We start from the raw sequence: 144,179 nt of genomic DNA on the forward strand, positions 1-144,179 counted from the left end.
GCTGGTGAGAAGACAAGAAGACTAGCTAGGTGCCAGACGTGGCCATTTGCTTTTGACCTCTTTTCTATAGGTCAAATTTGCAGCCTTTGGATTTGAATTTGAAGTGGTATTTTCATTAGCAATCGCTGGGGGTGTCTTTTCTCGTTCATTTCGTGAGTTTTCTGGATTCGTGCCTTGTTTTGAGATTTGCGTCTGCTATCTCCCCCTCTTCCGAGCACCTCGCGAGCGGGGGCTGGGCGTGGCATGCACGCGCCGTGCGCGCACCCTGCCATGACTAGCGCTCGCTCCTCGCGAGGCCCTCTCGGGCGGACTAGCAGACTCCTCAGGAGCCCCAAGCCTCGCGAGCCCGCGAAGGACTCCCCTCGGGAAAAATACACATCCGCAGTGGCCAAATCAGTGTAAAGCCTGCCTGGACCAAGGTAAGTTACAGCAGCACGCCCGCAAGGTGCTCACGAGCTTACAAAAGTGTGTTTTAAGACTGGCCTATGAAATAAGATGGTAGTCTATTTACATGAGGGGCTCCCCCTCCCCAAAATGCTCTTGCATCCTGAGGGGCCGTGCCCAAGCTTTTGCATGCAGGTTCAAAACAAAGGAGCGCGGTCTTAGTCGGACATGTCGCTCGCCGCGTCCTCTGGGTCGCTCTTAGGCACGGCGCTGGCACGACTGTCATTGTCGCTGGCACCATCTTCACCATCGTCAACCGCGCCACCCTCATCCGCCACGACCACCGCCGCATCGTCCTCGGAGGCGAAGGCCCTGACCAGAGCATCCACATTGTCGTCCACCAAGCATGCTAGGTTGTCCCGGATGACCTCGGGCACTGGGGCGATGGCGGCGTCAAAGTCAAAGTCAGGATTGATGTTCTGGAGATGGCTGAAAACACGGGAAAAAGCGCTCCCGACGAGGCCTCATCTCTTCTCCTCGACAAGCTCGTGAGCCCTCTCAGCCCGGTTCTCCAGGCACGTCATGACATCAGTGAAGAAGTGGAGGTGGCTGGCGTATTCTTCTGCGTGGGGATGAGGGGTGTGTTCATCACAAATGGTGCCCAGCGCCTGGTTGGCCCTCGTTGTGAGGTCTCGGAGCATGGGGGCGTGCTCGTGCTGCAATGTCTGTCGGTGGATCGCCTTCTCCCTACTCTGCTGCGTGAGGGACTCAGCGGCGGTAACTCGCTGTTGAAGCGAGAGTAGGTCAGCACGGGCAGAAGCCAACTCGGCCTGCACAGAGATCAGGGCAGCTACGACGGCCTTCTCGCGCTGCTCCGCCTCAGCCAACCTTGACCTGAGGGCGGTGGCCCTGCCCTCAGCTTCGGCTTCCGCAAACTTCAGCTTCAGGTCATACCTATTGGTAAGATCAGCGCGAGCCTCCGCCACCCTGTGGTCCACTTCCTCCTGGATCCTGGCCTCGCGCGCGCTGGCGACATCTTCCGCCTGAGCAACCTAACGCTCCCTCGTCTCCAACCACTCAAGCTCAAGGCTGCGCTCTGTGGCCTCCAGCATTAGCGCTTCCTCGCGCTTCAAGATCTCCTCCTTGTCGGACGACACCCCCTTCATCGACGCCAAGGCGGCTCTACGCGCCTCCACTTGCTGCTCCAGGGAGGCATTCAGGGCCTGGAGCTCTTGCCTGCGCTTCTCGGCGACATCGCAGTGGTGGTCTACCTCCCTGGCCTCCTCCAAGGCTCGGGCGCTGGCCTCGCGCGAGGTTGCGAGGGATGCCTCGGCTTTCGCGTTGGCGTGCTCACGCTGGAGGCGCCTGAGGTTGATGGCCACCTTCAGCTGATGCCATTCATCCACTAGCTGAAGACCTTCGGTTTCAAGGCAAGCGTCAACATCCACGAGCTCTTCCCCGAGCTGGCTTAGTGCACCCATCGCCTTCCGGAAGAGCTCGTCACGGACGGCACCATGTTTGCGCGCAACTTCGAATGCATGACCGGGACCGTCCTCCACGCCAGAAGTCGCTGGAGAGGTCCAAGGTGGCTCGCCTTCTCCCAGCAGGGGGCTGGGGGCCAACACCTTTCCAGTTGCCCTTTGGGCCCCGTCGGGGGCCCGGAGGGGCGGAAGCTCATTGCCCGAAGGAGAGGCCAGGGTTGAGGCCACCCAGCCGCAATCAATAACCAAAGGAGGAGCACTTGGCACACCTTCCGCATCCCAGGCCTTTCGAAGGAGGGGCAGCAACAACGTGGGGTCGAGACGCCAGGACGGCGCACTTACCTCACCGGCTGACCTCGCGACAAGTGCGGCAAGCTGGCTCGGGGCGCCCAAGGCCAGCAGAGGACTCGAGGCAGGAGGAGGTTGCCTCTCGGGAGACTTCGTTGTCTTAGTAGAAGGGGCCCTGAGAAATCATAGTCAGGAGGGGAAGCATCACTCGAGAAATTATGAAGATAAGGTACTCACTCGTCTGTGGCAATGTACTTCCTCTGTTTCAATGCCCGGAAGGCATCACCGCTGCAGCTTGGAGATCCCTTCCTCTTCCGAAGTGCGTCGAAGTTCGGTCGGAGCCGGCCGAAGCCCTGGGTGTGGTCACCAGTGCCGGGTGCAGCTGGTGTGGCTCCTGAGGAGGCGACTGAAAGTGCAACTATCCCTAGGTAGTTTTGGTAATTCATAACAACATATAGCTCATTGAGCTAATACTATTCCAAGATGATTATTTCAGGAAAGCTCAATGATTGGCATGGCATGGATGTGAAAGTGGAACCCTCAAAATGTTAAGGACAAAGGATTGGCTCAAGCTCAAAAGCTCAAGACTCTTCATTTTATATTTTAGTGATCCAAGATCACATTGAGTCCATAGGAAAAGCCAATACTATCAAGGAGGGATGAGGTGTTGCTTAATGAGCCTCTTGCTTCATGTGCTTAATGATATGCTCCAAAACCCTCAACTACTTTCCCATATCCACATATGACCTAAACTCTAAGCCAAACTCGGTCCTACCGATTTTTCCTATCCGGCGCCACCGAGTTTCAATTGTCATTAGCCACTGCCAAACCCTAGCAATTCGGTCCTACCGATAAGGATCTCGGTCCCACCGAGATGGGGTTGCAAACTCTCTGTTTCCCTTTCATAACTTTTCGGTCCCACCGAAAGAGCGAATCGGTCCCACCGAGATTGCAACGTAAACTCAGTGTTTCCCCTTTGTAACTTTTCGGTCTCACCGAGTTCCACTCGGTCCCACCGAAAGAGCAAATCGGTCCCACCGAATTTGCCTGACCAACTCTCCGGTTAGCTAATTACCAAACTCGGTCCCACCGAGTTTGTGTAATCGGTCTCACCGAGATTATGTTATGCCCAAACCCTAACCGAATCGGTCCTACCGAGTTGCATGTCAGTCCCACCGAAATTCCTAACGGTCACTAGGTTTACTACTTCGGTCAGACCGAGTTTATTTATTCGGTCCCACCGAGATTGGAAATCTGTGTAACGGTTGGATTTTGAGTGGAGGCTATATATACCCCTCCACCTCCTTCTCATTCGATGAGAGAGCCATCAGAACACACACATCATTCCAACTCATTTGTTTTGAGAGAGAACCACCTACTCATGTGTTGAGACCAAGACATTCCATTCCTACTATATGAATCTTGATCTCTAGCCTTCCCAAGTTGCTTTCCACTCAATCTTCTCTCCACCAAATCCAGATCCTATGAGAGAGAGTTGAGTGTTGGGGAGACTATCATTTGAAGCACAAGAGCAAGGAGTTCATTACCTACACACCATTTGTTACTTCTTGGAGAGTGGTGTCTCCTAGATTGGCTAGGTGTCACTTGGGAGCCTCCGACAAGATTGTGGAGTTGAACCAAGGAGTTTGTAAGGGCAAGGAGATCGCCTACTTCGTGAAGATCTACCGCTAGTGAGGCAAGTCCTTCGTGGGTGTTGGCCATGGTGGGATAGACAAGGTTGCTTCTTCGTGGACCCTTTGTGGGTGGTTGCTTCTTCGTGGACCCTTTGTGGGTGGAGCCCTCCGTGGACTCGCGGAACCGTTGCCCTTGGGTAGAGCTCTGTGTGGACTCGCGCAACCGTTACCCTTCGTGGGTTGAAGTCTCCATCAACGTGGATGTAGGATAGCACCACCTATCCGAACCACAGGAAAAACATCCGTGTCTCCAATAGCGTTTGAATTCTCCAAACCCTTCCCTTTATATTCTTGCAAGTTGCATGCTTTACTTTCCGCTGCCAGTATACTCTTTGCATGCTTGCTTGAATTATGTGATGATTTCTTGACTTGTCCTAAAATAGCTAAAATCTGCCAAGAACTAAAATTGGGAAAAGGTTAAGTTTTTATTTGGTCAAGTAGTCTAATCACCCCCCTCTAGACATACTTTCGATCCTACAGCGACCTCAGGGGTGCTGGACTGCGTGGAGACCTCGGCCCTCGCCCCATGGCAACTCGCCGGGGCCTCGGGGCTTCGGCCTCAGGAGCATCAGCTAGCGTCGTCCCTCTGGCCGCTCCCCCAGAACGGCTCTCTAGGGGCCCATAGGATGACCCCTTAGGAGCCCCGAGCGGCACTAGTTCCTCAGCAGCCGCGTCGCCAGCAACCAACAGTGGTTGCCCCCTGCGCCCACTTTCGGAGAGATCACCGAGCTAGCGGCGGGCAAGGGAGCCACGAAGACAGGGCTCTCGCGAGGCCCTTCAAGGCCAGCAGGGCGTAGTCCCTACTCGTCGAAGGGGGTCATCTGCTTCACGAACTCCACCTTGTTCGAGGAGCAGTATAGAAAGACAACCTTCTCTCGGTAGGCTGGCTGGCGTTGGGTCGCCAGTCAGGAGCTCGAGCACCGTGCGCCGCGCCTCAGGGGCGAGAGCCGGCACCTGAAGCCTCATGCGGCCCCATAGCCGGAGAAGGTCCACATCGGCCAGGAGTGACGCTGTAGCGGAGCAATACGACACCGGATGAACTCCTTCACCACCATAGGCGCCGTCACCCCGAGGCCCTTCAGCCTAGCTAGCCGAAGCCAGACATGAGCAAGCCACTAGTCGGTGAGCCTGGCGTGCTCCCAGCCGGAGCTTGGGGCGGCCGGAATCCATGGAAGCAGCGGCAAGGGATTGCGTACGCCAACATCCACATACACCCATCGCTTCCGAAAACCACCGACGATCGGTGAGAGCTCGAAGTCGATCCTCAAGCCGGCCGTCGCAGCCACAGCCTGGAAAGACACACACCCCGAGCACTAGCGAGCGTCCATCAGATGCAGGGAGAAGAAATGGCGGAATAAGGCCACGGAAGGGGCAATGTCCACCATGGCCTGGCAGACGAAGGCGAAGACATCAAGAAGGATGATGGATTGGGGATGAAGGTGTAGCGCGTTGATATGATAATGTGAGAGCACCGCATTGAAGGAGTCAGAGAAGGGACAGATCAGACCGGCCCAGAGGGCGTGAAGATGAAGGGGAACCTTAGTGGCTGTCATGTAGCTTTCAGCGCGGGAAGCAGGCCAGGCCATCGTTGCCCCCACTCATTGGAGGCACCTTTCCATCGCATCTTGGTTGAGTACCACCGACCGCTCGACAACGGGTTTGAAGATCGGCGGCGCAGGAGCCGAGGTACGAGACTCCTTCTTCCCCTTCTTCTTCCGGCTTGGTGCCATGACAGCAGGGAGAGCCGGTGTCAGATCGGGCCGGGGGAAAAGATCCACTGTCTGCCAGAAGACGAGGGAGCCGCGGAGCACTCGCCTACAATGGGGGTGGTGCTATGTAGGCACCAGTGGCTGCTTAGCCAAGCGGAAATCGAGGCTGCATGGGGAAGTGGAGATGCCCACGTCCTGTCAATCGCCACGCGTCAATCAAGGCCGCAGGCTATCGGGGCCTGCGGCGCTCCGCACTTGACCCTTGGCTTCGCCGCGAAGCCAAGTCCGAGTGCGCCTTGGGCCCGGGGGATACTGTCGGCGTCCTGGGAATGGGGGTACCCAGACTTGCCTGCCTGCGGCCCAGGGCGTGGCTCCTCCAGTGGCCTGGTACGACCCATCCTCATCAACAACCACTCTAGACCCTTGCGAGGGGCCAAGCCTCACGAGGCGGGTGATGCAAGACCTCCTCAGGGGAAGCCTCCCTGGGCTGGCTCCCGAGGAGCGGAGATATCAAGGCAAGGGGCACCTCACGAGGTACTCGTGACGTGAGCCGTGACGACCAAGGCCAGGTGGGCGCCAGCGGGCATAGAGTACTCGTTGCCTCTTTGGTGCTAAAGGGGCAAGCACAGGTGAGGAGTCCCGAGGCAATAGGCAAAGGTTTCCATATTGGTGCAACGAGACCAAGACCAGCAGGACGACAGAACGGAGGTCACCACGGAGCCCACGACGGCATCACCACCAGAGCCTTTGACAGGCGAAGACCACCTTTTGTCAGGATAACTTGTACTAGTTGTTCCCCTTCAAATTGGCCATTGTGGGATCCCTTCCTGCCTAATATTTGGGAAGAGGACCCGGGCCTCTATAAACAGGACTAGCCACCACCATAGGAGGGGACGGATCATTCAGACCACCCTCAGCACACAAGCTCACCGAGCTCAAGAACACCTCTCCTCAGGAGGCTGTTCTTCCCTTGTACTTGTTCATCCCCATCCTACAAGGCAATCCACCACACCACAATGGAGTAGAGTATTACACCACATCGGTGGCCCGAACCAGTATAAACTCTTGTGTCTCTTGTTCCTCGGGTTCGGCGAGCTAGGCTTTGAGATCGTGGTGAGAGTGTGAGCTAGGGGGAGAGATATCTTCGTGCGCACCCCAGAGTTAGAACCTCAAGGGTTTTGCCGGAACCTGTAATCCGTCAGCTGGGTTGTGGCCGGGTTCTCAGGAAGCGGTGCCGAACAGTTGATCCGCTCCACCTTGCCGTCCATCCTTGTACAGAAAATAGGCAATATAATCTTTATTATATCTGAATTATTGACCGGTTAAGACTTCAGAAGGGCTATGCTTACTGCTGAGGCTAGATTCTCGATGTCGAGTCTGATGTCCTCGGTCTTCTTCGACCACTTTTTCTAGGCCTTGAAGAGCTGCTTCCATATATCTTCGTCTGTGGTGCCAAAGAAGAGCTTCAGGGTCCGTGGCTCCTCCAGATTGAACTCCCACATAGGGGAGGCCTGGAGCTAGCAGGGAAGGATGCGGCGGAAGAGCATCACTTGAATCACGTTTGTGAGACCGGTGTCTACACCCAACATGTTGGAGTTGCATTTCTGTAGCATCTTCATCTCTAGTTGGGACCCTCAATCAAGGCCCTTGGTGGTCCACGATGTGAGTCTCATAAGGGGTCTGGATCTGAAGTCAGGCGTGGCCGCCCATTTGGCATCGTGGGGTTCGGTGATGTAGAACCACTCCTGCTGCCACACCTTGACTGTCTCTACGAATGCCCTTTGGGCCAAACAGCATTGGTTGCTTACCATAGCCCCGCCACAGTCTGCATGCTATCCGTTGACCACCTTCGGCTTTATATTAAAGACCTTGAGTCACAGGCCGAAGTGTGGGGGGGATGCGGAGAAGAGCCTCACACACGACGATAAACGCCGATATGTGGAGGAAGGAATTTGGGGCTAGATCATGGAAATATAAACCGTAGTAGAACATAAGACCCCGGGCGAAGGGGGGAGGGGAAACCCTAGCCCCCGGAGGAAATGGGGGATAAACACGACCCTCTCACTGGGCTCCAAAGTAGGAATAACCTGATCTTTGTCAAGGATCCTATGCGCGATATCCGCGGACAAATAGCGCACGCTCCGGAGATCCTTGACGTCCTTTTCAATGATGGTGGAGGCCTCCCACTTGCCCTTGGAGCCCGATCCGGCCATTGCTGAGAAGGGTGGAGGCGGTGGTGAAGTCTAGAGTTGCGGGCGCCGGAGTTTCGAGATTGGTAGACAAGAGCTAGAGGAAGGCGTGAAGAAAAAAGACAGGTCTTTACCCTTTTATAGACAGTGAAAATACCAAACGTCCTCCTCTCAAGCTATAAACCTCGCATGTTCCCAATGAGATCGTGTGTAAGGTGTGGTTAGGTTACCCGATGACCCACAAGTGTAGGGGATCTATCATAGCTTTTTGATAAGTAAGAGTGTCGAACCCAACGAGGAGGAAATGATAAGGAGTTTTCAGTAAGGTATTCTCTACAAGCACTGAAAATTATTGGTAACAGATAGTTTTGTGATAAGGCAATTTGTAACAAGGAGCAAGTAATAAAAGTAAATAAGGTGCAGCAAGATGGCCCAATCCTTTTTGTAGCAAAGGACAAGCCTAGACAAACTCTTATATGAAGGAAAGCGCTCCCGAGGACACATGGGAATTATCGTCAAGCTAGTTTTCATCACGTTCATATGATTCGCGTTCGGTACTTTGATAATTTGATATGTGGGTGGACCGGTGCTTGGGTACTGTCCTTACTTGGACAAGCATCCCACTTATGATTAACCCCCATTGCAAGCATCCGCAACTACAACAGAAGTATTAAGGTAAACCTAACCATAGCATGAAACATATGGATCCAAATCAGCCCCTTACGAAGCAACGCATAAACTAGGGTTTAAGCTTCTGTCACTCTAGCAACCCATCATCTAATTATTACTTCCCAATGCCTCCCTCTAGGCCCAAACAATGGTGAAGTGTCATGTAGTCGACGTTCACATGACACCACTAGAGGGATGACAACATACATCTCATCAAAATATCAAACGAATACCAAATTCACATGACTACTTATAGCAAGACTTCTCCCATGTCATCAGGAACAAACATAACTACTCACAAAGCATATTCATGTTCATAATCAGAGGGGTATTAATATGCATAATGGATCTGAACATATGATCTTCCACCAAATAAACCAACTAGCATCAACTACAAGGAGTAACCAACACTACTAGCAACCCACAGGTACCAATCTGAGGTTTGGATACAAAGATTGGATAAAAGAGATGAACTAGGGTTTGAGATGAGATGGTGCTGGTGAAGATGTTGATGGAGATTGACCCCCTCCCGATGATAGGATCGTTGGTGATGACGATGGTGATGATTTCCCCCTCCCGGAGGGAAGTTTCCCCGGCAGAACAGCTCTGCCGGAGCCCTAGATTGGTTCCGCTAAGGTTCCGCCTTGTGACGGCAGAGTTTCTTCCCAAAAGCTTGCTTATGATTTTTTCTCGGACGAAAGACCTCATATAGCAGAGGATGGGCATCGGAGGCCACCAGGGAGCCCACGAGGGTAGGGCGCGCCCCCACCCTCGTGGCCAGGGTGTGGCCCACCTCTGGAACTTCTTTCGCCCAATATTTTTTATATATTCTGGAAATAACTTCCGTGAAGTTTCAGGACTTTTGGAGCTGTGCAGAATAGGTCTCTAATATTTGCTCCTTTTGCAACCCAGAATCCTAGCTGCCGGCATTCTCCCTCTTCATGTAAACCTTGTAAAATAAGAGAGAATAGGCATAAGTATTGTGACATAATGTGTAATAATAGCCCATAATGCAATAAATATCGATATAAAAGCATGATGCAAAATGGATGTATCAACTCCCCCGAGCTTAGACCTCGCTTATCCTCAAGCGAAAGCCGGAATCAAAGAAATGTCCACATGTTTGGAGATAGAGGTGTCAATAAAAATAAAATACAGACATGAGGCCATCATGATCATTCTTAGAACAACAACATATATATATATATATTGTCATATGATCTCTTATGCTAAAGTAACAATTCAATCACAATTTCAAGTATGAATCATAAACTTTATTGAGAACCAACAAACTCTAATCTCAGTCATTGGGGCAATTGCAATTTATCATAACCTAGGAAAGATTCAATATAAGAGCTTTTCAGCAAGTCCACATACTCAACCATCTTTTAGTCTTTCATAATTGCTAACACTCACGCGATATTTATGGTTATGAAGTTTTAATCGGACACAGAGAAAGATAGGGGCTTATAGTTTTGCCTCCCAACGTTTTACCTCAAGGGTAATGTCAACAACAATAGTTCATGAAAACTCACATCAATTAGCTATATATCTGGATCTTTCCAACACATTGTGCTTGCCAAAGGATAAAATGTAAAAAGGAAAGGTGAAAATCACCATGACTCTTTGCATGAAGTATAAGACAAGAATAAAAGATAGGCCCTTCGCAGAGGGAAGCAGAGGTTGTCATGCGCTTTTATGGTTGGATGCACGAAATCTTAATGCAAAAGAACGTCACTTTATATTGCCACTTGTGATATGGACCTTTATTATGCAGTCCGTCGCTTTTATTTCTTCCATATCACAAGATCGTATAAAGCTTATTTTCTCCACACTAATAAGTCATGCATATTTAGAGAGCAATTTTTATTGATTGCACCGATGACAACTTACTTTAAGGATCTTACTCAATCCATAGGTAGATATGGTGGACTGTCATGGCAAAACTGGGTTTAGGGTTATTTGGAAGCACAAGTAGTATCTCTACTAGGTGCATAGAAATTGGCTAGCATGAGAGGGAAAGGCAAGCTCAACATGTTGTATGATCCATGAAAATATAATTTATCTCAGATGTAATAAAACATAACCCATTACGTTGTCTTCCTTGTCCAACATCAACTCTTTAGCATGTCATATTTTAATGAGTGCTCACAATCATAAAAGATGTCCAAGATAGTATATTTATATGTGAACCTCTCTTTCTTTATTACTTCCTATTAATTGCAAGGATGACCAAAACTATGTTTGTCAACTCTCAACACCTTTTGTTCATCATACTCTTTATATGTGAGCTCATTACTCTCCATAAGATCCATATGATCTCTTTATTTCTTTTTTATTTCTTCTCTTTTATTTTATTCCCTCAAGATCATAGCAAAAATGATCAAGCCCTTGACTCAACACTAATCTTTATTATATATAACTCACAGACTTGATTACATTAGAAGATCATAAAGCAAAACTCACAACTAGATCATACTAAAACTTTATTCTACTAGATCAAGATATTATCAAAAGGATCGAACTAAGAAAAAACAGTAAAGATAAGGGTGATGGTGATACGATACCAGGGCACTCCCCCAAGCTTGGCAGTTGCCAAGGGGAGTGCCCATACCCATGTGTTTATATCTCTTTTGCTGGTGAAGGAGGTGGAGTTGTTGATGATGTAGGCTTGTTGTCCCTCTTCCAAGGCATAGGCTCACCATCATAGAAGGATGATTGAGTCTCCAGAATCCTCAAATCTGCAGCCAAACTCATCCTATTGAATCTATATTCATACTCACAGTTTTGATTTTGCAGGTCATAGATATGGGCTTGGAGGTGCTCGATTTTCTCATGAAGCTTGAAGATGGCCTCCCCAATGTCCTTGATGTCCAACTTGTGGTTGTTGGTGAAATCCTTGATCATTATATGATTGGAGTCGAGTCCACGCTCCACCATCTCCTGACACTTGAAAACTTGTTGCTCCAATGCCCCGAGCCTTGCCTCCGTGATTCTGGTCCTCCTTGGTCCCTCAACATCGCGGATGTGCAACAACCCCTTGCGCATCTCAATGGTTTGAGGGTGTTGTAGCACCTCCACGAGGTAGGGGTTGATGACCTTCTCGAAGAACTTGTCCTTGGGGGCACTTGAAGACGACCTAGATCTGTCAGAAAAACAGCTCGAAACAAAGATAAGAGATATTTCCGTGATACGGTGGTCAAAACCTTCGGGAGATTATATAATGAATTTTTACCGACCAAAAGAAGTATCGTGCAAGAAAACTGAGTCCGGAGAGCACATGAGGTGCCCACGAGGCAGGGGCGCGCGCCCTCCACCCTCGTGGAAGCCTCGTGTCCTTTTCGGTCTTCTTCTTATTTTCCTATTTTCTTATATATTCCAAAACGAAGAAATATTGCCATTAGAACTGTTTTGGAGTCGGTTTACTTACCGTACCACGTACCTATTCCTTTTTGGAGTCTGAAACGTTATGGAAAGTGTCCCTTATGTATTCCTCCGGGGTTACGGTTTCAATAATATTAGTTTCAACATTTATGGGATTACCTGAGATATAATGTTTGATTCTTTGACCGTTCACCACTTTCGTATTTGTGCCTTCGAAGTTATTTATTTTTATGGCACAGGAACGATAGACCTCCTTGATAACGTAAGGACCTTCCCATTTAGAGAGAAGTTTGCCTGCAAAAAATCTTAAACGAGAGTTGTATAGCAATACATAACCACCTACATTAAACTCACGCTTTTGTATCCTTTTATCACGCCATCTTTTAACTTTTTCTTTAAACAGCTTGGCATTTTCATAAGCCTGGCTTCTCCATTCATCAAGTGAGCTAATGTCACAAAGCCTCTTCTCACCGGCAAGTTTGAAGTCATAGTTGAGCTCTTTAATAGCCCAATATGCCTTATGTTCTAATTCAAGAGGTAGGTGACATGCTTTACCATAAACCATTTTATACGGAGGCATACCCATAGGATTTTTGTATGCAGTTCTATAATCCCATAATGCATCATCAAGTTTCTTAGACCAATTCTTTCTACATCAATTAACAGCCTTTTGCAAAATTAATTTAAGCTCTCTATTGCTAAGTTCTACTTGACCACTAGACTGTGGATGATAAGGAGATGCAATTCTATGATTAAAATCATACTTAGCAAGCATTTTACGAAAGGCACCATGAATAAATGTGAACCACCATCATTCATTAAATATCTAGGGACTCCAAACCTCGGAAAAACAACTTCTTTAAGCATCTTAATAGAGGTGTTATGATCAGCACTACTAGTTGGAATAACTTCTACCCACATAGTAACGTAATCAACATCAACTAAAATATGTGTATACCCATTAGAGGAAGCAAAAGGTCCCATATAATCAAAGCCCCAAACATCAAATGGTTCAATAACAAGTGAATAATTCATAGGCATTTCTTGATGTTTACTAATATTACCAATTCTTTGACATTCATCACAAGACAAGACAAACTTACGGGCATCCTTGAAGAGCGTAGGACAATAAAAACCGGATTGCAATACCTTATGTGCAGTTCTATCTCCAGCGTGGTGTCCTCCATAAGCCTCGGAGTGACACTTGCGTAAGATCTGTTCCTGTTCATGCCCAGGTACACAACATCTAATAACACCATCTACTCCTTCTTTATAAAGATGTGGGTCATCCCAGAAGTAATGTCTTAAATCATAGAAAAACTTTTTCTTTTGCTGGTATGTGAAACTAGGTGGTATAAACTTAGCAACAATATAATTAGCATAATCAGCATACCATGGAGCAGTACGAGAAGCATTGATGACAGCTAATTGTTCATCAGGAAAGCTATGATCAATAGGTAGTGGGTCATCAAGAACATTTTCTAACCTAGACAAGTTATCTACAACAGGGTTCTCAACTCCCTTTCTATCAATAATATGCAAATCAAATTCTTGTAGCAGGAGAACCCATCTAATAAGTCTAGGTTTAGCATCTTTCTTTTCCATAAGATATTTAATAGCAGCATGATCAGTGTGAATAGTTACTTTAGAATCAACAATATAAGGTCTGAACTTATCACAAGCAAATACAACTGCTAAGAATTCTTTTTCAGTAGTAGAATAATTTCTCTGGGCATTGTCTAGAGTTTTACTAGCATATTGAATAACATTTAATTTCTTATCAACTCTTTGCCCTTGAACAGCCCCTACAGCATAATCACTAGCATCACACATAATTTCAAATGGTAAATTCCAATCATGTGGTTGAACAATAGGTGCAGAAATCAAGGCTTTATTAAGTATTTCAAATGCTTCTACACAATCATCATCAAATACAAAGGGAATATCTTTTTGTAATAGGTTAGTCAGAGGCCGACAAATTTTTGAGAAGTCCTTAATGAACCTCTTATAAAACCGACATGACCAAGGAAACTTCTTATACCTTTGATGTCCTTGGGACACGACATCTTTTCAATAGCATCAACCTTAGCTTTGTCAACTTCAATACCTCTTTTAGAAATTTTATGCCCCAAGACAATACCTTCATTAGCCATAAAGTGGCACTTCTCTCAATTCAAGACAAGGTTAGTTTCTTCACATCTCTGCAAAACTCGATCAAGGTTGCTCAAGCAATCATCAAAAGAGGATCCATAAGCAGAGAAATCATCCATGAAAACTTCACAGATCTTTTCACAGAAGTCAGAGAATATAGCCATCATGCATCTTTGAAAGGTAGCAGGTGCATTACAAAAACCAAAAGGCATACGCCTATAAGCAAAGGTACCGAAAGGGCAGGTAAAAGTAGTCTTTTCTTGATTGTCAGCTGACACAGGTATTTGAGAGAAACCAGAGTAACCATCTAGAAAGCAAAAATGTGTATGTTTGGATAATCTTTCTAGCATTTGATCAATGAAAGGCAAAGGGTAATGATCTTTTTAGTAGCTTTATTTAATTTGCGGAAATCAATTACCATCCTATAACCTGTAATAATTCTTTGCAGAATCAATTAATCTTTATCGTTTGGAATGACAGTAATACCTCCCTTCTTAGGGACACAATGGACAGGGCTTACCCACTGACTATCAGCAACGGGATAAATTATACCTGCTTCAAGGAGCTTTAATATTTCCTTTCTTACCACTTCTTTCATCTTAGGATTTAGCCGTCGTTGGTGATCAGTAACTGGTTTGACGTCTTTCTCCAAATTTATTTTATGTTGACATAGAGTGGGACTAATGCCCTTAAGATCATCAAGAGTATATCCAATAGCAGCACGATGCTTCTTCAGAGTTCTCAATAATCTCTTTTCTTCGTGCTCTGAAAGGTTAGCACTAATAATAACAGGATATATCTTCTTTTCATCAAGATAAGCATATTTAAGAGTATCAGGCAATGGTTTAAGCTCAAACACGGGATCACCCTTGGGTGGAGGATGATCCCCTAGGATTTCAACATGCAAGTTGTGTTTCAGAATAGGTCCCTATTTAAAGAATACTTCATCTATTTCCCATCTTTCATTCATGAACATATCGGTTTCATGGTCTAGCAAATATTGTTCTAAAGGATCAGTAGGAGGCACGACAATAGAAGCAAGACCTATAATTTCATCTTCACTAGGCAATTATTTATCGTGGGGTTGTCTACGAAATTTAGCAAAATTAAACTCATGAGACATATCCCCTAAACTAACAGAAACAATATCCTTATTTCAGTCTATCTTAGCATTAAAAGTATTCAAGAAAGGTCTACCAAATATAATGGGACAAAACTCATCTTGTGGGGAACCAAGAACAAGAAAATCCACAAGGTATTTAACTTTCCCACACAAGACTTTAACATCTCTAACAATCCCAATCGGTGCAATAGTATCTCTATTGGCAAGTTTAATGGTAACATCGATATCTTCTATCTCAGCAGGTGCAATATCATGCATAATTTCTTCGTACAAGGAATGAGGTATTGCACTTGCACTAGCACCCATATCACATAAGCCATGATAACAATGATCTCCTATTTTAACAGAAATAACAGGCATGCCTACAACAGGTCTATGTTTATTTTTAGCATCAGGTCTAGCGATTCTAGCAGCTTCATTGCAGAAGTAAATAACATGCCCATCAATATTATCGGCCAACAGATCTTTAACCATAGCGATCTTAGGTTCAAATTTAATTTGCTCAGGGGGTTTAGGTGTCTTAGTATTACTTTTGTTAACCATAGTTGAAGCTTTAGCATGATTCTTTATCGTAACAGGGAAAGGTGGTTTCTCAATATAAACAGCAGGAACAACAGGATCATCATAAGTGATAGTCTTTTCTTCAACTTTAATAGGTGCAACTGCTTTTACTTCAATGGGAGGATTATATTTAAACCACTTCTCCTTAGGGAGATCAACATGAGTAGCAAAGGATTCACAGAAAGAAGCTACTATCTCAAAGTCAAGTCCATATTTAGTGCTAAATTCCCGAAAAGCATTGGTATCCATAAAGATTTAACACAATCAAACTTAGGTGTTATACCTGACTCCTTAACTTCGTCGAGGTCCCAATCTTCACAGTTGCGTTTAATTATTTCCAATAAATCCAATTTGAATTCAATAGTCTTCATCATAAAAGATCCAGTACAAGAAGTATCGAGCATGGAGCGATTACTGAGAGAAAGCCAAGCATAAATTTTTTGAATAATCATTTCTCTTGAGAGCTCATGATTGGGGCATGAATATAACATTGACTTAAGCCTCCCCAAGCTTGAGCGATGCTTTCTCCTTTGCGAGGCCAAAAATTATATATATAATTACGACCACGATGAACAAGATGTATAGGATAAAACTTCTGATGAAATTCCAATTTCAATCGCTTGTAGTCCCATGATCCCATATCAACACATAGCCTATACATGTCAATGCATCTCCCTTCAAAGATAAAGGGAAAACCTTCTTCTTGATAATATCATCGGGCATACCTGCAAGCTTAAATAATCCACAAACTTCATCCACATAGATTAAGTGTAAATCGAGATGCAATGTTCCATCTCCTGCAAAAGGATTAGCTAGCAGTTTCTCTATCATACCCGAAGGAATTTCAAAGTAAACATTTTCAGTAGATTCTGTAGGTTGAGGAGCAACTCTTTGCTCTACTGGTCGGGGTGAAGATACCCCAAACAAGCCCCTCAAAGGATTATGTTCCATAGTAACAAGTGACAGTAAATTCCAGCACACTATATAAAATTTTCCTTACCAAATTCCACCTACCAAAGGCGCTTCACTCCCCGACAACGGTGTCAGAAAAGAGTCTTGATGACCCACATGTGTAGGAGATCTATCGTAGCTTTTCGATAAGTAAGAGTGTCAAACCCAACGAGGAGCAGAAGGAAATGATAAGCAGTTTTCAGTAAGGTATTCTCTGCAAGCACTGAAATTATCGGTAACAGATAGTTTTGTGATAAGGTAATTTGTAATGAGTAGCAAGTAATAAAAGTAAATAAGGTGCATCAAGATGGCCCAATCCTTTTTGTAGCAAAGGACAAGCCTAGAAAAACTCTTATATGAAGGAAAGCACTCCCGAGGACACATGGGAATTACCGTCAAGCTAGTTTTCATCACGTTCATATGATTCCCGTTCGCTACTTTGATAATTTGATATGTGGGTGGACCGGTGCTTGGGTACTATGCTTACTTGGACAAGCATCCCACTTATGATTAACCCCCATTGCAAGCATCCGCAACTACAACAGAAGTATTAAGGTAAACCTAACCATAGCATGAAACATATGGATCCAAATCAGCCCCTTATGAAGCAACGCATAAACTAGGGTTTAAGCTTCTGTCACTCTAGCAACCCATCATCTAATTATTACGTCCCAATGCCTCCCTCTATGCCCAAACAATGGTGAAGTGTCATGTAGTCGACGTTCACATGACACCACTAGAGGGATGACAACATACATCTCATCAAAATATCGAACGAATACCAAATTCACATGACTACTTATAGCAAGACTTCTCCCATGTCATCAGGAACAAACGTAACTACTCACAAAGCATATTCATGTTCATAATCAGAGGGGTATTAATATGTATAATGGATCTGAACATATGATCTTCCACCAAATAAACCAACTAGCATCAACTACAAGGAGTAATCAACACTACTAGCAACCCACAAGTACCAATCCGAGGTTTGGATACAAAGATTGGATACAAGAGATGAACTAGCATTTGAGATGAGATGGTGCTGGTGAAGATGTTGATGGAGATTGACCCCCTCCCGATGAGAGGATCATTGGTGATCACGATGGTGATGATTTCCCCCTCCCGGAGGGAAGTTTCCCCGGCAGAACAGTTCTGTCGGATCCCTAGATTGGTTCCGCCAAGGTTCCGCCTCGTGGCGGCGGAGTTTGTTCCCAAAAGCTTGCTTATTTTTTTTTGTCGGACGAAAGACCTCATGTAGAAGAAGATGGGCATCGGAGGGCCACCAGGGAGCCCACGGGGAAGGGGGGCGCGCCTAGGGGGTAGGGCGCGCCCCCACCCTCGTGGCCAGGGTGTGGCCCCCTCTGGAACTTCTTTCACCCAATATTTTTTATATATTCTGGAAATAACTTCCGTGAAGTTTCAGGACTTTTGGAGCTGTGCAGAATAGGTCTCTAATATTTGCTCCTTTTCCAGCCCAGAATCCCAGTTGCCGGCATTCTCCCTCTTCATGTAAACCTTGTAAAGTAAGAGAGAATAGGCATAAGTATTGTAACATCATGTGTAATAACAACCCATAATACCATAAATATCGATATAAAAGGATGATGCAAAATGGACGTATCATTACCCAAATCATATTGATGAGAATCTCGTAAGGGGCAGGCATGATCTCTGTTTTGACTAGACATGCCAATGAAGGTTAGACCTCGAAACGCGAAACAGGAGGCGTGAAAATGGTTCGAAATGTTAAAGAGCCAAGTGTGATGCTTCACCAAAAAATTTGTCAGTAAAAGACACTGTTCCTATTTTGACATCTTGCCTTCGTGGCTAAGGGTTGTATTGATTATGCAGAGCCGAACACAATTCCTTTATGCATGAAGTTAACTTAAAGTATTCAGGAGAAGGAACCCGCCTTGCAATGCCTAAGATAATCTGCGTGCCGAACACATCATCATCGAAGACTGGTTCAGGGGCTATCGAGGGAGTCCTGGATTAGGGGGTCCTCGGGTGTCCGGTCTATTCGATATGGGCCAGACTGATGGGCCTTGAAGATAAAGAAGAAGGCTATCCCTTGTGTCCGGGTAGGACTCCTATGTGCATAGAACGACAAGTTTGGTGTCCGGGTGTAATGTTTCCTTCCTCTGCAAGCCGACTCTATACAACCCCAGGCCCCTCTGGTGTGTATATAAACCGGAGGGTTTAGTCCGTAGAGGCTATCAGAAGAATCATAGGCTAGACAGCTAGGGTTTAGCCATTACAATCTTGAGGTAGATCAACTCTTGTAACTCTAATACATACCGAATGTAATCAACCAGGACATAGGGTTTTACCTCCTTTAAGAGGGACCGAACTTGGGTAAACATCGTGTCCCTATTGTCCCTTATTACAATTGATCCTGGGACACAGAACTTGGGACCACCTACCCGAGATCCGCCAGTTTTGACACCGACAACCGCCACGAGCTGGGCGTGGGTGGCCTCGACATGGTCGTGGGTGGCCTCCATCAAGGCTAAGGATGCCACTGCGAAACAGATAGCTGTTGTGCCACTCTCGCAAGTTGCTATCCCCGAGGCAGACGTTGCTGCCGCCACCTGAGAAGCAACAATAGCCGTTTGGGCTGCCTTGGCTGCCCGGTCGCAGATTGTGGCCACGCTCATGCAGCTTGTTAGCACGCGCATGGCGGTTGCGACCTCGCTCTCGCCGGAGTGGGCAGCCGAAGTTGCCCTCACTATGCGGGTCCACATCACCATGTTTCACCAGCGACAATTGAACAATGAAATGATATTTGGGGAGCGAGCTAGTGTGCTTGACACGCGGCTGTGGACTATAGCCAACGCACCTTCTCCCGTAAGCCATATGCATACTATACTCCGACAGTGCTCCAAGATATTTTATACTGCATCTCACATGGTTGGTGATAATAATCTGTGTGCGATCTACTTGATTTTTCATCTGGATTTGAATTGCATAATGGGGTCACAGTGGCAAAGGAGGGTGTTTGAATTGGTAGAACTTTTGCCTAAAGTGAACATGCAACTATAGGTGTGTTGTCAAAAAATTGCAATTATTCAGGTTTCGTTTGGACATTTTTATACATTAACTTGGTTTTCTAGCCATTTTAGGTGCACAATTCAAAATTAAACTACATTCACATGCTCCAGTGCATCAAAATGGGTTGTAAAATCATATATGTGTCCATGGGTTTATGCTTATGTCCCATGCAAGAAATGAGGATGAATTTCGAACACCATGGCAGTGTGGCTCTCTGGCAAACGTTGAGGTACTTGCTTTTGTAATTCCAGTAAATCCAAAACCTGTCTGAAATTCATGAACCTTGGCATGCTATCATGGAATGGCATCAACATGCTGGGGTAAAAAATATTGACCCATTTGGGGCATGTTATGGTGTAATATTCTCACAAACCAGAGCTTCTCACAAGAAGCCACATGGTTCTGTTGAAACATGTCACCTTTGTGGACAAAATGATATTTGTCGCCTCTTCTTGATTTCAATTTTTTTGGTGTCAACATAGAACAACAAGAGTGTCTTGTTAAATTTTGGAATTTTTCGGGGATCATTTGGCAGGATGAATTTTAGAACTTCAAATAATTAGGACAATATCCAGGCAATGATCATTATATCGGCATCACATCAAAGATTAGTAGACCGACTCCTACCTGCATCGACTACTATTACTCCTCACATCGACCGCTATCCAGCATGCATCTAGTGTATCAATTTCATGGAGAAATGGAGTAATGCAATAAGAACGATGACATGATGTAGACAAGATCTATTTATGTAAAAATAGACCCCATCGTCTTATCCTTAGTAGCAATGATACATACGTGTCGGTTCCCCTTCTGTCACTGGGATCAAGCACCATAAGATCGAACCCACTACAAAGCACCTCTTCCCATTGCAAGATAAATAGATCAAGTTGGCCAAACAAAACCCAAATATCGGAGAAGATATACGAGGCTATAAGCAATCATTCATAAAAGAGATCAAAGAAACTCAAATAACTTTCATGGATAAAAAGATAGATATGATCATCAACTCAAAGTTCATCCGATCCCAACGAACACACCGTAAAAAGAGTTACATCATATGGATCTCCAAGAGACCATTGTATTGAGAATCAAACGAGAGAGACGAAGCCATCTAGCTACTAACTACGGACCCGAAGGTCTACAAAGAACTACTCACACATCATCAGAGAGGCACCAATGGAAGTGGTGAACCCCTCTGTGATGGTGTCTAGATTGGATCTGGTGGTTATGGACTCTGCGGCAGTTGGAATTGATTTTCGTCGACTCCCCTAGGGTTTCTGGAATATTGGGGTATTTATAGAGTAAAGAGGCGGTCTGTGGGCACCCGAGGTGGGCACAACCCACCAGGGCGCGCCTGGGCCTCCAGGCGCGCCCTGGTGGGTTGTGCTCCCCTCAGAGCAGCCCCCAGTTGCTTCTTCGGCCCATTGGATGTCTTCTGGTCCAAAAAAACCAACAAAAAGTTTTGTTGCGTTTGGACTTCGTTTGGTATTGATTTCATGCGATGTAAAAAACATGCAAAAACAACAACTGGCACTTGGCACTATGTCAATAGGTTAGTACCAAAAATTATATAAAATGATTATAAAACATCCAAGAATGATAATATAACATCATGGGACAATCAAAAATTATAGATACGTTGGAGACATATCAGCATCCCCAAGCTTAATCTTGCTCGTCCTCGAGTAGGTAAATGATAAAAACTGAATTTTTGATGTGGAATGCTGCCTAACATGTCATCTCATATTCTTTTCTTTATAGCATGGACATTTGGACTTTTATATTGTTCAAAGCAATAGTCTATTTTTGACATGATAACTTAAATACTCAAGCATATCAACAAGCAACCAAGTCTTTAAAAATATCAACACTATAATAAGCTGTCCCTAGCCCATCATGCTCAATCATTGATCCATTCATGAAACACACTCGCATATTAGCTACACCCAATGCTCAAGTACGATCATAGTGCCCCCTAGTTGGTGCTTTATAAGAGAAGATGGAGACTTAAATTCAAAAATAACAATTGCATAAAGTAAAAGAAAGGCCCTTCGCAGAGGGAAATAGGGATTTGTAGAGGTGCTAGAGGTCAAAGCGAAAATTGAGAGATAATTTTTTTGAGAGGCATACTTTTCCCACCAACGAAAACGACTTAGAGTTCCCAACACTTTCCATGCTAGATATATCATAGGCGGTTCCCAAACAGAAATTAAACTTTATTCGTTTTTCCACCATACTTTCACTTTCCATGGCTAATCGTATCCACGGGTGCCTTCCATACCAACACCTTCCAAGGAATTTATTATTTGAAAGCATAAAGTAAGTTCATTTTTCATTTCGGGAATAGGCATCCCTAATACTTTTGCCTTACTCTCGTGCAATGACAAGTGAATGAACACTCATCGTGAGAATAACACATCTAGCATGGAAAATATTAGCCACCCCTCACCGCCTCACGAGTGGTACGAGCACACAAAAGAGAAATTTATTTTGAATATTAGAGATGACACATACAAATTTGCTTAGAACGGCAAAAGAATACCTCATATAGGTAGGTATAGTGGACTCATGTGGCAAAACCGGTTTGAAGGATTTTAGATGCACAAGTAGTGATCATACTTAATGCAAAATGAAGGCTAGCAAAAGATTGAGAAGCGACCAACCAATAAATGAATAATCTCATAAGCAAGCATTAAGCATAATTAACACCGAATAATGCACCACAAGTAGGATATAATTTCATTGCATAATTATTGACTTTCGTGCTTCCATAGGGAATCAAAAACCTTAACACCAATATTCTTACTAAAGCATAATTCTCATCAAGATGACTCACATATCACATCATCATATCTCAAAACTATTACTAAGAATCAAGTTTATTTTGTCCAATTATCTTCATGAAAGTTTTTATTATATCCTTCTTGGATATCTATCACTTTGGAACTAATTTTCATGTGTTGCTTTTGACAAGCTCAAACAAATATAAGTGAAGATCATGAGCATAGAATTTCTTTCTCTCAAATTAATTTAAGTGAAGCAAGAGAGAATTTCTTGAAAATTTTACTAACTCTCAAATAAATATAAGTGAATAAAGAGAGAATTTCTTCAAAAATACTAAAGCACACCGTGCTCAAAAATATATAAGTGAAGCACTAGAGAAAATCCATAGCTCATAAAAAATTTAAGTGAAGCATAGAGAGCAATTCTAACAAGTCATGGCATAATTTTGCTCTCTCAAATAGGTGTGTCCAGCAAGGAATCAAGACTTAAAACACAAAATAAAACAAGCAAAGACTCATATCATACAAGACGCTCCAAGCAAAACATAGTGTGTGGCGAATAAAAATATAGCATCTAGTAAAATACCGATGGTCGTTAGAAGAAAGAGGGGATGCCACTCGGGGCATCCCCAAGCTTAGTTGCTTGATCTCTTTGGATAATATCTTGGGATGCCGGGTCATCCCCAAGCTTAGGCTGTTATTAATCCTTATCCCTTCATTCAACATAAGATAACCAAAACCAGAAAACTTCAATCACACAAAACTCAACAAAACCTTCGTGAGATACGTTAGTATAAGAAAACAAATCACTACTATAAATACTGTAGCAAACCAATTCAAATTTTATTATTTCATTATATCTACTGTATTCCAACTTTTCTATGGCAAAAACTCATCAAAGAAAACCATAGAATCATCTAAACAAGCAGACAGCGCAAAGAAAATAGAATCTGTCAAAAATAGAATAGTCTGTAGCAATCTGGATATTTCAAATACTTCTATAACTCCAAAAACTCTGAAAAATTAGGAAGACTTGAGAAATTTGTATATTAATCTTCTGCAAAAATAATTGGTATTTTATCATGCTCTGGTTAAAAATGAGAATTATTTTTGTGAGCGCGAAAGTTTCTGTTTTTCAGCAAGATCAAACAACTATCACCCAAGAAGATCCTAAAGGCTTTACTTGGCACAAACACTAACTAAACACAAAAAACACAATCATAATAGTAGCATAATTTTGCAAACACTCAAGAGCAGAAAGAAAAAGACAAACCTAAATTTTATTCATTGTGTTGCCTCCCAACAAGCGCTATCGTTTTACGCCCCTAGCTAGGCATAAGATTTCAATGATGCTCACAGGAAAGATAGTAATTGAAACAAGAAGAGAGGATCATGTAGCATGTGAAAACACATTTAAGTCTAACATACTTCATATGCATAGGAATTTTGTAAGCAAACAAATTATCAAAACAAGCAAAGACTAGCATATGCAAGGAATAAGAATAAAACATAGACAATCTCAACATGAAGAGAGGTAATTTAGTAGCATGAAAATTTCTACAACCATATTTCCCTCTCTCACAATAATTATATGTGGGATCATATTCAAATTCAAAAATATAGCTATCACATAACATATTCTCTATATGGTCCACATGCATGCAACGTTGACACTCTTCCAAAATAGTGGGATTATCATCAAATAAAGTCATGACCTCTCCAAGCCCACTTTTAATATTATCACAAGCATATTCATCATGAGGTTTAAATAATTTTTTAAGATCATAAGAAGCATTGTCACCCCAATCATGATCATTGCAATAAGTAGAGGACATAGCAATATTGGCATCCCCAATGTCGGTGTCAAAACCGGCGGATCTCGGGTAGGGGGTCCCGAACTGTGCGTCTAGGCCGGATGGTAACAGGAGGCAGGGAACATGATGTTTTACCCAGGTTCGGGCCCTCTTGATGGAGGTAAAACCCTACATCCTGCTTGATTAATATTGATGATATGGGTAGTACAAGAGTAGATCTACCAGGAGATCGAGGAGGCTAAACCCTAGAAGCTAGCCTATGGTATGATTGTTGTATATGGAGTTGATTGCCTACGGACTACAACCCTCCGGTTTATATAGACACCGGATAGGGTTAGGGTTACATAGAGTCGGTTACAATGGTGGGAGATCTTGAATATCCGCATCGCCAAGCTTGCCTTCCACGCAAAGGAAAGTCCCATCCGGACACGGGACAAAGTCTTCAATCTTGTATCTTCATAGTCCAGGAGTCCGGCTGAAGGTATAGTCCAGCTACCTGAACACCCCCTAATCCAGGACTCCCTCAGTAGCCCCCGAACCAGGCTTCAATGACGACGAGTATGGCACGCAGATTGTTCGGCATTGCAAGGCGGGTTCTTCTCCAAATCTTGTGTACCTGTAGGAATAATGTCCGATTTTTGTAATGTAGTGCTCCTCGGCTTCCATGCCCAATAATGGCCATCTTCCACGTGTCAAACGAATGCGAAAAGCCGGGGTGTCTTTACATCCACACCCCTAGCCGTATAAATGAGCCGCCTATTTAACGTGATGGGGATTTAGGTCCAAACCACATCTTCTCCTTTCCGTGAGTTATCATCAGAGCACTTCCAGCAAAGGTCCGTTCCAACATGACCAGCCGTCGCAGCTCCTCCCCTCGCCCCTCCGGTCCCAAACCCGGGGACTGGGAGGGTTGCACCATCCTGCATAGCGAGTTAGTGTCGCTTCAGGCCAAGGGATTTCTCCCTCAGGCATACATGGTCCCGGTCCGAGCCGGTCTCGCCACCTACAATGGCGGAAAACAAGCGGAGAGCACCCCCAATCCTTCTAAAGGAGAGCGGGTGTACCTCGTCCCCTATCTAATAAGGGGACTGGGATTTCCAATTCATCCATTTCTTCGCGGGCTTCTGGAGTTCTACGGCCTCCAGCTGCACAATCTCACGCCCGCCTCCGTATTGCATATTGCGGGTTTCATCGCCCTTTGCGAGCTATTTTTAGGCGTTGAGGCTCATTTCGCACTGTGGAAGAGGTTATTCTGCCTGGTGCCCCGTTCTCAAAAGGGGTCTATATACCAAGTGGGCGGAGCCGAAGTATGGCGCATCGCCGGGACCGGATGCCTATCCGGAACCCCAAAGAAGGCGTCCGAGGACTGGCCTTCGGAATGGTTTTATATAGATTATGTCCCGCTACCGGACCCTATCCGGGTCGGTCTCCCTGAGTTCAACAGTGCTCCATTGAAGAAACGCTTGAGCTGGCGTCCGCGGAGCTCCCAGAGAGAAAGCGACAGAGACGTCCTTTACCTGATGGTCCAGATAAGACTGTTGTCTCATTCCGGACTAACCATGATTGGAGTCATGGCCGCATGCATTATGCGGGGGGTGCAGCCGCTTCAATATAGAGGCCACCCCATGTGGGATTTCAACGGGGAGGATGACGCCACACGTTACGGTCGTAAGGGGCCGGCCTCAGCCGCCGCCTTAGTAAAGATCTTATCCTCTTTGTACAAGGGAGAAAAGGAGGAATTCCTCCGCGTCAACCCGCAGGCCGGATTCAGTATGTACGATCCTCCAAGTTGGGTAAGTGAACAATTGCGCTTGCCCGTTTGTTTTATACTCCCGTGGTTAGATAGGTAGTCTAACGACTTCAATGCAGGAACTGCGACAGGAGGTAAAGGATATAAGCAGCCGCCCTCCACAACCCGAGGACCCAGAACGCTCCCTCAATCCGGACTCCGAAGAGGATCCGGACATATCGGTGGAGCTTATCGACGGGGTGTTCCATCAGCTAAGCAAGGACAATACCTTGTTAGCCATTACGGGGGATTACCCAGGGTTAATCCTGGCCTCCCAGGTGACAGAAACCGGGGTCTTATTCCCTTGAAAGAGATTCCACCCTCACGTAGCCCGGTGTTCCTGACGACAGCCATGTTTTGCAGGGGAGATTTCTGAGGCAGGAGGCGAACCTGCGGCGGCTAGCCAACGAGGGGCTGCAGAGCCCCGTGGGGCAAAAAGGAATGAAGTCCGGACTGAGATGCCGGCGTAAAGGTATAGTGCACCCTCTGTTTCCCTGGAGTTATTCTGTCAGGGCATATTAACGTTCGTGCTATCTTCAGAACGAAGAGACCTCGCTGGACTACATCCGGAGAGGTTGCCAATCGCGCCTCCACCAGCCAGGCTCCAATGTCTGGCCAGGAAGCGGAGGCGAGCACAAGGCGCGCACCGGACGCTCCTCCGATAGAGGATGCGGACAGGCTGTCTGCCACAAATTCTAAAGTGGAGAGTGCCATGAACCACAGGCGTCGCCGGACAATTCTACGCGACGCTTGTTTCTCCCAAGAGGCTTTAGATGCCTTTAATTTGGGAGATGCGTACCTCCGTGCCGCTCAAAATGGTTTAGCCAGAGCCACGGAGCAGTATGTAAAAGACATACGGGTAAGAAAATTTTGGTTAAATATATATATATGCCAGTAGCCCCCGAGACTTGAAGCAGTTAGAGCAACTGATTTAAGGATCATTTAATATGCAGCTTCTTACAGAGAAGAATGCCGTACTGTCCCAGGAGCTGAAAAAGTGCAAGGCCCAACTAGAGGCCGCACTAGCCGTAGTAGGGGAGCCCAAAGAGACCCCCTCAGGTAAGATACACTTCGAAAGATTAGTATTGTGCGGTGTGGGTGCAAATCTGACAAATCATATTGCAGATGGCGCCAGACTCGATCCGGACAAGCAACAACTCTTACGCCGGCTAAAGGCCGGTGAGAGTACGTTGACAAAGGTGAGGCGAGAGAAGAATGATCTTGAGGATGCCAACACCAAGCTGGACGTCGAACTTAAAGATGTTCGTGGCCAGCTGTCGGACTCCACGAAGGAGAATCAGCGGCTTCGACGCGGCATTTTTAGTAAGTGCTTGAACGAACTTTGAAAAAAGAGTTCGGCGAGGAAGTCGACTAACAGAGTAATGTCTATAGGTATGCTCACAGGTCGTCCTGCAGAGGAGATGCCCGGTTCTACGGGTGACCTTCTTCCCGAACTCTTGCAACTGCACGAGCGAATTCGGCAGGCGATGCGGGGTATTGCCCAAGCCTTATGGCCTGCCCAATCCGTGCCCGAGGGCCTTGGAGAGCTTGCGGAGAAGCTGAAAGGAGCTCGGCGGCGCTTCCGGTTATGGAAGATATCGGCCTGTCGACAAGGCGCTAGGGAGGCCTGGGCCTTGGTGAAGACCCGTTTTACGAAGTCTGACCCAAACCACATGGCCGAGGTCGGACCAGTGGGGCCTGACGGGAAGGAGATCCCTGTAAGCTTAGTATACAGCCAAGTAGAGTTGGCCGTGAAGTATTCCCAGCAGGACTGTAAATTAGACAGCCTGTTAGATGGTATAGAAGAGGAATACAATCAGTCAGAATGACTATGTAATTTTAAATTGACATGTGTAATGCCTTCTAGCCGGATTGTAGATCGTTTGTCGTTGCCGACCTTTTCGCTTCAACCTCGGGACCTGACGGTCCGGAGTGTGTACGAATACCATAGCGGTTATATAAGAACCGGGGTATGCGTGGAGACCAGGTGTAGGGGTCATTAGTGCTTTATCAGACAAGTGCCCAACTAGTTATGTTATATTACATGGTTAGTAAGAAACATCTTCCAGAGAGAATAGTTCCGTTAGGGGCTCCTTTCGCTGGGAGGCATGCCCTAAAGTGCATGTCCGGACTGCGTGAAAAAACGCAGAAAAAAGCATCTGGGGGCGCATAAAATGGGTAAAAAGATCATCTTTTATTTCACCGACCGAATATTCCCTTAAGAATGCTAGCTTTCGGCTTCACCCGGTCTGAGGTACACATCCGGCTGACCCGGCAGTAACAATCGCAGAGGTGCTCCCTTTACCGCCTAGACGAACAATCGGGAACGTAGGGGTAAGCACAGGAGCCAAGCAACCCAGCTTGGCCAAAACTTAAGTCATATCGATGCATATAATGGTGAAGAAAAAGGTACATGCGGAAGTTTGACGCATGTGTTGGGCATGAAGCCCGTATAAATAAGCTTCTGTTAAAGAAGCCCCCAGGTTTAATGAGCGCGAGTGGCGCGTCACTGGATGAGCCTTTAAGGGCTATAAAAGAAAAATGGGGAAGGAGAGAAATGTAAGACAGAAAAATGCAAAAAATGGACAGAGGAAGGAGACGAACACAGAATCCGGCGCTAGGCATAGAATCTTCGGAGACGGGTGGCGTTCCACGGGTTCGGCTCGAGTCTGTTATCCGACGCATCTCGTAGGCAGTACGCCCCACCAGTCAGGACTTGGTCGATTATGCATGGACCTTCCCACTTTGGCTTGAGTTTGTCCTTTTTCTTATCCGGCAGGCGTAGAACTAGTTCACCAACATTGTAATTTTTGGCCCGTACTTCTCTGCTTTTATATCTTCGGGCCTGCTGTTGTTAAAATGCAGAACGGGCTTTTGCCACGTCACGCTCCTCCTCCAAGGCGTCCAAGTTGTCCTGCCGATCGAGCTCGACTTCTCTTTCTTCGTACATGCGCACTCTAGGTGAGTCATGAATTATGTCGCAGGGCAGAACTGCCTCTGCGCCGTACACCATGAAAAATGGTGTGTATCCGGTGGTGCGATTTGGCGTGGTCCGCAGCCCCCATAGCACGGAGTCGAGCTCCTCTACCCAGTGCGTGTTAGATTCCTTGAGGGACCGCACCAGTCTGGGTTTAATGCCGCTCATGATAAGACCATTTGCACGTTCGACCTAGCCGTTGGTTTGTGGGTGATAGACGGAAGCATAATCGAGCTTGATGCCCATGTTTTTGTACCAGAGTTTTACCTCGTCGGCGGTAAAGTTTGTACCGTTATCGGTTATGATGCTGTGGGGGACGCCATAACGGTGTACAACCCCGGATATGAAGTCTATCACATGTCCGGATTCGGCCGTTTTAACAGGCTTGGCTTCTATCCATTTGGTGAACTTATCCACCATGACCAGTAAGTATTTTTCCTATCGGTCCCACCTTTAAGTGGTCCGACCATGTCAAGCCCCTAGACCGCAAAAGGCCAGGTGATGGGTATAGTTTGGAGTGCGGTGGGTGGCATATGGCTTTGGTTGGCGAAAAGTTGGCAACCAGTGCATTGTTGGACTAGGTCCTGAGCGTCTGCCCGGGCCGTCGGCCAATAAAAGCCTGTACGGAAAGCCTTGCTAACAAGGGACCGAGCAGCGGCGTGGTGACCACCGAGTCCGGCATGAATTTCAGCCAAAAGGTTCCGCCCTTCCTCTTCAGAGATGCACCTTTGAAGGACTCCGGTAGTGCTTTTCTTATACAGCTCTTCCTCGTGGACTCTATAGGCTTTAGATCGCCGCACTATGCAGCGGGCCTCGTTTTGGTCCTTCGGGAGTTCCTGTCTAGTAAGGTAGGCTAGGAGTGGTTCTGTCCACGGGGCGATAACCGCCATTATTACGTGGGCTGAAGGTGTAATTTCATTGGCAGAGCCTCCAATCGGGTCAGATTATTCGGCGTCGAGTGGTGCGGCTGGGTCCGGGCTGTTATTTGCGGGTTCCCCCTCCCATGCTACGGATGGTTTGAACAATCTTTCCAAAAAGATGTTGGGGGGGACTGCATCGCGTTTTTCTCTGATGCGTGCCAGGACGTCCGCTGCTTGATTGTTTTCTCGGGCTATATGGTGAAACTCCAGCCCTTCGAACCGAGCTGACATTTTCAGGACGGCATTGCGGTAAGCTGCCATTTTTGGGTCCTTGGCGTCGAAGTCTCCATTTATTTGGGATATCGCGAGGTTTGAATCCCCGCGTACCTCTAGGCGCTGGATACCCATGGATACTGCTATCCGAAGACCATGTAGGAGGGCCTCATATTCGACTGCATTGTTGGAATCCGTGTACATGATCTGGAGCACATATTGGACTGTGTCTCCTGTGGGGGACGTCAGGACGATGCCAGCCCCCAGTCCAGCCAACATTTTGGAGCCGTCGAAATGCATAATCCAGTTTGAATATGTGTCATACTCTTTAGGGAGCTCGGCCTCTGTCCATTCTGCGACGAAGTCGGCCAAAACTTGCGATTTAATAGCTCGCTGTGGCTTATAGGTTATATCGAACGGGAGAAGCTCGATGGCCCATTTTGCAATCCGACCCGTTGCATCGCGGTTGTTGATAATATCGTTGAGTGGTACTTCCGAGGCTACTATTATGGAACACTCTTGAAAGTAGTGTCGTAGCTTCCGGGATGCCATGAATACCGCGTATGCAATCTTTTGGTAATGCGGGTACCGTGATTTGCATGGAGTGAGGACAGTGGACACGTAGTAGACCGGCCTTTGAAGGGGGAATTTGTGTCCATTCGTTTCCCGCTCGACAACGAGCACTGCGCTGACAACTTGATGTGTTGCTGCAATGTACAATAACATTGGTTCGCCGGTGTTCGGCGCGGCCAGGACTGGGTTTGTTGCCAATATGGCTTTTATTTCATCAAGTCTGGCCGTGGCAGCATCCGTCCACTCGAAGTGTTCGGTGCGCCGAAGGAGGCGATAGAGGGGTAGTGCCTTTTCTCCCAAGCGGGAGATGAAGCGGTTTAAAGCCGCCACGCATCCGGTTAGTTTTTGTATTTGTTTGAGGTCCTTTGGGACATCCAATTGTGACAAAGCTCGGATCTTGGCTGGGTTTGCTTCAATTCCTCTACCGGATACAATGAAGCCCAAGAGCTTTCCGGCTGGAACGCCGAAGACACATTTTTCTGGGTTGAGCTTGATGTCATATTGTCGGAGGTTATCGAATGTAAGCCTCAAGTCGTTTACTAGGGATTCGACATGTCTTGATTTGACGACCACATCATCCACATACGCCTCCACTGTTTTGCCGATCTGGTTTGCCAGACATGTCTGGATCATGCGCTGATATGTTGCGTCGGCGTTTTTCAGCCCGAAGGGCATTGTGTTGAAGCAGAATGGGCCGTATGGTGTGATGAATGCTGTTGCAGCTTGGTCTGATTCTGCCATCTTGATTTGATGGTAACCGGAGTATGCGTCAAGGAAACATAACAAATCGTGTCCTGCGGTGGCATCGATAATTTGATCGATGCGGGGGAGGGGGAAGGGATCCTTTGGGCAAGCCTTGTTAAGGTCTTTAAAATCGACACACAGGCGCCAGGATTTGTCCTTCTTTGGTACCATCACCAGGTTTGCTAGCCAGTCCGGATGTTTTATGTCTCTGATGAATCCGGCCTCCAATAGCTTGGCTAGCTCCTCTCCCATAGCCTGTCTCTTGGGTTCGGAAAAACGCCGAAGGGCTTGTTTGACAGGTTTAAATCCTTTTAGGATATTTAAGCTGTGTTCGGCCAGCCTGCGTGGGATCCCTGGCATGTCTGAAGGGTGCCAGGCGAAGATGTCCTAGTTCTCTCATAGGAACTCTCGCAGTGCGGCGTCTGCATCAGGGTTCAGTCGTGCCCCGATTGAAGCTGTTTTATTGGGGTCTGTTGGATGGACCTGGAATTTGACTATTTCCTCGGCTGGCTTGAAGGATGTGGATTTGGATCTCTTATCGAGTATCACATCATCCCTGTCAACCGTGGAGCGCAGCGCAGTCAGTTCCTCGGCTGCTAAGGCTTCGGATAGCGCCTCAAGGGCTAATGCGGCTGTCTTGTTTTCGGCGCGGAGTGCTATGTCCGGATCACTAGCTAGAGTGATAATTCCATTCGGCCTGGGCATCTTAAGCTTCATGTACCCGTAATGGGGTATTGCTTGGAAGATTGTGAATGCTTCCCGCCCTAGTAAAGCGTGGTATCCACTCTTAAATGGGGCCACCTGAAACGTGACTTCTTCGGACCTGTAATTATCCGGCGTGCCGAACACCACATCTAGTGTGATTTTTCCTGTGCAACGCGCTTCCCGACTGGGGATTATTCCTCTAAAGGTTGTGCTGCTTCGCTCGACGCGGTTCCAGTCTATTTCCATTTTTTGAAGAGTTTCCTCATAAATGAGGTTCAGTCCGCTGCCTCCATCCATGAGCACCTTGGTGAGGCGAAAGCCGTCCACTATGGGACTGAGGACCAATGCGGCTGGTGCTCGGGCTGTTCGGAATCTAGGTTCATCACTTGCGTTGAAGGTAATGGCAGTGTCGCTCCATGGATTTATTGTTGCAACTTGATAGACTTCGGCGAGGCTGCGGAGTGTTCTTTTTCGCACATTGTTTGATGCGAAAGTCTCAAAGACTGTGAGAACGGTACTGGTGTCCTTGGGCTGGCTTTCTGCAGCCTCCAGAATTAAGAGGTCCTCGTCGATTTTGGCCACCTGCCGGAGTATCCAACATGCTCTAAGGCTGTGAGTTGGTGTGGCGTCCTCTGTACTGTGAATTCTACAGGGTCCATCAAGCCAACTTTCCAGTATGGTTCCATGCCCTGTAGAGGGTTTTGGCTTTTTGGTGTTTATTCCGGGTGTCTTGTGATGATGCACCCTCTTAGTTAGGACGGGATTACTATTCAAGGCCGGATTATCCCAAAAATTTATTTCGGTTTTCCAGGCGCTTTCCATCGCACAGTATTTTTGTACTATGGATGCCAAGTCAGCGAAGCGTGTGATATCACGACGACTTACGGTGTTAAGGATTCCCTTGTCCGTGCAATTACTGCAAAAAAATTGAGATTGCGTCTTCCTCGCGGCAATCCTTTATCCTGTTCATAACCAGGAGGAATCTGGCCCAGTAATGATGTACTGTTTCCTCGGGCCTCTGCCTGATTTGGGAGAGATCTCTTATGATTGGGTGGGCGGGTGTCGTTGAATCTGAAACCTCACCCAATCCAAGATTTAGAGGCCGAAGAGTTTCCGAACTCTGAAGTTCGGATTCTTGGATGTTGTCCAATGAATCTGGCCCGTTGCCTGATCCTAAGCTCAGGTCTTGAGTTATATCTCCCCCTCCGCGGGTATCCGGCTTGGAGGGGTCAGGAATTCGGACGTAGCTAGTCCTTAAAATAGATGAAGGGTCGCCGCACAGCGTCTCTACCATGGCAACGTGGTGGGTGACTTGGGGAGAGTTAATTTCTCTTAGATCGGGTTTAAGCCCAACCTGGTCGTAATCCGTAGCGACCCCCAGGGCGGCGATGTGATCCAAGAGCTCATTTACGGAAGAGAGCTCCATTGGATCTAGCTGCTCGACAAGCTCCGAGCTGACGTGTAGGTTGCTTTTGATGACCCGAGAGGTCACCGTCGGCGCAACAGCCGAACAGGCGGTCATGAGGAAACCACCTAGCCGGAGGGTTTGGCCGACAGCCAAGGCTCCCTTAGCAATGGCGCCGTCTTTAAAGACGGGAGGAGGCATCCTTACTGATTGTGACGGCACAGAGGAACTCTCAATGAAAGCACCAATGTCGGTGTCAAAACCGGCGGATCTCGGGTAGGGGGTCCCGAACTGTGCGTCTAGGCCGGATGGTAACAGGAGGCAGGGAACACGATGTTTTGCCTAGGTTCGGGCCCTCTTGATGGAGGTAAAACCCTACGTCCTGCTTGATTAATATTGATGATATGGGTAGTACAAGAGTAGATCTACCAGGAGATCAAGGAGGCTAAACCCTAGAAGCTAGCCTATGGTATGATTGTTGTATATGGAGTTGATTGCCTACGGACTACAACCCTCCAGTTTATATAGACACCGGATAGGGTTAGGGTTACATAGAGTCGGTGACAATGGTGGGAGATCTTGAATATCCGCATCGCCAAGCTTGCCTTCCACGCCAAGGAAAGTCCCATCCGGACACGGGACGAAGTCTTCAATCTTGTATCTTCATAGTCCAGGACTCCGGCTGAAGGTATAGTCCGGCTACCCGAACACCCCCTAATCCAGGACTCCCTCACCCAAGCTTGCGGTTTTGCATATTATTAGCACAATTAACATTAATAGAATTTATAATAACATCATTGCAATCATGCTTTTCATTCAAGGGGCTATCATGAATCACTTTATAAATTTCTTCGTTTAACACTTCATCACATTTTCTAGATTCATAAATCTCAAGCAAAACTTCATAAAGATAATCTAGCGCACTCAACTTACTACCAATTGTTTCATCATAATTTGGTCTTTTAAAAAGATTAGCAAGTGGACGAGGATCCATATCAATAGATCTTTAGCAAGCGAAGATGCAAGAAAATAAGAGACACATGGCAACATAAGCAAACAAGAGATCTGACACGAAAAAGGCAAACGGAAAGAAGGCGAATAAAACGGCAAATTTTTATGAAGTGGGGGAGAGGAAAACGAGAGGCAAATGGAAAATAATGTAAATTGCGAGGAGGTGAGATTTGTGATTAGGAACCTGGTAAATGTTGAAGATCCTCCCCGGCAACGGCGCCAGAAATTCCTTTTGATGCGGCTTGAAGCTACGTCGGTATTTCCCCAAAGAGGAAGGGATGATGCAGCACAACGACGGTAGGTATTTCCCTCAGTGATGAGACCAAGTTTATCGAACCAGTAGGAGAACCAAGCAACAATACATAAAAGGCAACTGCACACAAATAACAAATACTCTCAACCCAACGTATTAAAGGGGTTGTCAATCCCTTTCGGGTAACGGTTGGCAAACAGACGTGAATAAATTGTAGTAGATTGATAGATCGAATTCCAAATAAAATAAATAAGAATAAATTGCAGCAAGGTATTTTTGTATTTTTGGTTTAATAGATCTGAAAATAAAAGGAAAATAAAATAGATCACAAAGGCAAATAATATGAGAAAGAGACCCGTGGGCCGTAGGTTTCACTAGTGGCTTCTCTCGAGAAAAATAGCAAACAGTGGGTAAACAAATTACTGTTGGACAATTTATAGAACTTCAAATAATCATGACGATATCCAGGCAATGATCATTATATAGGCATCACGTCCAAGATTAGTAGACTGACTCCTGCCTGCATCTACTACTATTACTCCACACATCGACCGCTATCCAGCATGCATCTAGTGTATTAAGTTCATGGAGAAATGCAATAAGAACAATGACATGATGTAGACAAGATCTATTTATGTAGAAATAGACCCCATCGTTTTATCCTTAGTAGCAACGATACATACCTGTCGGTTCCCCTTATGTCACTAGGATCAAGCACCGTAAGATCAAACCCACTACAAAGCACCTCTTCCCATTGCAAGATAAATAGATTAAGTTGGCCAAACAAAACCCAAATATCAGAGAAGAAATACGAGGCTATAAGAAATCATGCATAGAAGGGATCAAAGAAACTCAAATAACTTTCCTGGATAAAAAGATAGATCTGATCATAAACTCAAAGTTCATCCGATCCCAACAAACACACCACAAAAAGAGTTACATCATATGGATCTCCAAGAGACCATTGTATTGAGAATCAAACGAGAGAGAGGAAGCCATCTAGCTACTAACTACGGACCTGAAGGTCTACAAAGAATTACTCACGCATCATCAGAGAGGCACCAATGGAAGTGGTGAACCCCTCCGTGATGGTGTCTAGATTGGATCTGGTGGTTCTGGACTCTGCGACGACTGGAAATGATTTTCGTTGACTCCCCTAGGGTTTCTGGAATATTGGGGTATTTATAGAGTAAAGAGGCAGTCTGGGGGGAACCCGAGGTGGGCACAACCCACCAGGGCGCGCCTGGGCCACCAAGCGCGTCCTGGTGGGTTGTGCTCCCCTCGGAGCAGCCCCCGGGTGCTTCTTCATCCCATTGGATGTCTTCTGGTCCAAAAAAATCCACAAAAAGTTCCGCTGCATTTGGACTCCATTTGGTATTGATTTCCCGCGATGTAAAAAACATGCAAAAATAGCAACTGGCACTTGGCACTATGTCAATAGGTTAGTTCCAAAAATGATATAAAATGACTATAAAATGATTATGAAACATCCAAGAATGATAATATAACAACATGGAACAATAAAAAATTATAGATACGTTGGAGACTTATCATCTCTTACCGATTTACCACTATCATTTTGGGGTTATGCATTAGAGACAGCCGCATTCACGTTAAATAGGGCACCGTCTAAATCCATTGAGACAACACCGTATGAACTATGGTTTGACAAGAAACCTAAGCTATCATTTCTTAAAGTTTGGGGTTGCGACACTTATGTCAAAAGGCTTCAGCTTGATAAGCTTGAACCCAAATCGGAGAAGTGCGTCTTCATAGGATATCCTAAGGAAACAATTGGGTACACCTTCTGCTACAGATCCAAAGGCATGATTTTTTTGCCAAGAATGGAACATTTCTAGAGAAGGAGTTTCCGTCTAAAGAAGTGAGTGGGAGGAAAGTAGAAATTAATGAGGTAATTGTACCTTCTCTCGAATTGGAAAGTAGCACATCACAAAAAACTGTTCCAGTGATGCCTACACCAACTAGAGAGGAAGCAAATGGTAATGATCATGAAACTTCAGATCAAGTTGCTACTGAACCTTGTAGGTCAACCAGAGCACGATCCGCACCAGAGTGGTATGGTAATCCTGTACTGGAAGTCATGTTACTAGACCAAGGCGAACCTACGAACTATGAAGAAGCTATGATGAGCCCAGATTCCTATAGATGGCTTCAGGCCATGAAATCCAAGATAGGATCCATGTATGAGAACAAAGTGTGGACTTTGGTGGACTTGCCCGATGATCGGCAAGCCATTGAGGATAAATGGATCTTCAAGAAGAAGACAAACTTTGATGGTAATGTCACCATCTACAAAGCTTGACTTTTCGCAAAGGTTTTTGACAAGTTCAAGGGGTTGACTACGATGAGACGTTCTCACCCGTAGCGATGCTTAAGTCAGTCTGAATCATGTTAGCAATTGCCACATTTTATAACTATGAAATCTGGCAAACGGACGTCAAAGCTGCATTCCTTAATGGATTTCTTAAAGAAGAGTTTTATATGATGCAACCAAAAGGTTTTGTCGATCCTAAAGATGCTAAGAAAGTGTGCAAACTCTAGAGATCCCTCCATGGACTGGTGCAAGCATCTCAGAGTTGGAATATACGCTTTGATGAGGTGATCAAAGCATATGGTTTTATACAGACTTTTGGTGAAGCCTGTATTTACAAGAAAGCGAGTGGGAGCTCTGTAGCATTTCTAATATTATATGTGGATGACATATTGTTGATTGGAAATGATATAGAATTTCTGGATAGCATAAAAGGATACTTGAATAAGAATTTTTCAATGAAAGACCTCGGTGAAGCTGCTTATATATTAGGCATCAAGATCTATAGAGATAGATCGAGATGCTTAATAGGAATTTCACAAAGCACATACCTTGATAAAGTTTTGAAGAAGTCCAAAATGGATCAGTCAAAGAAAGGGTTCTTGCCTGTGTCACAAGGTGTGACATTGAGTCAGACTCAAAGCCCGACCACTGCAGAAGATAGAGAGAAAATGAAAGTCATTCACTATGCCTCAACCATAGGATCTATCATGTGTGTTATGTTGTGTACCGGACTTGATGTGTGCCTTGCCATCAGTTTGGCATGGAGGTACCAAAGTAATCCAGAGTGGATCACGAGACAGCGGTCAAGAACATCCTGAAGTACCTGAAAAAGACCAATGATACGTTTCTCGTTTATGGAGGTGACGAATAGCTCGTCGTAAATGGTTACATAGATGCTAGCTTCGACACTAATCCGGATGAGTCTAAGTCACAAACCAGATACGTGTTTATATTGAATGGTGGAGCTGTCAGTTGGTGCAGTTCCAAGCAGAGCGTCGTGACGGGATCTACGTGTGAAGTAGAGTACATAGTTGCTTCGGAAGTAGCAAATGAAGGTGTCTGGATGAAGGAGTTCATATCCGATCTAGGTGTAATACCTAGTGCATCAGGTCCAATGAAAACACTTTGTGACAATACTAGAGCAATTGCCTTGGCGAAGGAATCTAGATTTCACAAGAGAACCAACCACATCAAGAGATGCTTCAACTCCATTCATGAACAAGTCAAGGATGGAGACATAGAAATTTACAAGATACATACTGATATGAATGTAGAAAACATGTTGACTAAGCCTCTTCCATGAGCAAAACATGATAAGTACCAAGACTCCATGGGTGTTAGATTCATTACAATGTAATCTAGATTATTGCCTCTAGTGCAAGTGGGAGACTGAAGGAAATATGCCCTAGAGGCAATAATAAAGTTGTTATTTTATATTTCCTTATTCATGATAGAGGTTTATTATTCATGCTAGAATTTTATTGATCGGAAATTTAAATACATGTGTGAATACATAAACAAATACCGTGTCCCTAGTATGCCTCTACTAGACTAGCTCGTTGATCAAAGATGGTTAAGCTTTCCTAACCATGGACATGTGTTGTCATTTGTTAACGCGATCACATCATTAGGAGAATTATGTGATGGACAAGACCCATCCGTTAGCTTCGCATAATTATCATTCAGTTTTATTGCTATTGCTTTCTTCATGTCAAATACATATTCCTTCGACTATGCGATTATGCAACTCCCAGATACCGGAGGAATACCTTGTATTCTATAAAACGTCACAACATAACTGGGTGATCATAAACATGTTCTACAGGTATCTCCAAAGGTGTTTGTTGAGTTGGCATAGATCAAGATTAGGATTTGTCACTCCGAGTTTCGGAGAGGTATCTCTGGGGCCTCTTGGTAATACACATCATAAGCTTGCAAGAAAATGACTAAGGAGTTAGTCATGAGGTGATGTATTGTGGAACGAGTAAAGAGACTTGCCGGTAACGAGATTGAACTAGGTATAGAGATACCAACGATCGAATCTCGGGCAAGTAACATACCGATGGACAAAGGGAATTGTGTATGTTGTAATAACGGTTCGACCGATAAAGATCTTCGTAGAATATTGTAACGCCCCGAGACCGATGTGCCAGGTGTCCTCCAGTTATTCGCTGTTGTGCCTTGTCATTGCTTGCGTGTCATGCATGTCATATCATGTCATCATGTGCATTTCATTTGCATACATGTTCGTCTCATGCATCCGAGCATTTTCCCCGTTGTCCGTTTTGTAATCCGGCGCTCCTATGTCACCCGGTGTCCCTTTCTACCTCTTTTCATGCGCGGGTGTTAAACGTTTTTGAATTGGACCGAGACTTGTCATGCGGCCTTGGTTTACTACCGGTAGACCGCCTGTCAAGTTTCGTGCCATTTGGACTTCATTTGATACTCCAACGCTTAACCGAGGGGCCGAAAAGGCCTCATGTGTGTTGCAGCCCAACACCTCTCCAAAGTGGCCCAAAACCCACTTAAACCTCCTCCATCATCTCAGTCGTTTGATCACGATCGCGTGGCCAAAAACCGCACCTCATTTGGAGCTTCCTAGCTCCCTCTACCTCTATAAATACATCCCCTCCCGAAAATCTCGGGTCTTCTCCCCCCAAACCCTAGAAATCCGCCTTCCTCACCGCCGGACGTGTCTGATTTGGGATGGACACGTCCGCTTCCTCCTTCGCCACCTATCGGGAGCCGACACGTGGGGCAGTCGCCCCACTTCACCGCCGCGGGCCCGAGAGCCCGTCTCCGGCCCTCCCGCCGTCCGTTCGGGCCGAGCCGCCCCCGAGCGCCCGCCTCAGCTCCTCGCCCGCGCCTCGCGTCGACGGCCGCCATCGTTGTCGCGACGCTCGCCGCCATCGCCAGTCGCCGCCCCGACGCCCCTCTACCTCGCCGCGCCGCCGCGGGACCTCGCCGGCACCAACCACCACTCCGGCCGGGTTCCTCCTCGCCCCACCTCGCCGCCCCCTCCGTCCACCACTCCGGCCGACTCCAGCGCCTACAGGAACGCCGGCATCCTCGGCTTCCGCGCCGCGATCCGGATCTAAGATCGCCGCTATAGTAAACCCTAGTTGGGGGTTGACTTTTCCCTTCCCTCTCAGTAATTTATGCATACTTTGGCATGCCATAATTTCCGCATCGTAGCTCCGATTTGTGCGTGTAGCATATCAAAATGTTCATCTCGATGAGTACATCATTTTATCTCATTGCATCATTTTCATTTGAGCTCATCTTGATGCCCAAAATGCTGTTGGAAGAGGGCTATGTGAGGAATATGTCAGATCTGTTTCAGCAAATGGCATTTTGTCATTTTTGCCATGATTAATGTGTGCATGCTATGATCCTGAGCTCTACATGTGTTTTGTTAAATGCCGTGCCATCTTTACAGGGGTGTATGCCATGTATTTTTGTGATATTCATGGTGACTAGCACAAGCTTGCAAAGTAGCGTAATCGGTAATGCTGATTTCAGGGACTTAGAATTTCACCAAGTCCTTGTCCTGATTTTGTTGTTATGCCACATGTTCATGTTGTTTCCTAGTGATCCGTGCCTCTTTTGAGGATGATAATTAAGGATGTTTTGTTAACATTGTGGTGCTATATCCATCCATGTCTTTGTTTGGATTTATGGAGCACCCTAGCTTGAGTCAATCGAGCTCTACTTTTGCTATAAATTGATCCTGGCAGATTGTTCACATGTTTACCAATTTTGCCGAGGATGTTGCTATTGATCCGCGCATGCTATGTTGTTGTTCTTGACATGTCTAGCTTCTATGCCATGTCTTCTTGATGGGTGTATGCTTAGTTTGTCATGCCATTCTCTATAGTGAGTGCATCGAGCTCGTAAACATGCCTACTCGTTAACTGATTTGCATGCTCCAGTTTTTCACGAAGTCTGAATCTGTTTGTGTTTTTGCCATGTTCACATGCTTGCAATTGTATTTTCTGATCCCTTTTGGCTCAAGGTCACTAAGGGACTTTTGTTAAGTGCTTTGAGTAGCTTCATTCCATGCCTTGCTTTTCCATGTTAAGTTCCTGTAGCATGTAGTTTTCATGCTCTAAAGTTTGCTTCCTGCTGATAAATTCCTGACATGCTGTTAATTCCACTAAGTCTGAAACCTGTTATCATTTGCACTTTTGCCATGCTTGTTTGAACCTGCTATTGAGTGAATTAGCCGTAGCTCAGTGTTCATCTTTTGTCCAGCATCATGAGTGGATCCCTGTCATGTATTTTGTTGCCATGTTTGAGTGTAGTAGGATATTTATCTTGATGCATTTAGATGGCTACTTGTTGTTTATCGCAGACCGGTGCCATATTTGTTTTGCTTGCCATTTCCAAACCGTGCATCCGATTCCGGAGATCTTTATATCGATTTCAACCGAAACCACCTCACCTTTCCAGTGGCACTCTTGGTTTTCCATGTTGAGGCCAGGTTCAATCATTCCTTTCCAAATCATGCATATGTATCACACACCGCATCCCGCATATCATACCATGTCCGTGTGTGGTTTGTTTACTATGTTGTGTGTTTGTTTCCGGTGTTTCTTCTTCGGGTTGGTTCCGATAACGTCGCGTTTGTGAGGACCCGTTCGACTATGTCCATTTGTCTTCTTCATGGACTCGTTCTTCTTCCTTGCGGGATTTCAGGCAAGATGACCATACCCTCGAAATCACTTCTATCTTTGCTTGCTAGTTGCTCGCTCTTTTGCTATGCTTATGCTGCGATACCTACCACTTGCTTTCATGCATCCCATATTGTTAAGCCAATCCTCTAACCCACCTTGTCCTAGCAAACCATTGTTTGGCTATGTTACCGCTTTTCTCAGCCCCTCTTATAGTGTTGTTAGTTGCAGGTGAAGATTGGAGTTTGTTCCTTGTTGGAACATGGATATTTTGTTGGGATATCACAATATCTCTTATTTAATTAATGCATATATATACTTGGTAAAGGGTGGAAGGCCCGGCCTTATGCCTGGTGTTTTGTTCCACTCTTGCCGCCCTAGTTTCCGTCATATCGGTGTTATGTTCCCGGATTTTGCGTTTCTTACGTGGTTGGGTTATAATGGGAACCCCTTGATAGTTCACCTTGAATAAAACTCCTCCAGCAAGGCCCAACATTGGTTTTACCATTCGCCACCTAGCCTTTTCTTTCCCTTGGGTTCTGCAGACTTAAGGGTCATCTTTATTTAACCCCCGGGCCAATGCTCCTCTGAGTGTTGGTCCAACCTGTCAGCTGCCGGTGGCCACCAGGGGAAACTCTGGGATGGCCTACCAGAACCTTGGACAATCCGGTGTGCCCTGAGAACGAGATATGTGCAGCTCCTATCGGGATTTTTCGGCACATTCGGGTGGCTTTATTGGACTTGTTTTACCATTGTCGAGGATGTCTTGTAACCTGGATGCCGAGTCTGATCGGAATGTCTTAGGAGAAGGAATATCCTTCGTTGACCGTGAGAGCTTGTGATGGGCTAAGTTGGGACACCCCTGCAGGGATTTGAACTTTCGGAAGCCGTGCCTGCGGTTATGGGCAGATGGGAATTTGTTAATGTCCGGTTGTAGAAAACCTAAAGTTGATCTTAATTAAAATACATCAACCGCGTGTGTAACCGTGATGGTCTCTTCTCGGCGGAGTCCGGGAAGTGAACACGGTGTTGGAGTAATGCTTGACGTAGGTTGTTCTAGGATCACTTCTTGATCATAGTTGTTCGTCCGTGCTTTGCCTTCTCTTCTTGCTCTCTTTTGCAAATAAGTTAGCCACCGTATATGCTAGTCGCTTGCTGCAGCTCCACCGCATACCATTACCTTACCTATAAGCTTAAATAGTCTTGATCGCGAGGGTGTAAGATTGCTGAGTCCCCGTGACTCACAGATACTTCCAAAACTAGTTTGCAGGTGCCGATGTTACCGAGCAAGTGACGCAACCAAGCTCAAGGAGGAGCTCGATGAAGATCTTGTCCTTTGTGTTGTTTCGTTCTAGTTGATCAGTAGTGGAGCCCAGTTGGGGTCGATCGGGGATTTGTGTAGCATTTGGGGTAGTCTTCTTTCATTTTGGTTTCGTAGTCGGACCTTGATTGTATCTGGATGATGTAATGCTTTATTCATGTATTGTGTGAAGTGGCGATTGTAAGCCAACTATGTATCTCTTTCCCTTATGTATTACATGGGTTGTGTGAAGATTACCTCACTTGCGACATTGCTTTTAATGCGGTTATGCCTCTAAGTCGTGCTTCGACACGTGGGAGATATAGCCGCATCGAGGGCGTTACAAGTTGGTAATCAGAGCCTTCCCTGACCTTAAGAGCCCCCTGCTTGATTGAATCGATGGCGTTATTGAGTCTAGAAATGTTTTGAGTCATTTAGGAACTATATATATCGGAGAGTTAGGACTTCTTTTTACTCCTCAGTCCCTTCGTCGCTCTGGTGAGACATCCTGACGTAGAGTTTTGTTTCTTCTCTTCTAAATTTCACTAAATTATTTTTTGGATCACGCGGGTATCTTGGAATCGTTCCGATGGTTTTGTGACGAGAACATTGTTCTTGGTGCCCCCTGACATTTAGGGGTTGTGGCAGTGTCCCGGGGAGTTGAGCTCCGAGGTGTTGTCGTCACAATTTTATCGTTGCAGTTCTGGAATACCTGAGATTAGTTTCAGCCGATATCGAAAATCTCTTTTATGCAGTTGTTGGTGAGATAACCTTGACGCCACCCAGTACTGGGGCGGGAGTTCGGGAGTATTGCCATAACTCGTATAATGAATGCTTTTCGAAGGTTGAGGTAAACGATTTCCGAAGTTTTCTTGGTTATGTGTTGAAGGATGGATATAGCTGGATGTAGGATTTGTTAGTTTTGGGTGAGATATTATGATTCCCCTGTATCCCCAACACCTGATTGCATAACCAAAAAGTTTCAGGAGTTTATAAGTGGTAATTCAAGTAGCTCTTAGGATATCTTTCTGACAGATGTATGATATGAAATTGGGGTTCGACGTCTAGTGGTCCGCCTATCCATGGTTGATTTTAGAGTGGTCTCGCTGTGTCTTAAAGAGTCCTTGGCTATGCTGACTCGGGGACGCTTCGTATGTCATGTGCACTGACTTGTACATGATGGTGTTGTACAATCGAGCCCGTGTAGGCCCCACCACGAAAACTTCGGACGAAATCTCTATCATATGTTTGTTCCGGCTTATTCTACAAGCCAATCCTTTGTTTTGTTTTGTTTTGAGTTGTGGTATTCGAGTTGCTTCGAAGTCAAATGTTGATTACATCCCTTGTCTAAGTGGTGTTCTCATATTCCTATGTGAATACTAATCCTTCTTGACCATCGAGATTGTCTTGCCAATCCTTTTCACCGGTGTGTTTCTCTTCAAGTGGATCCGATCTTTTCAACATCCGCAAGATTCAATCTAAGCTCTCAACGTTGTTTGTTTCATCCATCTCAAGTTGCCTTTGTTTTCCCCCCCTCCCCCCCTTGTTTTTTCAAGGACTCAGATTTCTTAATTAAGTATCCTTTTATTCATGTGAAGTCTCTCCATTCTTTTCCTTCATGTTCTTATCCGGCGATTCTCATGAAGATTCTAATGGAGCTTCAAGCTCATCATTCTCGGTTTTTTTTCTTCTCTGGTGGATTCAAGTTTTCTGTGTTGATCATATTCTTTTCCTTGCTTCAAATGCCTTCTCATAACGGTGCACCTCATAATAATTCACTTCTCACTATTCATTTGTTACGGAGTGCTCAAGATATCTCGAAGATTCGTGTTTCCACTTTGCATTCGTTCAAGATCTTTCGAGGATGTTCTCTCATTCAAGCCTATTAATTCAACCGGTGCAATCTTTCTTTTAAATCATTTCAACGGTGTTTCTTTTGAGTGGGCCCTAACCCACAGGTCTTTTCCCAGGATCTTACCTGACTCTTCTATTTTTCCCGGAGCTATCCTAAATTCTTTTTGAAGTTTGACGCAAGAATGAATTATCATTAGTTAGATGGTTTCTCCAAGATCTTTCAAATTCTTTTCATCGTTGGTTCAATCTTTCCAATTTTAATTCAAGAGTGCCTCTACAATTTTTGGTGGTGTTTCTCGTTGTCTTTCTCATCATTTGAAGACCGAAGAAGAGTTTTTCCTCCATATCTTGCTTCATTCTCTTCAAGATTCGTGGCTCTAGTTTGTTGCCATCCTCTCATAATTATTTTCGATTGTGAGAATTGTTTTCACCCATCTGGAATAATTCAGGAGTCTTTTCAGTTTGATTATCCGGAGCCCACCATCTAAGATCTATTCATTCCAGCTTTCAGCTCTCATACTCTAAATCATACCGGTGCTTAAATCAAGGATGCTCTAATCAACTCGTGATCTCTTCGTTCTCTTGTATCTAAACTCTCTCATGTATCTTCGTTCATTTGCTAATTCTTATCCCGGTGATTCATCCCTTTACTTCGTTCATTTTCAAATTCTTACGGTGGTTCGTTCAAGAGATCTCTTCTTTTGTTACGTATCAAGTCATTCGTTCTTTCCAATCCTACCGCTGGTTTCGTGAAGACATTCTCAAGTTTAAGTTATACCTATCTTAATCCTTTCTACGAGAATAAGTAGTATGCCAAATCCATTGATTGTCATCAATTTAATTGGTGAAGGATAAGCATAATGTAATTCTTATTCTTGTTTCATCGAGTGAACTCAATTCCTTATTCCAGAGGCTTATCAAATTCCTGATTTCATTTGTTTCATCTTTTCTTTTCCCAGAGTTTCAAGATCTCTCATTTATCTCGTCGCAAAGCTTCATTCAATCATTGCAAGGTTTCAATCTTATTATTTTCATCTTTTTTTCATTATCCTTTGTTTACCGGAGTTCTTTCATGAAGGTTCTACATGATGGTTCATCAAGGAGTTATTTCCTTCTCGAAGCGTTCATCAAGATTCTTTTCAGAGGAGCTCAAGTATTCTTCTTCGTGCAATCCAGAGTGCAATTCTTTCTACTGTATCATTGGAGGTGGTATTATGTCATTCTTGATAATTTGAGTTCATGTTTCATGATTCACATGTTGTCAAGAATGAGATATTTTAAATCCATCAACCTCTTCATTGAAGTTATCTTGGGTTATACTCCACCTAAAACTTTCCCTAAGGGTTGTTGCTAATTATGGTGCTTGTAAATGACCCAAGTTCTTCATTTATCCTTTCGGTGAGATAAGTTTCTCGTCTCCTTGTTCTTATCAATCCAATTCTTTTTCCCGTGAGTGGCAGGTTGTCACCTCATAATTTGAGATGTATTCCATAAGACCATATCAAGCGTATTCGTTTCGTTGTTGGTGTTCCAAACACTTCGCTCGACCCGTCTCCTAAGGATGCCATCTCAAGCTCTTTTGTGGCATAAGATGGCATTTTCTTCTCCATTCTTTTTTTCAATTATCTATCTTCTATTTCTTTCTTCCGGAGGCATTGTGATGTTTCTCTCTTCAACCCATCTTCTTGTCTTGTCAGGATCGTGTTTGATTCATGCTTATCTTTCCAACCGGAGTGCTGTTCGAATTTGTTCTTCCTTCTTCCTTTTTCCGAACGGAGTGTTTTTCAACTTCGTCATCTCTGTTGTATTCTTTTCTCACAATGGCTTAACCTTTTCAAGGTTCTTTGTTTCACTCATTTGTCAAAGAAGCAACTTAGTTTTACCTCTTCTCTTTCTCTTCCGTTTTTTTCCTCCGGTGCCATTCTAGATCTCGGGACGAGATCCTCTCATAGTGGTGGAGTGTTGTAACGCCCTGAGACCGATGTGCCAGGTGTCCTCCAGTTATTCGCTGTTGTGCCTTGTCATTGCTTGCGTGTCATGCATGTCATATCATTTCATCATGTGCATTTCATTTGCATACATGTTCGTCTCATGCATCCGAGCATTTTCCCCGTTGTCTGTTTTGCAATCCGGCGCTCCTATGTCACCCGGTGTCCCTTTCTACCTCTTTTCATGTGCGGCTTTTAAACGTTTTCGGATTGGACCGAGACTTGTCATGCGGCCTTGGTTTAATACCGGTAGACCGCCTGTCAAGTTTCGTGCCATTTGGACTTCGTTTGATACTCCTACGGTTAACCGAGGGACCGAAAAGGCCTCGTGTGTGTTGCAGCCCAACACCTCTCCAAAGTGGCCCAAAACCCACTTAAACCTCCTCCATCATCTCGGTCGTTCGATCACGATCGTGTGGCCGAAAACTGCACCTCATTTGGTGCTTCCTAGCTCCCTCTACCTCTATAAATAGATCCCCTCCCGAAAATCTCGGGTCTTCTCCCCCAAACCCTAGAAATCCGCCTTCCTCGCTGCCGGACGTGTCCGATTTGGGCCGGACACATCCGCTTCCTCCGCCGCCACCTATCGGGAGCTGACACGTGGCGCAGTCGCCCCACTTCTCCGTCTCCGGCCCGAGAGCCCGTCTCCGGCCCTCCCGCCGCCCGTCCGGGCCGAGCCGCCCCCGAGCGCCCGCCTCAGCTCCTCGCCTCGACGGCCACCGCCATCGTCAGCTCGCCGTCTCCGTCGCAGAGCTCGCCGCCACCGCTGGTCGCCGCCCCGACGCCCCTCTACGTCGCCGCACCGACGCGGGACCTCGCTGGCACCAACCACCACTCCGGCCGGGTTCCTCCTCGCTCCACCTCGACGCCCCCCTCCGTCCACCACTCCGGCCGACTCCGGCGCCTACAGGAACACCGGTGTCCTCGGCTTCCGCGCCGTGATCCGGATCTGAGATCGCCGCTACAGTAAACCCTAGTTGGGGGTTGACTTTTCCCTCTCCTCTCAGTAATTTATGCATACTTTGGCATGCCGTAACTTCCGCATCGTAGCTCCGATTCATGCGTGTAGCATATCAAACTATTCGTCTCGACGAGTACATCATTTCATCTCACTGCATCATTTTCATCTGAGCTCATCTTGATGCCCGAAATGCTGTTGGAAGAGGGCTATGTGAGTAATATGTCAGATTTGTTTCAGCAAATGGCATTTTGTCATTTTTGCCATGATTAATGTGTGCATGCTATGATCCTGACCTCTACATGTGTTTTGTTAAATGCCATGCCATCTTTACAGGGGTGTATACCATGTATTTTTGTGATATTTGTGGTGAATAGCACAAGCTTGCAAAGTAGCGTAATCGGTAACGCTGATTTCAGGGACATAGAATTTCACTAAGTCCTTGTCCTGATTTTGTTGTTATGCCATATGTTCATGTTGTTTCCTAGTGATCTGTGCCTCTTTTGAGGATGATCAGTAAGGATGTTTTGTTAAAATTTTGGTGCTATATCCATCCATGTCTTTGTTTGCATTTATGGAGCTCCCTAGCTTGAGTCAATCGAGCTCTACTTTTGCTATAAATTGATCCTGACAGATTGTTGACATGTTTAGCAATTTTGCCGAGGATGTTGCTATTGATCCGTGCATGCTATGTTGTTGTTCTTGCCATGTCTAGCTTCTATGCCATGTCTTCTTTATGGGTGTATGCTTAGTTTGTCATGCCATGCTCTGTAGTGAGTGCATCGAGCTCGTAAACATGTCTACTCGTTAAGTGATTTGCATGCTCCAGTTTTTCACTAAGTCTGAATCTTTTTGTGTTTTTGCCATGTTCACATGCTTGCAATTGTATTTTCTGATCCCTTTTGGCATAAGGTCACTAAGGGACTTTTGTTAAGTGCTTTGAGTAGCTTCATGCCATGCCTTGCTTTGCCATGTTAAGTTCCTGTAGCATGTAGTTTTCATGCTCTAAAGTTTGCTTCCTGCTGATAAATTCCTGACATGCTGTTAATTCCACTAAGTCTGAAACCTGTTATCATTTGCACTTTTGCCATGCTTGTTTGAACCTGCTATTGAGTGAATTAGCCGTAGCTCAGTGTTCATCTTTTGTCAAGAATCATGAGTGGATCCCTGCAATATATTTTTTTTCCATGTTTGAGTGCAGTAGCTTATTTATCTTGATGCATTTAGATGGCTACTTGCTGTTTATCGCAGACCGGTACCATATTTGTTTTGCTTGCCATTTCCAAACCGTGCATCCGATTCCGGTGATCTTTATATCGATTTCAACTGAAATCACCTCACCTTTCCAGTGGCACTCTTGGTTTTCCAAGTTGAGGCCTTCAATCATTCCTTTCCAAATCATGCATATGCATCACATACCGCATCCCGCATATCATACCATGTTCGTGTGTGGTTTGTTTACTATGTTGTGTGCTTCTTTCCGGTGTTGCTTCTTCGGGTTGGTTCTGATAACTTCGCGTTTGTGAGGACCTGCTCGACTACGTCCGTTTGTCTTCTTCATGGACACGTTCTTCTTCCTTGCGGTATTTCAGGCAAGATGACCATACCCTCGAAATCACTTCTATCTTTGCTTGCTAGTTGCTCGCTCTTTTGCTATGCTTATGCTGCGATAACTACCACTTGCTTTCATGCCTCCCATATTGTTAAGCCAAGCCTCTAACCGACCTTGTCCTAGCAAACCATTGTTTGGCTATGTTACCGCTTTTCTCAGCCCCTCTTATAGCGTTGTTAGTTGCAGGTGAAGATTGGAGTTTGTTCCTTGTTGGAACATGGATATTTTGTTGGGATACCACAATATATCTTATTTAATTAATGCATCTATATACTTGGTAAAGGGTGGAAGGCCCGGCCTTATGCCTGGTGTTTTGTTCCACTCTTGTCGCCCTAGTTTCCTTCATATCGGTGTTATGTACCCGGATTTTGCGTTCCTTACGCGGTTGGGTTATAATGGGAACCCCTTGACAGTTCGCCTTGAATAAAACTCCTCCAGCAAGGCCCAACATTGGTTTTACCATTCGCCACCTAGCCTTTTCTTTCCCTTGGGTTCTGGAGACTCAAGGGTCATCCTAAACCCCCGGGCCAGTGCTCCTCTGAGTGTTGGTCCAACCTGTTAGCTACCGGTGGCCACCGGGGGCAACTCTGGGCTGGCCTACCAGAACCTTGGAAAATCCGGTGTGCCCTGAGAACGAGATATGTGCAGCTCCTATCGGGATTTGTCGGCACATTCGGGTGGCTTTGCTGGACTTGTTTTACCATTGTCGAGGATGTCTTGTAACCTGGATGCCGAGTCTGATCGGAATGTCTTGGGAGAAGGAATATCCTCCGTTGACCGTGAGGGCTTGTGATGGGCTAAGTTGGGACACCCCTGTAGGGATTTGAACTTTCGAAAGCCGTGCCCGTGGTTATGGGCAGATGGGAATTTGTTAATGTCCGGTTGTAGAAAACCTGAAGTTGATCTTAATTAAAATACATCAACCGCGTGTGTAACCGTGATGGTCTCTTCTCGGCGGAGTCCGGGAAGTGAACACGGTGTTGGAGTAATGCTTGATGTAGGTTGTTCTAGGATCACTTCTTGATCATAGTTGTTCGTCCATGCTTTGCCTTCTCTTCTCGCTCTCTTTTGCGAATAGGTTAGCCACCGTATATGCTAGTCGCTTGCTGCAGCTCCACCGCATACCATTACCTTACCTATAAGCTTAAATAGTCTTGATCGCGAGGGTGTAAGATTGCTGAGTCCCCGTGACTCACAGATACTTCCAAAACCAGTTTGCAGGTGCCGATGTTACCGAGCAAGTGACGCAACCAAGCTCAAGGAGGAGCTCGATGAAGATCTTGTCCTTTGTGTTGTTTCGTTCTAGTTGATCAGTAGTGGATCCCAGTTGGGGTCGATCGGGGATCTGTAGCATTTGGTGTAGTCTTCTTTCATTTTGGTTCCGTAGTCGGACCTTGATTGTATTTGGATGATGTAATGCTTTATTCATGTATTGTGTGATGTGGCGATTGTAAGCCAACTATGTATCTCTTTCCCTTATGTATTACATGGGTTGTGTGAAGATTACCTCACTTGCGACATTGCTTTCAATGCGGTTATGCCTCTAAGTCGTGCTTCGACACGTGGGAGATATAGCCGCATCAAGGGCGTTACAAATATGTAGGAGCCAATATGGGCATCTAGGTTCCTCTATTGGTTATTGACCGGAGAGGTGTCTCGGTCATGTCTACATAGTTCTCGAACCCATAGGGTCCACACGCTTAACATTCATTGATGATATAATGTTATATGAGTTATGTGATTTGGTGACCGAATGTTGTTCGCAGTCCCGGATGAGATCACCGACATGACGAGGAGTCTCGAAATGGTTGAGAGGTAAATATTGATATATAGGACAATAGTATTCAGACACCGGAAGTGTTTTAGAGGGTACCGGGTACTTACCGAGTCACCGGGAAGGAGTTTCGGGCACCCCTGACATAGCTATGGGCCTTATGAACCAAGAGCCCCCTCTTTCCTTCCCCCTTCTTCATACAAGGAAAGGTGCAAGGGGGCAGGAGGGCAGGAGCCCTAGGGCCGGCGGCCAGCCCCTTGGGGCGCACCCTGGCTGCCCTAGGCTGCCTCCTCCCCCTCCCACCTATATATATGTGGGGATGGGCACCACACAAGGACACAACATTGTCTTATCCGTGTGCGGCGCCCGCGTACACCACTTACTCCCTCGGTCATATTTTCGTAGTGCTTAGGCGAAGCCCTGCCGAGATCACATCACCATCACAGTCACCATGCCGTCGTGCTATCGGAACTCATCTACTTCCTCGTCGTATTGCTAGATCAAGAAGGAGGAGAATGTCACCGAGTTGAACGTGTGCAGAACGCGGAGGTGATGTGCATTCGGTACTAGATCAGTTGGAGCGTGAAGAAAGTTCGACTACATCAACCGCATTGTGAAACGCTTCCGCTTACGGTATACGAGGGTACGTAGACACACTCTCCCCCTCTCCTTGCTATGCACCTACATGGTTAGATCATTGCGTGTGCATAGAATTTTTTTTGTTTTCCATTCAACGATTCCCAACATCAACCCCTACTACATGAAGATGAAGGATGAGAGCAAGAAGGACAAGAACGTCAGGCACAGTGTCTGGCATGAGATACTGGATGAACAACATGTCAAGTACACGGCCAAGGATGCATACACAAGCTACGAGATGTACATGCGGATTGTTGACATGAGGGAGTGTCTTCTTCCTGCCCTAGACGAGGGATCGAGCCACAAAGCAGTGGTGGGAGCATCACAAGAAGTAGATGACTAGACGATCGTTTCTCCTAGTGTAGAATGCATGCAATTATTTATTGAGGTGTGTGCGAATGATCTGTATAGTCACTTATGTAGTTGGATGTTTATTTCCAGTCTAGAATTCTAATCATGGTATTAGAATAGTTATTTGGATCACAGCCAGCCCTATAAGGGCCTGACTTCTCCCTCCCGAACTTCCCAAACTCGCAGATGAAAAAAAGCCACACCTCGCGCCCACCACTTCCCCCCAATCCCAACCTCCCCGATCCAGCGCCTCCCCCCCGGGGCCACCGCCGCCGCCACTGGCTCCGGTGCGCGGCCTCCCCGGCCATCACCTGTTCTCCTCCGCCGGCGAGCCCCCACGACTGTCCTCCGCCGAGCAGCCCTCTCCCCTGACCTCCAACCACCGGCATGGCCCGCCCCCACCCTCTAACCGCCGGATCCCGCCGCCGCGGACATACTCCAACCATCGGATCCCGCCGTCGTGGTGCTGCTCCAATTGCCAGATCCCGCCACCGCCACCCGGGGTCCCGCACGCCCAGGATCCATGTCGCCGCTGCGGCCCGGGGTCCCATCGACGAGAGCACCCCACGACGTGAGGCACCCACCGGGTCGCAGCCGTATCCCGCCACCAGCCCCCAAGTGTAGCTTCCTCCGGCTCGGCCGACCTTCTCGCTCTGCAACCCGTGAACTGTCCATTTATTCCATGAGTGCCAGTTCTTTTATCTCATGTACTATGTGAACAAGTTCTGTAAGCTAGGAGCACCAATTCTTTTGATTTTTGGCCTGTGTCGAAGGAGCATGTTTCCCTGGATTCCAACTATAGGGGAATACGATGTCAAAAAAACCCAACTTATGGTGCTGACTTTCTTCCCGCGACCAATCTGAACTTGAGTGCCCTGCTTACTTCTTCCTCCTGAACCCCGTTCCTCTCAGCGTCCAATTTTAAACACTATATGTTGGGAAACGTTGCATGGAAAAGAAAAAATTCTATGCACATGCAATGGTCTATCCATGGAGATGCATAGCAACGAGGGGGGGGGGGGGTAGTCACTACAAAAAAATACACTTCCGTGATGATACGTGTTTGTCACAGTAGGTCGCGTTTTTTTTATGCATGTACATCCATGACGATTTTATGACAGAATCAAGGTAGTCATACCTGTGCTGTTGTAGAAGTGTTCCATGACATTACCAAAATTATCATCACGGAAGTATCCACTTCCATGACGATAAATCGTGCGTCACAGAAGTGCTTTCGTCAAGGGTGACCGACACGTGACATCCACCGTAACGGAACACCGTTAAGCTATCGGGTCGGGTTTTATAACCCGTTAACAGCCCCGACCAATTGGGATTTTCCACGTGTAAAATCATCATTGGCTGGAGGAAACACGTGTTGGCTCACCGTTGGGACAGATGTCATCCGCTCATTGGACCGAAGGCTCCTATGATACGGCGACACGTGGAACGGCCCAACAGAGGCCCATTCCTGTGAAAAGGCCGGCTCATTTGACTTGGTCAAAAGGTGGCGGGCCGGCCCACGGAAAGCCTGTTAACGGCCTATTCGCATATAGCCCATTTACAGCCTGCTAACCCAGGGCCCGTTACGCCCTATCCGAATTAGGCCCAGTAGCGTCATCTGGGCCGTCCAATATGATTCAGCCCGTTTTAACTTCCGACCCATGTGTGGCCCATCACTTCTTTCGGCCCATATGAGGACCTTTGTAACTCTTGGCCCATTAACGGCCCGTGGTGAAACTGGCCCGTAATGAACAGTGTATCACTCTATACCCATTAACGGCCCGTTATTCCATTGGGCCGTTTCCAGCCCAAGTTATCTTTCGGCCTTCTCAGGGCCCATTGATTCTTCGGCTCATTTGCAGCATTCGGTTACATACAGCCCGTTACTGTCATTTTCTGCTTGTGGGCCAAATTCAGCCCATCGTTACAGTCGGCCCGTTTGCGGACCGTTAATACGTTGGGCTGTTTTCATGTAAAAAAACCCGTTGGGCTGTTTTCATAGAGTTATAAAATACGGCCTATTAACGGCCCATTATGGTCCATGAATAGTACGACCTATGATTGGCGAAATGATGATACGCCCCGTAGAAGGCCCATGGATCCTACGGCCTGCATGAGGCCCATGGATAGTATGACCCGTAGAAGGCCCATGGATCATACGACCCATAGAAGTCCCATGGACCCTACGACCTGTAGAAGGCCCATGGACCCTAAGGCCCGTATAGAAGGCCGATGGATCCTACAGCCGGACGAAGGCCCATGGATCATACGGCCTACAGGAGGCCCATGGTTACAACAGTCCGTGTGTTGCCATGATTATTTTGGCCTAGTTACCAAAAATAGGCTATTGTGGCCACTAGAAAAAACAGAAAAAGAACTGCAATGACTACAAGCAAACAACTAAACAAGACAATAAGGAAATAAATAAGCAAGCAATTAATGCTAGCCTATTACCGCTATTACACATATTACATCCAGTGGGCATCAAAGTTCGCCACCAGTGCAAATATAGGGAACAAAGCAGCACATTACATACACTGGCCATCAAAATTGGCCACCAGTGCAAATAAACGCGGCAGCAAAACAAGAGCATAACTGAAACAACTTCAGAAGAGCTCAAGAAACGTTATCCTGGGTATCCACCATGCTGGCAATAAGCTTAGCAAGCTGATTAGCTTTGTCCTGTTTGGCGCTAAAATCCTCCAATGCTTGCTGTTGCACCAAAAAGTATGCATCTGAATGCTCCATGGACTTTCACAGTCCTTCCGCTTCTTGTCGTAGCACAGCTGATCGATGTCTTTCAGCTTGTAGTTGAGACTCAAGAAACCGAACTGATTCAGACAGTGAGTTTGAATAGCTTGTGCAAGCGGTAGTGGCCAGTAACTCGAACACTAAACCAAGACAGGACTTTGGGGTTGTCTCGCTGTCTTCAAGACAGTCTTCCTTAGCTGTTTTATCAGCTTTATTGGAGACCAACAAGGATGTGTCACTATCCTGAACCTTATCTGCATTACTTCCTTTACCATTGCTTAATAAGGCACTCTTCCCCAATATTCTGTCAGCATTCTAAAAGAAGAAAAAAGCAGACACATAACAAGTTTAGCATGTACTAGTATATGAAACTCATTTCGGTGAACCAGTTCATTAGTAAGGTGGACATGATTAAACTACCAAGTCTTCTATTGCCAAGTACTAGTACAAAATAAAAGCATCAAACAAACATATATCTATGTCCTATGGTCACTGCATTGTCTTGCCAAATCAAAATAGAGACACACATACAACTCAGTATAATATTTCCAAGATGGGAAGATACGCACATACGATTTAACAACATCAAATGCGGTAGATGCTAAACTATGACTAGCTGGTTGTGCTTCCTCCACAGGAATAGGCATACTAACTGGTGGAGTTGGGGTTCGCCGTGATAGTACTGGCCCTTTGGGCACTGGAGCTGCCTTACTAACTGCTCTTGTTTGGGAGCTCTGTGGTGGAGATGGTGCTGTGTCAACAGGAACTGGGTTACTATCGGCTGGGGTTGGGGTTAGATTGGGTGAAGCTGGTTCTCTGTCCATCGCAGTAGGGGTACAATCTGCGAGAGTTTGGGTTATGTGTGGTAGGGCTGGTTCTTGTGCATGTACAATCGGGGTGCTATCTCCACCAAGAGGTAGCACTGTTTTATTTGAAGACCGTGTTTTTAGTCCGCTAGATACTGGCATCACCCGCTCCAATTCAAATGACTGATAAACAGGAAACATAGTTGAATGTACAGACATTGTGTGAGAGACAGATGCAATAGATAGTGTGGAAAAAAGAGGGCACGAAATAGTTGACATGTATATTGTTTAACTAAAACGGATAGCATGGCATAATTTCACATATATGATGTCTATCTAAACTGGATATCATAGCATAACATAATTCAAAGATATGATGAATAACTAAACATGATCGCATGACATGTTATCTAAGTAATCAGGATCGCATCATTTAATACACATATGTGATTTATATGCTAAACACAGGACATTCGATATGATATCTGAACTAAGAACATGGTGTTGAATATTGTGTATATGATGTCTAAACTATGCAATGGAAGACACCGTATGCATGATATGAGCAGTATAACCGTGCCAAGTTAGAGCATACACCTCAGTGGGGGAATAGGACTGGTCATCTGTCTCTGAATCCATCTCTGAGGAGCTATCGGGACCCAACAAGAGATCTGCTTCGACAGGTATCACTGTCTGCTCTAAAGGCCTTGTTTTCACTCCTGATTTTTCCATCTCCCACCCAAATGGCTAATTCACAGGAAGAGTAGTTTAATGTACAAAGATGTCGACAAATGGAAAGGTAATGAAGAAAAGGATGGGCAAGATATCATTCAAATATATGATGCCTGGTTAAACAGGATGGTATTGCACATTTCACATATATTATGGCTGGCTAAAAAACATGAGACAACATAATTCCCATATATGATATAGAAATTAAACAGGTGGCATTACAGAACATGTCTAAACTAAGCAGATGACATATATGATGTCAAAAGTAGGCACCGTGTGACGCCCTCGATTCAATCGTACACTAATCATACACGCAAATGTGTACGATCAAGATCAAGGACTCACGGGAAGATATCACAACACAACTCTAGACACAAATTAAAATAATACAAGCCTTATATTACAAGCCAGGGGCCTCGAGGGCTCGAATACATAAGAGTCAGCGGAAGCAACAATATCTGAGTACAGACATGAGTTAGACAAGTTTGCCTTAAGAAGGCTAGCACAAAAGGAACAACGATCGAAAAGGCAAGGCCTCCTGCTTGGGAGCCTCCTAACTACTCCAAGTCGTCAGCGGTCGTCATGTAGTAGTAGGCACCCTCGGGGTAGCAGTAGTCTTCAGTGGTGTCGTCTGGCTCCTGGGATCCGTCATCTGGTCGCATCAATCGGGTATGGGGGAAAAGAAGTAGCAAAGAAACTGTGAGTACTGATCCAAAGTACTCGCAAGACTTACATCAGATCTAAACTAAGTATGCATCTGTATCAAAGGAATGGGTTGTATCTGTGGACTAAACTGCAGAATGCCATAAGGGAAGGGGAAAACCTAGCCTATCAAAGACTAGTATCTTCTGGAAACCACCATCTTGCAGCAACAGGAGGGAGTAGAGTAGCATAAAGGAAAGTAGCAGTAATGTTATCAACCTCGGCCAGAGATCCTTTCTCGACTCCCTGCGAGAAAGGAATCCCAGAGCCATACTATCCAAGGGTCCACACATTCCAAATCTCATCACCATCAAGTTCTCATCACAAGTATCCAGTTCTAGTTGTATCGATCGGGATACAACTCCGAGTGTCCGTTACCGTAGGACAGGCTATCGATAGATGTTACCTTCCCTGCAGGGGTGCACCAACTTACCCACCACGCTCGATTAACTCCGGCCGGACACACTTTCCTGGGTCATGCCCGGCCTCGGCCAAACAATACACCACAACCTGACCTAGGCTTAATAGAGAGGTCAACACGCTGGACTAAACCTATGCCCCCAGGGGTCATGGGCCATCTCCCCGGGAACTCCTGCACGTTGCGTACGCGGCCGGTGAGCAGACCTAGCTACCTCCTTCAACAAGGCAGGAGCTTACGCAGTCCAACCCGGCGTGCGCCGCTCAGTCGCTGACGTCGATTAAGCTTCGGCTGATGCATACGACGCAGAACGCCCATACTATGCCCACGTGATGGTTAGTGCTATTAGGCCAGAGGCCCCTTATATGAAATATCCAAATCGTAGTGTATTAGGAGCACACGGTAACGAGCAGAGACTCACGATCGATGTGACCCCGTCGCCCTGTCTCGAGTACTTGCGGCAAGGGCTAAGAATGCCCGGCCACGCCTCGTAGTATCTTGCGGGCACCTTCCAGGTCAACCTGACTCCACATCACTCACTATTAAGCTCGCGCGGGTACCCCTCAGGGCCGACCCGTCTTTAGTAACATGGCTCAATGCAAAGTCATAGTAACCATAGTAACTGTGTGTCTAACACCAAGGGGAAAACCCGAGGAATCACCCCCGGTGAATCCCACTCGATGTTATCATCAAGGTGAATGTAAGAGGATCCACCCTCGAGGTTCACATTTGATGGGTTGCACGACAGAGCCGTAACGGAAGTGGTTAAGGAGGAAATCACCCTCGATGACCTCGACCGTATAGCTACACTACAGAGATCTCATCAGGAGTGAGGTAAGAGGTTCCACCCTCGGCACTCGATGGTAACTGTGCAGAGTCGTACAACTAGGGGGGTGATGTGCGGTGTCGGGGCCTAGACGTCGATCATGTTGATCGAGTCATTGAACATAAAGCGAGGCAACTGGGACAAGGTGGGGTCACTGATGGATCTCTAACCAACCAATACTAAGAAGTTTAGGATAAGCAGGTAAGATATAAAAGTGGGTAACAACAACAGGCTATGCATCAGAGTAGGATCATACATAAAGCAGTAGCAGTTCTAATGCAAGCATGAGAGGGAAAGAAATGGGCAATATCGAAATGCTCAAGGGGGTGTGCTTGCCTAGAGGCTCTACTGAAAAAGAAGAAGTGTCATCGATGTAGTCGATCACAGGGGAGGCATCGGTCTCGGGGTCTACCGGAGAGAAGAGGGGGAAGAAACAGTAAATACATAGCAAGCAAGTGCATAACAGGACAACAAGTCGATAGGCAGAGCTAGGGTTATCCGAACGTAGTACTACACGTTGCAGACGGAGGGGATAAACATCCGAGGATGAATTCCCGGCGTTAGACGAATTCCGGACAGATGAAAGAGAGGGGACGGTTCCATGTTCAGGATGCTAGGGGCATGTGACAGGTGAATGGACCGCGTATTTGAATTCATTGGATTTTTCTGAGCAACTTTCATATAGAAAACATCTTCATCAGAGATACGGTTTAATTTCTAAGAATTTCTAAAGGTTTAAACATTTTCTAAAATTATTTAAATTAACAGAAAAGGAAATATGACGTCAGCATTGCGTGGGGATGATGTCAGCGGTCAACAGACACGTTGACCAGGTCTGACCTATGGGTCCAGTGGGACCCACATGTCATAGACAGAGAGCTAATTGAGTTCGTTTTTATTAATCAGAGCTAATTAAGGGGGGTAGGCCCCAGGTGTTAGTGGCTGCTTAGGTTAATTAACCATTTTAAATTACACTAAAGTTAATTAGCGAGTGGGGCCCGCCTGTCATTGACAAGGGATGCCCAGTCAGCAAAGTTGACCCAGTCAACTTAGTCAACAGGGGCCCGCGGGGCCCGCTGGTAGTGACCCAGGGGGGTGGCCTTGACCGGCGACGTCGGTAGGGCGCCGGAGAAGGCTCCGACGACCTCTCCCACGGTGGCACGACGCCGGAGATGGCCGGGATTCGCCTACAGGGGGGGGGGGAACACGGGCGCGGGCGAACGGGGAGAGCTCGCCGCGTCACGTGGTGAGGCCGGCCGGAGCTAGAGCTGCCGGAAACGGCGTCGGCGACGAGGTTTGCGGCGGAGCAGCTACGGGTGATGATGAAATGGAGCTACGGCGTGCTACGCCTCGGGAGAAGGGGCTAGGCAGGTGCTGCGCGGCGCGGTGAAGCTAACGGGCATACGCCCGTGACCAACTGGTCACCGGAGACTTGCCGGCGACGAGCTCCGCGGCGCTGCGTTCGGGCGCACGTGGGGAAAGCAGCTATGGGGCGCACCAAGCCATTAAGGAGAGGGAGAAGGTAGAAGAGCTCACCGGGGAGGCACAAGGTGGCCCGGTGTAAGATTAGTAGCAGAAGTAGTTGCCGGAGACGACGGAGTTCACCGGCGACAGAGGCGAAAGGGGGCGGCTCGATCCGCTCCCCACCGTAGCTCCCGGCTCGCGCTCACGGGCGGGGACGGGGTAGACGACGACGGCGGAGACGATGGGCATGATGGCGAGGCGAACGGGGCTCGGTGGCTGCAAGGCCGGGCGAGGCACGACGGCGACCGTGTTGACCTCCTCTCCAAAATGAAGGAGAGGGAGAGAGAGAAGGGGAGAGTGGGTGAGGGAGAGCCAGGGGGACGGAGTAGCGGGAGTGGCGGTAGGTGCGGGGAGGACTCGAGGCGTCCGGGGCCTTATCCTCTCGTCGGACGTCGCTGGCGAGGTGGTTGGACGGCGACAGATGCGCTCTGTCCCGCTCGGTCGGAGGAACAGAAGGTGGCTTGTGAGGGGGAGTGGGCCGGCCTGCTGGGATGGGCCGAGGCCCAAGGGAAGGCCAGGGGCTTCTCTCTCTCCTCTGCCTTTTCCCTTTTCTTTTTCCTTTTTGTTTCTTTTATTTGCTCTGTTTTGCATTTTTCTTTCAGTACCAAATTGAGTTTTGTTTTCAACAAAACTTGGCACGTAAAACTAACACAAAACTTTGAGATGGAACAAAAAGTTTGCGGTCAAAATGAATTTCCTAAACAATTTTAGAAATTGAAAAGTCCAATTTAAATGCTGCTGGAGCACCAAATTAATTCCCATGGGCATTTTGGGAATTCAGAAGAGGTTGGTTCAACATGATAGTGATCAGGAAAATTTATAGGATAAGGTGAACATTTTAGTTTTACTGCCCAAAGAAATAATTTATTCGACTTATTAGTTACTTGAAAAAGGCTTTCACATTTTGGACAAGTGGCAAGCTACATAGTAATCACGATGACATGGCCACCATTAGGGGGAGATTACTGTAGCATGATTCTCGGGTGTTACAAATCTCCCCCACTACAAAAATCTCGTCCCGAGATTTAATAGGTGGAGCAAGGGGAAATACTCGGGAAGGACGAAGCTCATCACAAGATAAGTACCTCAACGTGGCATAGAGGCATCTCTCAAGTTGAAATTCAAGAAAGTCATCAAGATCAAGGTAAGAGGGTGTGTCGGTGTCAAAACCGGCGGATCTCGGGTAGGGGGTCCCGAACTGTGTGTCTAGGCCGGATGGTAACAGGAGGCAGGGGACACGATGTTTTACCCAGGTTCGAGCCCTCTTGATGGAGGCAAAACCCTACGTCCTGCTTGATTAATATTGATGATATGGGTAGTACAAGAGTAGATCTACCACGAGATCAAGGAGGCTAAACCCTAGAAGCTAGCCTATGGTATGATTGTTGTTCGTCCTACGGACTAAAACTCTCCGGTTTATATAGACACCGGAGAGGGATAGGGTTACACAGAGTCGGTTACAATGGTAGGAGATATACATATCCGTATCGCCAAGCTTGCCTTCCACGCCAAGGAAAGTCCCTTCCGGACACGAGACGAAGTCTTCAATCTTGTACCTTCATAGTCCAGGAGTCCGGCCGAAGGTATAGTCTGGCCATCCGGACACCCCTAATCCAGGACTCCCTCAGTAGCCCCTGAACCAGGCTTCGATGACGACGAGTCCGGCGCGCAGATTGTCTTCGGCATTGCAAGGCGGGTTCCTCCTCCAAGTACTTCATAGAAGATTTTGAACACAAAGGTAGTGTCCGGCTCTGCAAAATAAGTTTCCACTTATTGCCATAGAGAGAATAATATTTACACAAATCTAATCTGCTGACGTATTCGGTAGCGTGACATCACACCACGGCCAAGTCTTTATTCGAATCGTTTTACTGTCCCACCTCAGCGCGTTTAGCGAGGCGGTTTCCTTGGCAAGTCTTGTTAAAGCAGAGATCATGTCCCCTTATTCCAGGATTTTCATCAATACGGGTGTGGGTAACCCAACCGTACCCATTGGTATATTTTCTCGATCAAAGGCGAGTCCCAAACGGTCACGGGGAGGGCCCTTGGTATTCAACCTCTTATAAAGAGACCAAGGCCTTACTCCTTTCTTTCAATCTCAAACAAGTTCGCCCTTCGCCTCGAGTTCCAACACCCAAGGCTCCAGATTTTAGGCGCTTCGGACCTTCGACAATGTCCGGTTCTGACCTTCGAGGCCGATGGATGCCCTCCTCCGTCACGGAGGAGGACGTGCTGAAGTTGAGAGAGGCCAGGTTCTTGACCGGCGAAATCTCACATAGGCTGCCTGCTCAAGGGCAGGTCATTCCCACTCCCAAGCCCGGTGAGAGTGTGGTGTTCATCTCTCACTTCCTTCAGGGGCTAGGGTTCCTGATGGATCCCTTCGTGAGGGGGCTCATGTATTATTATGGGCTGGAATTTCATGACTTAGCCCCGGAGTCCATCCTCCATATTTCCTCATTCATCGTCGTGTGTGAAGCCTTCCTCCATATCACTCCTCACTTCGGACTATGGCTCAAGACCTTCAAAGTAGAGCCGAAGATGATCGAGGGACGGCACGCGGAGTGCGGATGTGCTTTTATAAGCAAGAATACTGGTACTCCATGGCCCGAGGGCTCTTTTCAAGAGGAGTCCAGCTTATGGCAACGAGAGTGGTTTTATATTACCGCTCCCAGGGCCCCTAAGTGGGTGGCGCCACCTGCCTTTCGCTCGGGTCCCCCGCCACAACTGGCGTCATGGGTCAATACGGGGCTGGACTGGGGGCCGGCAAAGGATGTGCCCCTGTTGCAGGTCCGCATCCGAGATCTCCTAGAAAGAGACATCAGTCTGGTCGTGGTGACGCGGGTTATGTTAATTCGCCGAGTTCTGCCCTGCAAACGTCGCCCCCTCCGCCTGTGGGAGTTCAACCCGGAGGGACCGCGAGTTCTCCAACATTTTCTTGGCATGATGCCCGTGGAGATGTACAAATTGTTCTTCGGACCACAAGTAGTGTGTCTGGATTCTACGGAGGACGCAGGTCTGAGCTGCAATCGTCTGGATACTCAAGTAAGTAGCCTTGTGTCTGGACTCGCTATCCGTATATTTATCATAAAATTGCCCCTAAAAGAGCTGTCCTTTAAACATGAGTGGATAGCGAAAGCAAAGCTAATTAGGTGTCCGGCCCCCCTCCCCGAGACCACGCCGGGTCCCGTGCTAGTCAGGATGTTGGAGGTTGTGGCTTCAAAGGGAAGCGAGGGAGGGGACAAGGAAGCTACAACCTCCTCAAAGGAGGTTGTCCGGAAGGGAGGAATCGAAAATTCCTCTCCTAAGGGGAAGAAGAGGACCGCCTCTGAAGACCCAGAGACCATGGCCTTAAAGCGGGGGAAGAAATCTTAGCCAGAGGGTCCTGTGCTGGGGGATACTTCGGCCGAATTATGCCATCAAGGGGATCAGCCCTCCACCGAGCCGTAAGTAGAGAGGAGTTTTGTTTTTAAGAAATGAGAGAAATCCCTACTTTATATCTGAGAAAAGTAATCGAAAATTTACCTTGTAGCTCGGACCTTAGCCCTTCTCAGCAGAGCTCGTCTTCGGGGGATCTTCTTCCGGAGATGATGAAGAGCGGAACGCCTCCCCCTGCCGTACCGCCTTGCGAGGAGGGCGACCCTGAGGTATTGTCGCGGAGGGTTTCTCCGAATCCGGTGGGGCCGGAAGGTAATCATATGGCCCCCCAAAGCACTCCGCGTCCGGCCTTCGAAAAGGGCCATTAGACGAGTCCAACGCCGTCTGGTGCGCGGTCGGAGGAGCTGAAGGATCTGCTAGGGCAAGCATCTATCTCAGAGGAGCACCGTGCATTGATGGGTACGGTGATTGAGAGGATTTCATCCGCGGAGAGTGGATTGCGCGAGGCCGTCAGGAGTTTACTGACAGGTTTTGAGGTACGCGAAATAATGTAACCTTTTTGGACAGTTGCGCATAAATAGGATGCGCCCTGTGTAGATAGTAGCCCCTGAGACTCTGTGTGTTGTCAAAAGTGACGGCGCACAGAGGATCATAATCCTAGGTCTAATATGTCGCCTTTATACGTAGGTGGCGAAGTGTCCGGTGGCCAGCCGGACTGATGGATTTGTCGAGCTAAAGCGGCAACTTGACGTGGCAGATGCCGACATCGCGCTTGTCAACAAGCGGCTTGACGAGGCACAAGGTATGTAATTCATTCGGTGGCGCCTGGTAAGAGGAGCTTTATGCCAGTATCTGACAATGTGTGCGCTTGATGCAGATGGTGCTGCTGCCATGGAGAATCTTTGGGCGGAACTTGCCCGAGCCAAGGAGCAAGCCAGGAAAAGTGATGCCGCTGCCAGAAAGGCAATTGAAGAGCTGAAAGCCGAACAGGCTGCTCATTTCCGAAGCAAGAAGGAAATGGCCGAGATGGCCGTGAAGCTGAAGAACACTGCTGACCGTTGCAAGCTTCTTGAAAAAGAAGATCGGGCGGAACAGACGGACCTGAAGAAGGCCGTTGCCGATGCCAAGGATGCTCGCTCTGCGATGAGAGCTATGAAGGAGGAGCTGCGTCAGGCCGGAGAGATCGCGGCTGGAAAGCCCTTTATGCTGCGGAGGAAGTTCTGTGATCCTAAACATGCTCCATTAGACCAGATGTGGAGTACGGCGGACACCTATCTGGATTTAGCAGCGAGTGCCGCAGATGCGGCCGAACACTTCCGAGATCAAGAAGATCGCGAAGTGGAAAAGCTCTTCTGGTCGCAGTTCCACAATCCAGAGCGTCCACTGTCATTAGCCGATCATTTGGCCGAATGGGCCAAGCTAAATAGGTTGTCCGGACTCGCCATGAAGTATATCATGAGTCATCTGTGGCCAGAGAGGCCAGAGCTGAAAAGTTATTTCAACTTGGTGCAACAGTTCCTTGGTGCGGCGCCGTATATCAATGCGATGAAGAGGTCAGCGTGCATAGAGGGTGCGCGGATGGCTCTTGCCCGTGTCAAGACATACTGGGCGGAAATGGAAGCCACCGCTGTTGCATCCCCAGACTCGGATGGAAGCCGAGTACCTACCGAGCGCTATTTTCAGGAAGTTCTGCAAGGCGCTCGTTTAATAGAGACGCAGTGCTCAAAGGATACTATATTTGAATAGCATGTATTATCGTAAAACAATATTTTAAATTATAGAAGCTTTTTATACTTGTGCCTGCAAGTATTATAATACCTCCTGTGCGGCCGTTTAACATATACGTATATATAATCTGAAAGATGGCAGTCGTCGGCTTCAGCCCCCACGCACATAATGCGGGGGTGTTCGCAGAAGGCGCATTTTCACACTTGATCCAACGTCTTGGTCCTACAAAGGAGGTGATAGCGCAGCGAACTAGGCAATCGGACTATGATGCTTTATTACTTTCACTTAGCCATAGGAGTTTGACATTGAGGCTACTTATATAGCCCCTGGTGGCGCCTGCGCTCGCCCGAACTCGGGGCGCGTATGTGCCTGGCCGGGAAACGGCCCTTCGTTAATGCGGAGGAATCCTAAAGATTCCGGTAAGTCATCGAGTGGTTGACCAGTCTCACGCTATATCATGACAGTCAGTTTTCGGCTTTCTCTACTGGGGTGCTCGTCTGGCCGAACCGGGGCACAATCGCAGTAGTTCTCCTGGTGCCGCCTTAGCCGATAGAGCAGAATGTAAGGCAGCAAAACAAAGGAGCCGGGTAAACCCAACATTTGACCAAAGACATGATTCGGAGCTGATGCATATAAGGCCAAACTGGCGACGCTGAATACTCCCTAAGGTATTCGGTCTTTATGAGGGCGGGCGGGATAACGCCCTTAGTAGTAAGCCCCTAGTGTCCAGGTACGCGCAAAACTCTGACGTGGCCACATGTCAAAACGCCAGCCTCCTCCTTGGTTATACCAAGAAACCAGGGGATGTGTATCAACAAGAAACAGTAAAAAAGGTTTATGCAGGGTCTTAATCTGAAAAGAATCCTTGGAACGGGTCCCTGCTGCACGTCTGCGCCTGTGTCTCCGTTGTGCTGTATCCTAGACGAGCGTAGCACGGTGTTCATCTGTAAAAGAGAGGAACTTAGTTAAAGAAAGATCGTGCCAAACATGAGTTATAATAAATAAACAAAGTATAAATTGAAATGGGTAAAATTGAGCTTTATTGTCTCTTGTTTTATATGCGCGGAGCCCCTAGTACAGGGGTATACGGCTATTAAGCCTTTATCAATTGTATGTTTATGCGGACTCGTCTAGCCGTGTCCGTGGTCTTGACGACCTGTTTAGATGCTTTGGCTGGTGAAGCCGCTTTATTGTGGGGCTGTCAAGGCAGCCGCACTGTTTTCCACACGGGAGGAACACTCAATGTTTTCCCTTTAATGAGATGATGCCTCGTGGACCGGGCATCTTAAGCGTAAGAGATGCATAATGCGGTATTGCGTTAAAGCAGGCGAAAGCTTCGCATCCCAGCAGTGCTTAATAGCTACTTGAGAATGGGGCGATGTGGAAAGTTAGCTGTTCGCGACGGAAGTTATCGGGGGAGCCGAACATAACTTCTAGCCGGAGAGAACCCATGCAACGGGCATCCGGGCCTGGCGTTACCCCTTGAAAGGAGGTTTTGCTATGGTGAATTTTTGTTGGGTCTATCCCCATGTTGCGGATTGTGTCCTGGTATAACAGGTTTAGACCACTGCCGCCGTCCATCAGGACATTTGTAAAATGGAGTCCGTCGATTATTGGATCTAATACCAAGGCAGTCCAGCCTGCATTTTAGATACTTCTAGAGTAATCCTGATGGTCAAAGGTGATCGTTTTTAACAACCATTGGCGAGACTCCTTTGGGATAGGCCGTATGGCGCGTATCTCTGGTGGCGCCGTTCTGTTCGTCACGTGAAGTAAGTGTACTGTTTTGACTTCTTGTGGGAAATGCTTTTGTTTTCTGGTGCTCTGCTTGTGGGGTTCGTCGTCATCCTCACTTGGTGTGTCGAGCCCCTTGTGTTCGGCGTTGAGTTTGCCAGCTTGCTTGAAAACCCAACAATCTCTGTGGGTATGGTTCGCAGGCTTCTCGGGAGTACTGTGTATTTGACATATCTTGTCCAAGATTTTGTTTAAGTTGGATAGCTCGTCCCTGTTATCCTTGAGGGGCGGCATTCTCTGATTCTGCCGTGAGCTTTTGAATCTGGCGTTGACCTCCGTGCTCTTTGGGCTGTTTCCCTTATTCCGGCGCTGGTCCTTGCTGCGTCGGGGTTTTCCGTTTCCATCCCTAACTTCGGATGTACTTGGGTCGCTGGTGCTACATCTTGCCAACCAGCTGTCCTCTCCTGCGCAAAAGCGGGTCATGAGGCTTGTTAATGCGGCCATTGTTCTTGGCTTTTCTTGGCTGAGGTGTCTGGCGAGCCATTCGTCTTGAACGTTGTGCTGAAAAGCTGCTAGGGCTTCGGCGTCCGGACAGTCGACTATCTGATTCTTTTTAGTAAGAAATCAGTTCCAGAATTTCCGGGCTGACTCTCCGGGCTGTTGAGTTATGTGACTGAGATTGTCTACATCCGGAGGGCGGACATAGGTCCCTTGAAAATTTTCCCGAAAGCATCCTCAAGCTCTTCCCAACTTCCAATGGTGTTTCCGGGAAGGCTTTTGAGCCAATGCCGGGCTGGCCCTTTAAGCTTGAGGGGTAAGTATTTTATGGCGTGGAGGTCATCTCCTCTAGCCATGTGTATGTGGAGGATATAATCCTCGATCCAGACCCCAGAGTTTGTTGTTCCGTCGTACGCCTCTATGTTTATGAGCTTGAATCCCGCTGGAAAATTCATGGTCCAGCACCTCATCGGTGAAACATAGGGGGTGTGCGGCACCCCTGTATTTGGGTGTGCCGTGATGTTCGGATATTTTTTGTATTGCATTTCTTACTAGAGCTTGCTTTCTTGGCCCGTATATAGATCTGGCGGGGCCATCTTTTTGATGCGGATCCTTTGGTGGATCGTGTGCCGGCTTGTGTGCGGCGCCGCTTGCCGCTCCATGCTGGCCATGCGGTCGTCCATCCGACCGGATGGCTTTCCTATTTTTTGACTGCGGGGGCTCTAAGGCCTCCTCGTCAAATTCAGGCAGTAGCTTTCGCTTTGGATAGCCTTTTGTGCGGCGACTGCCGGCATATTTGTCTGCGGTGTTGCGTACTTTGCTCCATCTGATTCTGAGTGCATCTTCCGCAGTTTTGAGCTTCCACTTCTGCTTTTTCAGGCTATGCGCAGTGACGACGAGCCTTTTGTGGAGGTTCTTCTGCTCCATGAGTTTATCCGGCGTAAGGTCGTCCGGACTGTTGTTTTCGCCGGGGACGGGGTGTTTGGTTTGTTTGTCCAATTTGCCCTGTTCGGACACTTGCTTGAAGGCATGTTCGTCGTCCGCCGGCTCGTCCTGCTCTATGGCTGGGTCTGTATGGCTGCTGTCTCTGTCGAGGCGGGGCTTGGAGCAGCGCTTACGTCGCCGCTTTGATTGCTTTTCGAGTGAACGATCCCTCATTGCATCCCTGTGTTCCTCGTCGTCGCTTCCTTTGGGTGTGTCCACCATGTATACATCATGAGATGAGGTGGCTGTCCAGTGCCTTATAGGCGTTGGTTCATGTTCATCTCCTACATCATCGTCCATACCGTCGATGTCTTCAGAGTCGAAGTCGAGCACATCGTTTAAATTATCGACACTGGCTACGAAGTGGGTGGTGGGTGGGCTTTGAATTTCTTCATCATCCGCATCCCAACCTTGTTGACCATAGTCCGGCCAGGGCTCTCCTGATAAAGAGAGAGAATTTAGTGAATTCAGAATATCGCCGAAGGGCGAGTGCTGAAAGATGTCCGCGGCGGTGAACTCCATGATTGGCGCCCAATCGGGTTCGATCGGTCGGGGCGCGGAGGGCTCGGAGTCTGGAGAGGAGTCCGGCTCCTTGGAGTCACGGGCTTCGCAGAGAATAGGGCTGGTGTTCGGCTCGATCGCCGTAGAGATTGCAGCCCCCGAGGCGGTGTCTAACCACCCATCCTCGATTGGTGTGATCGGCTCTGAGCTAGGGGTCGGAGCGGACACATGTGCGGCCTCCAGGGCACTGTTCGGCGGCAGAGCTAAATCATGCCCATCGTGACAGTGCGGCGCGCTCGGCTGTGGCTCGAATCCGTCGAAGATCAAGTCTCCGCGGATGTCGGCCGTGTAGTTCAAACTTCCAAATCTGACCTGATGGCCAGGGGCGTAGCTTTCGATCTGCTCCAGATGACCAAGCGAATTGGCCCGCAGTGCAAAGCCGCCGAATATGAAGATCTGTCCGGGGAGAAAAGTCTCACCCTGGATCGCATCGTTATTGATGATCAGAGAAGCCATCGGGCCTAAAAGTGACGACACAGAGGAACTCTCAATGAAAGCACCAATGTCGGTGTCAAAACCGGCGGATCTCGGGTAGGGGGTCCCGAACTGTGCGTCTAGGCTGGATGGTAACAGGAGGCAGGGGACACGATGTTTTACCCAGGTTCAGTCCCTCTTGATGGAGGTAAAACCCTACGTCCTGCTTGATTAATATTGATGATATGGGTAGTACAAGAGTAGATCTACCACGAGATCAAGGAGGCTAAACCCTAGAAGCTAGCCTATGGTATGATTGTTGTTCGTCCTACAGACTAAAACTCTCTGGTTTATATAGACACCGGAGAGGGTTAGGGTTACACATAGTCGGTTACAATGGTAGGAGATCTACATATCCGTATCGCCAAGCTTGCCTTCCACGCCAAGGAAAGTCCCTTCCGGACACGGGACGAAGTCTTCAATCTTGTATCTTCATAGTCCAGGAGTCCGGCTGAAGGTATAGTCCGGCCATCCGGACACCCCCTAATCCAGGACTCCCTCAGGGTGCAATAGGAAGCTTCAATCGGATAGACAATCGTCCAATGTGTGGAACACTGTGTGAAAAGGGGGTTCAGAGCAACGAGAGTAAGTGTTGCGTCTAATACCAGAATAGATCGACTCTCGGAAGGTGGCTTAGGATTTACATACAAAGCCAATCGCGAGGAACGATTTTGGAAAACAGGAATGTACAGGAGAGTCAGGTTTCGATCCTATGGAACTATGGCTTATGGGCCCACCATGTGGGTTAAAAGTAGGAAGGGTGTTGATAGCAAGGCATGTCAAAACATTGACTGCCAGTTATGTTGGCAACAACGTTGGTACCAAGGGCGAGGGACGAAGAGAACCATTTTCCTGCTCGTCGAAACGAGGCGTACCAAGAGGTAAAGTTCCCATCCATCGGTGGTTACCGAAATGTCATCGACAATAGTAACAAGGTCTTACTGACAGAGTTGTACACCGAGGTGTTTACATAAGTAGGAAATTATTTCTTCTTATATCATGTAGACCAAAAGAAAGGTTAAACAAAACAATGGAAAGGAAAATGTGGTTATTAGATTAAACAGACCAATGGCAAGGAAAATTTGTTTATACTTGGGTATCAAGAGTATATCTTTCCTAAGGAAAGGCATAACATGATATACATGATAGGGCTCCCAGTATGAAACCAGTTAGACAAGAGGGGAAAGGAATTTATGAGGTTTACCCATACAACAGTGTTTGGATAATAGATCAATAAACATTAGACAATGTGCTTCCAATGTTCTTGTTGATATCCGGAATACCTCCACCATGCTTCAAGGTAGCATTAACATGGTGTTCCAAGTAGGGGTTGGAGTTGAAGATCACAAGAAATACTCAAGGAACAATTGCAGGAATAGCAAGGAGTCCAAGGTATAACCAAGACATGATCAAACATGTGTCGGAAAAATACAAGGGGGTTATCGATGATAACTCAAATCATCGAAGGTCAAGGATGGTATTTCTCATGATGAATTCGATTGATATTCTGGAAGAGCTCAGAATGTTGACGAGCACGACGCAATTGTCGAGAGATTTCAGGAAGATGTAATCGATCGGTGATGACATCAAGTCAAAGGGATTTTGAGGCGGAAGTTTATCGGAACCACGAATATGACACAATCTCGGAATCAGGCCTTCTGTTCAAGGTGAAATGATATGACGAGGGACATCAACGTAAGCTTAGCTCATCGTCGAAAATTGTGCTCCGGGAAGGACCAGGTAGCACAGTTAAAATTTACCATGATACTGATATAGCCAATTAGGCTAGGAATGGCTCGAAGTATTTTAAACTCATAAGCAACGAAAATTTACTTAGAGTCACTGAATCAGAGTGCGGGATCGATTCACTTATCAGTGTGCTCGATTGACAAACAACCCAGAACCCATGAAGTGACAATGAAAGGGAAAGGTAGTGTTCATCAAAAGTTCATAAGATTTTGTGCAATGGCATGATATCCTCGAGATACCAGGGGTAATACTCGATGGTAGGTCATAATAGAGGTTGGGCAGGCGTATTGACCTGCAGAAGACAAGTGATTTAACTTGTCCAAGAAATGGGACCAAAGAAGAACAATCATGGTCGGAACCACGGTTGCGAAGGATCAATTCACCGGTACCAGATGAACTTATAACAAGGGGTAATTATTTTTGCGAGCAGCTTCCATGAAGGTTCTACATCGGGTCCATGGGCATGAACACAAAGGTTCAAGGTCGACTCCCACTTCTTCAATGCATAACCTTTCATTCACTCCCTGTTTTCGAGGAAATTGTAGTGCAGAGGATTTATCTGGCGAAGTACCAGAAGAGTAAGACTCGTGAGAACTCTTGGGTTCACACGGATTATGGAAGGCATAAGTTCAACCCATCAGGGCATTTTAGGAACCTATTCCACAAACTCGAAGATTAAATAACACAAGATCGGAAGGTAGAGCATGGTTGACAAAAGCAGAGGATACAAATTGTCAAATACATTATGTATCATGGGAATAACTCACAAGAATTTTGAGTGTGAAGGATACTATCGGATAATAACCCAGCAATGGGCCTGCCGGTCCAAAATGGAGCTGATGTGAGTATCGGTACTCAATTAGAGGAAGAAAGAATGTAAAGACATCGGATTATAGAACATCTGAATAATTTCAAAGCTTGAATACAAAGGAATTACGATTTTCAAATCAGAAGATCTGAAGCAGAGGCTCTGATCAAAAGATAATTGAGTTGTATCAATATAGATCGACAATCAATCAATGTTTGATTTGACAAGAACAAGCTCATGTTTGGAGTGTCGTCTGAGCCGGAAGGATGAATGCTAGGATCTGATTAAGGATTACGAGCATTCGCGACATATTGGATCAAGGGACTCGGAATGATAGTGACAGAGGATGTCAACGAAGATTACTAGAAATATGGAATTAACCATAATGCAAGCAAACACGAATTTCAACAACAATAGGCTGCTGAGGATTTTCGGAAGATCGAATGGTATTTTGAAGACTTTTGTGAAATGCCTAAACAATTGGGGATGAACGAATCCCCGATAAGTGTGAGAAATTATACGTAGGGGTATTCAGGCGGAAAAGGAACTTCAAGGCAGTGGCACAAAAGGATTCTCGTAACAACGACAAGTATTTTAGGGTATCTTGTAATAAAAAGAGCAACTAGGGATGAAGGTATGAGCGACAAGGATATGCAGTTAGTCATAGGGGCTTATCGGTGGTAGGGAATTGCAAACGCGATGAGCACAAGTTATCAGGATAGCATCGGAGAGTATCTTCAGAATCTTCTGGTGCAGCAGGTGATCATCTGTAATAAGGGGCTCTCTAGGAGAAAGTAGTTTCGAGATCCTAATGTTAGAGTTAGCAAAATCGTTTAACCCGAATGGAAGAGAGATTAGAGTCCCGGAGTATAGACAAGGAATAAAAGATCCTAACATTACCCAATTGGTGACGTGGGCCCGTAAGCCACACAGCCAAGTTAGTAAAATGATTTTCGGTGTCTAGACTCAACTTCGGCCAAGGAGTTGGAAAGGGGGATCCTACAGGCAGTCGGCTCTGATACCAACTTGTGACGCCCTAGATTCAATCGTACACTAACCATACATGCAAATGTGTACGATCAAGATCAAGGACTCACAGGAAGATATCACAACACAACTCTAGACACAAATTAAAATAATACAAGCTTTATATTAAAAGCGAGGGGCCTCGAGGGCTCAAATACATAAGAGTCAGCGGAAGCAACAATATCTGAGTACAGACATGAGTTAGACAAGTTTTCCTTAAGAAGGCTAGCACAAAAAGCAACAACGATCGAAAAGGCAAGGGCTCCTACCCGGGAGCCTCCTAACTACTCCAAGTCGTCAACGGTCGTCACGTAGTAGTAGGCACCCTCGGGGTAGCAGTAGTCTTCAGTGGTGTCGTCTGGCTCCTGGGATCCGTCATCTGGTCGCATCAATCGGGTACGGGGAAAAAGAAGTAGCAAAGCAACCGTGAGTACCCATCCAAAGTACTCACAAGACTTACATCAGATCTAAACTAAGTATGCATCTGTATCAAAGGAATGGGTTGTATCTGTGGACTAAACTGCATAATGCCAGAAGGGAAGGGGAAAACCTAGCCTATCGAAGACTAGCATCTTCTGGAAACCACCATCTTGCAGCAACATGAGGGAGTAGAGTAGCATAAAGGAAAGTAGCAGTAATGTTATCAACCTCGGCCAGAGATCCTTTCTCGACTCCCTGCGAGAAAGCAATCCCAGAGCCATACTATCCAGGGGTCAACACATCCCAAATCTCATCACCATCCAGTTCTCATAACAAGTATCCAGTTCTAGTTGTATCGATCGGGATACAACTCCAAGTGTCCGTTACCGTAGGACAGGCTATCCATAGATGTTTTCTTCCCTGCAGGGGTGCACCAATTTACCCACCACGCTCGATTAACTCCGGCCGGACACACTTTCCTGGGTCATGCCCGGCCTCGGCCAAACAATACGCCGCAACCTGACCTAGGCTTAATAGAGGGGTCAACACGCCGGACTAAATCTATGCCCCCAGGGGTCATGGGCCATCTCCCCGGGAACTCCTGCACGTTGCGTACGCGGCCGGTAAGCAGACCTAGCTACCTCCTTCAACAAGGTAGGAGCTTACGCAGTCCAACCCGGCACACGCCGCTCAGTCGCTAACGTCGATTAAGCTTCGGCTGATGCATATGACACAAAACGCCCATACTATGCCCACGTGATGGTTAGTGCTATCGGCCAGAGGCCCCTCGGATCAAATATCCAAATCATAGTGGATTAGGAGCACGCGGTAACGAGCAGAGACTCACGATTGATGTGACCCCGTCGCCCCGTCTCGAGTACTTGCGGCAAGGGCTAAGAATGCCCGGCCACGCCTCGTAGTATCTCGCGGGCACCTTCCAGGTCAACCCGACTCCACATCACTCACTATTAAGCTCGCGCGGGTACCCCTCAGGGCCGACCCATCTTTAGTAACATGGCTCAATGCACAGTCATAGTAACCATAGTAACCGTGTGTCTAACACCAAGGGGAAAACCCGAGGAATCACCCCCGGTGAATCCCACTCGATGTTATCATCAAGGTGAACATAAGAGGATCCACCCTCGAGGTTCACATTTGATGGGTTGCACGACAGAGCCGTAACGGAAGTGGTTAAGGAGGAAATCACCCTCGATGACCTCGACCGTATAGCTACACTACAGAGATCTCATCAGGTGTGAGGTAAGAGGTTCCACCCTTGGCACTCGATGGTAACTCTGCAGAGTCGTACAACTAGGGGGTGATGTGTGGTGTCGGGGCCTGGACGTCGATCACGTTGATCGAGTCATTGAACATAAAGTAAGACAACTGGGACAAGGTGGGGTCACTGATGGATCTCTAACCAACCAATACTAAGAAGTTTAGGATAAGCAGGTAAGGTATAAAAGCGGGTAACAACAACATGCTATGCATCAGAGTAGGATCATACATAAAGCAGTAGCAGTTCTAATGCAAGCATGAGAGGGAAAGAAATGGGCGATATCAGAATGCTCAAGGGGGTTTGCTTGCCTGGAAGCTCTGCTGAAAAAGAAGAAGTGTCGTCGACGTCGTCGATCACACGGGCGACATCCGTCTCGGGGTCTACCGGAGAGAAGAGGGGGAAGAAACAGTAAATACATAGCAAGCAAGTGCATAATAGGACAACAAGTCGATAGGCAGAGCTAGGGTTGTCCTAACAAAGTACTACATATTGCAGACGGAGGGGATAAACATCCAAGGATGAATTCCCGACGTTAGACGAATTCCACACAGATGAAAAAGAGGGGACGGTTCCATGTTCAGCATGCTAGGGGCATGTGACAGGTGAATGGACCGCGTATTCGGATTCGTTGGATTTTTCTGAGCAACTTTCATATAGAAAACATTTTCATCAGAGCTACGGTTTAATTTCTAAGAATTTCTAAAGGTTTAAACATTTTATGAAATTATATAAATTAACAGAATTAACATAAAAGGAAATATGATGTCATCATTGCGTGGGGATGATGTCAGCGGTCGACAGACACGCTGACCAGGTCAAAACTAACCTGTGGGTCCAGTGGGACCCACATGTCATAGACAGAGAGCTAATTGAGTTCATTTTAATTAATCAGAGCTAATTAAGGGGGTGGGCCCCGGGTGTTAGTGGATGCTTAGGTTAATTAACCATTTAATTACACTAAAGTTAATTAGCGAGTGGGGCCCGCCTGTCATTGACAAGGGATGCCCAGTCTGCAAAGTTGACTGAGTCAACTTAGTCAACAGGGGCCCGCAGGGCCCGCTGGCAGTGACCCAGGGGGTGGCCCTGACCGGCCACGTCGGCAGGGCGCCGGAGAAGGCTCCGATGACCTCTCCCGCGGCGGCATGACGCCGGAGACGGCCGGGATTCACCTACAGGGGGCCAACACGGGCGCGGGCGGGCTCGTTCGAATGGGGAGAGCTCGCCGCGTCGCGTGGGGAGGCCGGGCGGAGCTGGAGCTGCCGGAAACGGCGCCGGCGATGAGGTTTGCGGCGGGGCAACTACGGGTGACGATGAAACGGAGCTACGGCATGCTACGGCTCGGGAGAAGGGGCTAGGCAAGTGCTGCGCGGCGCGGTGAAGCTAACAGGCATACGCCCGTGACCAACTGATCACCGGAGACTCGCCGGCGACGAGCTCCGCGACGCTGCGTTCGGGCGCACATGGGGAAAGCAGCTAAGGTGTGCACCAAGCCAGCAAGGAGAGGGATAAGGTAGAACAGCTCACCGGGGAGGCACAAGGTGGCCTAGTGTAAGATTAGTAGCAGTAGAAGTTGTCGGAGACGACGGAGTTCGCCGGCGATAGAGGCGAAAGGGGGCGGCTCGATCTGCTCCCCACCGTGGCTCCCGGCTCGCGCTCACGGGTGGGGACGGGGTAGACAACGACGGCAGAGACGATGGGCACGACGGCGAGGCGAATGGGGCTCGGTGGCCGCGAGGCCGGGCGAGGCACGGCGGCGACCGCGTCGGCAACCACGTCGGCCTCCTCTCCAAAACGAAGGAGAGGGAGAGAGAGAATGGGAGAGTGGGTGAGGGAGAGCCAGGGGGACGGAGTAGCGGGAGTGGCTGTAGGTGCGGGGAGGACTCGAGGCGTCCATGGCGTTATCCTCTCGTCGGACGTCGCCAGCGAGGTGGTTGGACGGCGACTGAAGCGCTCTGTCCCGCTCGGTCGGAGGAACAGAAGGCGATTGGTGAGGGGGAGTGGGCCGGCCTGCTGGGATGGGCCGAGGCCCAAGGGAAGGCCAAGGGCTTCTCTCTCACTCCTCTGCCTTTTCCCTTTTCTTTTTTCCTTTTTGTTTCTTTTTTGCTCTGTTTTGCATTTTCCTTTCAGTACCAAATTGAGTTTTGTTTTCAACAAAACTTGGCACATAAAACTAACACAAAACCTTGAGATGGAACAAAAAGTTTGGGGTCAAAAGGAATTTCCTAAACAATTTTAGAAATTGAAAAGTCCAATTTGAATGCTGCTGGTGCACCAAATTAATTCCCATGGGCATTTTGGGAATTCAGAAGAGGTTGGTTCAACATGATAGTGATTAGGGAAATTTATAGGATAAGGTGAACATTTTAGTTTTACTGCCCAAAGAAATAATTTATTCGACTTATTGGTTACTTGAAAAAGGCTTTCACATTTTGGACAAGTGGCAAGCTACATAGTAATCATGATGACATGGCCACCATTAGGGGGAGATTACTGTAGCATGATTCTCGGGGTGTTACACACTGCAAGGCAACATATGCATGATATGACTAACATCATCATGCCAAGGTAGAGCAAGCACCTTGGGAGGTAAATAGGAGTGGTCAGTGGCGTCTGAATCCGCCTCAGAACAGATATCTTCCTCTGGATTACAATCTGGAGAGGGGAGGGGAGGGTTTGCCATTGAACCCACCATGGAGCGATGTCTGCATGAAATTGTATTGCCGTGCAAAACTGTTCTCTTTTTCTCTACATGTTCAGCATGAATGTGTACAATATCTGACATGCATACGAAAAAAATATGGTGAGATTATGTAAGGAGAGCATGCAGAAATTTAGAGTGATGGTAACAACTAGTGGATCGACGTTTTTCCGTTGAACCAAAATAGCCCTAATGGATCGACGTGAATGTATAGTAATAAGTGATGCAACAAGTGTACAACCTCTTTTCCGTAAACATGTCGACCTCAGCATCATTGGGTTGGTCGCTGAAGCAGTTGAGGCAGAGGTGGCTATCGGAGGTGTGGAGGAAGATCTGAGGAATCTGTAGACAGCGTCCAGGGCACTGCTCTGTTGTGATGGATCGTTCTGTCGTTGGAGCAGCTCCGGTGAGCCGTAAGACATCAAGGCTGAAGCAGCACAAGACAGACATCATCAATCTGAAGTGGGATTCTAATAGCATCTCCAATAGATGATGTAAAATGGATGTAAAATTAACATCACCAAAAACCACCTGACTACAACAGATGCGGTAAAAACTGTTGACTCTGAACTTAACTATCGAAACTGAAATTTACTGTGTAATCTGAATGCTACTGTCGAAACTGAACGCAATGGTAGCAGAGAGGCACTTGACATGTAGTTTAGGGAGGGCCTACAGTTCATCTTCAACCTGCAACCCCCTGAGCCGCCAGCCACCACCGGTTGAACTGCCGGCCCCAGCGCCGCCTCGCCGCCCCGAAACAACTCGCCACCACCACCCCGGCCAGCCCTCTAGGCCCCCCCCCCCCACCCCGAACCCTAAGATAGATAGTGGGGTACCTCTCCAGTGAGCCCCCGTCCCTGTTGCGGGTGGTTCTTCCTTAACTCCGGCGAGCCCCCCAACCCCTAAAAATTGACTGACCCAAAAGTCGATTCAGTCAACTGAAGTGTGGCTTAATCGGAGTAGAGCAGCAGCACGAGCGAGGGGGAGAGCAGCAGTAGCAGCTGGGTGAGCGAGCGATCGAGCGAGAGCCGAAGCAGCAGCAGCATGAGCGAGCGAGCGAGAGCTGGAGCAGCAGCAGCATATCCGGCTGGTATGGACGCCACCGCCGAAGGGGCCTCTCACTAGGGGAGAGCCGCCGTGGAGATGTCGCCGCGGCGTCGGCTTCAAGGTAGCTGCTCCATGGGGGTGCGGGATGGAGCACCGTCGGCGCCGGGAGGTCGAGTTAAGGAGAAGGTGCGATGCGATGAGTGTACAACCTCTTTGGTGGCACCGAGTAGGCCTCGTCTTCGTCCGAGGAGTCGGTGAGGATGCTGCAGTTTTGGTGGAGCAGGTTAAGGCGGCGGTGTGGGGATGGAGCAGCCGCGATAGACGAGGCGATCGTCGGAGCAACTCCTTGGAGGTGGAGGATGTGGCGGCTGAACCGGCGGGATGATGAGATGGTCGACGGATCCTCATCCGGGGAGGTGGACGAGGGACGTCGAGCTATTGCGGTGGACGACGTCATCGGGGAAGAGGCTCCGGCTGGGACAGCAGTGACGTGGCAGACGGAGGAGGGTGGGGTTTCGCGGCTGGAGCGGAGAGGTTATGGCGGCCTGGGATTTCGAATGGCGAAAAGGGGCGATGGGAGGGGGTGAAGCATGACATAGGGACGCGCTTGTCCAAAATGTAGGGTGTGTTACAAAAGTACCCCCCACCGATTTGAACTAGCGGCCCTTTCGGCTCAGGGTTAGAAGGGGGATTTTGCGTGTTGGGATTTGGCAGCTGGAGGGAGTTTTCGCGCGCGTTGTAATTTCGGGATAGCAAGGCGCGGGTTGTGAAGGCGCCAGTTTTGGGAGCACGATATCTGAATTTTCGGGATATAACAAGACATGGGTTGAATTTTAGGGACAAGCCTAACGTGTAGTAATATTGTACTTGTACGTACTAAATCAGTTCGCACTTCCCTCAACCAAAAAGAAAACGAAAAAAATAAAACTATTAACACCACACAAAGAGAGTCTTGCCCCGTTTCACTATACAAATGCTATTCAAATCTACTCCCTCCTTCCATCTATATAGGGCCTAATGCGTTTTTCGATGCTAACTTTGAACAAATATTAGAGCAATGATATATGACATGCAACTTACACAAAGCACACCATTAAATTCGTCTGTGAAAGGTTCTTTCAATGATATAATTTTCACATTGTGCATGTCATGTACTATTAATCTTGTCAATAGTCAAAGGCGGTCTTAAAAATCTCATTACGCCCTATATAGATGGAAGGAGGGAGTATGAATCCATGTTATGTCCGATTAAATTTTTTCGCTTGCTGTATAATGCATGTAACCTACTCATACCAACATTTTCATGCATTCCAAATGTCTATACTACCGTTGCAATTCGAACTAAATTTGAATTTGTTTCTCTATTTCAATAAGAATCTACAATCATGATTGTTGCCAACTTCAACCATCATAGTTTCCTTGCTATCCACCAGATATAAATCGGACGGCCTATAATGCAGGATGGCAGGCACACCATCATCAACAACTCCGTTTTTTATAAGAGTAGAGATAAAATATATTAAATGTAGTATAACATGTTCATAACCACACCATGTGTATCACCGTTATATATATTCACACATGTGTTGGTTTGAAACACTATGATAAATTCTTCAAATATCCGAATTCTCCTTTTATAATGAAGTATATATGATCTCTATTCGTCTTTTACACCCACACAACCCTCTTATCTTTGTAGCTAGCGCTAACTTTCTCTTGTGCATGCACACGCCCGCATCCCTGTCACCCTCCCTCAGCATTCTCTAGCTCCATCGCACAAATTCGTCTTTTCACTTTAGGTCGTTCACCCACGGTTTGTGTAGGCCCCCCAGCTCCTTCTTTACGGCACACATCGATCGATATGCCTCTCTAGCCAGGTGTGCCTAGCACAAACACAAGCTTCCCCTCTTCTCTTGTCACCGTCCATGCCTCACTCCCACCACTCTTTTCATCGTTCTCGTACTTGCACACTCCTCCCCCATCGATATAGTATGCCTCTCGTACCACCTCCTACATGCATCCCTCTCTCTCTCTATCCTTCTCCTCGTGCCTCATTTGCTTCTAACACACACATGCATGTATACCGATCGATCTCCCAACATATACCTAGATCGACTTTAACTACCCCCCATCGATCGACATACCTCACAAGTTATGTCTCTCCTTTCTCTAACAAAGGGCGATTGATCTTCCTATGTAGTTACGTCTGCTTACCACAGCCACATCGTCCCCCCTCATCATTCGTGCATGCCTCCTGACCCGTCTCTCACACGCACGTGCACAGACAACAAGCAGCCATTTCCTCTCTTATTGATATTGCGGGCGTGCCCTCCGTTTGTCTAGCAAGCCTATCCCACCATTTGTTAGAAGCAACTCCACTACCACCCCCTCCAACACTCTAGCTCTGTCTCTCTCCCAACCTTATTCCTCTCTTGCACATATGCATGGATGCCGATCGATCTCCCTTAATACATGAGGCAGATCGATCTCCTTAATACATGAGGTAGGCCTCTCTCCTCCTCCACACATATACCAGCCATTGTGCCTCTATAGTTAATTGGGCCTCCCTCTTCCCCCACCACACACCGATAGTCGAGCGTTGTAGGTAGGTATCCATGCCACAGAGACAAACTGCACATGTCCCATCTCATGTTCCAGTAGGCCAGCCACTCTATATCTTTGACGTGGGCACACACAAATTCGATGGCACTCTTTATCGATCGCGCGCGCACACACACACATACACACATCATCCCTCTCTTCGATTCTATGGACACCTCAAGCCGATGATACCTCCACTCAGTTCTCGTGGATCGCCCCCTCTATATATATGTTATATCCAGGACTCTATTTCACACACATTGCATATGTTACATTTTTTGATTGACCCCCGCCCAAAAACTCTCAAGAACCCACACACTATATCTCTCTAGGTTTGTATCTCTCTCACACATCCCCACGTAGGTGGTGTACGTATACAAGAAGAGAATAGGTGCACCGTGCACGTACTCAGGCTTCGTGCCCAGCCACACCCGCACGGGTACACGGTGGAGCTCATTTCTTTACGAAATGGCAGCCCACGTGCTAATTTGAACGCCTGTAGCAGTTGTTTACCTAGGGAGGTCGTGTACCACGCGTGCACGAAACAAAGTTCGACTTGACGCATTGCCGCGTTATTTTTAAATAAAGTTATAGCGCTCAATGGAACGTACACAGAATATAAAAGGATTTTTATGGAGAAAAAGGTAGTCCGCTCACTATATACAATGGAGCCTGCCTGCCTGGTTTGTCGCTCTTTAGAGTATCTCACACAAGGCTGCGGTGGCCTCTCTCTCTGTCACCGTTGGTCACTGATCCGGCCACATCCCGTCTGCCGGGGGAAAGGGAGTGCGATGGCCTTTCTCTCTCACTGTTGGTCACTCATCCGGCCGCATCCCGTCCGCCGGGGGAAAGGGAGGAAGCGCATCCTTTCTCTGTTCGACGGCGCCGAGGCAGCACGTCCCGATATGCGGTACACGCCATTCTCTCTGACCAAGCTCCGGCGCGGCAGGGCCTACGCCACCTCCTCGCAGATTACGCCCGCCGCCGCTCACCTAGTTACATCCCGACGACCTCCAGGTATCCCCTCCGGCCTTGCTCCACTGCCCGTCTTCCCACGCTGCTGCATGTGGATCTTCCATAGTTCTTTGCCCAAAACATAGCTCGTCCGACGTACTTTCCATATTGCATTCTCGTCCTCACACTGTTTTAGACAAACACAACCGTGTTGTTATCTTCCCTTAGGACAAGGAATATGCTTCTTTTTTGTCGTCGCATGTGTCATCAACTGTTATTGGCCAGCAATTGTTTCCTTTCTACCTCTTTTTTGCAAAGAGGGCTATCCATTTCACCTCGTTGCTATTGTGACCTTTTGGTGAACTGCACAAATCACTTTTTTCTTAAGAGTGTTTTGTGTAGTTGTACTAAAATGTCACACGGGCAACGTCTCTACATTTCAGTGCGACTGCACAAAGGGAGATTGGTTTTGCTCTATCCTCCTCATCCAACTCTGAGCCTAATCTTCTCCAACTAGTTAGTCTTAAGAGAGACTACAAAGGTGACCGGCTTCTATTTGTGTGTTTATTGTTTCATCAGCAGTCCTCTATTATCGTAATCACACTTAATATCTTTGGAACAAGGACGCTCACCTCTATTTTAGTGGAACTACACAAAATGATCGGAATGTTGCATGCTCCAGACAGCTACTTTTTTCCCAACATGCCTTGTTGATTTAGACAGAGCTGGGGGGACGTTGCTGCTAATGAAAGCATGGATGAATTTTAATTTAACACCTTCTCACAACTCTGTCTTCAGTTGTGATGTAATTATTAGCTCTGATCTGCTAATAATTGACATGCATTAGCAAGGAAGTTAGTTTTTTATTGTTTACAAAAGAGCATCGATGGCAAGACACGCAAAACAAAAGCTGAAAGCTCACACCATTGTACAATTTCATGTCACTGGAAAATTATTTGTATAGTACGCCAATTATGTAAAGAAATGATGGAAGCTTGATAGCATTGCCAGAAGCCTCTTCATCATCCGGGTCCATGTGCCATGCACAAAATTATACTCCTTCATTCCTAAATATTTATCTTTTTACAAATTTCAAACGGGCATATTTTAGAGTGTAGATTCACTCATTTTGCTTCGTATGTGTACTCCCTCCGTTCCTAAATATTCTATTCGTCTTTCTAGAGATTTCAACAAGTGACTACATACAGAGAAAAATGAGTGAATCTACACTCTAAAAAATGTCTATATACATCCGTATGTGCCAGTCCATTTGAAATCTCTAAAAAGACAATTATTTGAGTAGTCACTCATTGAAATCTCTAGAAAGACAAATACTCCGGAGTATATTTAAGAACCGAGGGGGTAGTGCACAACCGCATGGGAGACTCAGCCCGGTCATTGCGCCGCATTAATAGTGAGTAATGAGCTGTGAAATCATAAGCCCCACCTTTCCCACTGTAAGTTGCTCTGAAGAAGCAACCATCAATACGCTCTTCTTTGAATCCGCTCATACTACTCCATCCGTCACTGTTTATACCGCACGCTTCAGAAAAAAGAAAAAAAATCTATGGGACCAAGGCGAGTAGCGATCAGCCTGAAAAATAGCATTGGTAGTTATAGCACGACGTCTATTACTAGAGGGAATAATGCGTACACACATGCATGCAGTGCTTCCACCCCGGGTACACACATGCATGCACTTACTCCACTTCGTAGTAGTACAGTACATGGAGAGAAAATTGTGGACTTGATTGCGGTTACCACGCCCTAATTAATTGAGCATTAAACCAAACGCGTCTAAAGTCTCTTTGGTGGTGGAAATGCATTGTTAGAAATGCATCATAATGAAGCGCGCCCTGTAAACTGTGACGGAGGGAGGATTAGTATGAAGGTGCAAAACCAAGTACGCGTATGGCCAGTTGGTCAATGCACCTCCTCTTGGCATATCACTGACATGTGGGACAGGAGTGTGAGCAAACCGATCTCAATTGACGGCAAAGAGCCAACCCGACGTTCCTTGAGAGAGACGAGGAGCGAGAACACACAGACAGGTTCGCATGGAGGCCAAGATATATTCGAGCATGGTTGGTTGATCGATATCATTCATTACATGTTGGGCTGCCGTTTTCCGCCCTTCTCCGGAATAAACATGTGCTTTATCAGAGATAAAAAAAATAAGAGTACAGACGCTCCACCATGCGGTTCTAGTAGTAGTACTACTCGTACTAGTGCGCTTGGCTCTTCGCCTCTTCGTGAAGTCGAACAATGATGGTACTCCGCATGTTGGGTACTATAGTGTATGCCTTTGACAATCTGACACCGAATGGACTGATGCACGTCCACCGAGGGTAGGTTGCATTAGTCAAAAGGCGTAAGCGAGCTTCACCTTGTCCTGCAAGCTTATCCTCGTTCTGCGAGTTGACGGGACACACCAAAAAGTAGTGCTAGTCCATATTCCTTACTTTCCGGTTAATATGGCTTAATCTTTTTTGCGGGTAAATGAGAGAGCTTTATTCATATATAAGCATTCTTAGGACGATCAGCCAAGACACTGGTCACTAGGAAGCGAGGTACCCAGCAAAAAAAGAAGTAGGAAGCGAGGTGTTTCATCAAGCCAGCTCTCGGCCACATTCAAAGTGCAGCAAGCACGGTTTGCATGAAGACGCGCCGCAAGGTTTGCTGACCTGTTTACATGCTGAATAACAAAAAAAGGAAATATTACTGAGTGCTACTATTTGTAACAGGATATGAGCCAGAATTAAGCGAGAATTGTGGCGAGTGTTCCATGCAATCAACTTCCATTATCACATGCGAGAACTCTCGAAGAGAACCAAATGTGTTGAAGATTGCTTTATCACATTTCAAAATTATAATAAGAGTGCAGATGCTCCTCCATCCGGTTCCTAGTACTAGTATAGTACGTACCTTTATAGACTATAGTAGTAGTACTAGTAAACTTTGCGCTTGGCTGTTCGCCTATTCGGGAAGTCGAACAATAATAGCACTAGTAGTATAGTGTATGCTTCTGGCAATCTGACACCGAATTAACTGTTGCATGTCCACCGCCTGAGCGAGGAAGAGCTTGCATTAGTCAAAAGTTTCTCCTTGTCCCGCGAGCCACTGTGCGCAAGCTTCTCCCGTCCTGCAACCTTCTCCTCGTTCGGCAAGTTGACAGGACACAAACAAAGTAATGCTAGTCCATACTGCCTCCTCTCCGGTTAATATGGCTTAATTTAAAACGAGATAAATACACTATCTGTCACTGTATATTTGTAAAAATACGGTCAGTGGACTTCATAATATGCTCATTGCGCTCAATATATATATTTTCCGGTGTTTATATGGTCACTAGCTCACCCTGACTGAGTATGTGTGTGCATGCATGTGTAGGTTGAGCACTTGAGCGTGACCGTGTGTGTTCCGTCGTGTGCTCGGACATGCATGCATTAGGGCCTCGCGCGCGTTTTTGCATCCATGTGTACATGTGACTGTTGCATACACGTAGGGGGAGTACGTGTAGGGGCCACTAAGGAGCAGTCAAATCACACAGTAAGTTAGTCAGAAGAAGCAATCACTTCACTCTTGAATGACACGTACGCAATATAAAATGGTTGATATGGAGAGAAAAAGAAAACCACTATATATACACTAGCAGGAGGCTCAGCGTTCATTTGCTAGGGTTTGCTATATTCACAGTCTCTCACCCTCTCTTCACCAGATCTAAACAAGACTGCGTTGGCCTCTTCTCTCTCTCCCCCCTCACAGCTGGTGAAGGAGGCGTCCGTATCCTGTCCCACCGGGATGGGGAGGAGGTGCAGCATTCACTCTATCGCCTTCGGCGAGAGAGGCAATCCACTGCCAGCTGCGCTGTTCTCTTTCACCTAGCGCCTGTGCGGGAGGGCCACCGACCCCTTCTTCCTCGCTGTCTTATGTAGTGTGGGCAGATCCGGCCTCCGACCGCACGCCTTGCCACATCCCGACGACCCTAAGGTATAAGTTTCTTTGAAACCGTCGTTGCTCTAGCTGCATGTGGATCCTTTTCAATCTGTAGTCGAATCTAGGTCTTGGTTCAACGAGGAAAGAAGGGTGCGGTGGGCTGGAGCAAGAATCTAGGATGTGGTTCAATGAGGAAAGGAGGGGCAAAAAGTAGTATAGTCTGGTTATCCAGCCGCTTTGTAGGTCAAAAAGGGAAAAAGGGGGTAACCCAGTACACACATGTGTAAGGAACCGATCTCTTTGTTGAAAAGGGAAAGAAACTAGGGGGTCGGGTAGTTTGTGCAGGACTAGATTTTCTGCCCTCACATAGGAAGAAGGTTCAAAGAGAACAAATATGGGACCAGCGCATATATGCTGCTTGGCTACATACTCCACATCACCCAGTTATGCGTGTGGACACACATGGTGCTGGCATGTCCCATACAGCTATTTTGCTATTGTTAATCTAAGAATGCCGCCGGAAAATTGAAGCAATGCCACTGTTAAAAGTAAATTACATTTTAATGAATGTTGTTTCAAGAGAATGTCTCTGTTAATATGAATCAATGCAACCGTTTTAGAAATGCTACTGTCCTAGTTTGTTTTCCATCCAAGATAAGTTAGATGCTTCTTTCTGTCACCTTTTGTTTCATCCTCCTTTATCGGCAAGTAATTGTTTCCTTTTTTGCCTTTGTTAAAACAGGGGTATCGATTCAACTTGTTGCTATTGCAACATTTTGCTTCGCTACTCGAAACACTTATGTTTTAAGAGTGTTTTGTGCAGTTCAACTTGAATGTCACACCGGTGACTTTGCTTAATTTTGGTGGAACTGCACAAAAGGAGATCGAGATTTGTTTCCAGTCTTCGTGGCGAGTTGTTTCAAATCTTGGTTTCAACCACATGATGTGCAGTGTGCTTTGAGATGTTGTGCTACTTGTTTTGGTACTGTTTCAAATAAATGTTGAATTGAAGCTATTGTATTGCTGTCTTTTCCCATTAAGTAGTGAACAAAAATGGGACCAACCCAGACATGATGCTTGTTGCTTTATTACAACAAATTCAGCATCACCCCCTTTATAAGCCAGTAATTGATGCCACTCTCAGAATTAACTACTGAATCTTATTTCAAAACTGCAACACTTGTTAGGGATTGGTGGGATTACCATTTTTGTGGCCGCATGTTTCATCCTCCTTTATTAGCCAGTAATTGATTCCTTTTTTGCCTCTGTTTAAATAGGGATATCTATTCAACTTGTTGCTATTGTGACATTTTGCTTCGCTACGCGAAACACTTTGCTTGATTTCAGTGCAACTGCACAAAACGAGATTGGATTTAATATTCGTGTTGGCAGATTCGTATTTTATCTTGTCCGTCTCATGAAAGGTCAGTACATGCCTTCATCCACATGATTGTGCAGTGTGCTTTGATATGTTGTGCTACTTGTATTGATACTGTTTTAAATAAATGTTGAATTGAAGCTATTGTATTACTATCTTTTCCCATTAAGTAGTGAACAAAAATGGGACCAACCCAGACATGATGCTTGTTGCTTTGTTACAACAAACTCTGCATCACCCCCTTTATAAGTAGATGGAAGCACATACTGTTGTTGCACCCACTCTCCCCTGGAACTGTTTATGCTTTTTGTTAATCTAATGCCGTTGGTAAAATTAAGCAATGCTGGAAAGAATGGAGGGTCTCCATGTCACACCGTGATTTTCATGCCACAACACTTAAGCTAACAATCATGATAAAATGTGGTTTGACAAAAACTTTTGAGTGTTTTGGACCTTGCCTTGATTGGATTTTTGTCTATTGTTTGCAAGTGCTCTAAAAATCAAATAAATCCTTCAACTCCTATACTTCATCTCCTTGCTCCAAACTCTTGAACCAATGATCATGCCATGTTTATAGGACATAAAATAATTTCTTGCAAAATAATTTGGCCCAACAGTATTTTCAAAAATTGGTTTTCCAAAAACCCCTGAGTTAAGGCTTGCACTACAAGTACTTAATTAAGGGAAGTAAAAATCTTTCCAAAAATATATTTGACTCCTATTAGATATAGGATACCCAGAAACCACAAAAATATAATTTTAAAAGTTATTTTCCTATTTTATTTAAAAGCCTTTTCTTAAGGCCAGAAATGGTCTTTAATAGGGAAAAATTATTTTATTGTTTCAAAAATATTTAAGAAAAATCAGGGAAACTCAATGGACATGTATTGTCCATATATAAGAGTTTCAACACATGGTCATGTTCAAAATATTGGTCAAATCCCTCAAAAACCATTTCTGCCCATTTCAAGGATTTGAAATATTTCTACAGGAAATATTCCCTAGCAATTCCAAGAAAATTCTAGCATGTCACATATGACACGTTTGATGATCTTGCCAAGTATCATGTCATGGAGAATAGTATAACCCCATGAAATCTCCTCAAAACCATTTCTGTCCATTTTGAAGTTTGAGCAACTTTACATTGCCAAACATGTCCAAATGTTCTCAAACCTTGTGAACATGCTCAAATGGTCTAATTATTCATCTATACCAAATGGCACAAGTTGGAGAGAATGTTATCTTGATCAAAGTACCCCAAAACCCTTCCTGTTCAGAACCAAATTTGAACAACTCTACATTGGAAACTTTCTCCTTTTGATCTAAACTTTTGTGGACATGTTCATAACCTCAAATGATGACACTACACCAAGTGGTGCATCAAGGAGAATAGATTTGCATGACTAAATCTTGGTAAAGCCATTTCTGTTAATTTCTAGGGTTTACCAAAGTTACATTGGCAACTTTCTTCAAATGGACTCAAACTTGGTGGTCAACCTCAATTATGTGTGACACTTGATCCTGTTAATTCTCATGTCAAGTGGAGTTAATTTGCTAGCCCAAATTTGCATCAAACACCTGCTGTCACTTTTCAAAATCACCATTTTGACCACTTACACTATTCTCCTTGAGCTCAACTTTTTACCACATCTCCTCCTAGTCCTCCTCTACCTCCAGTAACAATGGTTGCATCTCAGCTCAATGATTGAGGGGTGAAACCACATCATTTACCCCTCTGGACAGCCCCTGCACCCCTTTTCCTCACCTCCCTCCTCACTCCAGTGGCCACCCAAGGCATCCAAGGGTTTCCCCACATTCTTTACTCCTCCCTAGAGCTACCAGACATGCTTTGCCGTGCCCACTTTGCAAAAAAATGGCATGCCGGCCATTTGCACGCTCTGGAGCACGCTACAGTGCGCTCCCGCACTGTAGCCGCCCCCTGCCAACCGCCTCCGGCCACCTCGGGCCTCCCCAGCGTGTCTCACAAGGCCGCCTCAGTGTCTGGGACACGGCAAGCTGCCGGCCCCCTCCTAGACCTCTCCCCTCTCTCCTCCATGGAGCCCGCCCGAGTGCGCCATAGGCCGCGTCCACGGTGCACCACGGCCCCTCTATTTAGAGGCCCTCCCGAGCTCTCCTACGGCTTCTTCCCGCTCTCCCTCTTCCCCAGCAATCTCCCAGACAACATCCCTCTCCCCCTAGTGCTCTCCTGCCCTCTCCATGGCCGGAGTGCCACCGCCGACCGCCGCTCGGATTCGGGCACCACAGCCCCTCTCTCTTCTCCCTACCCACTCCAGTACTCCCTCACCACCACCACGAAGCCCCCATCGCCTCCATCCTTCCTCGGGACACCCCTCCGCTCGAAGCCGGCAATGGCCGACGCCACCCTCCGCCGTGGCCATGGCCCCACTCGCCTTCGTCCTCCGTTGGACGTGCTGACAGGGGGGAGCGGGTTCGGCGCAGTCCCCCGAGCTTGCCGGTGCGCCGGGCACCCGCAGCAGCGCCCTAGTCGCCGGGGATGAGCTCGGCCTCGCCCCTCTGTTCCTGCGGCATGGGAGGCCGCGCGAGGAAGAAGAAGGCCGGCCGGTGGACCGGCGACCCACCGGTCAGCCTCTGCCGACGTGTCCAGCCGGACCCACTCGGGTTAAGTGGAGGCGGGATCTGCGGGAACCGCCTTCCCGGCAGGGAAGCGTACTCCCCTAATACGCCTTCGGCGTCGCCCTGTCGTCCGCGTGGCCGAGCCACTGGGCCGGCCCAGTGCCCTGCGGCGCTATGCTGCGCTCTGTGCGCGGTATAGGTATACCCCCCCCCCACTTCCTTTGTCTTTTCGATTTCCAGAAATTTGTAAAATCTCCCAAATATTCATATTAACTCCAAATTGAATGATTCAAATTTCTGGTGACTCCATAAATCATGATCTACCTGTTGGTGCAGCATGCACATTTTTCTAGAACAATTTTCCTCACACAAATTAAATAAAATCCCATTTTCCATTTCTGTGATAAACTTTAGAAAATCACAAAGGGCTCAAATTTGATCCAAATGCCATGATTAAAATTCCTAGATGCTTCTAAGTTCATAACTTAGCTTATGAACATTTTTATTAATACTTTCTATCCCACATAAAATAATGAGCCATTTCTTCATATTTGTTAACTTTGCAAATTCATAGGAAATTCATTTGAACTCCAAATCCAGTGAAACCAACTCCTAGATGCTTCTAAAGTCATGATTTGTTAAATGGGTGCCTTTGCTCATTTTTCAAAAATATGTTTCTATACACTTCTTGCAAATCCATAAACCCCTTGATTCCATCATATCAAAACGTTTAGAAATATTCACTTATCCAGTGGTCATTCCTCATATGACTAGAGGTATCCTAGAAAAGTCCAAGTCACATTTTTAGAGCACTTTTATTTTCTACCTTGTTGTTGCTTATTGTGTTTGCTTTCGACGATAGTTGACGAAGTAGACGAAATGCTCAGAGTTGGACCAGAGATATTTGAAGACCTCGAAGACTTTGTTAAAACAGGCAAGCAGCCCTTTGACCATGTCTATGATACCCTTTTTATGCATGTCATATAGCACTTTATTAGTGTTGCATCAGAATCATGATGATATGGTAACCACTTTAATGGGTTGCCTCTATTACTTCTTCGTTGATACTTGCATTGTGCATGACCCTACCTCCTTATGAGGGTTATGCCGGTGGGAGTAGATAGGATGCTAAGTAGTGCTACGCAAAAAGGGACGGGTATATGCATGGTGATGGAGGCAAAGTATTTTCAAAGGACTTTTCGAAAGCCCCGTCGGGTGCCACTTATGCCCGAGGGAGATGATGAGTTGGGTAGCCACTTGATGACGAAGTGGTGTACCGAGGCAAGTGTGTATGTTGTTTTCAAAAATGGATTGGCTTAAGTTGCGACCGTTATTCCAACCTTACATGCGCAACCACTCTACCCTTGTATGGGAAAGGGCATTATTGATTACCTAGGCTGATACTAGCTTGGAGCCCGCATTACTAGTGACGGGGGAGAGTTGGTGCTCTCTCTCGGGATGGGGTCGTGCCAGGTAGGGCGGCCATGACTGTCTTCACAGGGCACTGGACACACCGTTGGTACCCCATGCTTGTGGTATGTGATGAAATTGGGAGCGAGGCTCCACAATTTTAAGATGTGAAATGTTGGGCATAGGGGTTACTGCCAATCGAGTGGACTCTATGTTAGTGTCGTCTAGGGAAAGATAGTGATCGGGTGCTTACCCCGGGTACTTGAGGTACCGCGGGTCGTGGATGACACGGAAGTTCCCCGGATCTTGTGGGTAAGTGTGCAACCTCTGCAGAGTGTAAAACTATTCGAATAGCCGTGTCCACGGTCAAGGACAGTTGGGTAACCGCTCTTGGGCTACGTCCACTTGTTTACAAACCAGTGTGTCTGTGTGGGAAGAACTACTTGGGTCAAGTCAAAGGACTTGACATGATTGAGTTGGGTTGATGCCCACTCTATTTATGTTGATATCTGTAACCTGTCCTCATGGTTAATTGGATTCTCCTGATGCATGTCTTACAAGTTGTTGAACATGTCATTGCACTCAAAACTAGCTTTCCGCAAAAATTTACCTATATCATGCATTGTTGTATCTTGAACCAAAACATGGGTTGCTTGCGAGTACATTCAAAGTACTCATTGGCTTGCCACTGGTTATTTTATTGGCCAGGCATGAAAGAACAGGATATAATGAAGAGTACCTTGGTGACGAACATACGAGCTAGGACGCTTCCCAGTCTGAATTCCTGTAGGGTTAAGGCAGATGGCATGGGTCCAAGTTATCAACGAAGATTTCCGCTGCAAAGTTATACTCAAGACTGGACCATAATGGTCATAATTTATGTAAGACGGTATGTATGGATGTAAGACTCTTGTTATTCAGCTTCTATGTGTTCAGTGAACATTGATCTCTGGGATCACTGTACACGTGCATTCGGTGATCACGACTTATGAGTCGGGGTCCCCACACTCCACCTCCACCTCCACCTAGGTTCCGATGGCGTTCTCTGATCTACCAGGTTCTCAGATCCGCGTCCATCTTCTCCAACATTAGCTTCGCGTGGGGGTCCGTGAGCTCCGCTCGACCCCAATTGCTGGAGCTCGTGGGCTGCCCCATGGGCAAGATCAGCCGAGGGTGGATGCGCCCAGCATTCACCAAGACCCACTTGCTCCTGAAGCCCTCAATCCTTTTCCCGGGGTTCAAAATGGCAATGGCGCCACCGTACGCGACGAAGCTCGCGCACGCGGAAGCAGTACCACGAGAGGTCCGGAGGTAGAAGTAGTGGTGCAGCAAGGCCACTGAGGGCTGCACCCCTACGTGAGCCTCGCAGTAATAGGCGAAGATTGCCAGGAGAAGGACGGAGTTGGGGTGGAGATGCAGGGCTTGTAGCTTATAGTGGCGGAGGACAGAGAAGAAGAACTCGGAGAAGGGAGGCACCAGGCCTGCAGCAATGGCACTTACGAAGAGCGGATAGAAGGTGCTCCCTTGACCCTCAGGGGTGGCGGAGCCGGCTTTAAACACCTTCGCCCCATTGATGCCCCGCGCCGTCGCCATCCGGCGCAACCGGGCAAGGCTCGCCTCCGACACGTTCGGCGGGTCCAGGGCAGACGAGTACCAAGCTACGGCCGGGGGCTGACGAGGCACCATGGCTTCCTAGGTCACACGGTCGGAGTGGATCTGGAAATTTTGGAGGAAGGAGAGGCGCAAGAAAGGGGATCTGAGTAGCAACCGGGGAAAGCAAGAAGCAAAGCCTAGGTGGATGCCGCTCCTTTGTTAACTCGCGCGGTTGCTAGGGCGCCCACGTCCAACCAACCGCCACGCGGCGCCCAAGGTCGCAGGCTGTTAGGGCCCGCGGAGCTTCACTCTTGCTCTTCCGCCTCCCTGCATGGCCAAGTCCAGGCGCGCCTTGGGCCCGGGGGGTACTGTCGGCATTCTGGGAATGGGGGTCCCCAGACTTGCCTGCCTGCGGCCTGCGGCATGGCTCAAAGGGGGGCCCAGCGTGGCCCATGTTCACCAACACAAACCCAAGACCCTCGCGAGGGGCCAAGACTCGCGGGGCGGACGACGCGGAGCTTCCTCAGGCACGGCCTCGTCAGGCTGGCTCACGAGGAGGCGGAGAGACCAAGGCGGGGTACCTCACGAGGTGCCCGTGACGCAAGCCATGACGACCAAGGGCGCCAGGCGGGTGCCAGCCCGCGCAATGTCCTCCTTTCCTCTTTGGTGCAAAGGGGGCAAGCGCAGCCACGGAGTACCCAGGCATCGGGCAAAGGTTGCCATTTCGGTGCAACGAGACCAAGGCCAGGAGGACTACGAGACGGAGGTCACCGTGGAGCGCAAGACGGCGTCATCACTAGAGCTTTGCGCAGGCGAAGACTACTTTTGTCAGGATAGCTGATACTAGCTGTCCCCCTTGAAATTAGCCCACCATTGTTGGCTCCCTTCCCGCTCGATATTTGGGAAGAGGACCAGGGCCTCTATAAATAGGACCAGCTACCCACAGAGCAAAGGGGGGTTCGAAGGAGAGAGAGGGATCGAAGGATAAAAAGATCAGGTAGAGAGAGAGAGAGAGAAGTGTGACTGAGCTCCTCTCAGCAGTTCATCGCCCCAGCCAAGAACAGACCCTCGCGAGGCTGTTCTTCCTTGTATTGTTCATCATCATCAGCCCAAGAGGCAATCCACCACACCACACACTAGAGTAGGGTATTACACCACAACGGTGGCCCGAACCAGTATAAACCCTGTGTCTCTCGTGTTGTTCTTTCCATAGTTTAGATCTTAGCGAGGCGGAGGGGTGCAGGTGGGTAGGAGGCGAAATCTCCACACGCACCCCAGTGTTCGAACCTCAAGGGTCTGCCGGAACCCGAAATCCGACATTTGGCGCGCCAGGTAGGGGTGCGCCGGGATTCGTCTTCCACCACCCCGTTCTCCTTCGACCATCACGCCCATGTCTGACGCTCGTCGGGCCCGTGCTGAGCGCCAGGCCGCACTCGCTTCCCGCGTCGCCCAAATGGCCCCTGTCGGCGGGCATCCTCGCCGTTCCCCGTCACCTGCCGTCAACGCCACCACCGGCCCGGCGGGGGACGAGCAGCAAGCATCGTCCCAGCATCCGTCCATGCGGCAAGATGGCCGCACCGCAACTCCCTCGCTCACCCCAGCTGGTTCTTCGTCCCGCGCGCTCCGCGCGCCCATGGAGGCTCGGGCTGCACTCATCACTGCGAACGAGCTCCTGCGCTACCGTCCCGTCGATGATGTCTACGAATAATGGCTCGACCGCGTCGCCGAGCTCGTCCGCGCCACAGGGGGCTCTCCTGCGCCGTCCGTTCCGCTGCACCGCACCCCACCCCGCGCGGGTGATGAAGCTCCAGCGGCGCCCCGGCCACCTCCTCCTCAGGAAGGCGCCATGGCTCCAAGGCGCATGGCCCCTGGGCAGAACCCGCTCCGTCAGGTGCCAGCGAGACAAGAGCAGAGTTGTCAAGAAGTCCCTCGCTCGCAGGAAGCTGCCCGGGCGCTCCCTGCTCCAGCACATCGCGACCATGCTCCTGCTCCCGCGCGTCAAGACCCCGCGCTGCTCCCAGCTGCAGCGCGTGGGGACATGCAAGACCAAGCTCCCCGTCATCCAAGGCCTCCCGTGGCCACAGCAGGCTGTCGCGCCTTCACCGCCGAGCTACACTGCGTCGCGTGGCCCGGCAAGTTCAAGCCAGACTTGCCTCCTCGCTACGACGGCACGGCTGACCCTGCGGAGTTCCTCCAGCTCTATGAGATGGGCATCGAAGCTGCCAACGGAGACAAGAAGGTCATGGCGAACTGGTTCCCCATGGCGCTCAAGGACGGGGCCCGCACCTGGCTCTTGAACCTGGCTCCAGGCACAATCTCCTCCTGGAACGAGATGCGCACCCGCTTCATCGCCAACTTCCAGGGCACTCGCGACCGGCCACCCGCCGTGAGCGACATGCGCCGCATCAAGCAACAGCCCGGGGAGACCCTGCAGAAGTACATCCAGCGCTTCAACAACGCATGCCTCAAGATTCCCAAGGTGACTGAGGAGGCCATCATCTCGGCCTTCTCCGACGGCGTGCGCGACGTCAAGATGAAGGAGGAGCTGGCGATGGATGAAGACCTGTGCACTTCCTTGGAGCTGTTCAACCTGGCAACCAAGTGTGCCAGGGCCGAGGAAGGGCGTCTCTCCCTCCTCGAGCTGCCTGCCGCAGACCCAGAAGAGAAGCAGCCCAAGGCCAAGGATGTGAAGCGCAAGGGGGCTGCCGTGCTCGCGGCAGAACCAGACAGCAAGCGAGGCAGAGATCAGCCCGAACCTTCCAAGGGCAGCCGGTACTGTGTGTACCACGACCTCCACACCCACAACACCAACGGATGTCAAAAGCTCCGAGCCGTGCGAGAAGGAAGGATCGGCCGTCGCCCTGACCGCGGTGACCGGGGCTATGGTCGAGGAGGAGGAAGGAACGCAGGACGCTGGGAAGACCGTGGCCCGCGCCAAGGGTGGCGCGATAAACCTCGCGAGGATCGCTGGCAAGACCCGCCTCGTGAGGGAGGCTGGAGGGATCAGCCTCGCGAGGGAGACTGGCGGGATCAGCCTCGCGAGGATCGCCTGCAAGGCAACGCAGGCCTCCCACCGCTGCCGCCGCAACCAAGGAGAAACGAGGATCGCCACCAGGACGAGGGGGCTGGGGGCTTCCAGGAGCCGCGCGCGATCGCCTGCATCCTGGGCGGGGCACAAGCCCCAGCCTCTCACCGCATCTTCAAGCAGTTCGCCCGTGAAGTGAACGTAGTCCTCCCCAAGCTCGAAGCCACGCGCCCTCTCAGGTGGTCGGTGTGCGCCATCACGTTTAGCTCAGCAGATCAGCTCAAGTGTGCGGCTACAGCCGGAGTCCTCCTGATGCTTTGTTCCCCAATCGTCAACAATGTGGTGTTCACCAAGACCCTCATCAATGGCGGGGCAGGGCTCAACGTCCTGTCCGTGGAAACATTCAACAACCTCCAAGTGCCCTACAGCCAGCTTCAGCCAACCAAGCCTTTCTCCGATATCACCGACGGCTCCACGGTCCCGATTGGGTAGGTCCGCCTCCCTGTCACCTTCGGGGCACGCGACAACTACCGCACCGAGCTCATCGACTTCGACGTCGCTCACATTCGCCTGCCGTACAACGCCATCCTTGGGTACCCAGCGCTGGCCAAGTTCATGGCCGTAACTCACCACAGCTACAACATCCTCAAGATGCCAGGAAGCGACGGAGTCATCACGGTGCCCTGTGAAGAGAAGGACGTTGTGTGTTCCCTGGAACGAGCCTTTCAGGCCGCGTCACTGGAAGACCCGGATCGCGGAAGCAGGAGGCCTCCCGAGACCGCCCCTAAGAAGAAGAAGACATCGTCCGGCCCGACCACTCAGGAGGCAGGCCCCTCTGGGCCTGCGCCTGCCCAGGGGGAACCCCCTTCCATCGCATAGGAAAGCGCGCCCGGCCCCCTCCTCAGGCAGGGCTCGAGGGCTCTCACCTGGAGGGCCACCGACCTAGCTAGGGTCATGAGGGAGGCGCTTGGGCACCACATGGAGGCGTGTTTCGAAGCACGTCTCCCTCAAGAAGGAGCAAGGCAAGGAGACCCAAACCCTCAGGAGTTCGTCAACAAGGCCATTCAGGAGCTACAGGAGTCAAGAGCCACAGCAGGCGGCCGCCGCCTACCAGCTGTGGCTCCCCATCCAGGCGAGGATGGTGGGCTGCGCGTCTACATCGACATACCAAGGCTCAACCGAGTCGCCTCTCTGGAGCGCCTCTGGCCCTCGCGAGTGGGGCGCTGCGGAGGCCCACCCCACAACTACGTTCGCATGCCTTACAGCTTGCCGAACGCGGCTAACACGTACCAGCGCCTCATGAGGGGCATCACGGAGGCACGAGAGGCCAGGCGTTCTGCAGCCCTGGCAGGGATGGAGATGGCCCGCGAGGAGCCGCCAGCGCCTCCGGAGCCTCCCGAGGCCCCTGGGCCTGGAGGCTCGTGAGGATCGGCTCCCGCAGCCCACAGAGCCTGCTGCACCAACGCTCCTTCGTCCTCAACATCATCAGGTGACATTTTTTGAGTTTTATTTCCAGCTGAGAGCGCCCCCCCAGGGCTGCATTATTCCCAGGCCGCGTGGGTCCGTCCCTGCGGCGTGTATCCCTTTTTTATTCCATGTTGTTAGCTTAACTTGTTGGGGGCGCCCCTCGGGCTGCATGATCCCCAAGCTGCTCGGGCCAGGCCCAGCGGCATGTATCCCATTTGCGTTTATTTCCGATTATGCGTTAGACCCACCATGCTTGATTATTTGATGCCGGTCCACGGCACCTCTTCTTCTCCATGCCGACCACTTGCACGTTAAAGGGGGGGGGGTACCTGAGCATTGCGACTCAGGGCTCTTACTGGCTCTCCAGCCCTCACCCTCTGGCCTTGTCCATGGCATCGCGACCTGGCATACCAGCGACGGCTGAGACCAGCTCGAGGGCCGGGACCCGAGGACGTAGAGTGCCGACATCTAACCAAATTTGCAGGGACACATCACAAGATAAGGCCTAGTGCCAGGCGCAACCCGCCTAGAGGTAGGGCCCCGTGAGTCCCGCACTGGCTCACGGGTGCCCAGATACACCTCGCCAGGCCCTACCGTGCCAGCCACGTGTCAGGGCGGGGCTGTACACGCCCCGGGGGCTCCTCCCGAAGGGGGGCCCCCTCCCACGTACCAGTGGAAGCACCATGCTCCGCGCTGGCTGACGACACTGCTGAGGAGCGGCTATGCCCGTACACATACGGAAGCGCTATGCTCCGCGCTGGTGATAAACAACTGAGGGTGGCCCCCGGGCCACATCAACCTCAGGGAGCCCAGAGCTCAGTGTCTAGCCTCATCGTAACGCCTCCCCTCGGGAGTGCCGCGCGAGGGGGCTGGGCACGGGGGCTGCGCCTGGGACACACCCAGACGTACGCCGCCCAGCCAGGTCCCCCCGGGCCTGGATCATCGCGCGTCTCTCCCCGAGCGGAGCCAAGGTACGAACGTTTGAGCGTCAAGGGGGACTCCTGAGCATCACGACTCAGGAGCCTAACTGGTCACATAGCCCCTCACTCCGTGGCCCCGTCCTGGTTTCCGGTCGGGACCAACGCTGGGTGAGGCACGCGCGCGGCCGGCTCTGCAGACGTAGAATGGTAGATCCACCCACATCACACCTCCTTACTTGTTGTTCGTGCGCCAAGGAGGACTCCTGAGCATCGCGACTCAGGAGCCTAACTTGTCACGTGGCCCCTCACTCCTTGGCCCCGTCCTGGTTTCCGGTCGGGACCAACGCTGGGTGAGGCATGCGCGGGGCCGGGCTCTACCGGTGTAGAACATAAGCAAGTAGGAAGGAAAAGCGCCAATTTCAAGGAATTCAAAAGCAAATATTACAGTCCACACTGTTATCTCAATGCCAAACGCAAGTTTAAACGCCTCCCCGAGGCATGATACACATGCAGGAATTAAAGGTAGGATAGGAGCCGCGACGGAGTCACTTGTCGGCGGTGGAGCAGCGCGGATTGGGTACGCCTCATGGAGCGGTGGGGTCGGAAGTGCCTTGCTTCGGCTTGGTGCTGAAGGCTCGGAACTTCCCTAGCAGGGCCTCTGCGCGACCCTTCACGGCCTCGGCAGCGGCAGCGGCACGCTCGCCGCTCACTAGCTCCAGCAGGCTGTCGAGGTCAACACCGGGATCGCGAAGGTAGATGTGGGTGAGGACCCGCGTCAGTGCTGCAGAAGACAGGACACGCGCCTCGGCCTCGGCCGTGGGGCCAAGGCCAAGGGCGACATCTTCAAGAGCGCGAACCAGGAAGGGAAGCAGCTTGGCGGGGCCGTCCTCGGCGCCAGCCAGTGGGCTCTCCAGGCCGTTGTCGTAAAGCGTCCTTAGTGAGGACCGAGCCCTCGCCTCCATCTCCGTGAAGGCCACGCGGTCCTCAGCGAGAACCAGGGCCTCGTCGTCCAGCTTGGCCTTCCTCGCCCCCAACTCCTGCTCCAGCGCGCCTAGGCAGTCGCGGCATTTCCTGAGCTTGACCTCCCTCTCCTTGACAGCCGCCTCGCGAGCCTTCACGCCTTCTTCCTGCTCTTGGCGAAGGCGGACCTCGTTCGCGAGCTGGTCCCGCAAATCTTGCAGCTCGCCCTCCAGCGCCTTGCAACGCCCACGGACGTCGACCACCTCCCCTAGGGCTGCGTCACGAGTAGCCTTCGCCTCAAGGACGGCCTGCTTCTCCATGTCGCATGGCGTCGAGGCCTGGACCAGCGCCGCCCGAATCGAAGCGTCGGAGCGAACCCATCCTGAAGCCAGCTCCAAGCGCCCGGCCACCAAGCGGGGGTCGGCGCCAAGAAGATCCTGCCGCAGTCGGTCCAGCTCAGCAACAGCACGATCCAGAACGGCAGAAGGGGTCGGAGAGACAGCAGCCGGTGGAGTAGGAGGAGAAGGCGACAGCGCGTCCGTAGCATCCTGAGGCGGAGCCTGCCGCGCCCCGACAGCTGTAGTGGCGGCGACAGGCGAGTGCACCTCGGGAGCCACTTGGGCCGTGGGGGCTGAGCTCGCCCCAGCCGGGAAGGAGAAGCCTGTGCGTCGCGGTCACCCTCCTTCATAGGCAGAGGCGCTGCCATGGGTGGAACCTCGGGAGCTCCCTTCGGCTTCTTGGCTGCGGGCGCCAGCCTATCCAAGAAATGCGGACGTCAAGCCTCAGAAGCAGAGCAAGAAATAAAGACAAGAATCGAACGCTTACGGGTCGTCGCCAGTGAGCTCAAGCGGCCTCCGGCCAAATTTGAAGCCTGAAAGCCGGATGGAAGGGTCAACCTCGGGAAGCTTGGAGGCGGAAGGTGCATCTGCGGTCCGCCCCGGGGCCGGGGCAGACCCGCGGGAGATCAGCCCGGTCCTATCCTTCTTCAGGATCGGGGGTGAGCTCCCGCCGTCCTGCTCGTCGTTGTCCTCGTCGTCGTCTTCATCGTCATCCTCGTCGTCATCGCTCGGAGAGAGGCGGAGAACGCGGGACCTGCGCCGGGGGAGGGGAGCCCTCGACTCTCCGTCAGTCGCCTCGGAGTCAGGCCCTTTTCCCCGCTCCCCTCCTTCCTCCTCTTCGCTGGAGTCGTCGGAGGGCACGTCCACCGGTTCCTCGGGAGTTTCCATGGGCACGGGCCCATCCCCGTTGAAGACGGGCATGGACTCCACTACCTGCTCCCAGTCGTCGCGGAGGAACAAGGGCGTAGGAGCGCCCGCCAACCTCGCCACATCTCCCCCGACCAGAGATTGGAGGACCGCAGCCAAATCTCCGTCGGCTAAGGCCGCGGGGCTCGGACGGGGCCTCCACATCGGAAGTGAGTACTGCCGAAGTGGAGCCAGCTGGTGCTCCAGGAATTCCCTCAGCAGCGACGCGCCGGTCAGCTTCGCCGCCGCCATATTGGCCGGCCTCAGATCCGCGTCCATCTTCTCCAACATCAGCTTCGCGTGGGGGTCCGTGAGCTCCACTCGACCCCAATTGCTGGAGCTCGTGGGCTGCCCCATGGGCAAGATCAGCCGAGGGCGGATGCGCCCAGCATCCACCAAGACCCACTTGCTCCTGGAGCCCTCAATCCTTTTCCCGGGTTTCGAAATGGCAATGGCGCCACCGTACGCGACGAAGCTCGCGCACGCGGAAGCAGTACCACGAGAGGTCCGGAGGTAGAAGTAGTGGCGCAGCAAGGCCACTGAGGGCTGCACCCCTACATGAGCCTCGCAGTAATAGGCGAAGATTGCCAGGAGAAGGACGGAGTTGGGGTGGAGATGCAGGGCTTGTAGCTTATAGTGGCGGAGGACAGAGAAGAAGAACTCAGAGAAGGGAGGCACCAGGCCAGCAGCAATGGCACTTACGAAGAGCGGATAGAAGGTGCTCCCTTGACCCTCAGGGGTGGCGGATCCGGCTTTAAACACCTTCGCCCCGTTGATTCCCCGCGCCGTCGCCATCTGGCGCAACCGGGCAAGGCTCGCCTCCGACACGTTCGGCGGGTCCAGGGCAGACGAGTACCAAGCTACGGCCGGGGGCTGACGAGGCGCCATGGCTTCCTAGGTCACATGGTCGGAGTGGATCTGGAAATTTTGGAGGAAGGAGAGGCGCAAGAAAGGGGATCTGAGCAGCAACCGGGGAAAGCAAGAAGCAAAGCCTAGGTGGATGCCGCTCCTTTATCAACTCGTGCGGTTGCTAGGGCGCCCACGTCCAACCAACCACCACATGGCGCCCAAGGCCGCAGGCTGTTAGGGCCCGTGGCGCTTCGCACTTGCCCTTTCGCTTCCCTGCACGGCCAAGTCCGGGCGCGCCTTGGGCCCGGGGGCTACTGTCGGCGTTCTGGGAATGGGGGTCCCCAGACTTGCCTGCCTGCGGCCTGCGGCGTGGCTCAAAGGGGGGCCGAGCGCGGCCCATCTTCACCAACACAAACCCAAGACACTCGCGAGGGGCCAAGCCTCGCCGGGCGGACGACGCGGAGCTTCCTCAGGCACGGCCTCGTCAGGCTGGCTCACGAGGAGGCGGAGAGACCAAGGCGGGGTACCTCACGAGGTGCCCGTGACGCAAGCCATGACGACCAAGGGCGCCAGGCGGGTGCCAGCCCGCGCAGTGTCCTCCTTTCCTCTTTGGTGCAAAGGGGGCAAGCGCAGCCGTGGAGTACCGAGGCATCAGGCAAAGGTTGCCATTTCGGTGCAACGAGACCAAGGCCAGGAGGACTACGAGATGGAGGTCACCGTGGAGCCCAAGACGGCGTCATCACCAGAACTTTGCGCAGGCGAAGACTACTTTTGCCAGGATAGCTGATACTAGCTGTCCCCCTTCAAATTAGCCCGCCATTGTTGGCTCCCTTCCCGCTCGATATTTGGGAAGAGGACCAGGGCCTCTATAAATAGGACCAGCCACCCACAGAGCAAAGGGGGGTTCGAAGGAGAGAGAGGGATCGAAGGATAAAAAGATCAGGTAGAGAGAGAGAGAGAAGTGTGACTGAGCTCCTCCCAGCAGTTCATCGCCCCAGCCAAGAACAGACCCTCACGAGGCTGTTCTTCCTTGTATTGTTCATCATCATCAGCCCAAGAGGCAATCCACCACACCACACACTGGAGTAGGGTATTACACCACAACGGTGGCCCGAACTAGTATAAACCCTGTGTCTCTCGTGTTGTTCTTTCCATAGTTTAGATCTTAGCAAGGCGGAGGGGTGCAAGTAGGTATGAGGCGAAATCTCCGCGCGCACCCCAGTGTTCGAACCTCAAGGGTCTGCCGGAACCCGAAATCCGACAACCTTGTCGGAGGAATCTGTGGGCATTGCGCTTCAATGTTGTATTGGTGGTCTAGCCTCTGGTTTCAAGGTCGTTCGTTTAGGTGATCAACGATTTCGGTTTTCTCTTGCTTCTAACAAGGTTGGCCATTTCATCTATCATCTTAAGGACATAATTTGGCCCGACTTTGTATGCCATTTTCAACATTTCCGGCCTAATGTCCATGACTACTCTACTGATGATGAATGTTGGCATGCTGATGAACGAATTGCTGAGGTTGCGCCACGTTCTTCTTTGGCCATTAGTTCCAAGGGATTATTTTTAACGGATGATCATGGACAGAGCTCTTCATCTCTCCGTTTTGGTTGCTCACCGGAGATTCTTACTCCGGCGACCGGTGCAGGCACCCCACAGGGTCTGATGAGTTTTGGTAATTCCAATCACATTCAATGCAATGAAGATTCACCGGGCCTCAAAATTGGAAATTTCGTTTTAATGAGGGACAAATTGGTCGTCAAGAATTTAATGATCGTCATCAATGCTCACAGAGGAATATTCGAATTGGCAGTTTTTCTCTCAATTTGTCCACCAATGATCGGGAATTTAGGCGTTCTGTTGGGCCTAGTTTTATGCTACACTACTGGAACTCAATTCCCACTTTCATTATACTTCATATCCTAGATTATTTGCGCTTCGGTTACACACCTCAGCATATAGCTACCATTTGGTCCTTGAAACACATTCCGCCTCTGGATTATATTTACAAAAGAATCAATAAATGTTCTAATTGTGATTTGTCGGGTCACTCAGCCAGTAACTGCCCTATGGATGAGGTTATTAATTCTGATGGATCACAGTCCGGCTCTTTGCTGGTTATCGCCCGGGAGCCTATTGGACAGGATGAGCCCACTAAACCTTCTGCTGATCGGGTCTGTGTCACGTGCGGTTCTTCTCAACACAATTTTTTTGATTGCCCGGCTTATTTTAAATGCTCGTCTTGTGGTAAATTGGGCCACACATCCTGGGCCTATGGTTCTGCCCCATGTTTCATATGGAAGCCCAAGATTTCTAAGAATTGTCACACTAATTCCACACTTGGAAATAATCCCCTGCCTAGGCAGGAAAATAACGAATCTTATTTATCTCCGGCTAATGTTGATCCTTATCATCTTGGAGATGGTAAAATCTTTAATGCTGAGCCAGTATTGGTAAGTCCTGCTAGCAATCCAATCAATCAATCGCAGTTTACTTCTCTGACCAAACTTGCAATGAGCACTGGGGGACCAAGCGTGAGACCACCTAGGACCGTTCGATGCTCATCGTGTGGCCATCCGGGGCATGTCGCCACCTCCTGCCCAGCCAACCATAGGACTAAGGCGGGGTTTGGGTTCCCAAGACCGCTGCCGATACGCATTCCACCTCCCAGCCCGCCCCCTCCACTGCCTCGCTCCAAGCTCCTCCCTCTGCTCCCATGGTGAACTATCCGGTCAATGTCATCCCTTACCTCCCACAGGGCATGACCATTGAGCTCGGCCCCGCTGATCGGAAGGTGCGCGATGACATGGTAATCGGCCCCAACCCGCCGCTGCAGCACGACTTCCTTTCCATTGCTGAGGTTAACAGGTTCGTCCCGTTTCACCGCAAGGCAGATCTGCGCCACACCATAGAGGGCCTGCTTCATGAATCCAATTTCTTTCCAACTGAGGTAGATGACTATCCGCTTGGCATTGGCATTTTTGGGTTTGTGGATTCTGTGGTTAGAGATGTTGTTGTGGGCACAACTTTTGAGCTTGATGAGGATGAGGAAAACATGAACACAGTAGTTTCTTTTGTCCCGCATGATGCTGCTATTAACATGCGCATGACTAGTTACGGGCCTCAGATTTGGATTTTATATGTTGGTTTTCCTCATGACTATCAGACCTCTCACTACATTCATAAGTCTGTTGATAAGTTTGGGGAGTTGATTACCTGGCATAGCCCGCGAGCGGACAGAAAGATTGTGCTGATCAAATGCCGTGTGATTAGCTTGCGTTTAGTGCCAAAGAGCTTTGTTATGCGTTAGATGGGTGGAGAGAGGCATAGCTGGACTGTTTGTGTTACAATGCTAAGAAGCAGTGACTGTAATGCTCACTTGCCCGAGGTCCCGCCGGCTGGAGAGGATCCACCACCGGAGGATGGTATTCCTCACCCCCTGTTTGGACAGGGTCTCACTGCTGAACAACTTGCACAGAATGCTACTGCTGAAGCTGCGCAGCAGCAAGGTGGGCAGCAGGATGTTCAGGCTAATGATGTACACTTTCAGGTTAACTGGGGGAATGGCCTCCTTCTCCTCCTCAAGCTCCACCGGCTCTGTACAACTTTTAGGGGTGGCTTGCTGCAGAAGGCTACAGGTGCAAGACGGGGTGCTTCCTGTCAACAATCTTCAGGATAGCCCTGGAATGGCTTGGACTGATTCTATCTCTGCCTATACTAGCTCTAACTCAAGTGCCACTCTGTCTGACAGTTTTGTTATTGTGCCAGCAAATGTTCTTCACTCCATGATGTCTGGATCTAGCTCTGCTATTGCCCCTATTATGGCTACTGGAGATAACTTGCTGAATGTACCTGCTTTGACTGATGCAGAAAATTCCAATGCTGTTGCTGTACCAACCAGTGTCAACTCTTTGGCAATTGACCTCTCCCTCTCCTCGACGGGATTGCATATTGAGATGACGTCCCAGGGAGATACTGTCTCCTCCATCCTGCTGAATCCTGGAATTCCTTTTGTCAAAATCAACACCTTCCTCACATCAGCTATAATGCCAATCATTGCTAGTTATGGCCCTTGGAGCACTGGACATGGTTTCAAAAACAACATCATTGATTTCAGAGTGGTTCTCTCTGACGAGAGTGGATCCTTTGTGGTGTCCCAAGCTTCCATGACCACTCATCTTGCTTCCTCGGTCTCCAGTACTAACCTCTTGACTGATATGTCGGCTTGGTTGCTCCAAGACCAGGATACTGCTGTTACTGATGTGCCCAGGCTGGAAATGGCCTCAAGCATTGTCCCTGTGGCGCTAACTTCTGAATCTATGGGTTTAGGACTTGTGCTTGAGAATCCACCCAGCTCTGCCATTTCGGGTCCTTCAGTGCCGTCGGATGAGGGTCCGGCAGACCCTGCTCTGCCACAAACTGCGGACTTGTCTGTTCCATCTAGTTATGCTTCAGCTGGGCGTCGTGGAAAGAATGTGGCTCCAGAGTGTGCCATTGTGCTGCGCAGGAGTGCTCGCTCGAACAAATATGATGGTTTCAGAGTGCCTTCTCTTGCAGACACGCCAACTAGAAAGTCCAAGGTCAAGCCAAGGACTATGCCCTCTGCCTCATCTGCTATGATCTCCAACAACAATGAAGCCCCAGCAGCTACTGCACCACCACTGCCTACTCCAATCCAAGTGATTCAGCACATTGGTACCAATCTCTGTGCCATCCCGGCTTCGGAGCTCTCGGAGGAAGCGCTCCTTTCTGACAAGGAGGCAGGACCATCTTTGGCTTCGGCCTCGGTCTAACCTTTTATTTCTGCTATCGCTACATTTTATTATGGTTCTGTCAGTTAATTGGAACGTTCTCTGCTAGAACGTCCGGGGTTTGAACTCTGATGCTAAACAACTAGCCCTGACCAATGCCATAAATTCTAGTGGCTGTGCTGTGCTATGCTTGCAGGAAACAAAAATGGCCTCTTTTGATAATGCTTTCATTAAATCCTGCTGTCCACGATGCTATGATAAATTTGCTTCTGTCCCCTCCCGGGGAGCCTCTGGTGGTCTCGTTACAATCTGGAACAGCTCCATCTTTCATGTAGATATTGTTTCTTCTAATTATTTCGCTCAAGTCATTAATTTCAAATCAATGCAATCCGCTCACCATTGGACTCTCGTGAATGTCTATGGACCTTGTCAAGGGGACCAAAGACTTGCATTAATTCAATGGCTTGACCAATTAAACATCCCTGGTAATGAAGATTGGCTGTTAGTTGGAGACTTTAATTTCATCAGAAGCCCGAACAATCGCAATAAACCAGGTGGTAATCTTAATGACATGATAACCTTTCATGATTTCATCCGCTCACAAGCCCTCATTGAATTACCTATTAAGGGTCGATCGTTCACCTGGAGCAACATGCAAACCGACCCCCTCTTAGAGCAACTTGATTGGTTCTTTACTAGTGCAAATTGGACCAATTCCTTTCCCAAGACCATGGTTAAACCTCTAGGGAGACCAGTTTTGGATCACATACCTTGTGTTATCAATATTGAGACCTCCATCCCATGATCAAAGGTGTTTCGTTTTGAATCTTATTGGGTTCAGCATCATGATTTCATGAGATTGTTCAGCAAGTTTGGGACAGGCCAATTCGGTCTGATAATATGGCCACGGTTCTTTGCAGAAAACTTAAGGCTCTTAGACATGCTCTTAAGGCTTGGAGCAAAGGGATTTCTAGACTTTCGATTGCCATTGAAAACTCCAATAAGGCACTTTTTGAACTGGATGAGTTGGAAAACAAACGCACACTCTCATTACCAGAAGCAAACTTTAGGAGGATTCTCAAGTCTCATATTCTTCGCCTCCTATCCTATCAACAGCAATATTGGAAAAAACATTGCACTATACGTTGGGTTAAATTCAGAGATGAGAATTCAAAATTCTTTCAAGCAATGGCTTCAGAACGGATAAGAATTAACAACATTGCCTCCCTAACCAATGATACGGGCATCATCGTGGAGGATCATGATGGAAAAGAGGCACTCGTATTTAATACGTTCAAGCAAAGATTGGGTTTGGCGTCACATCATGATATGAAATTCGACCTGGATAGAATTATGAAAAAGGTGGACGGGTTAAATGAGCTTACTGTTCCATTCACCACTGACGAGATTGACAGTGTTATTAAGCTCATGCCAGCCGATCGTGCACCTGGCCCGGATGGCTTCAATGGTGCGTTTCTGAAATCTTGTTGGCACATTATCAAGCATGACTTCTATAAGCTCTGCAACCAATTTTTTGATGGCAATCTCAATCTCGAAAGCATTAATGATGGTTTTATCACTTTGATACCCAAAAATAATGCCCCATCTTCAGTCAATGATTATAGACCGATCACTTTATTAAATTGATGCCTTAAAGTCATAACCAAGATACTTGCCAACTGCCTACAAAGAGTGATTCTGCGTATTATTCATCGAAACCAATATGGATTCCTCAAAGGACGCACTATCCAAGATTGCCTTGCTTGGGCATTTGAATACATTTACCAATGCCAGGCCCTAAGAAAGAAATTGTGTTACTCAAGCTTGATTTTGCCAAGGTGTTCGACACTATTGATCATGCTGCCATGTTGACAATAATGAAGAATATGGGCTTCAATGAAAAATGGCTTGGCTGGGTACAATGCATTTTTGGGTCTGGTAAATCAGCGGTTCTCTTAAATGGTGTACCTGGACGACAGTTCCATTGTAAATGCGGGGTCCGACAAGGTGATCCATTTTCTCCTCTGATGTTTGTATTGGCGGCTGATCTCTTACAAGCAGCAATTAATGACACCTAAACTAGAGGAGCAATCCAACTACCATTCCCCTTGACCAATCAAATGGATTACCCAGTCATTCAATATGCAGACGATACTTTCCTAGCCATGCCAGCATGCACAACGCAAGCAGTGATCATCAAAGACATTCTCTCGGACTATGCAACATCTATTGGCCTCAAAGTAAACTTCCACAAGTCAACTTTGATACCAATTAACTGTCATGAAGACACGTACAACTACATTGCAACCATCTTCGTGTGTGTGGTGGGAAAAATGCCCTTCACATACCTCCTTGTCTGTCGGGTGGAATGCAGGCTTTCGGCTACCCTCAACATGATCTCCTATGGGGGAAAATTGTCCCTTCTCAACTCGGTCATCACCTCCCTAATCATCTTCGCTCTTTGTACTCTCAAGTTGCCAGCGAGCATTATTGAACTTCTGGATAAAATCAGATGCAAATGCTTATGGACCAAAAAAACGGAGAATGGTGATTCTTGTAACTCTCTGGCGGCTTGGGACATGGTCTGCCAACCCGGCGGCCTCGGAGTCATTAACCTCAAAGTACAAAGTGATGCACTCCTGTTAAAATACCTTCACAAATTCTATAACAGATGGGACTTGCCTTGGGTGGATCTCATATGGAACACATATTATAGCAACAAGATCCCCCATGCAGCTGACCCGTGCGGATCCTTTTGGTGGCGGGATGTCATGAGACTAATGCCCATCTACCGAGGGATTACCAAAGCCCAAGTCCACACGGGGAAGGACATACTCTTTTGGAAAGATCATTGGACGGATGGTATACTGGCAGAGACACATCCACGGGCTTTCTCTTTCGCCTCACAGGAGGATATTTCCGTTAGACATTTCTTGGGCGCCACGACTTTACACAAAATGTTTCATCTGCCGCTCTCGGTTCAGGCGCATGCAGAGACTAGAGATCTTCAGAGTATCGTACGTGATATCCAACTGAATGATAGCCTCTCGGGGAATGATAGCTGGATCTGCACTAGGACGACCCAGACGTTCTCGGCCAAAAAATATTATAACTTTTACTTCAGGGAGGTCCGAGCCCATCAAGCTTACACCTGGCTCTGGAAGTCTAAGGTTACAATGAAAATAAAGATCTTTGGGTGGCTTCTCCTGTCCGACAGACTCAACACCAGAAACATGCTGAAGTGAAGACATTACAACATTGGCAATGACTATACTTGCCCCCTTTGCGATTCCAACGTGGAAGAAACGCTTGAACATCTGTTTTTCAGTTGTGCCTTCAGCAAAGACTGCTGGTCTGATATTGCCATAATTTGGAGCGCTCAAGGTTCACGATTGGATTGGATAAGCACAGCCAAGGATGCATGGAATAAGCCAATGTTCATGGCAATATTCCTACAAGCTACATGGAGCATCTGGAAGGAACGAAATAATAAGGTTTTCAGAAGAATAACACCCACGAAAACATCCTAGATATCAAGGCTACAAGAGGACCTCTCTCTCCTAACTCATAGGGTTGGAGAAAAACACACCTCATTTCTCACTTCCTTTATAGCTACTCTTTGATCTTCTCCTCCCCCCCCATCCCCAAATGGGCTGGCATGTACAAAATCATATGTAAATTCACTCATTCATTAATTAAATTACACAGTAGGAGACTCTCCTATTGTTTCAGGTGTCAAAAAAATAAGCAATGCCACTCTCAGAATTAATTAACTACTGAATTTTAGTTCAAAACTGCAACACTTGTTGGGAATGGTACTATCCTGCTTTGTAGTTCTTTCTACATGTTTAAGCAAGGTATTGTTAAGATAATGTCTCTGTTAAAATGAATCAGTTGCATTGTTTTAGGAATGGTACTTTTCTGCTTTGTCGTTCTTTATACATGTTGAAACAAGGCATTATTAAGATAATGTCTTAGTCAATATGAATGAATCACACTGATGGAGAATTGCTACTCTCCTGCTTTGTTTCCCATTAAGATAAAGTAGATCAGTAGATGCTTTTCTTCTGGGAGTACAAGTCATCAACCGTTATTTCTCAGTATTGTTTCCCTTATACCTATTGTTGCTTACAGGGATATCAAAATTAAAGCTCGGTTTTGTTCCGACTTTGATTTTAGTTGAACTGCACAAAAGGAGCCAATATGTCCAAGGCAATCTGCTGCATTACTGGGTCCAGTTGGTCATTCCACTTTGCAAAAGAAGCAGCCACTGTTTGCGCTACATTACAGAAGGAATGACCGAGAAGCTTTACAGAGTATTATTAGACATCGGTGACATGACTAGTCTGCAGAGACCATTGGCAATTTAACAACACGTGGAGTGCCCTGGGCAAAAAGTGCCCAAACAAGTACAAGAAGCTATGACAGGACTCCACGATCATGGGCATTACATATTTTGAATGGGAAAAGCTTGCCAAAGTTTAATCATTGATGTTAGCAAGAAGACGTTAGTTTAATATATTGGAATTGGAAAACCTTGTCAAAATTTGCTCATTGATGTTAGCCAGAAGACATGCATTTGATATTTTTGAGTGGGACGCCCTTGCTGTGAGCAGCGTCGAGTGTTTTTTCCTATTCCTGTGTTCAGTTTAGAAGTAAATAGTTACTCTGCTGAGATATTCCTGTGTTAAGAGTTTGTTCTGAATATTGTCTATGTAATGCCAGGCCTTGTGTTTGATTGCAAAGTTGAGCTTGGAATGTTTTGGCATGCGGCATCACGAGCTGTTCACCGTGCCTCCTAAGAATAATGCTTTGTATTGTTTTGCATGTGGATCTAATGCCAGTGATTTGCTTGTTAAGAAGATCATCCTCTTCTATTGTTTCCGTGCTTAAGAAGTTCATCGTCTGATGTTTCATTCATAGCCTATACGATAAGTCGGGTAGGTTAGACGTGAAACCATATGATCTTCCGACCAACTCATGATATTAGGACATGATTGGATCGTCGTTTTCCAACCAAAACCTCTTGTAAAACTGACGCTTGTAAATTAAAGCAGATGGTCTCGGGCAAAGGCGCTTGGTTGGTCGATTTTGACTAGTAAAATATTGGAAGTACTTCACACACGATAAAAACGCTGAACGACACTCGGACGATTGCTAATCCAGCCGTTAGCTACTGTTTCAGCCTTGCCCATGGATGGCATGATACGCACGTCGTGCATGTATCGTCTGGTAATGTCGTCCATATAGCAGTGCTCGTAAAATATATACTGGTCTCTCAAATTACAAGCGTAACCCGCCGGTTTTACTTACAGACCTCGGGCCCTCGGTTTCATTACGCCTGTATTTTACGCGTTGTTTCCGATGACGAGTAAATTACACTTGTATGTTAATACATGTTTGAAATAAACCAGAGCTCCCAAGCGTGGCATTACCGTTTCATGTCGTCTCAGTTTCTCAAAGGTGCTCATAGGTGTCCGATGATCCTGGCTTCCTGAATGAGCAGCGGGCGCTGTATCAGACCATCCGTAGGGCCCGTGAGGCCCTCTCCATTGTCCTTCGAGTTGTTGCGCTCGCCGTGGCGCCGAGCATTGTTAACATCGTCAACGAACATGAGGATTCAGGAGATTACTTTATTTTGACTGGATGACACTAGGGACCCACTAGGGCCATAGCCGCACATACGTAAGTGCCTCCTTATTATGTACAACTATATTTTTTGCTTTCTCCTGGTTTCCTGACATCACGGTCCCACACCTTTGTCAACCTATGTAGTCAATATAAACGAGAGAATTGGACAAGGTGCGGCCGACAGCTGGGACCAAGCAGCTCGAGCAGTATTTGTGTTTTTGAGGCGTGAGCACTGCAGAGTTTTTCTTGGCGATGATTTCATTGTTGTTCAGAGGAGAGCAGGGTATTAACTGGGCGGGCTGTGGCCCGTCTAGCCCAGGCCAGATATCCAGCCTAGATACTAATTTTTTCAACATGAAAATGGCTAGCCCAGCTATACGTCTTTCTGAGGAATACCCAGGCAAGGTCAACTTGTTATTCTCCGCCCTGCTGGGCTGCAAATCTTTCCTAGGAGGGATGCATTAGGCTTAACAGGAAAATGGGCTTTAAAAAATAATAAATGGGATGTAATTATAAAAACTGGGCAGTAACTATAAAAAATGCACCAAACACAAAATTAGTTTATAAAATATTATTTATGGATTTTGAAAATCTTAAATTTTCATTGTTGCGCGCGCAATGTTTTGTTGGATTTTTACGTAATACAAATTTATATTTAATCTGACTAGAAATTTCGGGATAAAAATATTTTGGATCCCATCAAAATGTGGGAAATTTTATTGAATTCTATCTTCAACCGTTTCTTGAAATTATTAATCATTGTCCTAGCTAGAAAATGGGCTGTACTTTTAACAAACTGTAAATGGGCTGTTGTAAATTCCATTAGAATTCAAAAATGGGTTGTACATTCTTACAAAATGCAAATGGGCTAGAAGTTCTCTGGCACACACTTGTGGGCCTACTAAGTGACGCGTCCCCTAAAAAAATAAGTTGACGCGTATGCAAGGCTTTGTCAACTTATTATAGTCAACACACGATTCTAGCAGCAGTGGCCATTGGATGTCTATCCAACGGATGTCGTGCTTCTTCTTCAATCTCGGATATTCTTAGCTTCGGCCGCCCAAAAAATGATTCCTCCCCCTGACATCTGGGGCGCACCGTTTCGGTGGCTGACCTGTTGGCCTACTAAGTTGGAGCGTACCAAGGGCTTTGTCAACTTAGTCAATATAAACGATTCTAGCTTCAGTGACCGTACGATGTCCATCCAACGGCCGTAGTGCTTCTTCAACCTCTGGTCTTCTTGGTCCAGCCGCCCAAAGCAGCGCCGGTCGTGCCGCCCGCTCCTGCCTCCCGTGGCCGGCCGTGCTGACGCGGAGGCCACACTGCCCCCATACTACTCCCACCGCTAGCCATGCCATTCCTCCACTCACCCACACCCCCTGTTATTCCGCGGCGACGGCAGCCTCACACCGCAGCCGAACCAGTGAACCCTCACACTCCTCTCCGCGCGGGCTTCCACTGTTGCGTCTTCCCCGGCTCCGCGTCGTCCCCTTCCTAGGCCTCGCCATCATCCACCGCCCTGGTGCTCTCGGCGCGGCGTGGTCAACATGGTCAACGACCGACTTCCATCGAAAGAGTACTGTTCGTGGAGAGGCTGACAGCTGGGTCCACGGCGGCCGCAAGAAGTGCCTCCTTATTACGCGCAAAATAATTATTCCTCCACTTGACAGCTGGGACCATCGGACAGGCCACCTTATTTCGCGAAAAAAATGTTTCCCCCCTGACTGCTGGGACCCACCTGACGGGCCACCGTATTTCGCAAAAAAACTGTTCCCCCTGCTATCAGCTCGGACCCACCGGGAGTGCCTCCTTATTACGCACAAAAAAATGAATACTCCCCCGTCTAGCTGGGACCCACCTTGGTGGGAGGCTGACTTGTGGGCCTACTAAGTTGACGGGGACGAAGGGCTTTGTCAACTTAGTCAATATGAACGATTCTAGCTCCAGTGACCGTACGATGTCCATCCAATGGTTGTAGTGCTTCTTCAACATCTGGTCTTCTTGCTCCATCCGCCCAAAGCAGCGCCGGTCGTGCCGCATGCTCTTGCCTCCCGTGGCCAGCTGTACTGCCGCGGAGGCCTCACCGCCCCCTACTATTCCCACCGCTGGCCAGGCCCTGCGGCGACGGCAGCCTCACACCGCAGCCGAACCAGTGAACTCTCGTACTCCTCTCCGCACGGGCTTCCACTGCCGCGTCTTCCCCGGCTCCGCGTCGTCCCCGGCTCCGCGTCGTCCCCTTCCTAGGCCTCGCCGTCGTCTACCGCCCTAGTGCTCTCCATGCGGCATGGTCAACGTGGTCAATGAACGACTTCCATCGGAAGAGTACTGTACGTGGAGAGGCTGACAGCTGGGTCCACGGCCACAACCCAGTTTTTTGTGATTTGCCAAGTAAGTCGCTTTGTCAGGCCTGTTGGGCTGCAAATATTTCAAGACGAGGAAAGCTTTCATTCGGCTGGCCGAGAAAATGGCCCATCAGTAATGAGAATTGGGCTGTACATTTTTAAAACACATCAAACCGGCAATTAGTTTCAAATATCTTTTTTTTCATTTTGAGATTTTAAATTACATTAATTTTTATGCGTGGAGAATTTGTTGGATTTTATATTGATATATATTTATTTTTAAAATCAGTTTGAATGTGAGTCGAAATTTCGGGATTAAAAATAGTTCGGACCTCACCGAAATATGCAAAACTTCGTATAATTTTTTAACCGTAGCCACAATATGGGCTGTAATGCTAACGAAAAGAATATGGGCTCCAAAAAAACCTTAAGAATTAGCAAATGGGTTGTAAATTATTAGAAATAATGGCAGATGTGTTGTATGTTGTTTTCCACAGATTTGAGGCTTTTCTAAAAAAAGGTTGACGCACAAGCAGTGACTGTTGGATTTCCATCGAACGACCGTCGTGCTTCTTCAATCTCTGCTCTTCCTCCTCCAGCCGCTCAAACAAGCGCCGGCGGGACTGCCTACTCCCTCCTCCCCGCGGCCGGCTGTGCTGCCGCGAAGCCTCACCACCCCACCGTACTCCCATCACTGGCCTAGCCATCCCTCTACTCACCTACACCTGCTATTATTCTTCGACAACGCAGACGAACCAGTAAACCCTCGTACAATCGTACTCCCCTCTGCGTGGGAAACAACTTCCGAGTCTTCCCTGCCTCCGTGTCATTCCCTTCATATGCCTCGCCGTCGTCCACCACCCTGGTGCTCTAGGTGCGGCCTGGTCAATGTGGTCAACGACCGACATGCATCTGAAGTGGACTGTATGTGGAGAGGCCGACAGCTGGGTCCATGGCCGCACGCAAGGAAATGCCTCCTTATTACGTCCAAAATAATGATTCCTCCACCTAACATCAGGGACCCATTGAAAGGGCCTCTGTATTTCGCGAAAAAAACGTTACTGCCACTGACAGCTCGGACCCACTAGTTATATCTTCGCACGCAAGGAAGTGCCTCCTTATTACGCACAAAAAAATGAATACTCCCCCTGTTAGCTGGGACCCAGTATAGTGGCAGGCTGACTTGTGGGCCTACTAAGTTGACGGGGACGGAGGGCTTTGTCAACTTAGTCAATATGCACGATTCTAGCTCCAGTGACCGTATGATGTCCATCCAACGGCCGTAGTGCTGGTTCAACCTCTGGTCTTCTTGCTCGAGCCGCCCAAACCAGCGCCGGTCGTGCGTCATGCTCCTGCCTCCCGTGGCCGGCTGTGATGCGGCGGAGGCCTCACCACCCCCTACTACTCCCACCGCTGGCCAGGCCATCCCTCTACTCACCCACACCCCATGTTATTTTGCGGCGACGACAGCCTCACACCGCAGCGAACCAGTGAACCCTTGTACTCCTCTACGCGTGGGCATCCACTGCCGCGTCTTCCCCGGCTCCGCGTCGTCCCCTTCCTTGGCCTCGCCGTCATCCACCGCCCTGGTGCTCTTGGCGCGGCGTGGTCAACGTGGTCAAGGAACGGCCTCCATCAAACGTGGAATGTACATGGAGTGGCTGACAGTTGGGTCCATGGCCGCAGCAAGGAAGTGCCTCCTTATTACATGCAAAATAATTATTCCTCCACCTGACAGCGGGGACCCACCAGACGGGCCACCTTATTTCACGAAAAAAATGTTTGCCCCTGACTGCTGGGACCCACCAGCTACATCTTTGCACATAAGGAAGTGCGTCCGGGCAAAAAAATGTTTCGCCCCCCTGACTACTAGGACCCACCAGCTACATCTTCGCAGGCAAGGAAGTGCCTGACAGTCGGGACCCACCTGGTCGAAGCGTACATAGCGTTGTCATTCTAGTCGCGAACGTGTACGTGCATATATACTAGTGGATGTAGAGGCGCGTCGTGTCGTAGTAGAGGCGCACACGTAGCATGTACACGTACGTACATCAGCCATGGTGCAAGAAAGAAAATACGGCCACGTATGTGTACATACGGGCGGCGTCTCGAACGCCTACTCGCGCATACATACGGCCAGGGCTCGTGTACATGGCTGGGTCGGAATGGAGAAACAGCATCGTCGTCGTGTTCATGGGGAGGCAACGGAATGCGTCGTGTTCATGGGGAGGCAACAGAAAGCATGGGAGCCAACCGGCTGGGTTGGAACGGAATGTGTGGTCATGTTCATCGGGAGGGCTTGGACGGAACATGCGATGGAAATGAGGCCTGGCGTACCGCACAACGGAGGAAACAGACCTCCTACGTTCGTAACGGGGTCCTGTTGATCAGGAGGGGTCTGGTGTACCGCAAAACGGAGGAAATGGACCTCCTACGGTCGAAACGGGGGTCTTGTTGATCGGGAGGGGTGTGGCGTACCGCAAAACGGACGAAACGACCTCCTACGGTCGAAACAGGGGTCCTGTTGATCGGGAGGTGTGTGGCGTACCGCAAAACGGACGAAACGGACCTCCTACGGTCGAAACGGGGGTCCTGTTCATCGGGAGGGTGTGGCGTACCCCAAAACAGGACTCCACGGGATACTGTTCATCTCCACAGTCGACCTCCTCCAGCCTCCACGGGCTCCTGTTCATCCAGCCTCCACCGCGTGCTACTCCACCGGCTACTGTTCAACCACCCCTCCACGGGCACCCCTCCACCGTCTACTATTCATCCAGCCCTCCACACCATGGGGTCCTGTTCAACCACCCCTCCACGGGGACCCCTCCACCGTCTACTGTTCATCCAGCCCTCCACCACACCACGGGGTCCTGTTCATCCAGAGGCAACGCCACCGCTCACTGTTCATCCAACCCCCCCCCCCCCCCCCCCCCCCCCCCCCCCCCCCCCCCCCCCCCCCGCAACACTCACTGTTCATCCCAGAGGCAGCATCGATCGGCTTCAGTTAGCAGCAGTAGCGAAGGAATCGCTCGATCGGGTTCAGTTAACAGCCATCGATCGATTGCTCGGGTTCAGTAACGCGTAGCCTGCAGCGCAATCGCTCGGGTTCAGTTAGAGCCCAACGCCTCGCTCGGGTTCAGTTAGAGCCAACGCCTCGCGCACACACGCATACGTGTACGAAAGAAACGCGCATCGCTCGGCCCCTGACCTCCCACCGTAACCGGGAACTCCCCGAAATTTTCCTCGCCCTCGCTTCTACCACGGGTTTTTCCGTCATGGACGGCCCAAAGAATGTCATGCAGCTGCATCTCCGGCCCGCCGAGGACGAAAAGCCGATTTTCTGTCATGATTTTTTGTCATAGAAGTAGGAGCCCACCACATCTATGATGATACCGGGTTTTGTCACAATTATCGTCATAGAAGTGTCATATGTATGACAGAAAAAATTTTGTTCGGCCCAAAATGTCACGGATGTGTGATAACCCACAAGTATAGGGGATCGCAACAGCTTTCGAGGGTAGAGTATTCAACCCAGATTTATTGATTCGACACAAGGGGAGCCAAAGAATATTCTCAAGTATTAGCAGCTGAGTTGTCAATTCAACCACACCTGGAAACTTACTATCTGCAGCAAAGTGTTTAGTAGCAAAGTAATATGATAGTGATGGTAATGGTAACAAAAGAGTAATGAAAGCAAAGTAATATTTTTGGTATTTTGTAGTGATTGTAACAATAGCAACAGGAAAGTAAATAAGCGTAAACCAGTATATGGAAAGCTCGTAGGCATCGGATCAATGATGGATAATTATGCCGGGTGTGGTTCATCATGTAACAGTCATAACATAGGGTGACACAGAACTAGCTCCAATTCGTCAATGTAATGTAGGCATGTATTCCGAATATAGTCATACGTGCTTATGGAAAAGAACTTGCATGACATCTTTTGTCCTACCCTCCCGTGGCAGCGGGGTCCTAATGGAAACTAAGGGATATTAAGGCCTCCTTTTAATAGAGAACCGGAACAAAGCATTAGCACATAGTGAATACATGAACTCCTCAAACTACGGTCATCACCGGTAAGTATCCCGATTATTGTCACTTCGGGGTTAACGGATCATAACACATAATAGGTAACTATAGACTTGCAATATAGGATCAAGAACACTCATATATTGGTGAAAACATAATAGGTTCGGATCTCAAATCATGGCACTCGGGCCCTAGTGACAAGCATTAAGCATAGCAAAGTCATCGCAACATCAATCTCAGAACATAGTGGATACTAGGGATCAAACCCTAACAAAACTAACTCGATTACATGGTGAATATCATCCAACCAATAACCGTCCAGCAAGCCTACGTTGGAATAACGCACGCACGGCGTTGAGCATCATGAAATTGGTGATGGAGGATGGTTGATGATGAGGACGGCAACGAATCCCCCTCTCCGGAGCCCTGGACAGACTCCAGATCAGCCCTCCCGAGAAGTTTTAGGGCTTGGCTGCAGCTTCGTATCGTAAAACGCATTGATTTCTTCTCTCCTATTTTTTCTCCCCGAAAGCAGTTATATAGAGTTGGAGTTGGAGTCGGGGGGTCTCCAGGGGGCCCACGAGGTAGGGGGGCGCGCCCTAGGGGGGGGCGCCCCCCACCCTCGTGAGAAGGGTGTGGGCCCCCTGGTCTTCATCTTTGGCGAGGATTTTTTATTATTTATTGTACGATATTCCATGGAGTTTCAGGTCATTCCGAGAACTTTTGTTTTCTGCACATAAAACAACATCATGGCAATTCTGCTGAAAAAACAGCGTCAGTCCGGGTTAGTTCCATTCAAATCATACAAGTTAGAGTCCAAAACAAGGGAAAAAGTGTTTGGAAAAGTAGATACGACGGAGACGTATCAACTCCCCCAAGCTTAAACCCTTTCTTGTCCTCAAGCAATTCAGTTGACAAACTGAAAGAAATAAACAAAAACTTTTACAAACTCTGCTTGCTCTTGTTGGTATAAATATGTCAAGCTAGCATTCAAGTTTTTAGCAAAGATTATAACTAACCACAATTGCAATAATTCTTAGGCCTCATGATTACCCATATCAATAGCATAATCAACTAGCAAGCCATAATAATAAATCTCGGATGACAACACTTTCTCAAAACAATCATAATATGATATAACAAGATGGTATCTCGCTAGCCCTTTCTGAGACCACAAAACATAAAAGCAGAGCACCTTTAAAGATCAAGGATTGACTAGACATTATAATTCATGGTAAAAGAGATCCAATCATAGTCACACCCAATGTAAACTAACAATAATGAATGCAAATGACAACGGTGCTCTCCAACTGGTGCTTTTTAATAAGAGGGTGATGACTCAACATAAAAGTAAATAGATAGGCCCTTCATAGAGGGAAGCAGGGATTTGTAGAGGTGCCAGAGCTCGGTTTTGAAATAGAGGTGAATAATATTTTGAGCGGTATACTTTCATCGTCAACATAACAACCAAGAGATGGCGATATCTTCCATGCTACACACATTATAGGCGGTTCCCAAACAGGATGGTAAAGTTTATACTCCCCCTCCACCAACAAACATCAATCCATGGCTTGCTCGAAACAACGAGTGCCTCCAACATACATCAGGTCCTAGGGGGAGTTTTGTTTGCAATTATTTTGATTTAGTTTGCATAAAGCATGGGACTGGGCATCCCGGTGACAAGCCATTTATCTCGTGAGCGAGGAGCGGAGTCCACTCCACTTGAGAATAACCCGCTTAACATGGAAGATACAGACAGCCGTAGTTGATACATGAGCTATTCGAGCATATAGAACATGATGCTTATTTGAAGGTTTAGAGGTTGGCACATACAAATTTACTTGGAATGACAGGTAGATACCGCACATAGGAAGGTATAGTGGACTCATGTGGAATAACTTTGGGGTTTAAGGAGTTTGGATGCACAACCAGTATTCCCGCTTAGTATAGGTGAAGGCTAGCAAGAGACTGGGAAGCGACCAACTAGAGAGCGACAACAGCCATGTACATGCATTAAAATTAATAAACATTGGATGCAAGCATGAGTAGGATATAATCCACCATGAACATAAATATCGTGAAGGCTATGTTGATTTGTTTCAACTACATGCGTGAACATGTGCCAAGTCAAGTCACTTAAATCATCCAGAGGAGGATACCACCCTATCATACCACATCATAACCATTTTAATAGCATGTTGGCACGCAAGGTAAACCATTATAACTCATAGCTAATCAATCATGGAACAAGAAACTATGATCTCTAATTGTCATTGCAAACATTTTTATTCATAACAAGCTGAATCAAGAACGATGAACTCATCATATTTACAAAAACAAAAGAGGTCGAGTTCGTACCAGCTTTTCTCATCTCAGTCAGTCCATCATATATCATCATAATTTCCTTTCACTTGCACGACCGAACGACGTGAATAATAATAAGAGTGCACGTGCATTGGACTAAGCTGGAATCTGCGAGCATTCAATAAACAGGAGAAGACAACGCAATATGGGCTCTTTTGTCAGATAAACAATAGTGCAAATAAGAGCCACTTCAACAATTTAATCATGGTGTTCTCCTACTGACCCCCAAAGAAAGAAAAGAAATAAAACTATTTACATGGGAAAGCTCCCAACAAGCAAAAGAAGAACAGGAAATCTTTTTGGGTTTTCTTTCTAATTACTACTACAAGCATGGAAAGTAAATTAATTATAAGCTACAACTAATTTTTTTGGTTTTTTTCCTAAGGTTTATTAAACACACAAGAAGAAAGCATAAAAGGAAATAAACTAGCATGGATGATACAATGAAAAAGTATGAGCACCGACATCTAGCAATGAGTGTGTGTGAACATAAATGTAATGTCGGTGAGAAATACATACTCCCCCAAGCTTAGGCTTTTGGCCTAAGTTGGTCTATGGCCACGGTTGGCCTGGCTGATATCCATAATAATAGTTGTTGCGGTCGTACTGTGATGCAGCAGTTATCGTCTCCTAAGCTGTAGTGTGGCAACGAGCGGCCTCCGCTCTCCTCTCATACTCATCTGCCTCCTCTCTGGTAATAGTATATCCTCCTCTTGCCTGATAATCAAAGAAAGTAGGAGCAGGGAGAGTAATATGGACAACACGGCGTCTGTCAAAGATTAGTCGGTACTGGAGAGGTGATTCGTTCCTCTCGACAAAATGGTGGGAAACCATAGAATCAAAATCTAAATAAGCAGGAGGCAACTCCATGTCTCCTTCATGAACGTCTATCTCAAGAAATTTAGCTAAGCGGGTTGCATAAATTCCTCCAAAGAAATCTCCATTATGTCTATTATGATGCAACCTACGAGCTACAATGGCTCCCATATGATAAGATTGGTCTCCTGACACAGCACTCCTGAGAATGCTAAGGTCAGGGACACACATGTGACATGCTTCATCCTTAGCATTTATGCACCTACCTATGAAGAGAGAAAAATAATGTATAGCAGGAAAGTGAATGCTCCCTATGGTAGCTTGCGTTATATCTCTAGATTCCCCTACAGTTATATTAGCAAGAAAGTTTCTAAATTTAGATTTAGGGGGATCCCTAACACTACCCCATTGTGGAAGTTTGCAAGCAAAAGTGAAATCCTCTAAGTCCATGGTATAAGATTTTTCATAAAGATCAAACATGACTGAACGAGAATTACGCGAAGATGAATACTCAAACCTCCTCACAAAAGAGCTTGTGAGCTCATGATACTGGGGGCATTTGTCTGCCTCGAAGTCCTCAAGACCGGCATTATGCACATATGCATTAAATTCTTCTCTAATTCTTGCTTGATCCATAAAATTTTCAGAAGGCCACTCACAAGAACGCACTGGAGCGTCTCTTGGTGGCTCTTCGTCAGCATCACGCATTGCAAGCCTGGGTCCTTGCTTCCTTGAAGAACAACCTTGGAACATTTTCCTAAGCATATTTCTTCCTCTGAAAAATTCTGAATTTTTTTAGTAACTTCAAAATAAAAGTAAACCAAACTCAATAATATTGATAGCAACTACTCCTACAAGTGCCTAGAGCCTATATCATGCATCAAAACTACTTTTGACCATATAAATTTGACATGCAAGCTCAAGAATAGGGTCACCTAAGTAGCAAAAATTTGCAATGAATAAAGCACTAGAAAAAAAACTAATTGGACCAATGGAGGAGTCACATACCAAGGAACAATCTCCCAAGCAGTTTTGTGAGAGGTGCTTTGAGCAAGGAGATCGAAAATGGCAGCAAAACGAGCTTGGACTCGGGTTTGAGCTCGTTTTTCGTGTTTGGGGGAGGAAGATGAAGTGTGTGGCTGAAATAATAAGTGGAGGAGGGCCACCGTGGGCCCACGAGGCATGGGGTGCCCCCTAAAGGGGTGGGCGCGCCCTCCACCCTCGTGGCAAGGTGGTTGGCCCCCCTGGTGTGTTCTTTGTTCCATAAATCCTCAAATATTCTATAAAAATCATATTTAATTTTCAGGGCATTTGGAGAACTTTTATTTTCGGGGTATTTTTATATTGCACGGATAATCAGATAACAGACAGAAAATTATTTATTTTTACTTTATTTTAACTAAATAACAGAAAGTATAGAGAGGGTACAGAAGGTTGTGCTTCTAGTTTCATCCATCTCATGCTCATCGAAAGGAATCCACTAACAAGGTTGATCAAGTCTTGTTAACAAACTCATTCCGATTAACATGAAACTGGAGAAATTTTGAATAACACTAGGTTACCTCAACGGGAATATGCACATCCCCAATAATAAGTATATCATATTTCTTCTTGATAGTAGGAAGAGGAAATTCAAAACCTCCAAATATAATCGATGGAATTTTTCTGATAGAATTGATACTATGAACTTGAGGTTGTTTCCTCAGAAAGTGTACCGTATGCTCATTACCATTAACATGAAAAGTGACATTGCCTTTGTTGCAATCAATAACAGCCCCTGCAGTATTAAGAAAAGGACTTCCAAGAATAATCGACATACTATCATCCTCGGGAATATCAAGAATAACAAAGTTCGTTAAAATAATAACATTTGCAACTACAACAGGCACATCCTCACAAATACCGACAGGTATAGCAGTTGATTTATCAGCCATTTGCAAAGATATTTCAGTAGGTGTCAACTTATTCAAGTCAAGTCTACGATATAAAGAGAGAGGCATAACACTAACACCGGCTCCAAGATCACATAAAGCAGTTTTAACATAGTTTCTTTTGATGGAGCATGGTATAGTAGGTACTCCTGGATCTCCAATTTTCTTTGGTATTCCACCCTTAAAAGTATAATTAGCAAGCATGGTGGAAATTTCAGCTTCCGGTATCTTTCTTTTATTTGTAGCAATATCTTTCATGTACTTAGCATAAGGATTCATTTTGAGCATATCAGTTAATCGCATACGCAAAAAGATAGGTCTAATCATTTCAGCAAAGAGCTCAAAATCCTCATCATCCTTTTTCTTGGATGGTTTGGGAGGAAAAGGCATGGGTTTTTGAACCCAAGGCTCTCTTTCTTTACCATGTTTCCTAGCAACAAAGTATTTCTTATCATAACGTTGATTCTTTGATTATGGGTTATCAAGATCAACAGCAGGTTCAATTTCTACATCGTTATCATTACTAGGTTGAGCATTATTATGAACATCATCATTAACATTTTCATTAGGTTCATGTTCATTGCCAGATTGTGTTTCAGCATCAGAAATAGAAATATCATTTGGATTATCAGGTGGTTCAGCAATAGGTTCACTAGAAGTTTGCACAGTTCTACCATTTTTCTTTTTCTTCTTTTTAGAAGAACTAGGTGCATCAATATTATTTCTCTGAGAATCTTGCTCAATTCTCTTAGGGTGGCCTTCAGGATACAAAGGTTCCTGAGTCATTCTACCAGTTCTAGTAGCCACTTTAACAGCATAATCATTTTTCTTACTATTCATCTCATTGAGCAATTCTTTTTGAGCTTTGAGTACTTGTTCTACTTGAGTGGTAACCATAGAAGCATGTTTGCTAACAAGTTTAAGTTCACCTCTATTATTAGCCATATAATCACCCAAGTATTTAATCATATCAGCATCTTGTTTTAGTTGTCTACCAAAATAAGCAATGAAGTCTTCTTGCTTAAGCATAAAATTATCAAACTCATCCAAGCATTGGCTAGCAATTTTAGCAGGAGGGATTTCAGCTTTATCATATCTATAGACAGAATTTACGTTTACTGCCTGTGTCGGGTTATTGATGTCTGGAGGTTCTTCAATAAATAAAGGATTGAGATCATATGTTTCTTCAATAGGCGGTAAATTAAGACCATGCATTTCTTCAATAGGAGGTAAATTCTTAACATCTTCAGCTATAATACCTTTTTCTTTCATAGATTTCTTTGCCTCTTGCATATCTTCGGGACTGAGAAATAGAATACCTCTCATCTTCGGAATTGGTTTAGGAATAGGATCATTAATTGGAGCAGGAGCTAGCTCAGGAGGTGCCCAATTATTTTCATTTGTCAACATATTATTCAATAAGACTTCAGCTTCATCCGGTGTTCTTTCCCTGAAAAGAGAACCAGCACAACTATCCAGGTAATCTATCGAAGCGTCGGTTAGTCCATTATAAAAGATATCAAGTATTTCATTTTTCTTAAGAGGATGATCAGGCAAAGCATTAAGTAACTTGAGAAGCCTCCCCCAAGCTTATGGGAGACTCTCTTCTTTAATTTGCACAAAGTTGTATATTTCCTTTAAAGCAGCTTGTTTCTTATGAGCAGGGAAATATTTAGCAGAGAAGTAGTAAATCATATCCTGGGGACTACGCACACAACCAGGATCAAGAGAATTAAACCATATCTTAGCATCACCCTTTAATGAGAACGGAAATATTTTGAGGATATAAAAGTAGCGAGATCTCTCATCATTAGTGAACAGGGTGGCTATATCATTTAATTTAGTAATATGTGCTACAATAGTTTCAGATTCATAGCCATGAAAAGGATCAGATTCAACCAAAGTAATTATATCAGGATCAACAGAGAATTCATAATCCTTATCAGTAACACATATAGGTGAAGTAGCAAAAGCAGGTTCAGGTCTCATCCTAGCATTTATATATTGCTTATTCCAGTTAGCTAATAACCTTTTAAGTTCATATCTATGTTTGCAAGCTAAAATAGCTAAAGAAGCATCTTGATCAAATAAATAACCTCAGGAATAACAAGTGATTCTTCATCATCACTTTCATCTTCATAATCAGATTCAATATTTTCAATCTCTCTAGCCCTAGCAAGTCGTTCCTCGAGAAAATCACTAAGTGGCATAGTAGTATCAGGCATAGAGGTAGTTTCATCATAAGTATCATGTATAGCAGAAGTACCATCATCAATAACATGCGACATATCAGAACGAATAGCAGAAGCAGGTTTAGGTGTCGCAAGCTTACTCATAACAGAAGGTGAATCAAGTGCAGAGCTAGATGGCAGTTCCTTACCTCCCCTCGTAGTTGAGGGATAAATTGTTGTCTTAGCGTCTTTCAAATTCTTCATAGTGTCCAGCAGATATAAATCCCAAGTGACTCAAAGAATAGAGCTATGCTCCCCGGCAACGGCGCCAGAAATTAGTCTTGATAACCCACAAGTATAGGGGATCGCAACAGCTTTCGAGGGTAGAGTATTCAACCCAAATTTATTGATTCGACACAAGGGGAGCCAAAGAATATTCTCAAGTATTAGCAGCTGAGTTGTCAATTCAACCACACCTGGAAACTTAGTATCTGCAGCAAAGTGTTTAGTAGCAAAGTAATATGATAGTGATGGTAATGGTAACAAAAGAGTAATGAAAGCAAAGTAATATTTTTGGTATTTTGTAGTGATTGTAACAATAGCAACAGGAAAGTAAATAAGCGTAAACCAGTATATGGAAAGCTCGTAGGCATCGGATCAATGATGGATAATTATGCCGGATGTGTTCATCATGTAACAGTCATAACATAGGGTGACACAGAACTAGCTCCAATTCGTCAATGTAATGTAGGCATGTATTCCGAATATAGTCATACATGCTTATGGAAAAGAACTTGCATGACATCTTTTGTCCTACCCTCCCATGGCAGCGGGGTCCTAATGGAAACTAAGGGATATTAAGGCCTCCTTTTAATAGAGAACCGGAACAAAGCATTAGCACATAGTGAATACATGAACTCCTCAAACTACGGTCATCACCGGTAAGTATCCCGATTATTGTCACTTCGGGGTTAACGGATCATAACACACAATAGGTGACTATAGACTTGCAAGATAGGATCAAGAACACTCATATATTGATGAAAATATAATAGGTTCAGATCAGAAATCATGGCACTCGGGCCCTAGTGACAAGCATTAAGCATAGCAAAGTCATAGCAACATCAATCTCAGAACATAGTGGATACTAGGGATCAAACCCTAACAAAACTAACTCGATTACATGGTGAATCTCATCCAACCCATCACCGTCCAGCAAGCCTACGATGGAATTACTCACGCACGGTGGTGAGCATCATGAAATTGGTGATGGAGGATGGTTGATGATGACGACGGCGACGAATCCCCCTCCCCGGAGCCCCGAACGGACTCTAGATTAGCCGTCCCGAGAGGTTTTAGGGCTTGGTGGTGGCTCCGTATCATAAAATGCGATGATTTCTTATCTCCTATTTTTTTCTCCCCGAAAGCAGTTATATAGAGTTGGAGTTGGAGTCAGGGGGTCTCCAGGGGGGCCACGAGGTAGGGGGCGCGCCCTAGGGGGGTGGGGCGCCCCCACCCTCGTGACAAGGGTGTGGGCCCCCTGGTCTTCATCTTTGGCGAGGATTTTTTATTATTTATTGTAAGATATTCCGTGGAGTTTCAGGTCATTCCGAGAACTTTTGTTTTCTGCACATAAAACAACATCATGGCAATTCTACTGAAAACAGCGTCAGTCCGGGTTAGTTCCATTCAAATCAAAGAAGTTAGAGTCCAAAACAAGGGCAAAAGTGTTTGGAAAAGTAGATACGATAGAGACGTATCAATGTGTCTTTTTTTGTAGTGAGTGTGTCTATGTACCCTCGTAAACCGTAAGCAGAAGTGATTGACAACGCGATTGATGTAGTCAAACTTCTTCTAGATCCGACCGATCAAGTACAGAACGTACGGCACCTCCGAGTTCTACTCATGTTCAGCTCGGTGACGTCCCTCGCCTTCTTGATCCAGCAAGCTATCGAGGTAGTAGATGAGTTTCGTCAGCATGATGACATGGTGACGGTGATGGTGAAGTGATCCGCGCAGGGTTCGCCTAAGCACTACGAAGATATGACCGTGGGAGTAAACGGTGGAGGGAGTGCCGCACACGGCTAGGCAATTTTCTGGTGTGTGCTAAGGGCGCCCCCTGCATATATATAGGTGGGAGGGAGAGGGGAGGCAGCCAGGGTGCGCCCCAAGTAGGATCCGACTCCAACTCGTGCCCCCTTCCTTATTTCACCAAAGAAGAAAGGCAAGGGGGAAGAGAGAAAGTAAAGGGGGGCCGAACCCCCCTTTTCCTTCTCCCAGTTCAGCCTCCTGCCATAGGGGAGCGCCACCCCTTGTGGGCTGGGGTGCTCCCCTCTCATGACCCATATATTTCCCCCGGGGGTTCCGGTAACCCCTCCGATACTCCGATAAATACCCGATACACTCCGGAACACTTTTGGTGTCTGAATACTATAGTCCTATATATCAATCTTTACCTCTCGACCATTTCGAGACTCCTCGTCATGTCCGTGATCACATTCGGGACTCCAAACAACATCCGGTCACCAAATCATATAACTCATATAACACTATATCGTCAACGAACGTTAAGCGTGCGGACCCTACGGGTTCGAGAACTATGTAGACATGACCGAGACATCTCTCCGGTCTATAAACAATAGCGGAACTTGGATGATCATATTGGATCCTACATATTCAACGAAGATCTTTATCGGTCGAACCGTTATGACAACATACGCAATTCCCTTTGTCTATCGGTATGTTACTTGCCCGAGATTCGATCGTCGGTATCTTCATACCTAGTTCAATCTCGTTACCGGAAAGTCTCTTTACTCATTCCGTAATACATCATCCTATAACTAACTCATTAGTCACTTTGCTTGCAAGGCTTCTTATGATGTGTATTACCGAGAGGGCCCAGAGATACTTCTCCAAAACTCAGAGTGACAAATCCTAATCTCGATCTATGCCAACTCAACAAACACCTTCGGAGATACCTGTAGAGCATCTTTATAATCACCCAGTTATGTTGTGACGTTTGATAGCACAGAAGGCATTCCTCTGGTATCCGAGAGTTGCATAATCTCATAGTCGAATGAGTATGTATTTGACATGAACAAAGCAATAGCAATAAAACTGAACGATCAATACCTAAGCTAACAGATGGGTCTTGTCCATCATATCATTCTCCTAATGATGTGATCTTGTTATCAAATGATAACTCATGTCCATGGTTAGGAAACCTTTACCATCTTTGATCAACGAGCTAGTCAAGTAGAGACTCGCTAGGGACACATTGTTTGTCTATGTATTCACACATGTATTCAGGTTTCCAATCAATATAATTCTAGCATGAATAATAAACCTTTATCATGAATAAGGAAATATAAAATAACAACTTTATTATTGCCTCTAGGGCATATTTCCTTCAGTCTCCCACTTGCACTAGAATCAATAATCTAGTTCACATCACCATGTGATTTAACACCCATAGTTCACATCGCCATGTGACCAACACCCAAAGAGTTTACTAGAGTCAATAATCTAGTTCACATCGCCATGTGATTAACACCCAAAGAGCACTAAGGTGTGATCATGTTTTGCTTGTGAGAGAAGTTTAGTCAATGGGTCTGACACATTCAGATCCATATGTATTTTGCAGATTTCTATGTCTACAATACTCTGCATGGAGCTATTCTTAGCTAATTCCTCCCACTTTCAATATATATCCAGATTGATACTCATTTTCATCTGAATCAGTGTCAAAGCTTGCATCGACGTAACTCTTTACAACAAACTCTTTATCACCTCCATAATCGAGAAAATACTTCCTTAGTTCTCTAAGGATAATTATGACCGCTGTCCAGTGATCTACTCCTGGATCACTATTGTACCCCCTTGCCAAACTCATGGCATGGCACACAGCAGGTGTGGTACACAACATGGCACACTTTATAGAACCTATGACTGAGGCATAGGGAATGACTTACATTCTTTCTCTATATTCTGCCGTGGTCGGGTTTTTGAGTCTTACTCAACTTCACACCTTATAACACATGCAATAACCCTTTCTTTGACTGATCCATTTTGAACTTCTTCAAAACTTTATCAAGGTACATGCTTTGTGAAAGTCATATCAAGTGTCTTGATCTATCTCTATAGATCTTGATGCCCAATATATAAGAAGCTTCACCGAGGTCTTTCATTGAAAAATTCTTATTCAAGTATCCTTTTATGCTATCCAGAAATTCTATATCATTCCCAATCAATAATATGTCATCAACATATAATATCAGAAATGCTACAGAGCTCCCACTCACTTTCTTGTAAATACAGGCTTCACCATAAGTCTGTATAAAACCTCATCAAAGCGTATATTCCAACTCTGAGATGCTTGCACCAGTCCATAGATGGATCGCTGGAGTTTGCACTTTGTTAGCATCTCTAGGATCAAAAAAACCTTCTGGTTGCATCATATACAACTCTTTTTTAAGAAATCCATTAAGGAATGCAGTTTTGACATCTATTTGCCAGATTTCATAAAATGCGGCAATTGCTAACATGATTCGGACAGACTTAAGCATCGCTACGAGTGAGAAAATCTCATTGTAGTCAACAACTTGAACTTGTCAAAAACCTTTTGCGACAAGTCAAGCTTTGTAGATAGTAACACTATTATTAGCGTCTGTCTTCCTCTTGAAGATCCACTTATTCTCAATGGCTTGCCGATCATCGGGCAAGTCCACCAAAGTCCACACTTTGTTCTCATACATGGATCCTATCTTAGATTTCATGTCTTCAAGTTATCTGTCGGAATCTGGGCTCATCATAACTTCTTCCTAGTTCATAGGTTCATCTTGGTCTAGTAACATGACTTCCAGAACAAGATTACCGTACCACTCTAGTGCGGATCGTGCTCTGGTTGACCTACGAGGTTCTGTAGCAACTTGCTATGAAGTTTCATGATCATTATCATTATCTTTCTCTGAAAGTGCAACTAATACTTGGGTGGTCATCAATTACCAAAAGGGGGAGATTGAAAGTGCAACTAATCCCTGGGTGGTTTTGGTAATTCATAACAACATATAGCTCACTGAACTAATATCCTTTCAAAATGATTATTTTAGGAAGTTCAATGATTGGCATGGCATGGACTAGAGATGTGGACCCCTCAAAATGCTAAGGACAAATATTGGCAGAAGCTCAAGACTCTTCATTTCTATTTTAGTGATCCAAGATCACATTGAGTCCATAGGAAAGCCAATACTATTAAAAGGGGATGAGGTGTTGCTTAATGGTCTACTTGCTCAAAATGCTTAGTGATTGATACGTCTCCGTCGTATCTACTTTTCCAAACACTTTTGTCCTTGTTTTGGACTCTAACTTGCATGATTTTAATGGAACTAACCCGGACTGACACTGTTTTCAGCAGAATTGCCATGGTGTTATTTTTGTGTAGAAATAAAAGTTTCGGAATGACCTGAAAATCAACAGAGATTATTTTTGGAATATATAAAAATACTGGAGGAAGAATCCATGTTAGGGGGCCCACACCCTGTCCATGAGGGTGGGGGCACGCCTACCCCCCTGGACGCGCCCCCTGCCTCGTGGGCCCCTTGATGCTCCACCGGCGTCCATCTTGACTCCATATATTCACTTTCGGGGAGAAAAAAAATTAAAGAGAAGGATTCATCGCGTTTTACGATACGAAGCCGCCGCCAAGCCCTAAACTCTCTCGGGAGGGCTGATCTGGAGTCTGTTTGAGGCTCCGAAGGGGGGAATCCGTCGCCATCGTCGTCATCAACCTTCCTCCATCACCAATTTCATGATGCTCACCGCCGTGTGTGAGTAATTCCATCATAGGCTTGTTGGACGGTGATGGGTTGGATGAGATTTATCATGTAATCTAGTTAGTTTTGTTAGGGTTTGATCCCTAGTATCCACTATGTTCTGAGGTTGATGTTGACTTTGCTATGCTTAATGCTTGTCACTAGGGCCCGAGTGCCATGATTTCAGATCTGAACCTATTATATTTTCATGAATATATGTGAGTTCTTGATCCTATCTTGCAAGTCTATAGTCACCTATTATGTGTTATGACCCGTTAACCCCGAAGTGACAATAATCGGGATACTTACTGGTGATGACCGTAGTTTGAGGAGTTCATGTATTCACTATGTGTTAATGCTTTGGTCCGGTACTCTATTAAAAGGAGGCCTTAATATCCCTTAGTTTCCAATAGGACCCCGCTGTCACGGGAGGGTAGGACAAAAGATGTCATGCAAGTTCTTTTCCATAAGCACGTATGACTATATTCGGAATACATGCCTACATTACATTGATGAAATGGAGCTAGTTCTGTGTCACCCTACATTATAACTGTTGCATGATTGATCGCATCCGACATAATAATCCATCACTGATCCAATGCCTACGAGCTTTTCATATATTGTTCTTCGCTTATTTAATTTTCTGTTGCTACTGTTACAATCACTATAAAACACAAAAATATTACTTTTTCTACCGTTACCACTACTATCATATTACTTTGCTACTAAATACTTTGCTGCAGATATTAAGTTTCTAGGTGTGGTTGAATTGACAACTCAGCTGCTAATACTTGAGAATATTCTTTGGCTTCCCTTGTGTCGAATCAATAAATTTGGGTTGAATACTCTAACCTCAAAAAATGTTGCGATCCCCTATACTTGTGGGTTATCAGTGATATGCTCCAAAGCCCTCAACCATCTTCTCAAATCCAAATATGTCCTAAACCTAAAATCAAACTCGGCCCCACTGATATTTTTCATCCGATGCCACCGAGTCAGTTGACATAGCCATAGCCAGAAACCCTAATCAGTGCAGTCTCACCGAAATGAGTGATCGGTTCCACCGAGTTCGCAATGTAAACTCTCTGTTTCCCTTTCATAATGTTTCGATCTCACCGAAAGGAGCGATCGGTCCCACCGAGTTTGCCTGACCAACTCTCTGTTTGCTTATTACTGAAACCGGTCTCACTGAGTCAAGTTTTGCCCTAACCCTAGCACATCGATCCCACCGAGTTGATCATGTCGGTCCCACCCAAAACCCTAACGTTCACATTTTGAACTGAATCAGTCTCACCGAGTTCACATATTCGGTCTGACCGAGTTGGCTCTTTTGTGTGTAATGGTTAGATTTCGTGTGGAGGCTATATATACCCCTCCACCCTCCACTTCATCAGAGAGGAGAGAGCCATCAGAACGTGCCTACACTTCCACCATTCATTTTCTGAGAGAGAACCACCTACTCATGTGTTGAGACCAAGACATTCCGATCCAACCACAAGAATCTTGATCTCTAGCCTTCCCCAAGTTGCTTTGCCCTCAAATCATCTTTCCACCATAGCCAAATCTGTGAGAGAGAGTTGAGTGTTGGGGAGACTATCATTTGAAGCACAAGAGCAAGGAGTTCATCATCAACACACCATCTATTACCTTTTGGAGAGTGGTGTCTCCTAGATTGGTTAGGTGTCACTTGGGAGCCTCCGTCAAGATTGTGGAGTTGAACCAAGGAGTTTGTAAATGCAAGGAGATGGCCTACTTCGTGAAGATCTACCCAAGTGAGGCAAGTCCTTCATGAGTGATGGCCATGGTGGGATAGATAAGGTTGCTTCTTCGTGGACCCTTCATGGACTCGCGCAACCATTACCCTTCATGGGTTGAAGTCTCCATCGACGTGGATGTACGATAGCACCACCTATCGGAACCACGCCCAAAATCTCCGTGTCTAAATTGCGTTTGCCACTCCAAACCCCTCCCTTTACCTTCATATGCAATGATTCACATTCCGCTGCTATACTCTTAGATTTGCATGTGTAGGTTGATTGCTTGACTTGTGCTAAGTTGTTAAAATCTGCCAAGACTTAAAATTGGGAAAAGGCTAGATTTTTATTTGGTCAAGTAGTCTAATCACCCCCCTTTTGACCTACTTTTGATCCTACAAGTGGTATCAGAGCTTTGGTCTCCATTTGCCTTGATTTTCGTTGCTTTGGTGATCATAGCCTTGGTTTCACAACCTAGGAGAGTATGGTGTCTAGCGAGGGAAATTACCACCATAGAGGTCCTTACTTTGATGGTACTAATTTTGCTAGTTGGTAGCATAAGATGAAAATGCATATGCTTGGACATAACCCCGCCGTTTGGGCTATTGTGTTTATTGGCTTGCAAGGTGAATTCTTCAATGGAAGGGAACCAAATCATGAAGCTACCACGAAAGAATTAAAGATGTTGCAATACACTGCTCAAGCTTGTGATATCCTCTTCAACGGATTATGCCCCGAAGAATTCAACAAAATCAGCCGTCTTGAGAATGCAAAGGAAATTTGGGATACTTTGATTGATATGCACGAAGGTACCGACTCCTTCAAGGAATCCAAATTGGATGTGCTTCAAAGTCAACTGACAAGTTCAAATGAAGGATGTTGAAGGTGTCGCTGAAATGTACTTTGGGCTTGCTCTCATCACAAATGAGATTGTCGGCTTAGGAAAGTGAAGACATGACTGGCAAATTCATCATCAGAAAGATCCTAAGAGCCTTGGATGGAAAATGTGATACCGTATGCACATTGATCCAAATGATGCCCAATTACAAAGATCTCAAGCCAACAGAAGTCATTGGTAGAATTGTTGCTCATGAGATGTCACTCAAGGATAAAGAAGAGCTTCACAACAAGTCTAGTGGTGCTTACAAAGATTCATGTGATGCTCCTACATCATCAAGTTAGAAACAAGTCTTCAATGAAGAATTGAGCTTAATGGCAAAGAACTTCAACAAGTTCTACAAGAGTAGAAGCAAACATAGAAGTTCCAAGTCAAGGTCCTACAATGACAAAAGATCCTCTAGTCGTGATCGCAATTGCTACAATTGTGGAAGACCCGGACACTACTCAAGTGAGTATATGGCTCCCTACAAAAGAAGAGGAGACTCACCTAAAAGGAAAAGCAAAAGAGAAAGAAGGAGTAGAGATGATCATTACGAACAAAGATTCTCTCGCAGAAGCAAGGATTCGGAAAGGAAGGACAAGTCATCAAAGAGCTACACAAGACGAAGACATCAAGCTCATGTTGGTGAATGGGTATCCGGTTCCGACTCCGACAACCACTCTGAGAGAAGCTATCACTCCGACTCTGAATATACTCAAGACGAAGGTGTTGCCGGTCTTGCACTTGTGTCATCCAACTCCTACGACATATTTGATTCACCAAATGAAGGGATTGGAATATGCTTCATGGATAAAGGCCCAAATGTATCACACCCAGAGTATGTTGATTTCAATAGTGATGAAGATGATTTGCTAGGTGATGATGATTTACTTGTTAACAACTCTAGTGATGAAAACTATGAGAAACATGCTATTAATCGTGCTAATCAAGATAAAATAGATGACGATGATAAGAAGGATATTGAGCGTCTAACTAAAGAACAAAACACTCTAAAGTTAGCTCATGAAACTACCTTAGAGGATATCGAGAGCTTTTAAAGACTCATGAGAAGCTACGCTTTGAAAAGCTCAATCTAGAGCAAGAGCATGGGTTCTTAAAAGCAATCAATGATGATCTTCGAAAGAAAAGTTCTTCTTACATTGCCAAGTGTTTACTCTTGTCTACTTACATCCCATAAGTTAAATCTAGCAACAAGAGTAAGAAAGATTCTTCTAGTAGTAACAATAATCATGTTAAATCCAATGTTGTTGCTTCTAGTAGTTCTCTTGATTCCACTAATGATTCTCTTAGGCAAGTTACACTTTATCAATAAAATAGCTTACTGAAGGGAATTATAGAGAAAGGTGTTTACAAGAGCCTTGCCGGGAGTAAGCAATTTGATGAAATTATACGCAAGCAAGGAAGGCACCGGAGGAATCGGTGTTGGTTTTGAATGCAAATTCAATGCGAATGGAGTTGAGTGGGAAGAAGATCAATACCCCAAGACGAAGTTTGTTCCTCAACAAGAGAAGTATGATCCCACTTCTTTCAAAGGAACACAAGCTCAAGATGATCTTCCACCACAAGACCACCAGCTAAAAGGCAAGGACAAGCTTCAAGTGGAGATTGATGCATTTGAGGAAGCTCCTAAGGCCTTGGTCAAGTGGGTTCCCAAGACTACATCAAGTTCTACTTCATCAAGTATGACTACAACTCCAAGGATTCACATCAAGTTGATGTGGATCCATAGAAGAAGAACTAGAGAGTTCTTGAGGGTGACTCCGCCAACATACTTCACTCGTATTCATTTGGCAAGGACAAGTGCAATCAACTTTCACATCTTGCACTAGTTCAAGGAGTCACAAACCCTCTTGTTGGTAAGACAAGGGACAAGGTAAGCTAATGCTTTCATGGACAACACCACATGTGGATTTCACTCTATGTCTATGGATATCCTTGTATGTTCCTTGTGGGACTAACCCGTGTAGGTATTGAAAGTGCAACTCACTGCAATTGATTGCTCCAAATGATCTACGTCAACATTGAGCATCTACATCTTCAACACCTACATGAAATCATCATCGACAAAACCCAAGGTTAGTTCATCCCTCTTAGGGGGGATATCACATCTAGGGGGAGCTTTGCTCTAAGAATTGAGCTAAAGCAACTCTAATGGTGTGAACACAACAATGCTTTATGTAAAAGTGGTGACCCCACTTGTTCTTAAACGATGAGTATGACCTACGATCAAATGTTCTCATTTGACTCCCCAGTCAATATACTCATGTATAGATGACCTAGTCATCACCAATTGCTTGATAGATGCTAGAGTGTTTGTGCATGCTTTGCCTTATTTCCTATCTTATTGTGTGAGCATGTTGGTTGCATATTTTTCTCATTCGAGGACATCCATTTGTTGTTTTGCTTGTTTGGTCATTTTATTTTGGCCAAATGGATGGACAAGAATGCCTAAGTACTCCCTCTAGCTATCAATGATTTTCTCATCTCAAACTCTATTCATGCTACATCACAAAGTTTGAACAAGTCGAATTCGGACCCTCTGGGTGAGGAGCACTCGGAGGCAGCGATCCATCAAGGGCTTAAACTTCCAAAACCTCTTAGCGCATTTCGGTCTGACCGATCCATTCCATTTGGTCATACCGAGTTCATTAAGTTGATCTAGGTTTTTGATCTCGCTACAACCGATTAGAACAGTTTTGTCACACCGAGTTGCAGCAACCGCTTGCGATTCTGCATCTCGGTGCCACCAAGTCGTTCCACTTGGTCACACCGACAGTGATTGGATATATATATACCCAGGTCAAAAATTTGGAAATTTCTCCAACCCTTCGCCCGCGCCTGTCCAGCTCTGCCGACTTGTGGTCTCAGGATCGTCTCCTCATTGCCTGTGACCTCCTGCTGCTGGTGTCCTCCGCCGTCAACGGGAATCTTCGCTGCCGTGTCGCCTTAGCGGGTTCATCACCAAGCTAGGGTATGAACTCGACCCTTTGTGCTTTCCCCTCTTCGATTCTTAGCACAAGGTCAATGCCAATATTCTTGCCACGATTGAAACGACTTTATCCACTGCAAAACTCCATTAGATTAGATTTGATGCAAATATTTCGGTTTAGGTTTCTGCCGAACTCATCTCAGACTGACCGGTATTAGCATTTCGGTCTCACCGATTTGGCCCAGGCCATTGCACATGTACGACTTGGTCTGACCGAAGTGTACGAATCGGTGTGATCGAATTTACTTTCTCTATGAAACCCTAGCATCTCGGAGTCACCGAACTGTGTCTCGGTCTGACAGATTTCACCAGTTTAGACTCTAAAGCTACTTCGGTGTCACCGAGTTTGTAATATCGATAGCTCCGAAATGCTTTCTCTAGAAAACTAAAACTAAGTTTTTGACTCATTTGTTTTGCAACATGCCTGTGCTTTGTGATACTCATCTACTCCATCTCAACCTATCTATTCACAGGGTCAGATTTCAGTGTCAGAGATGTCAGACCAGAGTGATAGCCAGAACAAGTCTGAGGAGCACCAAAATCTCAGTGAGGGCACTAGTCCCTCCAATAGCAGTTATGATGAGGGCAACAGAAGCACCCCAAGCAATCTGCCCAAGGCAGAAACAAGGACAAGGAGAAAGAGAAATTCAGATTTTGTGGATGAAGACTTTGTAGTTGATGAAGAGGTCACTTCCAAGAAGAAGTTGATCAAGAAAGAGCATACTGCTGCTAGTGCTGCTGGCATCAAGCCAGGCATGAAGAATAAGGCTCCTGCTTAGAGGAAGCCTGTGTCCAAAGCTAGAGACTCTACTCTTGAAATCTCCAAGTCAACAGAAGAAGAGGCTGCTGGGGGAAAAATAGAAAGGAAAGGGTCAAGAATACCATGGCTAGAGTTATTGGAAAGCCATCTATGATGATGCAATCTGATGAGGAAGAGGAAGATGAAGAAGAAGAGGCTGCTGCACCATCTTCGAAAGCTCAGAAGCTCATGGGAGATGCAATCAAGTTAGGGGCTGCCCATCCAAGCCCAAGACTACTCCCAAGTCCTCTACACAAGCTCCAAAGCAGTCTGCACCAAAGAGAAGCACTAGGAATATACCTGCTGCTGAGAAGAACAAGGCCCCAGTGCCTGAAATTGAAGAAGATGAAGAGGCCCAAGTGCTTAGAAAGCTCAAGCCCAAGATTCTAGACCATGATGACACTCATCCTATTGCTGAAAACATGAAGATAAGGAAAGATGCTGGTCTCGGACTTTGGAGGCAGATAGACCCCTACGCTACAAGAAGAAGGACTGCTGTCGACTACAGGTTCCACACCAAGGAATAATAGGATTTCTATGAGACTGTCCTCCTGGACAAGAAGCCCATTGTCAGTGACATGAGATGGGTCGATTGGAAGTTCATTGACAACAATGAAGACCACTTTCCTGGAGTTCATGAGAGCTTTAGAATGAATGGAGTTGATGCTTTTGTGGGACAAAAACTAACAAATGATGAGATGGCGATGCAGTTTTATTCCACAACTCATTTTTACCCAGATGGCAAGATAGTCTGGATGACGGAAGGCACAAGATATCAGTCTTCAATTCCTGAGTGGGCCAAGTTGATCAATGCTCCTGAAGAAGGAGATAATGATACGGATGTGTATGTAAATCCCAGGAAAGACCACAACTCCATGGCACACATGTAAAAGGAAATTCCAGATGATGACTTGGAAACTCATAAGTTTGGCTCTGTGTATTCTCTGCTGTCAGGGCTGCCAACAATCAAAACTATTCTCAGGCACACTTTGTTGCCCAAGTCTGGAGATCACAGGATGATCAAAGGGTACTCCATCAACTTGCTGCATATGTTTGATGTGCCAGAGAAGCTCAAGGTGATGTCCTTGATAGTAGAGATAGTTAAGAGGACTGCAGCTGACCAGAAGAGATCATGTGGCTATGCTCCACATATTCAGATGCTCATAAATTCCAAGATGGGCACAACTTGCACATATTTGTTGGACAAAGAGCACCTTCCCTTGAGGCCAGACTTTGAGGATAACATTGTTGTAGTGGATGCTTCACATCCTACTTCAGTTGAGGCTCAAGAGAAGAGAGAGAAGGCTAAGGATGAAAAAGCTTCAAAGACTCCAGATCCCTCAGCAGTCAATCTCAAGACCAAGCAGGGACAGCACAGCTATCTGCTTGAGGCCACAGTGAGAATAGGGAAAGGACTAGCTACCCTCACTCGAAATCAAGAGAGCCTTGAGAGGATCTTTGAGACAAAGCTACATGACTTGGACATGAAAGTCACTGAGATTCAGACTTCAGTTGAGAAGCTACAAGAAGACCATGAGGACAGGAGTGACATAACAACCACATATGCTTATTGATGCCTAGTACACACCTTTATTCTTGTAGAGACGTGTTGGGCCTCCAAGCGTAGAGTTTTGTAGGACAAGAACAATTTTCCCTCAAGTGGATGACCTAAGTTTTATCAGTCCATGGGAGGTGTAGGATGAAGATGGTCTCTCTCAAACAACCCTGCAACCAAATAATAAAAAGTCTCTTGTGTCCCCAACACACCAAATACAATCGTAATTTGTATAGGTTCACTAGTTCGGCGAAGAGATGCTGATAAAAGTGTAATATTTATGGTAGAATTTTTTTTATAATCTGAATAAATAAAACCAGCAAGTTAGCAAATAGTAATCAGGCACAAAAACGGTATTGCAATGCTTGAAAGTGAGGCCTAGGGTCCGTACTTTCACTAGGGCAATCTCTCAACAATGCTAATATAAATGGATCATATAACCATCCCTCAACGTGCAACGAAGAATCACTCCAAAGTTCCTATCTAGTGGAGAACATACGAAGAAATCGTTTGTGGGGTACGAAACCACCCTGAAGCTATTCTTTCCGATCGATCTATCCAAGAGTTCGTACTAAAATAACACCAAATAATTTCATATTCATAGTACTCAATCCAACACAAAGAACCTCAAAGAGTGCCCCAAGATTTGTACCGGAGAAATAAAAGATGAGAACGTGCATCAACCCCTATGAATAGATTACCCCAATGTCACCGCATGAATCCGCAAGTTGAGTGCCAAAACACATATCAAGTGAATCAATATGATACCCCATTGTCACCATGAGTATTCATATGCAAGACATCTATCAAGCGTTCTCAAATCCATAAAAGTATTCAATCCGATAACAACGAAATCTCAAAAGGAAAAACTCAGTTGATCACAATAAGATAGAGAGGGGAAAACACCATATGATCCGACTATATTAACAAAGCCCGTGATACATCAAGATCGTGACATCTCAAGAACATGAGAGAGAGAGATTCAACACATAGGTACTGGTACAAACCCTCAGCCCCGAGGGTGGACTACTCCCTCCTCATCGTGGTGCCCCCCCGGAATGATGAAGATGGCCACCAGAGATGATTCCCTCCTCCGGCAGGGTGCTGGAACGGGGTCTAGATTGGTTTTCGATGGCTACAGAGCCTTGCGGCTGCAGAACTTCTGATCTAGGTTAACCTTGAGGGTTTTTGGTATATTTGGGATTTTATAGGGCAAAGAGGGCGTGCGGGAGGCCACAGAGATCGGCACAACCCACCTGGGCGCGCTTGGGCCCCGCAGACGCGCCCTGGTTGGTTGTGCCCCCCTCAGGGCACCCCCCGGTGCTGCTCTGGCCCATTGGGAGTCTTCTGGTCCATAAAAAGTCCACAAAAAGTTTCGCGGTGTTTGGACTCCGTTTGATATTGATTTCCTGCGATGTAAAAAACAAGCAAAAACAGCAACTTGCGCTGGGCACTGGGTCAATAGGTTAGTCCCAAAAATGGTGTAAAGTTGCTATAAAATGATTGTAAAACATCCAAGAATGATAATAAAACAGCATGACTACTTCATAAATTATAGATACGTTGGAGACGTATCACTTATCAGAGGGTGCCTAGAGGACAGAGGTCTACGGCAGTGCCAGTGAGTGACACTAGGGCCACAAATTCAGCTCCTGCAACCATACCTTCAGTTGCCCCTCCAGTGGCAACCCCTCCAGTTCCTCAGACGTCAGCCAAAGTCTTTGCAGATGTTGTTCTCTCCATGCCATCTTGGCACTCTGGAGCTCCCGAAGACCGTGCTTAGAGTGTCGTATAGCACTATGCATTTTAAAGCTTTTTGGTAACTTGTTGCCAAAGGGGGAGAAAGTGTATAGATCATAGGCTTCAAGAGAGAGAGTGTGTTTTGCCTTTTATTGGTCTCTCTTGCTACAATATGTGTGCTTGTGTGTGAGATACGTCTATGATGATGTGGTTGATCATACTATGCTTTATTATGCTATGCTTGAATGATGCTATCTTATATCTCTTATGTATGATCAATCATATTTGTCTTGGTGATGAGTGCATGTTATGTATGTTCTATCATTTTGAGCGCTCCACCAAGATGTATGTGACATGAAAGAGTAACCCGTGAGCCTAATTGATTGTGCATTTGCATTCAAAAGCAAATCATAAATAATGCACAAATTTAGGGGGAGCTCTTGCTTATCACATACTTCTCAAAGCGACGATATATTTCATTCTTATTATCATTTGTTGAAGCTTTGATCTATATGTTGTCATCAATTACCAAAAGGGGGAGATTGAAAGTGCAACTAATCCCTGGGTGGTTTTGGTAATTCATAACAACATATAGCTCACTGAACTAATATCATTTCAAAATGATTATTTTAGGAAGTTCAATGATTGGCATGGCATGGACTAGAGATGTGGACCCCTCAAAATGCTAAGGACAAATATTGGCAAAAGCTCAAGACTCTTCATTTCTATTTTAGTGATCCAAGATCACATTGAGTCCATAGGAAAGCCAATACTATTAAAAGGGGATGAGGTGTTGCTTAATGGTCTACTTGCTCAAAATGCTTAGTGATATGCTCCCAAGCCCTCAACCATCTTCTCAAATCCAAATATGTCCTAAACCTAAAATCAAACTCGGCCCCACCGATTTGATTCATCTGGTGCCACCAAGTTCACTTGACATAGCCATAGCCAGAAACCCTAATCAGTTCGGTCTCACCGAAATGAGTGATCGGTCCCATCGAGTTCGCAATGCAAACTCTTTGTTTCCCTTTTGTAACGTTCCAGTCTAACCGAAAGGAGCGATCGGTCCCACCGAGCTTGCCTGACCAACTCTCTGTTTGCTTATCACTGAAATCGGTCTCACCAAGTTGAAGTAATCGGTCAAACCGAGATCAAGTTTTGCCCTAACCCTAGCACATCCTTCCCACCGAGTTGATCATGTCGGTCCCATGGAAAATGCTAACGTTCACATTTTGAACTGAATCGGTCTGACCGAGTTCACATATTCGGTCTGACCGAGTTGGCTGTTTTGTGTGTAATAGTTAGATTTTGTGTGGAGGCTATATATACCCCTCCACCCTCCTCTCCATCAGAGAGAGAGAGAGCCATCAGAATGTGCCTACACTTCCACCATTCATTTTCTGAGAGAACCACCTACTCATGTGTTGAAACCAAGACATTCCAATCCAACCACAAGAATCTTGATCTCTAGCCTTCCCCAAGTTGCTTTCCACTCAAATCATATTTCCACCATAGCCAAATCTGTGAGAGAGAGTTGAGTGTTAGGGAGACTATCATTTGAAGCACAAGAGCAAGGAGTTCATCATCAACACACCATCTATTACCTTTTGGAGAGTGGTGTCTCCTAGATTGGTTAGGTGTCACTTGGAAGCCTCTGTCAAGATTGTGGAGTTGAACCAAGGAGTTTGTAAGGGCAAGGAGATTGCCTACTTTGTGAAGATCTACCCAAGTGAGGCAAGTCCTTCGTGGGTGATGGCCATGGTGGGATAGACAAGGTTTCTTCTTCGTGGACCCTTCGTGGGTGGAGCCCTTCGTGGACTCAGACAACTGTTACCCTTCGTGGGTTGAAGTTTCCATCAACGTGGATGTACGATAGCACCACCTATCGAAACCACGCCAAAAATCTCCGTGTCTACATTGCGTTTCCACTCCAAAACCCTCCCTTCACCTTCATATGCAATGATTTACATTCCGCTGCTATACTATTAGATTTGCATGTGTAGGTTGATTGCTTGACTTGTGCTAAGTTGTTAAAATCTTCCATGACTTAAAATTGGGAAAAGGCAAGATTTTTATTTCGTCAAGTAGTCTAATCACCCCCTCTAGACCTACTTTCGATCCTACATCCTCTCTGGTTGGTGTAGACATCACGGAAATGGTTTTATGTGATGCGCTACTTTCCAATTCGAGAGAAGGTACAATTACCTCATCAAGTTATACTTTCCTCCCACTCAATTCTTTCAAGAGAAACTCCTTCTCTAGAAAGGATCCATTGTTAGCAACAAAGATTTTGCCTTCAGATCTATGGTAGAAGGCGTACCCAATAGTTTCTTTTGGGTGTCCTATGAAGATGCACTTATCCGATTTGGGTTCGAGCTTATCAGGTTGAAGCTTTTTCACATAAGCATCGCAACCCCAAACTTTAAGAGATGACAACTTTGGTTTCTTGCCAAATCATAGTTCGTACGGTGTCGTCTCAACGGATTTAGGCAGTGCCCTATTTAACGTGAATGCAACTGTCTCTAATGCATAACCCAAAATGATAAAGGCAAATCGGTAAGAGACGTCATAGAATGCACCATATCCAATAGAGTATGGTTATGATGTTTGGACACACCATTACGCTGTGGTGTTATAGGTGGCGTAAGTTGTGAAACTATTCCACATTGTTTCAAATGAAGACCAAACTCGTAACTCAAATATTCACCTCTGCGATCGGATCGTAGAAACTTTATTTTCTTGTTACGATGATTCTCTACTTCACTCCGAAATTCTTTGAACTTTTCAAATGTTTCAGACTTGTGTTTCATCAAGTATATATACCCATATCTGCTCAAGTTATCTGTGAAGGTGAGAAAATAATGATACCCGCTGCGTGCTTCAACACTCATCGTAATGCATACATCGGTATGTATTATTTCCAATAAGTTGTTAGCTCACTCCATTGTTCTGGAGAATGGAGTTTTAGGAATCTTGCCCATGAGGCATGGTTCACAAGCATCGAATGATCATAACCAAGTGATTCCAAGAGTCCATCAGCACGGAGTTTCTTCATGCGCTTTGCACCGATATGACCTAAATGGCAGTGCCACAAGTATGTTGCACTATCATTATCAATTTTGCATCTCTTGGCATCAATATTATGAATATGTGTATCACTACGATCGAGATTCAATAAACCATCTCCATTGGGTGTATGACCATAGAAGGTT

This window comes from Triticum urartu, chromosome 3 (genome assembly GCF_003073215.2).
Source record: "Triticum urartu cultivar G1812 chromosome 3, Tu2.1, whole genome shotgun sequence".
NCBI classification, from domain to species: Eukaryota; Viridiplantae; Streptophyta; class Magnoliopsida; order Poales; family Poaceae; genus Triticum; species Triticum urartu.